Source organism: Balaenoptera musculus, chromosome 8 (genome assembly GCF_009873245.2).
Source record: "Balaenoptera musculus isolate JJ_BM4_2016_0621 chromosome 8, mBalMus1.pri.v3, whole genome shotgun sequence".
Classification (NCBI taxonomy): domain Eukaryota; kingdom Metazoa; phylum Chordata; class Mammalia; order Artiodactyla; family Balaenopteridae; genus Balaenoptera; species Balaenoptera musculus.
Window position 1 is genome coordinate 55,757,472 of NC_045792.1, and position 115,100 is coordinate 55,872,571.

A 115,100-nucleotide genomic window follows, 5' to 3' on the forward strand; every position below is an offset into this window, starting at 1 on the left:
GGCCAGGCTGGGATTTGGGACTGTGGCACAGGAGAGTAATGGATGCCATGGGATGGTCGGTGTGGGTGCGAGCAGGCACAGAGGCTGAGAAGAACAGAGGCTGGGGAGAAACAGGCCCACGCCAGGCGGAGGGGGGAATATCCTCTGCCACCTCCAGGAGGGAGAATCAAGGAGGAGCTGGCCGGGCCGCTAGTGGGGTGGGCGGGCGGGCAGAGGGAGGAAGGCCATGCTGGATGCGATGGAGCCACGATGCCCTCTGTCCCCTCCTCCCTCACTGAGAATGCCGAGGGAGGACCAGGCTGCCGCGTGGTGATTCCGTGGCTGGTGGGGTGGGTCAGAGCCAGGATCTGTACACTCGGCCGGGCCCCATTGGCTGGCGGGCAGGAGCCAGCGCAGGGACAGGCCGAGCTGATGCAACGTGGGCCTATCGTTGCAGGCCCTGCTGAGGGGATGCAGCTGTGCTGGCCGCTGCCCAGAGGTTCCAGTGGGGAGGGGGGACCGGCTCTTAGGGCAGGCTGGAGCTGTCTGCTCTGGGTGTGCTCTGACTCAGGAGGGAAACACGCCTTTCATGGAAGCACCCAGAGCCCTCGGCTCTGTGCATGTGTGTGAGGCGGGGGAGGGGCCGCAGTGGATGCTGAGGCCCAGCCGTCCTCCTCAGGCTCAGCATTCTCAAGGCCAGATGGGGAGACGGCAGCGGAGCAGCCTGGTGCCTGCAGAGCCCAGGGCGAGCGTCGGGTCCTGGGTACCAGCCTGTGCTCAGCCTCTGACTCTGTATGTGACTTCGGGCAAGTCCCTGATCCCTCTGAGCCTCAGTTTCCCCGTCTCTTTCGCTAGGACAGAGAGTTGTGAAAAAGAACTCAAGGCTTGGGAGCTGGAGGGGGAAGGGGATTACCAGGGGCACAGCTGACCAGTCTGGGCACCCAAAGTAGACACAGGGGAAAGGGAACGAGCATTTATTGATGCCCGCTTTGTACAGGGAGCGCTTTCATTCTCTGTTAACTCCCATATCCCTGCTGTGAGGCAGGCATTTTAATTCCCAATTTGCAGATCAAGAAACTGAGCCTCAAAAAGCCCAGGAATGATAGAGCCTGGATTTGAAGCCAGGTTTCCCTGCTTGGGGTCCAGGGTTCTGTCCGCTGCAGCCAACTGGGGAGTCTCACACTATCATCACTGATGCCCAGGACCCAGAGTTGTCCAAATCTTGGGCACTGCCTACAAGTCTCTTCTTCGTTAACCCTGCCCAGGCCCCAGTGTCAGGGCCACAAAGAAGGGGGATCTGGACAAGTGGTGGCCAGGTCTGACAGAGTCCCAGGATCTAAAGGGGGCGATCTCAAGGGATCAGTGTAGGCTGAAGCTCAGAGACCTGCGGGCACTCCCTCAAGCTCCTGACACAGGGACCCAGCCCTGGAAGACCGGCAGGAGTGGGGCTGAGTGTGAGAAAGGGTCTCAGCTGCAGATCTAGACAAGCCTGGTCCCGGGAACAAGACAGGAAGCCCCGTCATGGGAGCAAGACTGAGTCCCTGAGGCTAGGAGCCACCCAGCAGCTCAGTGCAGCGTGTACAGTGAGCGATGGGTCAGTGACAGGCCACAGGCGGGGGCAGCACAGCGCAGAGATGAGGCTGCCTTGATACCAAAGTCCTGACAGGGGGCCCTCTCTGCCTTCCTCCACACCCACAGCACTGGCCCGTCCCCGCGTCCTGCTGGAGGTCTGTCCTGCCACCTGGAGTGGGACTGGGTTTCCCACAGTGTCCTGGGGGAGGGGTGTGGGGGACAAGCAGGCCCAGTGCCCACAGAGCTGGCTCTGCCACCACTGGGCATTTCCAGGGGGTTTTACCAAGGTCCTTCTCGAGACAGAAGGACTTGACAGAGGCATCATGTTGACATAGAATTCCAGACGCTGGCAGGCCACTCATTTTCACTCGAAACCAACTTTTCCTGAGCAACTGTTTTGAGCCAGGCCCTGTCCTGGGAACACAGAAACAAACCAGATCCACTCCCTGTCCTTAAGCAATGGAGCTCACACAGGGTGCTCAAGGCTGTGACAGAGGGGAGAAGGCAGAGGGCTGCCAGAGCCCATGCAGGGATGGGAGCAGGGAAGACTTCCTGGAGGAGGCTGCCTGGGGTGGAGAAGGAGCTCACCTCAAGCAGAGAAGGCTTGGGGAGCGTGAGAAAAGGGAGGTGGCCTCCTCGGGTGCACAATCAATGGGAACACCAAAACCCACAGTAATAAAGATAAGTAATATTTTCATGCAATATTTTAAAAAATGAAAATCAATGCTAAAAAAATAGATGATGAACAAAATATCAACGTTTTAAGTAAAGACAGGATCAGGGCCAACTTCCTGGGCATGCAAGCTGTGCAGTCTGACAGGGTGCCACACTTGGTTGCATGTTCTGCTGTTGCCATCTTGAAATTTGGAGTAATTTTTGAAGGAGGGGCCTCACACATCACGTAGCCAGTCCTGGACAAGAACATTAAAATAGTACTGTGTCAAGCCATGTTGGTGCCTGAGCCAAATGAGAAAAAAAAGTGTTTATTTAAAACAGATATTTTGTTCATCATGGATTTTTTTGGCATTAACTTTGATTTTTAAAAAATATTGCATGGAAAGGTTATTTCTTTTGATTACTGAGGTTTGGGGTGCCCCTTGTAATTTGCACCCAGGGTGAATGTCTCACTCTCCTCACCCTAGTCCCAGCCCTGAGAGAAGGCGAGGTGTGGAAGGGCATCCCAGGCAGACGGACAGAAGGGCTGTCCAGCAGCTGGAAGCCTGCGGGGCCTGGGGAAGTCTCGGGGGACAGGGCAGCCTCAGGCACTTCCCAGATCCCATGAGCCCTTGCCGGAGATGCACCTGGATATCTTCCCACTCTCAAGTGACTGAGTGCCTCAGTGCCCCATCTGCAAAGTGAGAACAATGGTTCCTTTCAACAGCCTGTCTTCCAGGTTGAGAGACAAAAGAAAAATAAAAGGTGCTGAGTTTGAAACCGGAGAGGCCCGTACGCTAGGAAGTCTGTGCACCAGTTCTGTGTTAGGTGCCGCTGTAGCTCCCACAGGCATGCAGAGTTCGGCTCCTCCAGCCTCCATGTCTCTCTCCTTCCGACCTCCAAGCTCCGAAGACCCCTTCTGCCCTCTCATAGCCTGGGAGGCTCCCCCAGCCAGCCACAGCTTCTCCCTTCCCTTGCCTTCAGTGCGCACAGGAGGGAGAGATCATACTAAGCCCTTTATTTATTCTATTTATTCCTTCTTTTATGCAACCAACATTCATCAAGGACTCACTATGTACCAGGCGCTATTCTGGGTGCAAAGAACACAGGAGGGAACAAACAGGGCCTTCGCTCTCAAGGAGCCTCACATGCGTCTGGAGGAGACAGGCTAAGAAACACTAAGAAACAGATCTGATAATTCCAGGTAATGGTAAGCGCTACGAAGAAACAAAAGCCGGTGGTTGGAGGTGGGGGGATGAGTACCTTACAGGGGGTATAACCTGAGAACTGAATGATGAGAGGCTGTACTGTTTTCCTATTGCTGCTGCAACAAATTACCATAAACTTAGTGGCTTAAAACAATACAAGTTTATCCTCCTATAGTTCTGGATGTCAGAAGACTAGAATGGGTCAGCAGGGCTGCGTTCCTTCTGGAAGCTCTGGGGCAAGTCTGTTTCCTTGCCCTTTCCAGGCTCTAGGGGGCTGCCTGCACTCCTTGACTCATGACCCCTTCCTCCATCCTCAATGCCAGCAGTGTAGCATCTTCATAGCTGCCCCTCTCTCTGACCTCTGCTTCTGTCATCACATCTCTTTCTCTGACCCCCTTCCCCTCCTCCCTCATATAAGGAACCTTGTTGTTGCATAGGGCCACCAGGTAATCTCTCTATCTCAAGATCCATAATTTAAGCACATCTGTAGGAGACTTCCCTGGTGGTCCAGTGGCTAAGACTCCTCACTCCCAATGCAGGGGGCCCAGGTTCAATCCCTGGTCAGGGAACTAGAGCCCACGTGCCATGACTAAGAGTTCACATGCCGCAACTAAAGATCCCTCACCCTCATGCCGCAACTAAAAAAAAAAAAAAAAAAAAAAAAAATCCCACACACCACAGCTAAAGATCCTGCACACGGCAATGAAAATCCCATGTGCTGTGACTAAGACCCGGCACAGCCAAATAAATAAATAAATATTTAATCACATCTGCAAAGTCCCCTTTACCATGTAAGCTAACATATGCAGGGATTAGGACCTGGATGTCTTTGGGAGCCACTCTTCTGCCTACCAACGAAGCCAACCCCCTGAAAACTTTAGAGTGGAGGAGAGCAATCCAAACAGAGGGAACTATATATGCAAGGGCCCCAAGGCTGGAAAAAACTAAGCATGTTCTCAGAATAGCAAAAGGCCACCCTTCTAGAGAGTAGTGCTCTAGTTAATTTGATTTTAATTCACTTCATCCATGGGGCCAATCTCACCCCTGTAGATGAATGTAGTGTGTTCCAGGAACCCTGAGCAGCCAGGACAGCCTTTAGAGAGCATTCTCTTGGCACGTAAGGTCATCTCCTCTCTCCCCCTGCTTCTAGCTGGCCAACCCTTCACATGCTTAAAACGAGAGCCCTGCATGTTTGAGGAAGGTGCCAGCCCGGGTGCCCACCTGGATCTGGGGGCCAGATTGACTGTGGTCGAGGAGTGGCCCCAGCCCCTGGTACCTGCATATAATTCTGCTCTTTCTTCCCTGCTGAAGGCCAGGATTGTGTGGCTGAGGGAGGATGGGAGCAGGAAAGGCTGGACCTCGAGCAGTGGCAGCAAACTTCAATGGCCATATTGTTAGCTCTGGGCTGCAGTGGGGAGGGCGCCAAGGTCTGGCTGAATGAGGCATCTGTGCTTGCTAGGTCAGGATGCCCAGGTCAGGGGTTCTCCTGGGAGATGCCTCCCACCCCCACCTCTGCCCAGACCCTGCCATTTGGCTTCCTTAGCATCCCTTGTATTGATCCCTCAGGGACCACAGATATCACTGGTTGGCTAACTGTGCCATGGGCTGTTGGTTGGTGGCCTTTCCTGTTAGATTGTAAGCTCTCTGAGAAGGCCACCAAATCCCAGCATCCAGCCCAGGGCTTAGATCAGAGAAGTTGTTCCATAAATGTGTGTAATGAGTGGATGGATGAATGAATGAGACTGTTGCCATTCTTGCTTTGTCTGGTCACCCCTTCCCTGGACCACTGTGCCAGCCTCCTCACTAGCTTCCCTGCCTCTGGTCTTTCCTCCTCCACACCGTTGCCTGGGGATCATTCTAACACACCATCAGTTAAAACCCTCCTGGGGCTCCCTGAGACCTTTAGGATCCAATCAAGCCCCCACCAGCCTTGCCAGGTATTCACCCACCAATTCTCTCCCCTGCCTCTGTGCTAGTCCTTGGTAACACCTGACATTTCCCAGCCTGCATGCCCTTGTACTTGTGCAGAATGCCCTTCCTCCTCTTCTCCCCACCTGGGTGACTCCTACTCATGGTTCAGGCCACAAGCTCCTCCAGGAAGCCTGCCTGACTACCCCCAGCCTTCTCTGGGTTCCCGTGGAATCACCACCCACTCTACTCTGTGCTTCCCAGCACCTCAGCACCAATTATAATTGCCAGTTAACACCTGTGTCTCCCTAACCAGACCCTGAACTCCTCAAGAGAAGGCACTGAGTCTGACCCATGTTTTCATCACAGCCGGGGCCCTGGACTTGGTCAGGCACTGAGCAATTGCTCAGCAGAGGTGTAAGCCCCGCCCCAAGACAGTGCGCTCCCCGTGAGGCCTGACTAGTGGGCGCCTCTGCCCTCTGGTGGTCATTTTGGGTCACTGCACTTTTCTGGGTCTTAGTCATGGGCTTCACTATGGTAATGGACCCTTGAACCTTGGTTCTCAGAATGTGGCCCCAGGACCAAAAGCATCAGCATCACCTTGGAACTTGTTAGAAATGAAATTCTTGGGCTCCACCCAGACCTATGAGTCAGAAACTCTGGGGATGGAGCCCAGCAATCTGTTTTAACAAGCCCTCCAGGTGATTCTGATGCAGGCTGAAGTTTGAGTGTCCTTCTCCTAGAAGCCCCAGGTAATGGAGGAGACACCAGGATGCACCTAGTAGAGTTGCCAGCTAACGTACAGGACTCCCAGTTAAAGCTGAATTTCGGATGAACAACGAATAATTTTTTAGTATAAATATATTTGGTGCAATATTTGCAATTTTTATCTTGAAATTCTTAATAATTTTTGGACATGGAACACGGTAGTTTTCACTTTGCACAGGTAGTTAGTCCTAGGAAGGACTCAGAGCTTAAAGGTGGGAGGGGTCAGGGCACAGCAGCTGAGCTGTGCCTCTAAGTTTTCCAGCTCCCCCATCTTTCACACCCCCCATTGCTTCCTTCCCAGAAGGGTCAAACCTTCATCCCTTCTCCCCAGATTCCATTACCTGTCTCCTCACTGTCTTGCTGCTTCGTTCTCACCCCTTCTGTACCCGCTTCCGCAGAGTGAAATGAAGTCCCCAAAATGTCTGCCCTTGTCACCCTCCACTCAAAGCTTTCCTCTGGGTGTCTCCTTACCACTGCTTTTACGATAACAGCCATCTGCCATCTGGAGCACTGAGTTAGGCTCTTGATTTCATCAGCTCCTGTGTTCTGCGCAGTAATCCTGCCTCTGGCATATGCCCCAGGGTGGGGTGCTATGAGCAGGACCTGACCGCAGCCTTGGATGGAGGGCTGAGTATCAGCTCCAGCTGATGCCCAAAGAAGAGCTGCTGTCTGGGATGCAACAGAGGAGCAGGAGGAGGAGAGGCTCCAGAATGATTTATTAAGCACCTACTATGTGCCCGGCACTGTTCTGAGTGGTGGGAACACATGATGCAAGAAGCAGGTATAAACCCTGCCTTCAGTGGAATGACTTCGTGGGTCCTGCCCACGTTGATCTCAGGTTTATGCCCTAGACTAGTGCCCTAATCAAACAGGGGAGGATGCTGACTTTTTTTATTTTTAATTTTTCAAAGGCAAGCAGGAGGATGTTTTATTCTTTCTTGCAGATTTGATTCAAAATTACATTAGAGGGAGTGGGCCGAGGACACAGATTGAACAAGATTGACCTGACCTGACTAATGTTGAAGCTGAAGGATGGGTACATAGGAGATTCATTATACTAATCTCTCTAATTTCATATATGTTTGAAATCATCCACACATTTCTTTTTTAAAAATACAGTTCAAAGTAATATCAAACTTCCAAAATCTTTCTAGTCTAGAATGAGACCCTTCTTTCAGGCTGGGCTTACCTCAGAAACCAGAAACCTGGAGAGCGTGCCGACAAGTTCCTTCTCTCCCTCTATGACCATCTCTGGCTACTACTTGCGGCCGCTTCAGGGTGGAGTGCAGAGTGGGAGAGAGGGCAGAAAAAGCCCTCCTTGCCTGACACAGTTGTAATCTGGCTGGGGACCCTCTGGACATGGTTGATGTCTAAAGTTGATCTTTTTTTTTTTATTTTATTTTATTTTTTGGCTGTGTTGGGTCTTCGGTTCATGCGAGGGCTTTCTCTAGTTGAGGCAAGTGGGGGCCACTCTTCATCGCGGTGCGGGGACCGCTCTTCATCGCGGTGCGCGGGCCTTTCACTATCGCGGCCCCTCCCGTTGCGGGGCACAGGCTCCAGACGCGCAGGCTCAGTAGTTGTGGCTCACGGGCCCAGCTGCTCCGTGGCATGTGGGTTCTTCCCAGACCAGGGCTCGAACCCGTGTCCCCTGCATTAGCAGGCAGATTCTCAACCACTGCGCCACCAGGGAAGCCCTAAAGTTGATCTTTAACTCATGAGATCTCCTCACCTCCCCCAAAGGGGTCCTCAGGCAGCTGGCCACGGCCTTAGGCAGGCAGGCCCTCATCTGGCCAACAGGCAAGTCAGGCATCCTTTGTGTGGTCTAGCCGGCAGCGAGCCCTTCCCAGGGTAGCCCTGGCCTCCCGTACCCCATTCCGCCTCCCCACACAAACCGTGCTGTTAGACTCTGCAGTGTGTGAGAGGAGTTCCGGTCCCCGTGTCCCCCAGATTCTAGGTGCACATATCATGCTCTCCCAACAGTTCTCTGGCAGTCCTCCTCACTTACAGGAGGGAGGGGAAGCAGAGCAGACTGACAATTCTCCCTTAAAAAAACTGAGTTAACACGGATGGGTGATGGGCGGAGGCCGGCAGGACAGGTCTGGGAACACACCTCCTGCTGGTCCTACAGGATGGTCTGGTCCTACAGGATGGTCTGACCCTCCATTTAGGACGGGGTGGGGGAGGGGTGCTGGGGCCCTCTTGTCTGAAGCTTCTGGAGCCTCTGCAGAGACGCCAGCCAGCAGCACGAGCCTGGTTCCCACCCCATCCTTATTACAGGACAGGAGAACCCTAGACACAGTGAGTCGCAAGAGGCTCCTTCATCGCCTGGATCTGCCTGGCAAAAATCTGTTCCTCTGCAAGGCTCCACTCATGCTCTGCCCCCTCCAGGACGGACTTCCTCCGTGCCCCATGGGCCTCGTTGAGACTCTCCTCCTCCCTGGTGCTCCCACCACGCCTTGTTCACTCCTCCATTAGAACAGTTATTTTATTTTTGATAACTGTCTTGTGTCCTGTGTCCCTATCAGATTGTGATTTCCCTGGGGAGTCCCTGGATGTCTTCTGGTTTATCACTGGGGCCCTGGCATCCAGCACAAAGGCTCCCTGGCACAGAGGAGTGGTAACGCAACAACAGCTTTATGGGTGTTACCCATGTGTCAAGCTTCGCGGGGCATTATCTCATTAACCCCTGCCCCAGCCTAATGTGGTAGGTACTATTATCCCTGTTTTACAGATGAGAAAACCGAGGCTCAACAGGTGAAATCACTGGCCAAGTTCACTTGGGGAGAATGTAGGGGAGCCAGAATTTTACTGAATTTCACTCAGTCCTTCTGAGTGCAGAGCCCCTTGTGCTATTCTGAGTCAGGGCCCAGCCACGCTTGATGGGTGCCTGGGGGGCGACAGGAGTGGGTGGGCACCCTCGGGTCAGCCGGATTGCCTCAGACCACAGCAGGCTGGGACTCTGTGCTTTCTTGGTGGGAGGTGGGTGGGAGGGGGGTCGTTTACAGGATATGCGGAGAGTCAGGGGATTAAATAAAAGGTCAAGACAGGTATGGAGGCTGCTGACTTCTGAGGCCAGTGCAAGGTCAAGTCAAGATGGAATTTGGACTGTTAACTTCCTGCCAGTATGGACAAGCCCCATCTCCTTAATCCCTTAACCAAGGGGTCCCCAATCCCCGGGCCGTGGACCGGTACCGGTTCGTGAGCAGAAGGTGAGTGGCAGGCAAGGGAGCGAAGCTTCATCTGTATTTACAGCCACTCCCCATAGCTCGCATTACTGCCTGAGCCCCGCCTCCTGTCAGATCAGCCGCAGCATTAGATTCTCATAGCAGCACAAACCCGACTGTGAACTGCGCATGCGAGGGATCTAGGTTGCGCGCTCCTTATGAGAATCTAATGCCTGATCATCCTGAAACCTTCCCCTCTTCCTTGGAAAAAATTGTCTTCCGTGAAACCGGTCCCTGGTACCAAAAAGGTTGAGGACTGCTGCCTTAACCCCTGCCCCAGCCCCTCACCAGACCTCAGGGCCTCCCACCTAAGGCCCCAGCTCAGGAAGCTCCCAGGGCTCAGGGATGGGGAGGGAACAAATGCCTGGAAGTGGGTAGGTTGTAATGGCTCAGGGTCTGGGTATCCAACAGGGCCAGCAATGGGTCCTGGCTGGACCAGAGCTCTAGGGTCACCACCTGTCCGGGTTTGCCCATGACCGAGGGATGTAGGACTCCTAGTGCTAAAAGAGGGACAGTCCAGGGCAAACCGGGGCAGTTGTCCCCCTGCAACATCTCTGACCCCAAGACAGCTCCTCCTGCTCATTAGATGATTCTGGGCCCTGGATAAAGGACGCTGGGAAACCCAGAAGGCGTTAGTGCACACAGGGAGGTCAGCCTGGGTGTGGCCCCAGGGGCTGGTGGAGAGAGCAGGGCCAGGAGTCGGAGTGCCCAGGGCTTGAGCCCACTTCAGCCTTGCACTGGCCACTTGCCGAAAATCCCTGAGCCCCCCTTCCTCTTCTCTAAAATGAGGCGGGTAACGTCCACTCGACAGGGCCATTGTCAGGATGAACACGAGATAACGCAGCCAACAGGAGGTATCATTGCAGGATTAAGCTCAACTGCAAATAACAGAATCATTCTGGCTTCAACAAGAGAGCTTGTTTCTCTCTCACATAAAAGTCTGGAAATAGATGGTTCAAGGGTGGTATGGGGGCTCTGCTTTGTTAAGTCCTCGGGTGTTCAGGCTCCTTCCAGCTCATGGCTCCTCCAACCCTAGGGCGTGACCTATGTCTTCAAAGACCAAGATGGTGGCTAGAGCCCCAACCATCACATCTATGGGAGCTGTAGGCACAGAGAAGGCATTTAAAGCCTTGCAATTGGATGAGCCTGACAAGCAAATGGTTCTGCTGGAGAAGAGAAGCCCAAAGACTGAGCTCCAGGGCTCTCACAACAGGAGAAGAGAAGGAACAAGCAACAGTTCCTGAGTTTCTGGACTTCTCCCAGCCTCCAGACTTCTAAACCCAACTGTATGCCTGACATCTCCACTTGGATGTCTAAGAGACACCTGAGAATTAGCATGTCCAAACTCAAATTCTGTTCTGTTTCCCAAATCTGCTCCTGCTGTCACCTTCCTCAATGGCAGATCATGGCAGCACCATCCTTCTAGGTGTTCAGGCCAAAAACTTGGGGCCATACTTGACTCCTTTCTTTCTCTCACAACCTATGTTCAGTTCATCAGAAAATCCTGTGGTTCTACCTCCCAAGGACACCCCAGCATCTGATTACTTCACCATGCCTGCTGTTGCCCTGGTCTGAGACACCATCACCTCTCATCTGATGCCTCATTCTGCTCTCCCTGCTTCTACCCTCTCCCCCTTGGTCTGACTCATAAGGCAAATGACTTAGAAGTCTGCAGTGACTTTCCATTTCAATTGGAGTAAAAGTCAAATTCCTCACCATGGGCTCTAGGCCCTTCATGATCTGATCTCAGTGACCTTGTACACCATCCTTTACGTCCTTCCGCCCTGTCACTCCCTCCACTCCAGCCATGTTGGCCTCCTGGCATGAACAGACCAGGCACATCCCACCTCAGGGCCTTTGCACCTGTCATCTGCTTCAGGTTTTTACTTAAATGTCACCTTCCCTGACTACTCTGTTTAAAATGGTAACCCCCTCACCGATACTCCCTACTATCCTCTGTCTATGCTGTTCTTTCTTTTGTCCAAAGTGCGTGTCCTATCTAATATATACCATTCTCTCTCTCTTTTTTTTCTTATTGTCTACCTTCCTCTACCGGAAAGTAAATTTCATGAGGGCAGAGATTTTTGCTGCTGTGTTAGAATGTTACAACCATGCTGAGCACAAAGTAAACACTCAATACAAATGTATTTAAAGAGTGAAGAAAGGGATGGAGCAATGAATAAGTGAAGGAATTGCTCTCCCTGCCCAGGAGGGTTGGGCTGCCCAGAGAGGGCAGTAAAACAGGGGCAGTGATGACCACCATTGTGTCGCGATGTACCCGGCCCTGTGCCAGCTGCCAGGTGTGGCCTGGTGGAAGCAGACACCTAAGCTGACATTCACAGAAGCGGCTGGTAAATGAGAGGACGGAGGGAAGCCCTGGGGCCTGTGGGAGCCCAGAGGCGCTTCCTTGAGGTGGTGACACCTGAGCCCTGTCTGAAGCCACACCTTGCCAATCTCCACCCCTCTATAGGCTAAGTCCAACTTGACTTTGAGGCAGCAGTGAGATTGAAGAGCACAGATGTGGAGGGAGAACTACCTGGGTCTGCATATTGGTTTACCAGCTGGATGACTTTGAGCAAATCACATCCTCTCTCCACGTCTCAGTTTCCTCATATGTAAAACGTGGCAGCTGCTGGCCTAGAGCTTGTTCTAAACTCCTACCAACTTTAGGCATCAGTCAAGCCTTGGAGGTGTATCGCTCAGCCCTCCCTTCAAGAGAGAGCTTGCAGGGCGGGGTGTTCTTAGCAACAGCCTCCCGCTGCAGCCCGTTTGGGATCTAGGGCAGTGGTCGGGATGAGGTCACGTCCTTCCTGGGCTGCTCCAGCCAATGACTCGGAGCAGCGGGAGAGCAAGGGCCTGGCCATTTCTGCCCAATGGGCGTTTCCTCTAATAGGCAGTTTGTACTCTGGGCTCCCCACCGGGCTGGTGGGACTCTCTCAGAGCTGCCCTGTATTCGCTGAGGCTTTTCCTACTTAATTCTTCTTTCCCTCTCTCCATTCACAGACGGCAGGCCTACCTCACAGTCTGAGGGAGGCTCCCTAGAGGAGGAGAAACTGGAGCTGGGTCTTCCAGGTTGGCCAAGGACAAAGGCATTCCATGTAGAGGGTCTAGCAGGGGCCAGGAATGGGGAGCCATGGAAGAGTTTTGTTGTTTTTTTTTTCAATCTTCATTTTTGTGTGTGTGTGATTTTTTTTTTAACATCTTTATTGGAGTATAATTGCTTTACAAGGGTGTGTTAGTTTCTGCTGTATAACAAAGTGAATCAGCTATACATATACATATATCCCCATACCTCCTCCCTCTTGCGTCTCCCTCCCACCCTCCCTATCCCACCCCTCTAGGTGGTTACAAAGCACCGAGCTGATCTCCCTGTGCTATGCAGCTGCTTCCCTCCAGCCAACTATATTACATTCGGTAGTGTATATATGTCGATGCTACTCTCACTTCGCCCTCCCACCCCATGTCCTCAAGTCCATTTTCTATGTCTACCTCTTTATTCCTGCCCTGCAACTAGGTTCATCAGTACCATTTTTTTTTTCTTTCATACAGAGTGAAGTAAGTCAGGAAGAGAAAAAAACAATAGTTTTTTAAAGAGTAAATGCTTGGACCAATACCTAGTACACAATACACACTCCAGAGCAGAACCTTTTGGGGGAGGTGGCGGTCTTCGAGGTCCAAACTCTCTTCATAATGATACTAAGGTGTCCTTTGTCTTTTTCACTGGGGTGACATTTCACAGATGATGCAAAAACAATGGTGGTAAAACTGCTGGCACCTCAGGACAAATCTGAGCAGCGGCTCCAAACTGTACTAGAAGTCATCGTATCCTCTGCCACCATGCCCTCACAGTAAATCACTGCCAGTATCACTCGAGAAAGTCATTGATGGGCATTCCCTGGTCGTCCAGTGGTTAAGACTCTGTGCTTTCACAGCCAAGGGCCTGGGTTCGATCCCTGGTCAGGGAACTAAGATCCTGCATGCCGTGCAGTGCGGCCAAAAAAAAAAAAGAAAAAAGAAAAAAGGAAAGTCATTGATGAAGCGATGAAACATTTAATTCACTCTATATTGATATTTAAATGCACATCTTTTTAATATTCTGTGTGACAAAATGGTAGGTACCATAAAGCACTTCTGCTGCAGACTCAAGCACAGTGGTTGTCTCCAGGAAAAGCATTTGTGCAATTATTTGAATTGTGAGCTAAACTAGCCACTTTTTTTATGGAACACCACTTTTACTTGAAAGAAATATTGACAGATATTATGGTTATGCAGACTTGAGTATCTGGCAGACATTTTTCTCAAAAATGAATAAAATCAGTCTGCCATTTCAAGGTAAACTGACAGTATTTGTTGCTAATGATAAAACTCAAGCTTTCTGGGACTTCCCTGGTGGCGCAGTGGTTAAGAATCTGCCTGCCAATGCAGGGGACACGCATTTGAGCCCTGGTCCGGGAAGATCCCACATGCTGCGGAGCAACTAATCCCGTGCACCACAGCTACTGAGCCTGCGCTCTAGAGCTCGTGAGTCACAACTACTGAGCCTGCGTGCCACAACTACTGAAGCCTGCATGCCTAGAGCCCGTGCTCCACAGCAAGAGAAGCCACCACAATAAGAAGCCCGCGCACCACAACGAAGAATAGGCCCCGCTCGATGCAAATAGAGAAAGCCCGCGTGCAGCAGTGAAGACCCAATGCAGCCAAAAAATTAATTAATTAAGTAATTAATTTAAAAAAACTCAAGCTTTCAAATGAAAATTAGAATTTTGGAAAACTTGTGTTCACCACTGTGAGCTTTACAGCTTCCAAAAACTTAAAAGACTTTTCTGATGAGATTGGTGGTTATATTAACAAATTTGATTTTTAATATTATATACTGAAATTTATCAGTATTTGAAAGATCTGCATGACTCAGTGAACCACTTTTTCTCCCAAATGGCCAATGCATGCTTTTACAAAATCATCCATGGTAAAAGATACGAAGTGCAAAAGAGACCAATGGATTTTAATGTAACTAAGTAAGAAAATCTCATTGATATGGTTTCAGATTTTTTTTTTTTATTTGGTTGCACTGGGTCTTATTTGCGGCAGGTGGACTCCTTAGTTGCAGCACGTGGGCTCCTTAGTTGTGGCAGGCAGGCTCCTTAATTGTGGCTCCAGGGCTCCTTAGTTGTGGCAATGCGAACTCTTAGTTGCGGCATGCCTGTGGGATCTAGTTTCCTGACCAGGGATCGAACCCAGGCCCCCTGCATTGGGAGCGCAGTGTCTTATCCACTGCGCCACCAGGGAAGTCCCATGGTTTCAGATTTTAATAGTAACTAAACTTCAAGAAATATTTCAAGATTAAGTTAGTATAAAATAATAGCCACAATTATTTGAAAAGGCCCATAAAATACTCCTCCCTTTTCTAACTCATATCAGTATAAGCCTGTATTTTCTTTGTAAACTTTAACCAAAACAATATATTGCATCTGACTGAATTCAGAAGCAGGTATGAGAATCCAACTGTCATTTATTAGGCCAGCCATTAACATGTTTTGTAAACATATTAAAAAAAGCCTCTAATTTTTTTTTTAAAGAATGCTTTATTTTTTTCTTAATTAATTAATTAATTAATTTTGGCTGCTTGGGACTTCGTTGCTGCGCACGGGCTTTCTCTACTTGCAGTTAGTGGGGGCTACTCTTTGTTGTGGTGCGCGGGCTTCTCATTGCAGTGGCTTCTCTTGTTACAGAGCACAGGCTCTAGGCTCACAGGCTTCAGAAGTTATGGCACATAGGCTCAGTAGTTGTGGCTTGTGGGCTCTAGAGCACAGGCTCAGTAGTTGTGGTGCACGGGCTTAGTTGCTCCGCAGCATGTGGGATCTTCCCAGGCCAGGGCTCAAACCCATATCCCCTGCATTGGCAGGCGGATTCTTAACCACTGCACCACCAGGGAAGCCCACCTGTAATTTGTTGTTTTGGAAAATGCAGGTGTTTTTCATTAAGATACGTTAACATTTACTAAGATTGTTATAACTATTTTAAATTAATTACTTAAATATTTTAAATGTCTCTGTTTAAATTTATAATACTGTAAACACCGATACAAGCCATATAAATAGGAGTTCTTTGGGGTCCTCAATAACTTTCAGGGTGTGAAAAACAGTCCTGAGACCAAAAAGTTTGAGAACCAGTGCTCTAGTGTTACCAATTAGGATTATTATTCTGCACCAATCAGGATCATACAGCAGGGGGCAGCAGAGGCAGCCAGATGAAGGCATCCCCTTTGCCTTTCTTTAGTGAAAGGTACTGGGCGTCTGCCTGTTGGGTATCCCTCATACCCTGTACTGGAGACACAGAAGTAAATCTGACAAGGAGTTCATGGTCCAGCAGGTAGCAGACATTGACGGTGGTGGAGCCAGCCCAGACACCCCCCCCTCGTGAGCATCAGGAGGTGCTGGTAAAAGTAAGCTTGGCGTTACTGGGATCACGAAAATTCCCATCTGCTGGTGGCAAGGCCTGGTGGGAGGGAGGAAGCCCACAGACTTTGGGGTCCGAGAAGCCCTGAAGCTCCCCGCCCTTTCAAGACTGGAGCCTGAGCAGGGATCCAGGAGAATGGGAAGGGGGGCCCGGTATCCCTGACACAGGCATTCCCCGAAGCCGCCCCCAACCCCTCCACCAGGGGAAAGGAGCTGCCACAGATTCCCGTCTCAGTCGGACTTTTTCCCTCCCCTTTCACTTTCCACAGCAAGGCTCCCAGCTTCAGGCCTCTGCCTCGGCGGCTGCCCCACCTGGCCCTCCCCTGGCCTCCTGCTTCGCTGAGACCCCAGGCCTGATCTTCCTCACCTGCCCCACTCCCACTAGGGTCCCTCCCAGACCCTGAAGTGGAGGTGCTGCCTCTCTAGCCTTACCCGTTATCTCGTCCGTGCTCACGGTTTTTTTTTTTTTTTTTCAATGCTATTCTCGTCTGCTTACATTCTTTTTTTATGTATGTATGTATGTATGTATGTATGTATGGCTGTGTTGGGTCTTCGTTTCTGTGCGAGGGCTTTCTCTAGTTGTGGCAAGCGGGGGCCACTCTTCATCGCGGTGCGGGGGCCACTCTTCATCGCGGTGCGCGGGCCTCTCACTATCGCGGCCTCTCGTTGCCGAGCACAGGCTCCAGACGCACAGGCTCAGTAATTGTGACTCACGGGCCCAGTTGCTCCGCGGCATGTGGGATCTTCCCAGACCAGGGCTCGAACCCCCGTCCCCTGCATTGGCAGGCAGATTCTCAACCACTGCGCCACCAGCGAAGCCCTGCTCACGGTTTTAAGTCTTCTCTAAAACCCTCTACCTCTGCCTCCTCCTCCAGCTGCCACCCAAGCATGCACCCTTTGCAGTACCCTGGGGAGGGCACCCACGCCAGCTCCAAGTGCACCCCTTCTCCTGCCTCCACCTCCCCCAGGCCACCCTCAGTCCCAGCCACTGACCCCAGGATGCTTCCGTCCTGGCCGTGCTCACCTCTCCTTGCTGCTCACTCTTCGCTCAGTGTCTGATTCCCCCCCTCTCTCCGCCTTCTCTGACCAGTCCTTCTCTGGCTCTTTCTGGGCCCCATCGCCTGCCCACCCCTGTCCCTGTGGATTTCCCACTCCCTCCCTGGGGCCGCTGACCCTCTCATCCCAAAGCCTGTCTCAGGCCGTGGCCTCGGGCCTGGTCCCTCTCCTGAGCTCCGCACCCAACTCACTCTCTCTCCCCCTTACCCCACAGAGACGACATCAGTGGCCTACCTCTCCCCCAACTCCGAAAGGTTCCTGACCTCCCACCCCTGCCCCACGGCCAGGGCCCAGTTCAGACCCTCATCTCTCCTTGTCACCTGGACTCTTTTTTTTTTTTTTTTTTTTTAAAGGGGCAGGGATTTTCCAGGAATTGGGCCACCACCCACTTTTTTTAAAATTAATTAATTAATTTATTTATTTTTGGCTGGGTTGGATCTTTGTTGCTGCCCGAGGGCTTTCTCTAGTTGTGGCGAGCGGGGGCTACTCTTCGTTGCGGTGCGCGGGCTTCTCACTGCAGTGGCTTCTCTTGTTGCAGAGCACGGGCTCTAGGCGTGCGGGCTTCAGTAGTTGTGGCTCGTGGGCTCAGTAGTTGTGGCTCGCAGACTCTAGAGTGCAGGCTCAGTAGTTGTGGCGCACGGGCTTAGTTGCTCCGCGGCATGTGGGATCTTCCCGGACCAGGGCTCGAACCCGTGTCCCCTGCATTGGCAGGCGGATTCTTAACCACTGCGCCACCAGGGAAGCCCTGTCACCTGGACTCTTAAAACAGGTGCCAGCCGGCCTCCCTGCCTGTCTCTTCTCCAGACGGTGATCAGGCTGAGCTCTGAAGAGCAAACCTGACCTTGTTACCACCGCTTGGACCCTCCCAGGCGTCCCCTCTGCCCTCAGCAAAGAAGCCAAACTCAATGACAAAAACATGTGACACGTCCCCCTGCCACCTCTCCAGCCACAGATGCTCCTGGCCTTTCTGCCTCGGTGCCATGGAATTGAGTTTGGTGTCGGCACACGCACCATGCTACCTCAGGCCTGGTGACGGAGCACTGCCTCTCCTTCCGTCCCCACCACCTTCAAGGGGCCACGCTTCTCGTCTCCATTTTACTCACGGAGAAGCCGAGGCATAGAGGGGAGGTGCCTGGGCCAGGATGCTCGTCTGGCTCCCGAGCCCTCTGCATCAGGCCCCAAGTGTCCGATATCCAACTTCACCTTCAGTGCCGGCAGTTGACTTTCTCCCCCCACCCCCCATCCATTCCCCACTGAACACACACTTGGATCCAGTCCCACCATCCTTTCAGCCCAGCCAGGGCCTGGATGCTAGGCCCTGCCCATGTGCCTTGGTCCTCCTCGGTGCCCCTCCCTGACCTCCTTTGGCAATTAATCGGGCCATAAAGTTTCCCCGGGTGTTCCGGGGTAGGGGTGGCCCCAGCCCCTACAGTCCCACTATACATCAATTGATGCCACAGGGCTACTGGGGGCACCGGAAGGCCAGGGAAGGGGAGAGGTGGGCAGGGCTGGGGGCCAGCAGGAGGCCCTCTGGGTGTTCATGGGCTGGGAGGACCAAGGCTGGATCTAAGCCAAGCCGCCTCCTCCCCTTCACCCCTCCCCCTTTGTTAACGCTCTGGTACCCTCTGGATATAAAGGCCAAACTCAAAGCCCCACCTAACATGGCCTGTGCAGTCCCCTCCAGCTCCATCCTGTTTATCAGACACTCGCAGTGGGGCTTATCATGTACCAACACTGCCCTGAGCTTTTATAGAAATTAACTCATTTTATCCTTATAAATAGACTACAAAGTAGGTACTAGTATTAGTCTCACTTTACAGATGGGGAGACTGAGGCACAGAGCAATGACAGAGTTAGTGATGGCAGAGCCGGGATTCAAGCCCAGGCCATGTGGGTCCAGAGTCTGTGCTCTAACTGCTCCCAGTGCGACCTCCATTTCTTCCTTCCTGTGTCATTCCCATTCCCCCAAACACACCGAACTTCTCACCCATCACCTGCCAGTTCCCACTTTCATGCCTTTGTGCTCAGCATTCCCTCTGCCTCAAGTGCCACCTTCCCAGTGAAGCCGGCTCGACCCTGCCCCACCCTCCCCCTGCTGAATCAGGCAGCCTCCTCTGTGTTCGCGGCACATTCTGTGTACACCGCCACTGCAGAGAGCCCTGGGACTGGGCTCCTTGATGTCAAGGGCGGCTCCTCCCTGATTGTCCCATCCCTGGATGCCCAATATTTGGTCTGGGACTTCATCCAGCCTAAGAATTCTTGATAAATGTGGGATGAGCGGGGCGGGGTGGTGGGGTGGGGACAGAGAGAAACAAGACTGCATTCCTTGCTCTCTAGAAGCTCACACTCCAGTGGGAACACCAACCCAGAAAGAGCCCAACATCTAAGCAGATCAGAGCCCTAAGAGAGGCACAAAGAGCCGCGTCACCAGCTCCGTGGGACGATGCCGTGCTCCCCACTGGGGGAGTCAGGCAGGCTTCTCAGAGAGGTCAATTTGTGTACTGGGCCTTGAGGATGGAGAGAAGTCCAGTGGCCGAGTGGGGTGCATGCAGGCAGGAGAGCTGGGGAAAGGAATCCGGGCTGGCAGAGGCAGAGGCAGGAAAGCAGGATGTATTGTGAGGGCCAACAAGTTCAGCTGAGCCTATCAACCCCACACCAGACAGTGAGCTGCAGGAGGGCCGCGTCTGCCTGTACCAAGCACAGTGCCTACACGTGGTGGGTGCATTGTAAGGAGTTGTTGGAAGCAGATCTCACAGGGTGTGAAGCCTTATGCAATTCGGTGGCCCTATTTAAGAAAAAAAAATGTGAAATTGTTAATGTAAATGTAGGCATGAAAGTGAATGTTCATTTGTACTGAGATTGGGAAGGAGCTTGCAACAGAGCTGAAGCTGCAGAAGAAAGTAAGGTCAGAAGAATGTCAGGAGGGCGAAGGTTCTTGGAGCCCAGCACCAGGCTGACAAGGCTAGCATTTCCTGTCAGCCCCGAGGCCCAGGTTCAGAGCCGGCCTCTGAGCCCTCAATCACCCTCAGACAAGCTACCGTGACCATGCCTCTGTCACACTTTGTGAGCCTCTCTGGCCACAAAAAGGCCTGATTCTCCAGTGTCAGGAGACTTTCTCCCCCGGAAGGGTAGTCAGAGGGCAAATGTGGGCGTCTGAGAACTGTGTGCTGGTCACCTCCTGGTAACCTTGGGCACCTCTCTCCAGGGCCTCAAGGGTCATGGAGGGTCTGTTCTGAAAGCCTCCTTTTCATGCAGGCATTCTGCTCATCTGACCCGCTTTGGGGGCTCTGTGAGAGCCTCATTCATCTCCCAGTGCTGAGGTCTCACAAGGGCACCAGGCTCTCTGCTGGTAATGGGTGCAGGACGCATAGCCACGGAGGTGCTCCTGGCCCAGTGAGTCCAACAAAACACGAAATGCCTGATTACCGAGCCTTCAAGACGAGAGATGCCAGACCAAAGACAGACTTTCTGGGGGAGTCCGGGAAGTCTTCTCAGAGAAGGAGACACTTGATTTGAGAGATGGAGCATTCATTCAACAATCATTTACTGAGCACCTACTACATGCCAGACTGTGCTAGGCTCTGAGGATACAGCAAAGAGGAGGACAGACGGGCATTTGCCCCAAAGTTTCTTCCCTTCAGGCCAGCAGGGAAATAGGAATTAACTCAGGAGAAAAGGGGAACATGGTCCCCCAGACAAGCTAGAGCAACCACATGGAGGGGAGAGACTGTATCCTGCTTATGGGTGGAGTTGAGAGAAGTTTGATATGAGGGGAAAGGGAAGCAATTGGGAGACGAAGCGCGTGGGGTTGGCAGAGAGCAGCAATGGAGGGGCTGGAATACCAGGCTAGGAACCTAGGACTTGATCGCGCTGGCAACTGGGAGCCACGGAAGGTTCTGAGCAGAGGAAGAAGTCACAAGGCTTCTTAGCAAAATAGCTTGCAAGCCCTCCAGCTTGCACAGCCACCAGTGCAAGCTTCCTGGGCCAACCTCCCCACCCCCACCCCTGGGCTGGGCCAGGAGAGGGCATCCCTCCCCTCCCCCCACCCAGCTTGGACTTCAGCCTCCAGCTCACTCTCTTCCTTGTTCTCCCAACCAGACTCTAAGGCTGGTGCACTCTAAAGAGGGGATGGGGGGAATTCCCTGGTGGCGCAGTGGTTAAGAATCTGCCTGCCAATGCAGGGGACACGGGTTCGAGCCCTGGTCCAGGAAGATCCCACATGCCGCAGAGCAACCAAACCCGTGCGCCACAACCACTGAGCCTGTGCTCTAGAGCCTGTGAGCCACAACTGCTGAGCCCACGTGCCACAACTACTGAAGCCCATGCGCCTAGAGCCCTGCTCCACAGCAAGAGAAGCCACCGCAATGAGAAGCCTGCACACTGCAACGAGAAGCCTGCACACCGCAACGAAGAGTAGCCCCCGCTTGCCACAACTAGAGAAAGTCCGCGCGCAGCAACGAAGACCCAATGCAGCCAAAAATAAATAAATAAATTTATTAAAAAAATAAAAATAAAAAATAAAGAGGGGATGGGCAGAGTTCTGGGTCCAGGCCTCATGGAGGACTCCAACCCTTCACACCATTTGCCCCACACTATTTGCCTCTTGTGGGCTTTGAATGTTTTCATGCTACCTGGTTTCCCTACAAAGTGCTATCTTTCCCATAACAACGCCTAGCTTAAAAACTTCCCAGGGCGCCTCTCTGATATCCAGTGAGTCAAGACTCAGGGGCTTCCAGGCTGGGGCCTCAGCAAAACCCTACTGGGTTCAGGGTCATGAGCAAGACCCCAACAGAGTTCTTGGCCTTTAGAAAAAAGTCTGAACTCTCTCCTGTTTGGCTCCGCCTCCCTTTTCCCATCTGTTCTGCTGTCCCTTCTCTGGGAGCTCCAGCTACCCTGAACTTGTCGGGGATTCTTCAACAGAGCAGTGCTCTCCCCCACCTCCAGGGTTTTGCCCAGGCTGGCCTTTGCCCAGACAGAGCACTGTCCATTCCCTGAGGTTCCCTCCTAAGCTAACTAACCCCTACTTCTGGCCTGAGTCTGCCCTGAGGGAAGACTCTCCTAATCCCCCCCAGAATAGGCCAGGGGTCCCCAGAGGTGTTCTTTCAGACTCCATGCTTTTGCACATGCTATTTCCTCTGCCAGGAAGACCCTTCCCTCCACCCTCTGAAGCCTGGTGCCTGCCCAGTTCCTGCCAAGTAGCAACATCTTTATTTCCCTTTTACAGACGAGGAAACAGAGGCTCAGAGGGGTTGAGTAACCTGTTCAAAGCCACATAGCTTTGCCCTAGAATGTTAGTGGTTGTTTTGTTGGCCACGCTGCACGGCATGTGGGATCTTAGTTCCCCGACCAGGGATGGAACCTGCAACCCCTGCACTGGAAGCACGGAGTCTTTTTAAATTAATTAAGTAATTAATTATTTTATTTTTGGCTGTGTTGGGTCTTCGTTGCTGCGTGCGGGCTTTCTCTAGCTGCAGCGAGCAGGGGCTACTCCTCGTTGTGGTGCGCGGGTTTCTCATGGCAGTGGCTTCTTTTGTTGTGGAGCATGGGCTCTAGGCGCGTGGGCTTCAGTAGTTGTGGCACACGGGCTCAGCAGTTGTGGCTCGCGGGCTCTAGAGTGCAGGCTCAGTTGTGGCGCATGGGCTTAGTTGCTCTGCGGCATGTGAGGTCTTCCTGGACTAGGGCTCGAACCTGCGTCCCCTGCATTGGCAGGCGGATTCTTAACCACTGTGCCACCAGGGAAGCCCCCGGAAGCATGGAGTCTTAACCACTGGACCGCCAGGGAAGTCCCCTGACCTATAGATAGTGATAGTGATGAGTAGATGGAATCCTGTGCCAGCTATATGGTCTTGGGAACATCATTTGGCCTCTCTCTGCTTTGGTGGCCTCATCAGTGAAATGGAGTACCTACTGCATAAGGTTGGTAGTGAGGCTTACAGATAACCTGTCCTCTGCGGCCTCCATTCTTTCGCTCCCCAGACCAATTAGTGGCTTTCACATGGCCCCTGCAGGACATTCAACACTCATTCATTCATACATCAAAACCCTCCAAGACCAGCTCTGTGCCCCGCCCTGTGCTGGGTGCTTGGGACTCAGAGATAAATCAGACACAGCTCCAACCCCAAGGCTCTGGGGGCGGGGGGGGGGGGGGGGGGGGGGAGGGCCAGGGGCTCGGGGCAGAACTCAGTACTCTTGAGGGTGTGTGTGTGTGTGTGTGTGTGGTCCTCACACACCTCTGCTCTTAACTTCTTATTTTTAAAACTGACAACGACGCACCTCCCCGCGGATGGGCGCTGGGAAAGGCGAAATGTTGAAGATCCGCTCTTTATCTTCAGAAACTTGTTTTTCACTACTTCCTGAAACCCGAATATTTCACCGCATCCAAGCTCGCCTCCTCGCGCTGAGCCCTATTAGCTGGGAAGAAGGGTACTGTGAGGGTGTGTCCCACCAGTCCCGAGGGCTCCACTACCCCTGGGGACTCCACTACCCCCGGATAACTCACCTAGCCTACATCCTAATCCTTTTCCCACCCCGACCCCTGTTCCTACCCCATGACTCCCCCACCCCAGGTCCCAGACAAACCAGCCCTCCCCACCTCTCCCTCCATCCGGGTCCCCAGGTTACCCTCTCCTCTCGCTCAGCTCTTTAAACCATCCTCCCCCTCCATTGTCCTCTCTCGGGCGGCACCTCTCCACTTCTGCCCCGCCCTCTCCGAGGTAGAGTCCACGTTCCGCAGACCTCCGCTCTTTTCCCACTCTCCGATTGGCTCCCGCTGCCCGACGGCGCGGGACCGGGGGGAGGGGATCTGGAGCTCGCCCCGCCCCTTGCCGGTGGCCGGGGTGGGGCGGGGCCTCAGGCTGACCCCGCCCCCACTCGGGCGGGGCCGCGCTGGCAGGCGCTCCGGCGCTGAGCGGCGCTACCTAGGCTCTGTTCGGCTCCGGCTCGACTGCAGCTCCTGTGGGGGTGGGCGGCGGGGGTGACAGCGGCGGGGGTGGCAGCGGCTGCGGCGCGGGACTGAGCGAGCGGCTAGCGAGCCGGGGGAAGAGGAGGAAGTATAGCCGCGGCCCGGAGCTCTGGAGTCAGCTGCCGCGCCGGGGACCGCCCCATTTTGCAGAGCGAGCCGAATCCGAACCTAAGAAGACTTCCCCGCCGGGCTCCGCGCCTCCTCGCCGGCGCCCTGCCCTGCCCCGCCTGTCCCAGCCCCGGGTTCCGCCGGGACGCTCCCTGCCCCGCGGTCCGGGGCGTGTGGCCGGGACGCCCCGAGCCCCCGACCCTGATCCAGTGCACCGGAGAGGGACGCTCCTGGCCCACCATACGGCTCTAGGGTTAAGGGCTCATTCCCAGCCTTTCTATAGTGTGTGTTGGAGCCCCCAGCCCTCCGACCGCGGTTAAGGCGGGGTGCCCCCAGCCCCCTGACTGAGTGCAAAGCAGCCCGGACGCCTCCAGACTCTGGTTCCCCGAAACCCGAACCTTCAGCTGCCTCCGATCCGGTGCTTCGGACTTGGGACCGTGCGAACATTCAGGAAACCCCGGCCCGAGTTCAGCGCCCCGTGAGGGGTCCAAGGCGGGCTGGATACTCGGACTGAACCAAACCGGGCTGGTGCTTCGAGTCGAAGCTGCCACCTTCCTGCCGCCCCAGGCGAGGGGCTGAGCGCTTGCCCCCAAGAGAACACAAGAGAGAGCCGAGAAGTGCAGGTGAGAGAGCCCCGGATGCCGGGCGGCCTCCGACCCCATCCCGGCAGCGCTGGGGCCACCTGCGGGTGTGCACTGGGTACTAGCTGAGGCTGGAACTGGCTAGGAGGGGGCGCGGGAAAGGGAGGAGGAAAAGGGAGAAAACGGGCACTTATTGAGCGCCCATTGTGTGCCGTTCCGCGCCCCACCCTTGCGCAAATGGCTCACTACTCCGTGTGATAGAAGGTGTTGTGTGCTGTTAAGAGCGCTTACAGATGGGGAAACTGAGGTTCAACGGGGTTGATTGACCCTGCTCTTTTTACTCTGGTGCTGAGACTGGGGAGGAGTGTTATGCTGGAGAGGGAAAGGAGCAGAGAATGGAGAGAAAAAGAAAGGAAGTGCAGAGCCGCATGGCAGGAGGTGGGGCGGGGGGGTCGAGGTGGGGGCCACTGGGGCATCGGAGAGCTGATCCTGAGGCTGGGACGTGGCTTCTCCTAGCCTCTTTCCCTCCCACTCCATTGCCATGTCACCTCCCAGGAAAGGTGACCCAGAGTTGAGGGCAGAAGTGGGAAGCTTCGCAGTTCCACAGCTTCCCTCCCTGACAGAGCAGCTGCCCCTGTACCCTGTGTGCCAGACTCCAGTGTCTCTAAGACGCTCCGGAGGTCCTGACACGCTGCTTATCTGATGGGAGAACACACTGTAGAGGTCCCTAAGTCACAGCCCATCAGAACTGCAGGAGATGCGGCCCCTCAGCACTCACCCAGCTCACATCCTTCACATTAGTAAGGGGGACTCTGAGGCCTGGGGACAGGGGGTGCCAATTGCTGAGGTCCTAAAGCAAGTGAGTAGTTGAGCCAGAAGTACACTTGAGAAAACCTTCCCAAACATCCTTCAAGGTGTCCACTCCCCTTCCCAAGTTAGCATCTTCTGGGTGACTGGCTGGGGTTTTCCCACCCCTGATGTGAGGTCTGGGTGGCCCCGTATCAGGCTGTTGTGAGAATCTGTGTGCAAGGTGCTGGGACCTGAGGCAGATCAGCAGCCCCATAGCCTTTGGCCCCAACCTCAGGTCTGACCTCAGCCTCTCCTGGGCAAGGGAACCTGCAAGACACCTCTGGTCCAGGAGGGGCGCGGGTTGCACAAGGTCTCAGGGCTGGGGGCACAGTCTGAGGGTCTGGATTCCCAGGCAGGGTCTCCTTCTGCTGCCCCCCTGGGGCTGTGCAGGGAGAGGCGTGTTGTGAAAGAGTGCTTGGCATGGACTCTGTGGGCTCTTGTTCTGGGTGGGGAGGGGGAGGGGATGTGGCCTAGGTAGGAACCCCGGTGGCCTTGGCCGGGACTGGTTAACCCCTGCTGTGCCCAGCTTCCTGGAGTCAAGGGGAAACCACCTTGGAAAGCCCCTGGGAGGTGGGGGAGGGTGGAGAGGTCGGCTGGAGGCTGGAAGCTCAGTCCTGGAGGTGGAGTGTTTGGGGGAACTGGAAGAGAAAGTGACTGAGGGGCTTGGGATTCTCCAGCCTCACCTCCACCATCGTGGGGATTCAGATTCTCATAATAATCCCTGCATCTAAACAAAGCTGCTCTTTGATGAGATAATTTCACACCTGTGATCTCATTTCACGGTGGGGTGGAAAGGACCTGGAACTTGGAGTGAGGCAGAACGGGGCTGGGGAGCCACCTGGGACCTCTTGGATGCATCCAGGGCTCCAAGCCTCACCTGTAAAATGGGGTCAAGGCAGGCTGTTTGTTACCTGCTCAGATAGTGGAGCCCTCACATCCGGCACACTGTCAAGTGCTAGAGAATTTTTGGTGTTTGCCAAGACTGGGCTTGTTCCTAATGGCTACCTTGTGCAGGAAGCTGAGGGGCAGAGAGGTGAAACCTCCTGCACGGGGCCTTGGAGTTTGCTTCAGGAACTGAGTGCTGACTGCGTACCAGGTGCCCTGGAAGCTACCCAGATGGAAAAGGCGTTGTGGTGACTAGCTCCCAATGGGGAGGGCTAAGCGGCACGGGCAGACGGCAGTGAGTCAGACAGACCAGGCGGCGTGAATCTGCTCTGATTCCTCCCACCAGCCGTGTGGTGTTGGGCAAGTCACTTCACTCCTTTGAGCCCCAGCTGCTTCTCTATAAATTAGAATTCCTCCTTTACAAGGTTGCTGTGAGCTTTAAATGAGATATAAATATACAGCACGTGGCCAGATAATTTATTTCCTTCCCTATAAGAAAAGGAAGCTTGGATTTTGACCAGGAAATCTAGAGAAATTCTCAGACTTGCCTTGGATTGGAATGGAGGCTACTGTTGCAGATTCACAGACCTGGGTTTGCTCAGCTGTATGGGTCAGGCTCCCCTATGCTACCTCCCTGGGCCCACAGCCCTCTGGAATCTGCTTGGGGACCCTGGCAAGGGGCTCTGGGTTCTGACCCCTCATCCCAGGGCTGCGGGCTTTCTTTGGGATTGTGGGGAGAGGGTGTTCATTCCCTCTGGCCTCCCTAGGCACAAGGGTGCGGTGAATAATTTATGGCTCCCCTCGCTGCGAGGTGGGCTCAGGGAAATTGATTGCTGTGTGCTCAGCTGAGCTTCTGAACCCCACCAGAGGAGGCAGGTGGTTCCCGTCAGTGCTAGACAAAGTCTCAGATACGGGGGAAAGGGGCGACAGGAAGAAAGTGACCTAATATCAAGCCCAGCTCTCTTACTGGGGTGCAAGGTGGACCCGCAGGAAACAGTGGAAACCAAGCTATAGATGAAGCAGGCTCAAGCTGTGGGCCTCCGATTCCAAATGGGTCAGGAGGGGTGGCAGGGAGAGGCTCTTGGGGACTGGAGTAACCCAGAAGGCTTTATCAAGGAGAAAGGGGTCTGGGCTAAGGCTAGAGGCAACTTGCCTTAGAGAGTGGGGGTCCTGACATCAGTTCAAGGTTGAATTCTGGCTGTGCCACTCACTCACTGTGAGACTGTGAGCAAGATACCCAACCCAGCCAGTCCTCTGCTCCCTCCTCTGTAAAATGAGGGTAGTTACGGGTGACTGTGAGGTCATATATGTAAAGCAGATGGCACGAAAGGTACTTAATGAAAGGGTGCTTCACTGTGAACGAGAACCGTGAGGTGGGCTAATGGTGGGGAAGATGGGATGGTGTAATAAGCAGGGAGGTGGGGAGAACTCTGGGGTGATGACGGTGGATCTGTGGGGTCAGAGAAGGGTGTGGAGAAGAGGGGTGGGTGAGTGACCAGACGGTGGAGGGCCTTGAATGCCAGACAGAATTCATATTGCAGAAAGCATCATGGGGCCCCAATTGAGAACCCTCTGTGACTCCTTCTTACCAGTAAGATGGAGACCAGGCCTCTTTGTTGTGCATTTAAGGCCTTGCCCACTGCCGCCACTGCATGGACCCCTGGTCATTGCTCACCACTGTCTCCTAAACACATCATGTGTGGCCCCTTTGTTTATGGGGTTCCTCCGGTCATCCATACCATCCTCGGCTCTGCTCACTTCCACACTTCCACATCAGTCAAGGCCGAATTCAGGTCATAAATCCCCCCAGAAACATTCCTGGATTACCCAACCCTCTGGTCACACCCCCTCTGAATCTTTAACACTTCACAGTACTAGTAATAAACAATACCTACCATTGCATCACATTTTACAGTTTGTAAAATGCATCTACATGCTCATTTATTTTTTTATTTTTTTATTTTTTATAAATTTATTTATTCATTTTGGCTGCGTTGGGTCTTCGTTGCCGCACGCGGGCTTCCTCTAGTTGCAGCGAGCAGGGGCTACTCTTTGTTGCGGGGCTTCGCATTGCGGTGGCTTTTCTTGTTGCGGAGCACAGGCTCTAGGTGCACAGGCTTCAGTAGTTGTGGCACGCAGGCTCAGTAGTTGTGGCTCACAGGCTCTAGAGCGCAGGCCCAGTAGTTGAGGCGCACGGGCTTAGTTGCTCCGTGGCATGTGGGATCTTCCCGGACGAGGGCTTGAACCTGTTTCCCCGGCATTGGCAGGCGGATTCTTAATCACTACGCCACCAGGGAAGCCCCTACATGCTCATTTAATAATATTGTGACGGTGATATGAGCAATTGCTAATGCTCTTGAGAACTTATCTGAGCCAGACACTGTGTTAAGTGTTTTACAGATCCTCTCATTCACAACTCTGGGTGGTAGCTACTGTTATGCCCTGGAAGACGGGGCTCAGAAAGGTACATTGTCTTGCCCAAGGTCACACAGCTAGACAGTGGGGAGTGAGGAGTCAAGAGTGTGCTCTCATCTGTGACTGAACAGACAGCTCAATAGCTCTTAGATGTCCCACCTCTTCAACTCTGCCCAGGTACCTCGAGAGCATGCTGCACAGGTAAAAAGCCTGGAAATGAGCCTTCTTCTCAGGGCTAGGGAAGGGCAGTGCTGGGTTGAGAAGGGGGCCTTGGGCTCTGCACTGGCTGGCTGTGACTTGGGGTGAATCAGACCCATGCTGTGGTCCTGTTTCCCCAGGTCTGTGGTGAGGGGGATGGTGTCTGAGCTTCCAGAGCTCCAGCCTTCTGCAGTGTCCTTCGTGACCCTGGAAGGTAGGGGAGGAGACCACAGCCTCAGGGCCAGAGGATGTGGTGTGACGGGCAGCTGTGATTTTTGGCCCGGCCACTGTCTGGGCCAGCAGGCTCTGTAGTTAGCTGCTGCCTCCCCCGAAGGAGGGTGGAGGCCAGGGCTGCTGGCAGCATGGTCATTAGCTGGGCAGAGAAGACCCTGTGATTGGGAGCCGGCTGGGCCAGGCCAGGTTGGCAGGGCTGGAGGCAGGCTGGACCTGGCCACAGTGGGGTCATTGGCAGGGCAGCTGGCTGGGCAGCTGCTTCTCCCTTTGCAGCCTCCAGGGCAGTACCCGCAGGGCACCAGAGCTTTGTAGGCCAAGGCTTGCCCTTCTTCCTGTGGCGGTCATGGGAGTGCAGCAGTGAGGAATCTAGCCAGGCCTGAAGATGCCTCCTTCCAGAAGCTTCCAGGACTCCTCCCCTACAGATCCACAGCCCTCACTCGCCTACTGTGGTCTGTGGGTTGGACTTGTGTAGATGTGCTTCCTTTGCCAGCCAGTCAGAAATAGATTCTCTGCCACCCCAATTCTCCCCTCCGCCCCACAGGGTGCCTAGCAGGGTGCCTGGCACAAAGTGGCTGCCCCCACCCCTACCCAGGAGAGGCAATGCGAGCTGCCCCTTGGGCAAGTCGCTCAACCTTTGTACCTCTGCCTCCTTCTCTATAAAGTGGCACTGGCAACCACAGTGTTGTGAGGGTTAAATGAGACAACGGGCGGCAGGTGCCAGGCCTGACACATAGGCAGGTACTCTGTCAGCGTGAGTCCCCTTGCCGGTCCCTTCAGTAGCTTCGTGATCAAGTGACTCAGTAAGAAGCTGATGGAGGAGCCCATCCAGTGAGGCCGGGAGGGAGGATGTGCCAGGCAGCAAGGAGGGCTTCCCAGAGGAGGACACTTCGCCGCCTGGGGAGGACTCTGTCAGATGGGATTGGGAGAGCTGCCATTCCCACCACCTTCCCAGTGAGCAGGCCCCAAGCTAAGTTCAAGGCAGGGAGCAGGACCGGGATGTCCAGGGACCTGGTTCTTCTCAGGCCTTAGCGGCAGGAATGACCCAGTTGGGAGGAGCCGTCTGGGGTCCAGGTAGCAGATGCTGTGATTTGCTTGAAGATTACTTCAAGGGAAGCAGTGTTCATTTGGTCTCCCTCTCCCCCTGCATACACACATGATTACGTATTACAAAACGTAACATGATGGGAGATTTTGGTCTGCAGGGGAAATAGACATTCAACAAGTAAACACAGATACAAAACTTCCAAATTGTGAAGAGAGCTCCCAAGGCGGGGGCCGGTCCCATCGACGTCTGTAGATGGTGGTAGAGGGCAATGCTCAGATCACAGCCCGAGTGCACACTTACTAGCCATGTGACTTGGGCAAGTGATTTAACCTCTCTGGGCCTCAGTTTCCCCATCTGTAAAATGGGGACAGTTATAGTTGTGGTGAGGATTAAATTCATTATACATGTAAAACACTCAGAAAAATACCCAGCGCATAATAAGCACTCAATGCATATTAGCCGTTGTTGCCTGTATCTCCTAGCAGAGTCTGAAAGAACAGGTGCTCGGGAAGGGCATATGGAATGAATCCCAGGCACAGGGCAGCTGCTCTGTGTAATGAATGAATGAGCGATCTCATCAGGAGGGGAGAACGCAGAAGTGGTGACGACACTGAATGTGACAGAATGTGGCAGAGAAGTCCAGGGGCTGGGTTTGTCCAGTGCTGGGCGGGGAGGGAGTCAGGAAAGGCTTCCTGGAGGTGGTGCTCCTGGCGCTAAGTTGGAAAGTATCATTTTTTTTTTTTTTTTTTTTTAAATTTATTTATTTATTTATTTTTGGCTGTGTTGGGTCTTCGTTTCTGTGCGAGGGCTTTCTCTAGTTGCGGCAAGTGGGGGCCACTCTTCATCACGGTGCGCAGGCCTCTCACTATCGCGGCCTCTCTTGTTGCGGAGCACAAGCTCCAGACGCGCAGGCTCAGTTATTGTGGCTCACGGGCCTAGTTGCTCCGCGGCATGTGGGATCTTCCCAGACCAGGGCTCGAACCCGTGTTTCCTGCATTAGCAGGCAGACTCTCAACCACTGCGCCACCAGGGAAGCCCCTGGAAAGTATCATTTAACACGCATCTGCGCACACGCACCCGGGCACCGCTGTGAGGTCAGCACGAGGCATGAGGTCAGAGAGGAGTGGCTCCTGTGCAGGGTGGCCAGCTAAGAGGAGCGTCTGGGCAGACCCCAGGTCTGCTGGACTCCACAGGCCTCCCTCTTCCCACCACCCCACGCTGTCTTGCCATCTGTGATATTCTGCTGGAGGGCACAAGGAAGGCAGGTGGGAGGAAGTGTGGGCCGAGGTCTGAGAGTCCCAGCTCTTCCCAGGCCTAGAACCAAATCTACAGAAAAGAATAAACAGGCCTCACTCAGAGTTCTTTTATCTTCTTGCTCCCAAACACGCCCACTGGCGGAGGTGGTCTTCCAGCATTAATCCTACAGCTGTTTAGCTTTTGAATGAGTGAACTCTACTAAAGAAAAAATAAAAAGGCCGTGAAGAATTCGCCTCACCCTCCCACCCAGGAGGCTCAAAGGGAAAGTTTTCTTCCACTGACAAGGGAGCCAGGACCCCCCAAGTATCTTAAAGGAGTTCACCTCTGAAGTCAGGGTCCCCTCATGTTGCCTACACTCGTGGCTGGTGGTAGGGCCCCGAGAACACGACCTCGGCCCTTACGTTTTGCCTGTTTTTTGCCCCTCTCGTAAATGGGTCAGAGTAACAAAGCCCTTCTTTCCTTCAAGAGGTGTAGGGTGGGAGAGGTTGTAGTGGGCATCTGGGCCCACGGCTCTCAAATTTGCTGCACACATTAGAATCATCTAGGGAACTTTTAAAGGTTCGGGCAAGACCCAGGCATCAATAGTTTTTAAAGCTTTGCAGGTGATGTCAAAGCACAGCCAAGACTGAGAACCACCTGGCCACCTCCTGCAGCATGCCTCCTACAGCATCCCCAGACTATACCTGCACATCCCCAGGACAGGGAGCTCATTGCTTCCAGGCTGCTCCCTCCTCTGCGGTATTGCTCTCCCTGGAGAAACAGTGAAGTGGAAAGACTTTGCAATCCGATAAACCTGGGTTCCAGCACCCCTCTGCTCCCTGCTTGGGTGTCTTCTCTGAGCCTCGGTGTCCTTGTCTGAAAACAGGAATAACAGTAATCTCTCTCTGAAATAACAATAATCTCTCATAGAGACCAAATGGGGCCGTGCGCAGAAAGCACCGGTGCAGTGCCGGACGCGTCGGCAGTGTGCAGTAGAAGGTCACAGACAGTGGCAGAGCCTGCTGAACTCAGACCCTGGACCCCCCTGCAGTGCTCTCTCTAGTGCCCCAACCACCTGAGGCTGGCGGGGGAAGGATCAACACCCAGTCTTGGGGCCCTTCCCATCCCCCTTCTCTCTAAGAGATAAGGCAGCAAGCATTTTGTCTTGCTTGGTTTTGTTTAAATGGCCAAAGAGTCAGGCTCTCCTTAACAATGAAGCCTTGTCTGGATCTGCTTGTTTTTCCAACCCAGACACCCAATTGCGCCACCCACTTGGGGCCCCCATCCCACCTGGGAGAACTGAAGAACGCCAGAGGTTTTTTTTCATCTTGGGGGAGGGTACTGGGGAGACACTGGAGACCTCTGTGTGGCCCTCACCAATAATTGACCCCATTTAAGTCAGCTGCCTCTGTTGAAAGCCAATCCAATAAAATTATTTCAAGGTAGCTACCAGGATGGGTTTTGGAGGCAGAGAAAGTTGAATTTGAGTCCTGGCTTTGTCACTTACTGGAAATATGACCCTGGGAGAGTCATTTCAGCTTTTGGAGCGCCCGTTTCCTCTTCTGTAAAATGCACAAATAGGGCATACCTCCTTGGCCTCCTTGGGTTTTTTTTTTTTTTTTTTTTTAATTTATTTTATTTAATTTTTTGTTTTGGCTGCGTTGGGTCTTCGTTGCTGCACAGGGGCTTTCTCTAGTTGCGGTGAGCGGGGGCTACTCTTCGTTGCGCTGCATGGGCTTCTCATTGCGGTGGCTTCCCTTGTTGCGGAGCGCGGGCTCTAGGCACGCGGGCTTTAGTAGTTGTGGTGCACGGGCTCAGTAGTTGTGGCTCGCGGGATCTAGAGCGCAGGCTCAGTAGTTGTGGCGCACGGGCTTAGTTGCTCCGCGGCATGTGAGATCCTCCCGGACCAGGGCTCGAACCCGTGTCCCCTGCATTGGCAGGCGGATTTTTAACCACTGCACCACCAGGGAAGTCCCCCTTGGGGGGGTTTTAAGAAGTGAATGAAGTGCTTGGTGTGTAGTGCACAGTGCCTACCATACAGTGAGCGCGCACACTGGCCGTGGCTGTCCTCACTGAACTCTGCCTCCTGCCCCTCCCTTCATGGCCTGCTGGGCCAGGCCAGGCTGAGACAGTGGAGGCCTGCACGCTTAGTAACGGGCACCCCTGCAAACCGCAATTCTGTAATCATTTGTTCCATGCACATTTAGAGGAGGCTCTGAGGGTGAGAAGGAGACTGTAGAAAGGGGCCACTGGCGATAGTACCTGGTCTCCTCTGCTCTGGCCCCACCAGAGAGGGTATATCGGCCCAGGGTGAGCTGCTCCAACAGCGGGGTGGAGCAAACCAACAAAGGGAGTGCAGCACCTGGGGGCAGTTACCGCCCAGGGCTGCAGTTGCCCTGGAGGAAGGTGTCAGCTGTGTGGACAGAGGCTGCGGCCAAGGGACCCTGTTAACCCAGGAGACCTGGCAGGGGAATAAAACCTCCACTCTCTTTCTTCCTTCCTCCAGTCTCCCACTGGGGCTTCCCTCTGGGTGAACCTTCTGGAAGCCAACGACACATTAACCCAAGGCAGTCCATTGAGATCAGCCTCTGGGGCCCCACGTAGAGAGGACTGGGCCCAGAGAGGCAAACGGAAGGCTTTCCTCAGTCAGTCAAAAGCCATGAGGTCCACTGGACTCACCCTCCTTGGGATGCAGTTTAAGGCTCATCTGTTGGTACTTGAGCTTATCCCTTGTAAAGGGGGTCTCAGCCCTCACCCCAGAGATGAACCAAAGCATCCCAACTGCCACATCCTCTCAGGGAGAGGAGTTCTGGGGGCACCCATCTTTCCGTTTCTGCCTCACCAGAGGTGCCTTAGCACCCCTTTGAGATTGGTGCCCAGGCCCCTGGCCACCACGCCCACCACTTGGCCCAGCTCTGCCGTCGCTGGTCCTCAGAGGACCTGGCTGTGAGTTTTTTCCAGCCTGTGTCTCTGTCCCTCTTTGTCTGGAAGCATGGAGTAGCAGTTAGAACACAGGCTCTGAAACCAGACTTTTTTCCTGAAATCCTGATTCTGCCTAATATGGCTGGGGAACTAAACAATGTGGCCCTTAATCTCTCTGTGCCTGGGTTTCCTCATCTTTGGAATGGGAATAACAGAGAGTACCTCATAGGGGTGTTGTGAAGACTGATGAATGAATGAACGGAAAGTGCTTAGGACGGTGCCTGGTGAGCAGGAAGTGCCTGGTAAATGACAGCCTTTACCATGATCGCAAATAATACAGTGGGAGCCCTGAACCCACGGTGTGGCCAGACCTTTGATGAGAGGATGGGGACCGTCACCGCCTTCAGTCTAGACTCTGCCCCAGTGATGAGGCTGTGACAGTCCCCCACCGCCTGGCCCCATTATGGACACTCAGCTGTCAGCCATCCACCCCCTCCCCCCAGTCCTCTCCCGCAAACCATGTCCTGTGAGAAGTGGCCTCGCATTCTGTCAAGCTTCAGTGTCCCCATCTGTGAAAGAAAGCAGTTGGACAAGATGTCCCCAAGTTCTGCTGCCCAGTCTGTGCCGGGAGCTGGGGGGAAGAGGACTCGGGTGTCGCTGCCCTGGAGGAGCCCTGAGGCGGGGGGGGGGGGTGGGCAGGGAGTGGTTGGGCCACAGGCCAGATCTCTTCCTCACAGGGCAGGCCAGGCAGCTCCGAGCAGGAGACAAACGAAAACAGAGGAGGTCAGATGAGAATGAGAGAAATCAGGGGGGCTTCATGGAGAAGGGGGCATTTGAAATGAGTCCTGAAGGTAGGCTGGGAACTCTACTGGCTCAGATTGGATGGGAAAGGCATCCTAGGATGGGGAAAGGGTGAGTATAAAGCATGGAGGTGTGGCCCTAGGGGCCGCAGCAAGCCGAGCAGCAGCTGCACTCAAAGGTAGAGTGATGTGCTGGCGAAACACTTGGACTCTGGAATCAGGCAGATGTGGGTTTGAATCCTGGCTCGGTTTCTTATTGAATTATTTCTTATTCTTTGACTGTGGCAAGTGGCTTGGCTGCTCTGACCCTCCGTTTCCCCAGCAGTGGAACAAGACTAAGCCCTCCAGGGCCGGGACGGTGACTCACAAAGCGCTGAGCGTGGCTGGAGGAGCCAGGCCTCCCCTCCACCCTGTTGCTGCAGAGCAGGCAGGGACCCCAGGGGCCCTCCTTGGCCCATGCCTCCTCCCACAAATCAGGTGCAGGTAGCTTCCAGGGTGGCCTTGCTGGGGATAGCCTTATCTCCGGAGTGGGGCAAAGGCTACGGGGAGGCTGGTGTCGGGTGAGCTCAGGTGCACAGTCAGACAGAAGATGTCAGGCCACATCGCATGGAAAGCATCGGTGAGGCCCCTGGGGCATGGCGTCTTGGGGGGAGCAGGGCAGGCCTGGGACGCAGAGCCCTTTCCTTATAGCTGGCCACCACTGAGCACTCCCTCTTCTCCCTGGCGGGAATGCTCGTGGCATCTCCCGACAGCTCAGCCCTGGGTGTCTGAAGAGGAGCAGTGAGATGCCCATGGTGGGTGTGGTAGCGCTTTGATCTCGGAGGCCTTCCTGAGAAGGGAGGTGTGTGGGCTTCCGAGTCAGTCCTGGCTTTAAAGCCCAGCTCTACCTCTTTAGAGCAGAGCTTTGAAGACACTGCGCAAGTCACTTAAACTTTCTGAGCCTCAGTTGCCCACCTAGAAAATAAGGGCAGCCACACTTACCTTCCAGGTCTGTTTTGAAGCTAAAAGGACATAATGGATGAGATAGCATCTTGTATTTTACAAGCGACTCCTAACCACCTTCATCCTGCTCCCTTTCTCTGTGCACCGTTCATTTCTAATGCCGCCTAAGGAAGTTCTTTCTTGTGTCTAATTTAAATCCACTGTGCTGCAATTGGAACCTCCTTCCTCTTGTTGAGGACTCTGCAGAAGCACACTGAGCCATTTCTCTATACAAATGTGCCCCATCAGTACCTGCAGTGAGCGAGGCAGGCAACAACAGAGCAACTGAGTGTTGGTTTTCAACTTGTGTCTTGGGGACCCCGCTGTCAATGGCCAAGGCCTCCTGACCAGCATGACGTGGGGGTGGGTGCCTCATCTTGACTGTTTTCACTGTTCTTCCTCTCTGAGTCTTATCCATGCTCCAAAACTGGGACTCTGGGGCAGTGGAGAGAGCCCTGCGCTAGGCCTAGAAGGCCTGGGTCCCAGCACCCACTTGACTGCTGACTTGCTGTGTGGCCTGAAGCCAGTTAGCAACCTCTCTGGGCCACAGTAGGCCTGTGAGGATGTCTGTCCCCTGGGGCCCAGGTGTCTCCAGTAAAGATGAGTGCAGTTCATCTGAAGCCTCTTTTCCTCCATCTCACTTACCTGGGCCCCAGCCACCCTGGGAAGCCAGCAGATTAGGGTCCTGCTGGTGCCGGCGATGGTAGGAGCTGAGTCCACCTCTCAGGCCAGGGCTCCCAAGGGCAGGTGGTGAGTTTAAGGTTAGATAGATGGGGGATTCCTGATGGGTGGGGTAGCGCCTGCCTCCTCAGCCAGGGATTTTTTTTTTTTAATTAATTAATTAATTTATTTATTTTTGGCTGTGTTGGGTCTTCGTTTCTGTGCGAGGGCTTTCTCTAGTTGCGGCAGGCTGGGGCCACTCTTCATCGCTGTGCGCAGGCCTCTCACTATCGCGGCCTCTCTTGTTGCGGAGCACAGGCTCCAGACGCGCAGACTCAGTAGTTGTGGCTCACGGGCCCAGTTGCTCCGCGGCATTTGGGACCTTCCCAGACCAGGGCTTGAACCCGTGTCCCCTGCATTGGCAGGCAGATTCTCAACCACTGTGCCACCAGGGAAGCCCCAGCCAGGGATTTTGAGAGCCTGGATTTCCTCCGGCTCACCCAGTAAAACTCATCCAACCAAAGGTCAGTCATGTTTGTTGAGTCCCTCCTTGGAGTAGATCCTTTCCCATGTGAAGTCTCCTTTAATCCCCCACTTTGTGGGTGGGAATCCCAAGGCTCAGAGAGATGAGGCGACCGGCATGTCAGTAGGGCGAAGGAGCCTGGGGCTCTTGATTCTGCACAGCCCCCAGGGCCCCCGGGCCCAGCCATGCCCTCCGGGTCCTCAGCAGGGTGGAACACAAGGTGGTCAGGAGTGAGGCCGTTTCTGGTCTAGGAGGGGGTCCCATCGGCTGCGGGGGGTTAGCTGGGGCTCCTCAGACTGCCCTTTCCCTGGAAGAAGTTGGCCAAGGAGGTGCAGGGATCAGGAACCCAGGAGTTCTGGGCTGCGGCCAGTTCTGAATGCCCCTGTGAACTTTAGTGTTTGCTTTTGTGGAGGATCAAGACTGATTTCTTGTTGGCTCTGGACACATGATAGTTTACCTTTTATAAAGCACTTTGATATTCATGATGTCACCGAATCCTCCCGGCAATCTGTGAGAGGCGGTGTGGGACTTGTTTGGGAGGGCCGGAGAGGGTGAGCTTTGGAGTCAGACAAACCTAGGTTTAAATTCCAGCTCCCATCAACTCTCTGCCTTCAGGCAGGTGAGTAACCAGCTGAGCCTCAGTTTGCTTATCTGTGAAAGGGACAATCGTTCCCTGCAACAAATAGTTAGCTGTCTTGCTGGTTGTGCACATTAGATAAGGTCTGTAACCACTGGTCCAGTGCCTGGTGCAATGTAGTAGTTTTTGTGATTTTTTATTTTTATTTTTTATCATCCACCCCACTTTATGGATGGGAATGTAGAAGCTCAGAGGGGGGAGGTGACTTGCCTGAGGTCACGTGGTGATTTAGCTTCATCCTCCAGACTTCCTGTCTGTGGCCTTTTTTCTCCAACACCTCCTTCTCTGTCCTCAAGTGACCCAACACCTCATTGATCTATCCAGGTCTTTAATGTGTGACACTGAGGAGGCCTTGTGTCCCCTCCCCCCAGTGCCTAACAGCACTTGCCTGGCACACGGTAGGTACTTTAAAAATGTTTGTCCTGTGCCTGAATATGTTGATGAGTTGGTATAAAAATGTAAGAAGTATTTTTTCAGGCAGCTAAGGCTTGTGTCCCTGAGGCTTCCTCTTGCTCCCTGTTCCCTTTAAAAACAACCCTTTAATAGTTTTGGTTGGAAACCTTTGTGAAAAGGAGTGATTGCTTCCTTTCCCTGCACGAGGCCCACATGGTTAAAGTCCCGGGATGGGCCCTGTGAACACTGACTGAGCTGCTGGGACAGCCGAGACCAGCTGGTCCCTGCACCCCGTGGCCCTGGGCTGCTCGCCTGTTCAGCAGCAGCTTCTGCCTTTGTAGGTTCCTGACTCTTCTCCCCCTGAACCTTCATTCTGCTGCCCGCAGACCTGCCTCCAGCAGCCCGGCACCTCTTTTTCCTCCCCTCTTGCTCTTGTGTGTGTTTCCTAATTTGCTGCTTCTACCAGCTGGGGACTGAGAAATGGGACAATGGAGCTTATTAGAATTGGTTCATTGATTCATTCATTCATAACTATTCAACCAGCCATTGTTGACCCTGGGTCTTGCTAGGGATTCCATCTATCCATCCATCCATCCATCCATCCATCCTGATTGAGGACCTCTGCAGTGGCTTGTGATCAATCAAGACGTGACCACACCCTCCTGGCAGCACACGCGGGGAAATCATGATGTACATAGCAAAGGCCAGCACAGGACTTTACAGTTTATAATCTGCCTCTGCCTGCAGTACCACACTGCATTTTCACAACAGCCCTGAGAACAGCATTATCCCTGTTTTGCAGACAATGAAAGCAGAGCTCAGCAGGAGAAGGTCCCTTGCCCAGTGGCCAGCAGTGAACACAGCATTGCAATGGGAACTCAGGTCTCCAGGCTGGCCTGTTACCTCTTCCCTCCTCTGGGCTCCGTTTGCAAGCCACGTGATGCCCCGTTCATTTACTGCTTCTGTCACAAAGGAGTGTTGTTGGTGGCTTGGGTGGGATCTTCTGCCTCTGGAATGGTCAGCGCGGGGGAGTATGGGCTTGCCTCAAACACCCTTTAGTGCGCATACTTGTCCTGCGGTGGACGTGGGCACACCATCTAGTCCCCACTGCCCGGACTAGGGCTCTGGGGAGCCCTAGTTCCCTGGGATGGTTAGGGGTCCCAGGACGCATACAGATTTGGGAAATGTGAGGTCACATAAGTCAGAATGGGACTTCTCCCTTTAATGTGTTGATATGAATGAGGGATCCCTGACAGGTGGCACGGGTGCCACCAGCCTTTCCCAAGCTTGTCTGAACGTGCAGCTCCTTTGTCACAGAGCAGGGTCTGGGGCGGATAGCCTAGAGAAGACACTGGGCAGAGCTGATCAGCGAACCCTCACTTTCCCATTTTGCACAGAAGCCTCCAGCTAGAGCTTGTTTCTTGCCCAGGGCAGCTTGCCTTTTGAGCGAGGATCCCAGGGAGCACCATTTTGCCCCAGGAAAGAATTGGTAATAATGGTGGAGTTTCAGGCAGCAAGGGGAAGTGGAAAGTGGAGATATTTTGATTCTTTCACCCACCAAACGCACATATCTCAGACATCTACTGTGTGCCAGGCACAGAGCCAGCGTTTGGAAATGCCAAGACGCGTCTGACTAAGAACCTTCCATTTCATTTCCCCGTGCACACTAAGGGTTTTTAAAGAAAGACAAATACTAGCCTTAAAAGGAAGAAGTGATTTTTTTTCATTGTTCTGGGTCTTCATGGCAGGTGGGTGGGTGACGCAGTTACTTGATTCAGTGGCTCTTTAGTCCCGGGTCCTGAGGGGTGTAAGGGAGATTGTTCCAGGAACAGTTACCCTGGGCAGGGAGTGCAGATATTGTCAGGAGTGTGGGGAAGCTCAGAAGAGGGAGGAAGGGAAGGAGGGAGGAGGGAGGGAGGGAAGCAGGGGGAGGGAGCACTTCCGGCTCCATCAGCCTGAGCTGGGGGTTGAGGGAGCTGGGGTGAGGCTCTACACAGAAGAACAGAGGTTACCTGGGGGTTGGAGGGGTGGGCAGGCTCTGGCCAGCCGGGGAGGACACTCTTGGAAAAGCAGCAGCCTGGAGCAAAGGTACAAAGGTGTCAACAGGTGGGTTGCACCTTCAGGGCACTGTGAGGAACCTGGGGTGATGGGGGCAAGAGGGAGGAAAGGGGGGACATTGGAGATGGGGCTGGAGAAGCTGGCTGGGGCAGCTCACGAGGGTCCGAACACCAGCTGAGTGGGTGCCTGCATGACTGGGAACACCTTGAGGACCAGGCCATTCAGCCTAGTGTGCCCAGCACCTGGCTGCTGCCTGGTAGGTTTATGGACTGACTAGACTCTTCCGCTCTGGGATCTTGAACAAGTCCTTCCCTGCTCTGGACCTTGAGTTCCTCACGCTCATAGTCAGGCAAGGTCACCTAGCGTGCCCCTTCCAGCTCTGAAGGGCTCTCAGGAATTCTTGGCATGTATGCAGGGGAGGACCAGACTGTTTCTTCCCCAGCCTCGAGGTCTCCTGGGCTGCCCTAGCTGGGCAGGGGCCAGAGGCTCCCTGGTTGGGGGTCAGACGTTTGCTGGGGCGGAGGTCAGGCTGGCTCTGCTGGAGGAATTCGCTCCTCATTCTCTCTTTCTTTCAGCAGTTAGACTGCTGAGCTCAGGATGAAGTGCCCTGATGTGCTCACTGATGGCTCTTCTAAGGCCCCAGCTTGGGTGGGGGGTGGAGGGAGTTGAGCCAGGCTGGGGTTGAGGGTTGTGTGCATGAAGCAGCTTGGTGTAGGGTAGGAAGTTCTGCTTCTTCCTTCTGTGTGAAAATGGGTAAGTTACTTGAACTCTGAGCTTCAGTTTCCTCATCTGTAAAATGGGAACAATATTAACTCCCACACTGGGCTTTTGTGCCAATTCAATGAGATAAAATTTGTGAAAGCATATAGTAAACCAACCCCCCTCCCCCCAATCCTCTAGCCCTCTGACCCACTCACCCCTTTCCCGGAAGTGCTCCCTGGTGGCCACTCACTAATCTCCACGCGGACTTCTGTTGGGTACACTTTATCCAGGCCAAAGCGATAGGAGCCCATGAATTATGTACATGTTGCACATGCAGGCCAGGCCTGCGTGTTTGCATTCCTGTGTCTGTGTGCCTTCCAACTGGAGGAGAAATGGCGCTGCCCCTCCGTTCTCCTGAGCCCTGGGACCAGACACCACCCCTCCCCAGCTGTACCCCGGAGGCCTGCAGAGAGTTGGGTCTGGCTTCTGGGGAAGGGTGAGGGGCATATGTCAGGAACTCCCCCTCCCCAACTTGTCTGTTCTGCTCACAGGCTGGGTCCAACAGGGCTTGTCTTATACAGGGGACTCTGACCTGTATCCCTGGGGGCAGAACAAGACTGTCACCCTCCATCCCTCCACTTCCCAGGAGGCATCATTGGGAGCGACTCAGATCTCTGGTGTGGATGCTGCTTTATTTCAGCAGGGCCTGGGGTACCCCCTCTGGGAGGCCCACAGCCTGTCACACAGAGTGTTTGGTCAAAGCCACCCTGCCCAGGATGGGGTGCAGGGCTGGGCTGTACCCAGCCTCCTTTCCCCAAGAGTTCTGAGGGTCTGTCTCAATGCCCTTGTTCCTGAGTGTCTCCCAGATGGTCTGGCCCCACCAGGGCTGCAGGTTGGAGGCAGACTGGGATAGGCTGGCCCCGGAGGTACCACAGATGCTCCCTTGGCTTCCACTGGCATGGAGTTGGGGGCGAGGGAAGGGGCAGGCAAGGAGCAGGATACTAGTAGAGTAGCAGCGCAAACTTAAACAGTTTATTGAAGAGCCCAGTGAACATAAACGTCTATCCCCCTCGCCGACCTTAAAAAGCCCTGACACACCTGGATTCCTGTCCCAGCTCCACCCCGTGCCTGTGCAACCTCGGATTTGTGACATGACCAGTCTGAGACTCAGCCTAGGCTGAAGTTCACAAGGTTGGTGCGAGGTCAAATCAAACCACCCAGTGGGTAGGACACCTACTAGGGTGCCGGGCATGTAATAGGCCACCTATTTGCAGAAAGGATTTAATTCCAGCCCAGAGCAAAGCAGTTGGGTTTTTAGATTACTTGACCTGTGATTTCTGTAAGCAGGAAAGAGGAAATTTTACTTAAGGCTCCATGAAGTGGTCAGTGCAGCTTAGATACATTCTCACACTCATGAGCCCAGCACAGGAGGCTGTAGTTCGCCGGGGCATTCAGGAACTCGTCTCTGGGACCAGGCAGCCCAGCAGCCCTGGGTGTGAGTCCTGATTCTGCGTGCTCGCCAGTGGCCTAGGGCGAGTCCCTGGTCTCCTTGTTCCTATAAAAGGACACCGAACTCTCAGGGTTGTGAGATTCGGATGAGAAATTACCTGTAAACTCTGTTGGAAAACAAAAAGCACTACTGATGCGTAGTGGGTGCCTGGGGGAGGGTGGCCTGGGGTGCAGGCCAGTGGCTCAGGAAGCCGAGGCTTTGTTTGTTCCCCGTTCTGGTGACCAGCAGGCTCTGTGACAGCCAGCTCAGTGGAGCCTCATTTGCTTTGCTTAATGGGACAGCTGGTTAATTAACCTCTGAGTATTCCTGACAAATGCCCCTGTGAACTTCCCGACACGTGTCAGGGTCAGCCCTCTCCAGACCTTGTCACCCTTGTGCTCAGCTGGCCAGCCCTGGGCATGAGGCTGTGACCCACCACCCCATCCCCTGATTCTCAGCTCATCCCTCAGATGACCCCGTGGAGCAGTTGCTGTGCTGGGGACCGAAGGAGCAGGAGACAGCTCTGCCCCAGGAGCCTGGTTCTGGGTGGGCAGAAAGGATCCAGAGAAGGATCAGTGACAGGCACCTGGTCAGGGGATGGGGGACAGTCAGTGGGAACAATTCTGCCTGGCTGTGCTACCAATTCCCTGTGACCTTGAGCACCTGACCTTTCTCTCTCTGGGCCTCAGTTTTGCATCTAAAAGAGGATGTTGGGAGAGGTGATCCCAGGAAGCTGTGGGCTAACATGAAGCAGTGTGAGGTGAGGAATGATCTCTGAAGCCAGCCAGGCCTGGAGTTCTCACTCTGGCTCCTCCATGTCCCAGCCTTGACCTTGGACAGGTCACCCAGCCTCTCCAAGCCTGTCTGACGGGGGTATGCTGGCCCTGCTAGCACAGGGCAGACACTGATAGTGGATGCCCTGCCCAGCACTGTCTGGTGATGGTGGGCCTCAGGGCAGCTTCAGCCTGTCCCCTCCTCCTTTCCCAGTTTCTCCTGCAGTACCCAGAAGTTCCCCAAGAACTCTTGCCCCCAGCAGATCTGGGCGGCCGGGGAGCATTGTTGACCTCAGTGCTGAGTCCACCAGGGCTGTATGTGTCACTCGTGCCAGGCGCCCCAGGGTGAGGATGGAGCTCAGGATCCTCTGCCTCTTAAACGGAAGGGGAGGTGCACACACTAGAGCCAGCCTCCAATCTTCTTCGGCATCTTGGAAACTTGATCCTTTAGAACCACAGAATCTTTCCCAAATCTTGGAAGCATTGGATTATGGAACCTCGGAATCTTGGCTCTTTGAAATCAAGACTTTGAGAAGCAGAAGTGACCTTAGGAGTCATCTGATCCAGATCTCCAACCAGCCTTATGTAGCCCCTCTGCAGACCCCTTGGACACCCCAGGGTTGGGGGCTTACTCTGCAGCCCCGTCGTGCTGGCCTCAGGCCTCAGTCAGGTCACAAGGCCGCCCTCCGCCTCCTTGTGGTCATGATTGACCCCCAGGCCCACACCTCTGGGGCTGGTAGCTCTGACAGGCAGCTGGGAGGGAGCTAGGGCTCTGCTCAGCTAAGAATAGAAGGCTTTGTGCCATTTAAGTAGCAACATGATCATATCAGGCCTCCCAGCCAGGCCTCAGGGAGCTTATGAGGCAGGATCTGGGGTCACCGTGGGTCCTCCTGGGTGGTGGAGGGAGAGGATGGGTGAAGGGTGCTGGGACAGCCGCCGGGCTTCCCTAGGACTTGTCTCCCGTTTCCACATGATGATGATTTGACTTTTTCCATCAAGTAAAGCTCATTGCTCCTCCCTTCTCCTTCCTGGGGCTGGCTGGAGAGCATCACTCAGCGTTCCCCAGGAGTGCTGGGGAAAATCTCTTCTGGGAAGAATTCAAACAAACAAACCAGCCTCTGAGAGGAACGAACAGATCAATGAAAATGGCTTCGTCTTCAAAGAGAGAGCCAAGGATGGTGGCCATTTATTAAGCACCTACTGCATGCCAGACCTTGGGCTCAGCATTTTGTGCCCTTGCCTCCTCTAACCCTCACAGGGGAGGTATCCGTATCCCCAAAATGCAGACGAGGACACTGAGGCCCAGCTTGTGCTTGGCAGAGCTGGGATTGAAACCAAGGACTGTCCTACCTTTTTCTTTCTGGGGACAAAGGACTCCTGAGTCAGGGGAGAGGTGAGAGTGGGATTCTTGGCGAGAGCCCTGGGCACGGAGGACGCTGTCTCTCAGTGCAGTTGTGTTGCTACGGTACTGGATTGGAGGTTAGATTGTGATCCTGTCACAAACATAGTAGGTGCAGGCCCCTGTTTGTAGAGTTGGAATGAAACCAAATCCCTTGGGTCTCAGATTCCCACTCTGTGAAGTGAGCAGAGGCTGCCTGGGGCGGGATCATGAGGCTGCAGCTTCTGATTCCTGGGCTTTTGACCAGGAGTGTCCTGGTCCCCCTCTCGGCAGGTCACTGGTGCCTCCCACCTCCCCTCCCCCTCAGAGGTTATTCCCAGTGTGCGAATTGGAAGGAATTCCGGGTCACCTTCTGATTGTACAGACAGGAGGACTGAGGCCCCAGGAGGACAGGGACTGGCCCAAGGTCATGAAGTAAGTGGGCCTGAGAGCACATAGTAGGTGTTCAAGAAATCCCTTCTTCAATCCAGGCCGATGCTTGCTCCCCTGTGGGGTGCTGCTTCTGTGTGGAGATCTGGGGGGCCTGGGGTGGGCCGGGGGATGGAGTCAGCTGGATCCTGGCAGGCAGGGAGGCAAGGGCCAAAGGCCCGAGCCTCTGTCTATAGTGCCCCAGACTCATCTATGCTTGTGCCAACCCTGCCCAACTTAAATGTCCCCTCTTCTGTGAAGCCTGCCTGGACTCTCCCCCACAAAACGTCTCCTAATCTCCCTCTCTACTCCAAGAGTGGGAATCTTTTTTTAACTGTGGGTTTTTTTTTTTTAAAAACCCACATAACTTAAAATTTACCATCTTAATCATTTTTAAGAGCCTAGTTGATAGTCTTGACTATATTCACATTGTTGCACCACAGGTCTCAAGAACATTTTCATCTCAAACACCTGAAGCTCTGTACCCACTAAACAACAACTCCCCATCCTCCCACCAGACCTTGGCAACCGCCACTCTACTTTCTGTTTCTATGAATTTGACTCCTCTAAATACTTCATGTAAGTGGAATCATGCGGTGTTTGTCTCTTTGTGATTGGCTTATTTCACTTGGCATCATGTCCTCATGGTTCATCATGTTGTAGCACCTGATAAGAGTTCCTTCCTTTTCAAGGCCAAATAACATTCCATCATATGTATATACCACATTTTGTTTATCCATTTGTTCATCAGTAGATACTTAGGTTGCTTCTGTCTCTTGCTGTTGTGGAAAGAGCAGAAGTTTTGAAGTTGAGTGGGCCTGGGTCAGATCCTGGTTTCCAGCATCACTTGAGTGGTAGGTCTGGGTCCTTTGTCACTTGCTGTTGTGCCTAATGAGGTTGCTGCAAGGATGCACGGAAAGATGCCCCGCACACGGCGAGCTCCCGGTGAGCGGTAGGGGGATTCATTCTTGTTATCCAGTTTCCTCCTAGCGTCAGATCCCTTTTGGGGTTTATAGGACCCACATACTGAAGCTCACCTTGACCCCCATCCACCAGGGCAGCTCAGCATCTGGTGAGTCTTAGAACAGTGTCACTGGAGAGCACCTGGGACCAGAGAGGGTTGGGGACTCACCCAGGTTCACACAGCCAGGCCTTGGCCATGCTGGGATGAGACCAAGGTCTCCAGCCTCCCAGCCTGGGAACCTTCCCGCTGCAGGCTCCAGGATCCGCAGGCCTTGTTCTTAGGAGGGACTGGCTCTCCAGGGGATAATTCTGCAGCATGCAGGACTGAGGGAGGTAGGGAGCAGGGATACGAGCATCTCAGGCTTATCTGTGAAAGGCAGAGGTGGGTGGCATCTGCCAGGCTCCTCTGATCACCGCCTTCTCCAGGTGACAAGGGGCTCGTGTCAGACTCATTTACATAGTTCGGGCTCATCTAAGGTCCTTGCCTTGCACCTGGGAGCTCACTCTGCTTTCGTTCACACTCATTCAGCTGTTCCTTTGCTTATCCCTTCCCTGGTTGTTTATTCAGCAACCACTCCCTGAGGCCTGCTGTGGGCCTGGAGACCAGTCAGACCTTGGAGGCATTTAGTATGGCGTGGCAGTGAATAGTGTGGACTCTGGGGCTAAACTGCCTTGGCTCAAATCCTGGTTCTGCTGGTTACCAGCTCTGTGACCTTGGGCAAGTTGCTTAACCTCTCTGTGCCTCAGATTCTTCTTCTTTAAAGATGGGATAATGATGTTCCGGTTACTGCTGTTACATAACAAATCACCCTGAAACGTAGTGACTTTATGCAAGAACAATCACTTTAACCCCATGGTTTCTATAGGTCAGGATTTAAGATGGGCTCAGCTGAGCAGTTCTGGCTCATGCTTACTCACGTGGTCTCAGGGCTTTGTTTCTCTCTGCGAGCTCATCTGCGCTTCCCCACAGTATGCATCACATTTGATGACCTGGCCTTGGAAGTCTCGTAGTGTCATTTTAGCCATTAGTCCCAAGCCCTCCCAGATTCAAGTGCAGCGGGTGATAACATAGACCCCACCTCTCCATGGCAAGAGGGACAGAGTTATAAGGAGAGCGTGTGGGATGGGAGATACTGCTGCAGATGTCTTTGGAAATACAATCTGCCGGAGTTGTAAGAGTTAGATGAATCAAAACACAGGAAATATCTAGAACAATGCCTAGGCATTGTAAATAAATGATAGCTATATATAGTCAAGGGTGATTTTGACCATATGCAATTTACTTGTGGTGTGCTGACTTTAGGACCTGATTCCCACTATAGAAGTCAGTTCATTAACCAGCAGCGTTTCCCATTTGGGTACTGAGGGATCTATAGGAGGTCAACATTCCACGCAGAGGGAACCAACTGTGTAAAGGTTTGGAGCTGGAGAGTGGAGTCCCTGAGGCAGGGACTTAGCTCCGGTTGGCTGGGGCTCCCCTGTGTGGGAGGCCAGGAAGGTGAATTGAGGCCTAGTTGAGAAAAGCTTTGTATATGGGGTATGTTTGCTCCTATAGGTCCCAGGGAGCCCTTGGCTGAAGTATGCGGGGCTGGAGTGCCCTACTGGAGGAGCCACTTCTGAGGTGGAATCAGCAGGGCTGGGGCAGGGGTGGGAGAGAGGACAGGAATGATGGGGCTCATACCCAGGTGTTCGCCTGGGGCGTTTGCTTCAGCTTTGCATGTGCTGTGCGCATCCCCCTGGCTTGCTTTCCCACCCCTGCCAGTATATCGGATACTTTGCCATTTTTTCTCTGCTTTGATTATCTCTCCTGCAGAGGGAGGTAGACCGTTACCACCCTCTGGGGGGGTGGTGACTGCCTTGGCAGCCAGCCCTGGGGCAGCCGGCAGGGCCAGAGAACACCCAGTGGCCACCTCCTCTGTCCCCACCCCATGTGGAGAACAGCCCCTGCACCCCTCGTGGTCTCCCCTTCCAACAGCCCTCCTCCTCTGCAACCTGGCAAGGTCCAGATGGAACTGACCCCAAGGGTTATGGTATCCAGCCCCCCTCACATCACAGGTGGGGAAACTGAGGCCCAGTGACTTGCTCCACATCCCGCAGCAAGTTAATTAAGGAGCCCGCCTCGGGGCCCTTCGTGTGGCTGCAGCCACGTGTGGTGGTGCTCAGGACTCCTCCCCGCCAGGCCCTCCGCCCACCGCTCCCAGCCCCCGTCTAAGGCCACTGCTCCCTCCTGAGAGAGGTCATGGCTGGGAATATGATGTCAAGGAAAGAAAAGAAAGTCTTAGCAGTTGTGTAGCCCTGGGAAAGTCACCTTGTCTCTCTGAGCCACAGTTTTCTCATCTGTAAAAGGAGCGTGAGAACACCAACCCCAGCAGGGTTGTCCTGAGGATCAGATGAACCCACGAGTGCTGAGTTGTTAGCTCTCTGATGCTGGTGCTGAACCTGGAAAAGGAATTGCCAAGGGTTACTCGGAAGGGACATTTGAGCTGTGATTTGGAGGCAGGGCAGGACTAGGGCTGGGAAAGGAGGGGATCTTGATCCTAAAAGCTCTGAGCTGTGACTGGGCTGGTGCAGCCCTTCCCTTGTATAATATATGAGAAGGGGTCCAAGGGAAAGATGGGGGTGGGATCCAGGGAGCATCCCCCGTGCAGGCAGCCTCCTCCCCTAGCGCTGAGAGGAACGGCGTGATGAGGGAGGGCTTCCTGGAGGAAGAGTTTGTGGAAACAGAGGGAAGGAAGGGCTGAAGCAGATAGAGGTCCTCCGGGGTCCGGCATTCCCCAGACCCTTGCACTGCATCCATGAGATCCAGCCCCGGCAAAGCCAACCTTGACTCCCGGAGCCCATGATGCCCAGGGAGGCTGGTGCCCCGAAGGAGGCATGCTACTTCCAGGAAGCTGTGTCTGTGTGGGCCTGTCTGCACATCTGCACGTACTCCATGAGCCCGTGTGCTTGCACCGAGTAAGCATGACTATTTGCCTGGGTCTGTCTGGGAATGTGCGCTTGGTGTATTTTTGTATGTCTACGTATATGCATTTGCAGGCCCTGTGCGACATCTTGTAAAGGCAGACAGGTTAGAATGCCTCTAAAAGGGGACTAAGTGCTCATGTGTTTTAGCAGAACAAAGAGATAGCCCTTGCCCCAGGGAGCCTGTGGGCTGTGGGGAGATCCAGACCTCACTGATGGGGCAAATTCAGCAGAAAGACAATTCCCAGATTTGGGAAACCTCTCCTGGGGCCCCTCTGCGCTGAGCTTGGCCTGGGTGCCGGGACCCAGAGTCAGACCAGGCCCTGGCCCTGCACTTCTGGAACCAGCCTGTGGCCATCACATGTGCAGCCAGTCACCAGCGTGGCTGCTGAACTAGGGCTGTACAGGGCACACGGAAACAGAAGAAGGCCGGCTTGAGTCTGCCAGGAGAGTCAAGGAGGGCTTCCTGCAAGAGGAGCCTGAGCAGAGGGACGTGAGGGACGTTTGGTGGGAGGTGAGGGGACGGGGGCGGGGAGAGCAGAGCAGGGCTTGGTGTCGGGTGGGATTTGGGGGTGTGAGGAGCGGGGAGGTAGGGAGGGTAAGTCTGGTCTTCCAGGCCTGGAAGACTGCGAGGATGGAGGCACCTTGAGTTGGGAGAAAGGGGGAGGAGCAGGTTCAGGGGCATGTGACGAGTTCCCATTTGGCCACTGTGGGTGTGAGGTCCCTGTGGGGGGGATGATCAGAGGGCCATTGGATACTTGGGCCTTGCGCTTGGTCCGGGCAGGGACGGGGTGTCTGAAGCCACGGGAGTGGTGGTATCGCCCTAGAAGAGTGTGCAGGGCAGGGCAGGAGGGAGGGGCTGGGCCAGGCAGAGAGGGAAGCCAGCTAAGGCGCAGGGGGGCAGCCGGAGGGGGAGGAGAGAAACCGGAGTGACTGGTGTCCTGGAAGCCAGGGAAGGAGGACGTTTCCAGAAGGAGGGCGAGGGCCAATGTGTCAGGGCGTCCAGGCGGCTTCCTCACGTGGAGGGCATAGTTGAACTTGGTGGGAGCAGAGGGCGGTGGATTTAGAAACAGGTGGGAGGGAGGAAGTGGGGGCGTGGGTGTCGACAGGTCTTTCAGAAGTTTGGATGAGAAGGAAGGGACGAAGGGAGTGCTAGCTGGAAAGGGGTGGAGGGGAATGAACTGGGTGAGACTCCGCCTGTTTATTGCAGAGGGAGGAGGAGCCGGAGATGCGCACCTATAAACCCCTGCTGTGGTCCTCTGCACCCCGGAGGGTTGGCTGCAGAGAGCAGGGGCAGAGGAGGTGGCCAGGTGGCAGCCCTCCGTGCCACCCTGAGTTCTGCCAGCTCCAGGGCCTCCATCCACACTGGGTGTGGGTGTGAGGATCGGGGGCCCCCACTTTTGACCTCCTAGGAGGCAGAAACCCCACAAACTCAAAGCATCCTCATAAACCAGGTTCCAGGTCAGTGGTTGAAGCTCAGGGCTGGCGGAGTTGGCCTCCTGTGGTTTTGTCTTCAGTGCTCACCAAGGTGACTTCATAGATGCTTCAAACCAGTAAGGCCTGGGAAGGTCAGGACATCAATTCACCTGCTCCCAAAGAGGCCATGACCATGCCTGGGCCAGCTCCCAATTACTGGGAAGTTCTTCCTCTGGGTCTAGCCTAAGTCTTTCCTGCTGTGTGTTCCCTTCTGGTGAACTTGTTCAACCCTGCTCCGTGGAGCCAAGCTCATCAGCAGGCCGCTTTGAGTGGCGGCCAGTGTTTTTACAACTTGTTTTCGTGAAGTTGGTTTGAAGTCTCCCTGCATTCCCAGAATGTCAGACCCACCCTGATTCACAAGGATTGACCAAAACAGGATCTGAGCCAACGAGAGGAATCTAAGGACTTAGTCATCCCCCTTGGATCATCTACAGATTCTCCTGCTTTCCTTCCAATTAAAAAAAAAAGAAAGAAAAAGAAAGATTAGCTCAGATGGCCGGGAGGGGATGGCATTTGAGATGTAAACAGGCTCAGATGATACTGGCGGTGGACAAGAGGGGTCAGTGCTCAGGCTTTGTACGGGGCTGACCTCAATTCAAGCCTGTGTTCTGATGCCTGCCACGTGGGGGTCTTTGACAACTTTGAGTCTCTCTCTGAGCCTCAGTTTCCTCATCTCTGAAATGGGAAAACTAATGGCACTTACCTCATAACTGTCTGAGGTTGGGGGATCTAGAAGCAGACCCTGAAATAAAGATTCGTGTGAGAGTGACTTACTAAGACGTTTTCCAGGGGGAAGAAAACTGCTAAGGGGATAGGGAAAGTAGGACCAGAAAGAGAAGGAGAAGCAAGAGTGTGACTTCAAGCCAAGCCCATCGGAGGGGACACTTGGCTCAGTCCCCAGAGCTGGCTGCCGGGGGCAAGGGTGCTACAGCACTTAGACCTGGCCCAGGGGGTCCCTGGTAAAGGGACCCTGGGCAACAGCCATGCCCACAGGCGAAGGGATTCAGGCAGCCTGACGGCAGCTCACCCACACGCCCCTGCAGTTCTTGGCTTTTGGAAGGGACAGTGCAACCTGGAATGACTCAGAACGGAGAGGGGGGTCCCAGGGGACGTGGGTGGAGACAACAGAGGCAGAGTTCTCCAGGCGGAACCCGGCTGAGAGGAAGCACCGATTAAGTGTCAGCTCTGCCCACCTGTTAGAAAGGGGGTGCAGAATGGGTGCCCCAGGATCGTGTAGGCAGCAGCAGACAGGACCTTCTGAGAGCTGCCCTGAGCCCCCATTGTTCCTCCAGCCCCAGGCGCTGTCACTGTCTCTCAGCTCCCAGAGGCAGAATCCCTCAGAGCTCCCCAGCCAGCGGACCTGGCCCCAGCCCCCAGGGTTCTTCCTGACTACTTGACGTCAGGCAGTCGATCCAGCCGTGCCAGAGCTGGTCTGATGCCCTGATATAGCCCCTTCCAGAGAAGTCTGCCTCTGTGCCACCACCCCCACCCAGCCCTGCCTGCACCGCCTAGCGGGGATTAGTGACGGTCAGGAGGTGGCACAGGGCCATAGAAACACTGAGGGCCACGGAGGAAACTGAGGCCCAGGGGCCTATCCCCCACCTGAATTGAATTTGGCTTTTCTTCCCAGCCCACCCCGCCCCACTGTGTCTACTGAGCTTTTTCTTTCTTTCTTTTTTTTTAATAAATTTATTTATTTATTTATTTATTTATTTATTTATTTATTTATTTATTTATTTATTTATTTATTTATTTATTTATTTTGGGCTGCGTTGGGTCTTCGTTGCTGCGCGCGGGCTTTCTCTAGTTGCAGCGAGCGGGGGCTACTCTTCGTTGCGGTGCCGGGCTTCTCATTGCGGTGGCTTCTCTCGTTGCGGAGCACGGGCTCTAGGCACACGGGCTTCAGTAGTTGTGGAGTGCAGGCTCAGCTCTACGGGGCTTTTTCCATAGAAAGTGCTCAGGGATCGCTCATGGTGCTCGTGTTGGTCAGCGTGTCCCAGGAACAAATAAACAGAAGTTGTGCTTCCACGACTCTGACTATGATGACTTTAACTGGTGATGTCAGCCTGGGTCGGCCCTGATGGAACTTGTCCCAACCCCTCTCCTGCACCTGTGTTATCGCAAGGGATGTCACCCTAATCTGGCCTCTCCACCCTGACCTCTGGGAGTCTAGCCCCGCAGAGCATGACAGGCCTGGGTTCTAGTCCAGACTCTGTCACCTGCTTTGTAACCTTGGTCAAGTCACCTGCCTTCTCTGAGCCTCCGTGACCCGTGTTTCTGACCGACGTTTTATATGCGCCCACCTAAAATCAGATGATTTCAATGTGGTGTTAATCCCAGCTTGACTCGTACCCAGAGAGGTAGAGTGATTTGCTTCTGTTCACATAGTGAAAGGGTGGAGGTGAGAGGGTCAGGACCCATTACCCCCACCCACCTGTGACTGCTTATCTGAGCGCCTTACTCTTTACCAGCTCTGCTCTGGTCCCCACCAGCCTCAGTCTGATTCAGAACCTGAGCTAACCTCCCTGCAGTCAGGATGAACTGAGCCGGGTACCAGAGTGGTCAGTCACTACTGTTTAGTCATTAGCTCCTCTGCTCACCTACTGGGTAAGGGGTTGCATGCTCAGATGGGCAGGATCCTTCTTTCACCAGGCTTAATGTCTAGTCTGCTGCAAGGCTGCACCCTGTCCTGAAGCCTGGGGAATCTGCAGACCCTAGGGGTGAAGGTGGACATGAGGTAGGGGCCCCAGAGGAGGAGGTGGTCTGAAATGTCTAGGGCCCTGCTCCACCCAGGAGCAGGCATGAGGGGCTGGCCAGGTGATGGGTGCAGGGGAAACAGGTTTGCTCTCTCCTGGGTATCTGTTGCTGCCTGGGCTAGGCTGGGAGGTGGCTTTGATCCACCACCAAGGCCCTCCTGCACCCTTCCCCAGGCAGGATGCCTCCTTTGTTCACACGCCCTCTCCGCGCGTCTGTCTGTACCGTAGACTGTGGGCTCCTCCAGCAGGTCTGTCCACCCAGCCTCAGGCCTCCCCTGGCACACCGGAGAGCTCAGGAAATGTGTGTTGGTGATTGAATTTATGTTGTCTAGCCTGGCTTGGGAGTCAGACAAAGTATGAATCCTGGCTCTGCCACTTGCTTAGTTGTGCCCTTGAGCATGGGACCCAAACTCCCTTGAGCCTCCGCTTTGGCATCTGTAGAATGTACTGTAGTGGGAGGCTAAGAGGGGTAAGTGAGAGGACAGACAGGGAATGTCAGCCTCATACAAGGCTGTGGCCAGCCCTCCTTAAATGGTGGACGGTGTCTTAGTAGATGGACTCCACATGGGCCAGGCCGAGTAGGAAACACAAGAGATGCAGTGAGCCTCCATCACATGGTTCAGTACTTTACAGTTTCCAAAGCCCCATCAGGTCCTGCCCACTGGGTTATCCTGTTCATCCCATGAGGCATTCTGGGCCGGTTGCAGCATCCCCATCTGACAAGTGAAGACCCTGAGCCTAGAGATGACACCGGCCTGCCTTTCAGTGGCCAGGCCACACCCAGACCCAGGTCTCCCGGCTCTCAGTCTCCAACACCTCTACCCTGACCCCTTCCAGAACCCAGGTTCTGGAAGCTCTTTGTGAAAGAGGCTGGGAAGGTGGCAGGCAGGGAATGTGGAGATTTTTTTTTTTATATATAAATTTATTTGTTTATTTTTGGCTGCTTTGGGTCTTCATTGCTGTGCGCGGGCTTTCTCTAGTTGTGGTGAGCGGGGGCTACTCTTCGTTGTGTGTGGGCTTCAGTAGTTGCAGTGCGTGGACTCAGCAGTTACGGCACTTGGGCTCAGCAGTTGTGGCTCGTGGGCTCTAGAGCGCAGGCTCTGTAGTAGTGGCGCACGGGCTTAGTTGCTCCGCGGCATGTAGGATCTTCCCGGACCAGGGCTTGAACCCGTGTCCCCTGCACTGGCAGGCAGATTCATAACCACTGTGCCACCAGGGAAGTCCAGAATGTGGAGATTTGTCAGCCCAGATGTCATGGGGCTGAGGGTGCATTCTGGTGGCTTTAGCCCAAAGGGGGTCACTGTGACCGGTAGGCCCAGAGTAAGGGGGCAGGAGGGGGTCATGGGTAGAGGTGGACGGAGTGAGGGTGCAGAGGAGGAGAAAACCAGTTGTGGGGGCCATGGGCCATTCGCTCAGTCTGAGCCAATGGGGGCTACCAGCCCGGTGGACCACAGGCTGCTGGGCCCTCCCATCCGGGTCCCTTTGCTGATGGTACTGGAATGTAAGGGACTTTAAGGAGCACCAGGTCTGTGGGAGATGGCAGTCAAGTCATGGCCATTGCCCTTGAAGGATATTCGAATCAGCTCTGGAAATAACTCCCACATCTAAGCATGAGGACTTTTCATGTGAGGAGCACTTTCTAAAAGGCAGACTCAGGAACACAGGGCTGGCTCGACACCCAGCTGATCCTCAGCGAGGAGAGGCGACCAGCGCGGGTGGCCTGGGCCCCACCAAAGGGAGCTGGTGGGCAGGGAGTCGGCAGACAGGCACGGCCCAAAATTTGCAGGGCCCAGGACAAAAATACAAACAGAGGCCCATGCAGTATATGTTTGTCAGATATTGGAAGGTTACAAAACAAACCAAGAAAGTATTAAATAAGATAGTTTCATTTTTCCACCTTGTAAAGTTATGGTTTTATATAACTGAAAGGGACAAAATATCAAGGAAGACAATTTAATTATTATTACACATCTGGGTGTTTTGTTGGTGGGCTGGTGGCATTTGGATGAGTAATAAGACATATTTCATAAAATATGTTTTATTGTCTTCATTTTAGCAAGATCACTATAATTGTTATAATCAAGATTTTTCACATCATTTGAAAATTGTGTATGGATGGTAATAATCTAAAGGATCAAAAATAAAATGCAGTTGTATTTCGAGTGTATAGAATTTGAATATATTTCCATCAAAAATGTAAATTGAATGTAAAGAAAGGAAAATTTATATTTTCAAAAGTTGTTTTTATTCCTTGAAATTATCTAGGAAATTAAAACTATAGACATCATAATTAATGAATATCCTATTTTAAAATAGTTATAGTAATTCAAATTTTTGAAGATTTTATAAAAATTAAACTATTCATAGTTGTGATTAATGTCCATCTAGTTGCCAGTGTAAAGAATTAGTACCACATTTCATGGGACTTCCCTGGTGGTGCAGTGGTTAAGAATCCGCCTGCCAATGCAGGGGACACAGGTTCGAGCCCTGGTCCGGGAAGATCCCACATGCCACAGAGCAACTAAGCCCGTGTACCACAACTACTGAGCCTGCGCTCCAGAGCCCACGAGCCACAGCTACTGAGCCCGCGTGCCACAGCTACTGAAGCTGGCACGCCTAGAGCCTGTGCTCGACAACAAGAGAAGCCACTGCAATGAGAAGCCCAGGCACCGCAACAAAGAGTAGCCCCGGTCGCCACAACTAGAGAAAGCCCACGCACAGCAACTAAGACCCAATGTAGCCAAAAAATAAATAAAATTAAAAAAAAAAAAAAAGAATTAGTATCTCATTTCATGTTACATTAATCCAAGTAATATGAATTGTTAAATACTGTAAGATGTTCCTCAGCTGCCATGTGCATTTATTGTGAATACCACACTAATTCATGAGTACTTTTAGAACCACAAATTGGAACAGGGAGAAAAGCCAAAAAAAAAAAAAAAAAGATGCTCAACATTACTGGGAAGCGGATACTTTGTTATGTAAGAAGTTGTTGCTCTCCGAAAGGATTTGACAAGTTTAATTTGTCTGCCCTGCTAAACATTCTTGCCACTTAGTGCCCTTCCTCCATCCCTCCCCTCCCCCCCCAGTAGCATCCTGTTTCCCTCCCTTTCCCACCCCCCCACCCAACCCTCGCCCCTGTCAGCCACTGTGCAACCCTCAGACCTTCATCTGGACACAATCACCTTTTGTTCTTCAAACCCAAGAAACGAAGAGTTTCTCAGGGGCCTGAGCTGTGTTAGGGGAGCAGATTAGGCTTGTGGGTCCCATGGATGTTGTGTGACAGAAGCTCCTGTATGTTCTGTAATATATTTATTTGTGAGCGTGTGTTTGTGATGTGTGGGGCTCAGGACAGTAGCCCTTCTTCCCTGCACCTAAGGGTGATTCAGGGGATGTCTTCTTGCCCATGAGATAGATGTCTATCCTGCAGCTAACGAGAGATAAATGACGGTGCTTACGCTAGAGCTGGAGCTTAAATCTAGGTATCGGCATACACTCATTCATCTCTTTCACATATGCTTTTGTTCATTTATTTAAAACCTATATTCACGTCCTCCAATCCTTTATTTCATTGTAGAATGCCAGGCTGTAGCATTCCTGTAGTGCAGCCCCGTGATCCTACAGATGAGGGAATTGAGGCTCAGAGAGGGGTATTGATGTACATAAGATCATACAGCAGAGAGCCCTCCGGCCGGGTTTCACAATGCAGACGATGGGTGTTGCTTTTGAGTTTCAGGTAAAATCTGAATAGGTGTCGCTATGTCCCAATCAGCTTCCCTTCCTTCACCAGCCTCTGTCACCGAGGCACCTGCCCTGGGGAGCTCCTGGGCGTGGGGGTCAGGGGTTCTGCCTGAAGAGCCACTTCCTGTTTGGGGCCAAGCACTTCCTTCAAGTGACTCATAGGCTCCCAGTGGCCCCATGCTGGGAAGCCAAGGTGGGGATGGAGACGGGCCCCGGCCGCATCCCGCCCTGCCTGGTACCGAGGCTGGGTGACCCTGAGACGGAGCAGTGCCACAGACTGGCTGTAGGAGCTGGGCCATGGAAGGAGGATGCTAGACTGTTCTCGCCCAGCCTGGCAGGCAGGGCTCTGAGAGTGCAGGGGAATTGGGGCCACGGTGGGCATGAGGGCAGCCTCTACATCCAGCCACTCCCACACACATCTGGTTTCCAGGGTAGCTGCTGCCCAGGTGGGGGCCGACAGCAGAGCTGGGTCCCCCTCAGGGGGAACTTGTGATGCTGTTTCTTCCTTGCAGGGCAGTGAGGTGTGATGGAAAGAGCAGTAGGCCGGGGGTCATGGACTTGAATTTCCGACACCAACTTTCTGGTGACCTTGTCAGTTCCCAGCTGCTCTCCGGGCTTCAGTATCCATGTCTGTCTAATGGCGGAGGGCTTGCTGGCTGTGACGTGTGGCAAGTTGTTATTGCAGGATTTCCATTAAGAGATTTGTGTTTGAATTCTGGCTCTGCCATCTTGCGGAGTGTGTCCATCTCTCAGAGCCGCCATTTAAAAATTTGAAATAATCGTCATCACTTTAAGCATTTTACATAATTTAATTCTCACTTCAACCCTATGGGGTAGGTTTTATTATTATGATTATTGTTTTATACATAAGGAGATTGAGGCACAGAGAGGTTAAGGAACTTGCCCAAGGTCACAGAGTAAGAGCCAAGATCCTAACTTAGGCAGTTTGACCCCAGTGTCCATGCCGTTAACAACTATGTTCTTGCTACTCAAACTGTGGTCCCTGGACCTGCAGCAAGGTATCACCCAGTAGCTTGTAAAAAAATGTAGAATCTCAGACCCCAGCCTAGACCTACTGAGTTGGATTGCCTTTTAACAAGGTCTCTAGGTGATTTGTTTGAGAAGCCCTGCTCTATTTTTTTTTTTTTTAATTTTATTTATTTATTTATTTATTTTTGGCTGTGTTGCATCTTCGTTTCTGTGTGAGGGCTTTCTCTAGTTGTGGCAAGCGGGGGCCACTCTTCATTGCGGTGCGCGGGCCTCTCACTATCGCGGCCTCTCTTGTTGCGGAGCACAGGCTCCAGACGCGCAGGCTCAGCAGTTGTGGCTCATGGGCCTAGTTGCTCCGCGGCATGTGGGATCTTCCCAGACCAGGGCTCGAACCCGTGTCCCCTGCATTGGCAGGCAGATTCTCAACCACTGCGCCACCAGGAAAGCCCCCCTGCTCTATTTATATTCCCTCTGTCACTTAGGCCTTAGGATCGTTGTGGGAGATGAAGAAAATAAGTGTTTTATCAACTGTAAAGTGCGGTGCATTGAGGGCTCTGCGAGAAACCTGGGGACTGGAAGTGGAGGGAGGCAGGGCTGGGGGTGCCCCCGGAGCCCATCTCTCAGTAGCTGGATGTCATTTCCAAGCTTCTGTGTGTCCACCTCTGTCCCCCTCCCATCCAAGGCTGAGTCTTGTTTGTATTTCTTGCTGCTATGTGGCTCCAGGGTCCGATCAGATTGGAGAGAGTTCTCATGTCGGAATGGGATTGGGCTGGACACCAGGCCTGAGTCACCCCTGCCCTGGGTCCCACCCTGGCTCTGACTCTGACTCTCTGGGTGACATAGGCCCTGCCAGCCTCATTGTCCCCTAGTGGGCAATGTGGTGACATCCTCTGAAGCCTGCAGTGCTGACCCAGCACCCCCTTCCCTCTCCCCCTCTCCCCTTCTCCCCAAGGCCTGTCAGTACCATCTCTCCTCCCAGTTCCTGGGCAGGAGGGCTGCCCTGCCAGCTGTAGGAGCTGTTGATGGGGGAGGCGGGGCATGAGTCAGAAGTCAGCCACATAATTGCGGTGCCCCAGGTCCCTCCTCCAGCCCACCCAGCCCTCCCTCAGTGGCTGCTTTAGAACAGCTGGTTTGGTGTCTGACTCCAAAGAAGCAGGTCCCTGGTCAGCACGAACGGGCCTCTGCCTCCCAGGAGCCAGGCATAGCCCCAGGTTTCACCCCAGGGTGGCTGGGCCTTGGATCATGTTTCTGTGGGTCCTGGTGGGGCAGGAGTGGTTCAGGCAGCAGGTTGTGCTGGGTTTGGGTTTGGGGCTGGTTTGGGGGCAGCATGTGTGGAGGTGCTTGTGTGGAGTCTCACAGCACACGACTGGATCACGTACGTCTCCTTGGCTCTCCCACCGGCTTGGCGGCTTCCCCAGGGCAGGGACTAGATGTGACCCATTCCTGGTCCCCATACCAAGCGCAGGGTGGGCACAGGGCGGGGGCTCACTCAGGGCCGGGTGGGAGGGGAGAAGGCAGGATGGACTGATGTGTAATCTGACTGGGTTTGTCCCCTCAGCTCTCCCACTGACGTGACATCACCACCTCTGTGGACAGGACCCCCCAGGAGCCTGGCTCACAGCCACTGGTGCCTTCTTCCAGGTAAAGGAAAAAGCAAGGAAGGAGGTGGGGGGAAAGGAGTTAGAGGGAAGCTGCAGAGAGCAGCCCACTGGGTTCTAGAATGATGTTCGCTCTCTCACGGGAGCTGTACTCTACAGTTCATGGGAAAAGGCAGAGGAAACAAGGATTGTTTTTCCATTTTACAAGCAAGAAAAAAACAAAAACAAAAACAGAAACTCTGAGTAGAGTTGTCTCTTGCTTTCTCCAGTGGACTCGGTACTTATCTAAAGCACCTCACACATATTAGCTCATTCAATCTTCACAACAGCCCATGAGGTTGGTGCTATTATTATCCCCACTTTATAGATAAGGAGACTGAGGTCTAGAGGCATTAAGGAACCTGCTCAGTTAGTAAGTGGTAGAACTAGGTTTCAAACTTGGCAGGCTGGCTCTGGGTGCATATTCCTAACCCCTATGATTTACTGCCTCTCTAGAGCCAGGCATTAAACTAAGTTTCCTTGAACTTCAGTTTGGAGGTTCAATGGGCTCCCATTTCCAGGGGAGATTTGTATTTTAAGAGAGAATCCCAGAGTAAGTGATGCTTCAGCCAAAGGAATGAATGGTAAATGGTGGAATTAGAGGCCTTGAATCATGGACTGAGCATGAACCTTCAAGGTTTACTGGACCAGCCAACCCCTGGGACTTTCTTCCTCAGCATTCAGGCAAGGTCGGTTTTTAGAAAGGAAACCTGGAAATCTGAAAGAGGGGAAGAGAAGCTTAGGCCCCAGGTTCTCAGACTTGCCTGAGCGGCAGGGCTGCTGCTCGTCACAGAGCACTGTGATGAAGAGAGATGCAAGTGGCAGTGAGAAAGTCAGTATTCTGTGCTAAATCTGAGGTCATCTTGTACTAGACCTGGAACAGATATCAGAGGTTTCAAAAAATTGTGGGAGAAAATACTTGAGAGTTTTTTTAGTAATTAAATTTTTCCTGTAAATAGGGAAAAGGCTAATAATTATTCAGAGGCAGAGTTGGGAACAGGCTCCGAAATGGCCCTGCAATTGGGTGGTTTAAGAGGCTCTGATGGGTTCTTTCTTTCCTTCCTTTGCACATTTAACCAGCTTTTCTGACTGACATATAAATGGGCGCCTCCTTGGTGCTGGCCCAGGGCAGGAACACAGGTCCCCCGTCCAGTGATTCCTCTAGCAGGGACGGGGCCTGGGGTATCGCGTGTCCCTATCACCTGCAGGGTCGCAGATACTGTGGCTCTTCAGAAAAGCTGGGCCAAATGGATCTGAAGTCTCCGCCTGGGGAAGCTCCCAGCCTGGTGGGCAAGGCAGCCACAGAAGCAGATAATTACTGTGCACAGAGGCCTATGATCATGTCTCAAGAGCTCTGCCTGGTGATTCGAGCACAAAGGGAAGAAGCAGTGGGCTTCTGCGGGGGGCTCAGACCAAGCTTTGTCCAGGGTGCATTTGTTAAGATGGTTGGGATTTGGATTGGGGGGGTGGGGGGAGGGCTCTCGTGGCAGAGGGCCCAGCATGAGCAAAGGTACGCGGGAGGGGGGAGGCTGGGAGGTGCCATGTGCTTGGAGCCGCGTGAGGAGGGGCAGGTGAGGCTAGACAGGTAGGTGTGAGGGGAAGGAAGCAGAGAGATTCCTAAAATGGCAGGACCTGCTTCTCCTCCCATCCCCAGGGCCTGCCTGGGAAGCCTGTTTGTATAACAACTCTGCTCTTTTACATAAATAAATAACATAAATCATTGCTGTCCGTTCCCTCAGGGGCTAAAAACTGGGCAGAGGCGAGTTTGCTAAGTGCGTGTCTCTGCCGGACTCAGCTTCCTCCTCTCCTCCTCCCCTTCAGGGCCCCCTCCTTCCAGAGACCCAGGGAGAGGCATCGGAAAAAGCCAGCCGGGTTCCTGTGACTGAATCACTGGGTGCCTGGGAGGGGCTGGGGCGTCCACCAGGGGTGAGAGGATGGTGAAAGTCTCTCCCCTGACCAGGCCCCTGGCCTGGCCCTTTGCTCACTCCAGGGAGAACCTGTCCGTGCTGGTGGGCGGAGGGGGGCTGGGGGCAGGCCACTCCTCTTAGCGGGGCCTTCCTTCTGTCCCCGTTTAAAGAGGGAACCGCTTGGCCCTCCGGGGAGGGAGGGGCCTGTCAAGAGGCGTAGGCAAGCCCATGCAGGCCACTCTGCCGGGGAACCACCACTAGCGGCTGTGCAGAGGATTTCTGCAGGGAGGGGAGGCTGGATGGAATAGCTCCAGATCTTTCCTGGTGCTGACACTTGATGACTTTCATATTCTGAAATCCAGGGTTAGTTCTAAGATCCCTGTTGGATTGTGCCAGGATTCCATGATTGTAAGAGCCCTGGGGGAGGTGATTCTAAGACTCTGGTTTAGAGAGTGTGCAGGCTGTTCCTGGTGAGTGCTCAACCCAAGCTCATAGCCCTGACCTGGGGAAAGAGAGATCCAAAGAGAGGTCCTCTCTGTGCCAAGAGAACCCAAGGGCCCTGGGCAGGGTCCTGAGCCTGATCCTCGTTCAGCCTATGGCCCCAAACATGCAGGTCTGTCCCCCAAGGGCCTTAACCAAGGGTGCAGCTCAGCAAACCTGTCCTGCCCTCCACCAGCCTCAACCTCCTCATCCATAAAATGGGGATCCAGTACTTACCCGTGGAGTTGGGGCCACGCTTCAAGGAGACGATGTGTGTGGAGGCTCCTTGTACACTGCAAAGCGCTGTGAGTGTGGTTATAATTGTAGCTGCTGTTGCTGCGATGAGACTGTCTCCTTGAAAGGAAGGGCCACATCGGATTCTCGGTGAATCTCTCTCAGGTCCCAGCAGTGCCTGGCACATAGCAGAGGCTTCTCAAACATACACTGAACGAGTAAACTGGGTATGGAACAGATAATACCAGAGGCCACGGTTCCGAGGAAGCCAGCCCTTCCCGAAGGAGAAGCAGGAAGTGCTCCCTACAGGAGGGCAGCCCGGAGGGACAGAAGGGGACCCACAACTGGGGTGAAGCAAGCCTGCTGGGAATTTCCCCAGAGGAAGAGCAATCAGAAGTCTTCTGGGACAGAAGTGTTGGGTAAACAGGAGGCCCTGGCACCACGGTGGAAAGAGATTAACAATGACCGTAATTATGGCATGATTGATTCTTTGACAGCTCCTGTTGAGCACCAGCCTAAACCACTGAGTAGCTTTTCCCCCAAAGAATGAGTGGCCATGACGGGGCCACTGGCCCACCAGGCCTCCTTCGGGGCACCTCCTCCCCCAGCCTCTCCCCACCGGCAGCTGCCTCAGTGACAGACTTCCTTCCTCCCTACATCTGCCTATCTTCTCTGCTGATTTCATTAGAATTTAGGGCTTTCTCTGAGGCCCAGAGAAGTGGAGTGACTTGCTCAGGGCCACACAGTGAGATGTGGCAGCCCACATCTCTCAGTTTAAGCCATCTGATGAGCCCCGTGCAGCGGGGAATGTAGTGACTCTTGCAGCGTTCCTCAAAAGCTAAGCCCCGGAGGCTGTGCTGGAGAGCAGTAGGGTGGGGCCTGGGATCGGATGGTCTGGGAGCGGGAGGTCCCAGAATCAGCTCTGTCCCCGCATCTCCAGCCCCAGCTCTGGGGCCAGGGATTTGTTTTGTGGATTTGGGTTTGGTCGATTATTTGGAGAAACAGCCCAGCTGGCAAGTTGCCCGGGGGTGCCCTGCTGCCCCTGGGTCCCCAGCGGGCTGGAAGGCTACTGTTGGAGGAGACACCCCCGTCACAACCAGATGGAACCCACACGGGACTTAACTTGCTGCCGGAGCCCTCGGCCCTGGGAGAGGCCCTGCTCACCCCCCTGCCACCACGCTTTCCCTGTGCTGTCCGCTTACCTAGAGCCCCCTTCTCTCTCCCCCTTGTGCTACAAATCCTCCCTTATTTCTGAGTTCTGTTGACATCCACGCTCTCCAGGAAGCCGCCCTGCAGCGCGGCTAGAGGAAGCACAGGAGTTTGGGTTCAGAAGAGACCCTGACCCAGGCAGGGCTGAGTTCCTGGAGGAGGAGCTGCTGCGCTGAGGTGAGCAGGAGTTTTCCGGCCTCAAGGTGGACAGAGGAGCCCAGAGCTGAGGTGGTTTCACAGGCGCACCTGCATTGGGAACAGGGGATGGGCATGCAGCGAGGAAGGACCACAGGGAGCCCTGGTCTTGCTCCAAGGCCATGTTCCCTGAGCACTGTGGGAAGGAGTCCCCACAGCCCTGTGCCTTTTACTCCTTGGGTTTCACTCTAAGTCAAGTTTGGGGTCATCACTGTGAGTTATCCAGGCCGTGACTACCTATACCTTAGTCCCTGTCAAAGATGGTAGAGGCACCTGGACAGGGGCAGAGCCCTGGCCTGGGGCTCAGGATGACCAGGCCTCTAACCTCGTCGCAGGCCTTCCTGCAGCTTTCAACCTCGTCTTGACTGCTCTCCAGTCGGCGACGGGCTCCTGACTTCCAGCCACTGGTCCTGGGAATGGAGGGGGCTCTTCCCCGCCAGACCAGGCAAGGACTGTGGGATTTGTCCTTCCATCCTCCTTGAGCAATCCCACCTCTGCTTATCTCCCGAGGATGGGGAGAGAGCAGGTGGATAAAGGGTTTTTAGAAGCTGAGCGCCGAAAAGGCCCTTGGAGATCATCCGACGTTGTTCACACCGTCCCATGATACAGACGGGGAAGCTGAGACCAGAGGCTTGTGGAGGTCACCCAGCCTGCTGGTGGCTGAGCTCAGCCTCAGCCCTCCAACCCCGGGTCTGGGCTGGGGTTGAGGCGCAGTGAGGGCGGCCATGGCCAAGGAGACGGGCCCGGGGCTGGGGGGGGGGGCGGGAAGGGGGAGGGCGTGGTTCTACCTCCACACGTGCGCCCTGCCCTCTTCCCTGGGCCCTGGGAAGGCTGCCGGAGGAGGTCAGGTCTCCGTCTCCCCCAGCCCTGCACCCACTGTATGTGGGAGGGTCCTTTTTCCTGCCCAGAGTTCTTGGTCGCACTCCATGCCCCTGCTGCCCTGGTGCCAACCAAAATATTGAACTTGGCCCTTGAAGGTGCAGTTTTCAGTGACACATGCTACAGCTGTCATAGACACGGAAGGCGGTAGAAACGTGGGCAGACGGACCCTCCATCTAGGGCTGGGGCCGTGGAAAGACTAGGCTTTAGAGTTGGCAGCCCTGGTTTCAAATCCTCTCTTCTCCATGGTTAGCTGTCTGGCCTCGGGTGAATCGTGTAATCTCTCAGGCCTAGATCTATTGATCCAGCTGTCTATTGATCAATTGATATAGATATTTAAATTAAATACATATATATTTAATTAATAGATGATTTTTTTGGTGACAGTTTTAGAAAAATTGATCGGAAAATACAGAGTTCCTACATACTCTCCTTCCCCTACCCCACGGTTTTCCCTGTTACTAACGTCTTATCTTAGGGCTTACGCTTGCTGTAATTGATGAGCCAGTGTTGCTACAATATTATTAACTGAAGTCCATAGTCTCCATTAGGGTTCACTCTTTGTGTTATATGTTCTGTGGGGTTTGACAAATGTATAATGACATGTATCCATCATTACAGTATCATACAGAATAGTTTCACTGCCCTAAAAATCCCCTGTGCTCCCCACCTCCAACCCCTGGCCACCACTGATCTTTTTACCACTTCTTGGTTTTACCTTTTCCAGAATGTCATACGGTGAAATCATACAGTATGCAGCCTTTTCCCATTGGCTTCTGTCACTTAGCAATATGCTTTTGAGGTCCCTTCATGTATTTTTATGGCTTGATAGCTCATTTCTTTTTACTGCTGAGTAATATTCCATTGTCTGGATGGACCCGTTTGTTCCTCCATCCACCTGGGGACCATATTTCTAACCTGTAAAAGAAGACTGTCAAGTTCTGCTTTGGACAGCTGTCATCAGGTGATGACACAGGTGCAGTGCTCAGCATGGTGCCCCACAAGCTCCCACACCACCTTCTGTAACTAGCTTCCTTCACTTAGCATAATGTTTTCAAGAGTCGTTCACGTTGTAGCATGTGTCAGTGTTTTACTCCTTTTGATTGCAGCCTTGGGTCCTTTTTGTGTCGTTCCATCTAGTGCCCATTCCTCAGAGAGGTAAAAGATAAATCTCCAAGCTCACACACAGCAAGTCAGTTGAAGGAGACCAGGCTGCAATCCAGGCACTGACACCTGGCCTGAGACTCTTTCCACTCTCAGGAAAGAGAGCAGGCCTGGGACCTGAGGCAGCGGGGTCTGGGGGCAGTGAGGGCCGGGCAACCTGCCAGTCAAGGGAGGGACGAGGAGCCGGGAAGTGGGTGAGGTGTGTTCCCAGGGTGTAAGGATGGGCGAGGCCCCTGGAGGTGTATGCCCACCCCCAGCATCCTTCACCCACTCCATAGCGGACCCTCACTCCGTCTCCCTCCTGACTCCCTCCTGACTCCCTCCTGAAGCCCCTTCCCTGTGCAAACAGGAGGCTGTGGCGGTTGGGGGCAGGGACCAGGAATTGAGCCAGAAAATGAGACTTTGGGCTGAGGAGGGCCCTCAGACATCGGGCTAAGAGGTGAGGGCTTTCTCTTGTCCCAGAGCCAGCAGGGGCTTCAGGCTGGGGATTTCTTTGGAACTTGGCTGATATCAGCAGCTCTGGGAGGTGGCTTGGAGAAGTCAACTGATGCTAAGTGATGCCATTAGCCCTGGCAGGAGGGGGGAGGCTGGGGAGAATCTGGTCTCTGGGGGCTTGTCCTGACCGCTCAGGGTCTGGGCAGCAGGAACTTCCGGGCCTTCTCGGAAGTGTGGTCCAGGACGCCCCCAGGGCTGCCTCCCCTTGCTACCGGGTGCTGGCCACTGGGGAAGTGGGAATAACTCAGGCTGTCCCCTGCGGGAGCAAGCATGTCAGCGGTGCTCCCACAGGCTGCCCAGGAAGAAGGAGGGATGCCGGGAGCCCTCTAACCAAACCTGGGGCTCAGGGGAGGCTCCCGGAGGAGGTAACATCTGAGCGGAGACTCGAAGGATCAGGAGGTGTTAGCCAGGTGAAGGGACAGCAGGTTCTGGAGCGGTGAGGCTAGAGGAGCCAGATCCTGGTCATTTGTCTGCTAAAAACTCACTCTGACTGCAGGTGAGACCTTGGATTGGCAGGGCAAGGCCCACCGCAGGGGTTCCCCATCCAGGGGAGAGGTGAGACTGGGCCACTACCCTGGCAGTGGCCAAGCGGGTGCTGAGAAAAGGGTCTTGAGGGATGTTAGAGGCAGGTTGGGGGTGATGAGGAGGTCACTGTGCCCATGCTGGGTCTGGGTGACCCCCCTGGAGACAGCAAGGAGCCGCTGGCCATCTTGATGGCCCCAGGAGAACATGCAGAGGAAAGAAAAGAGGTTTGCCTCTCAAAGATGCCCCTGCAGTTCTGAACAGTGTGAAAATTCATGGTGGGGATGTGGGGGGAGGGGAATAGTTCCAAGAGCCACAGTCAGCTGAGTCCCGCCCGAGGCCTGGTGCTGGCAGCTCTACTTCCCTCTTTTCCAGATTTGAAATGGAAATTCCATTCCTGGGTGGGTTGTAATGCTCATTCATGGGGGGTGGGGGAGCAGGGGACACATGGGAATCAGTCCCAGGGTCGGGGGGTCCTGGGAAAGGAATGGGAGGGCAGGGCCCCTGCCTGCAGAATGCCCACCTGCCATGCCTCAGTCACTGCAGCCATGTGCCCTCCTGGCACCGCCGCCCCTCCCCCAACCCCCAGTCATCTGACCTTTTTTGGAAGTCAAGACAAAAGCTGAAACCAAGGCTCAGCAAAGAGCCCTGAGTGGCTCTGGCTACAGGGCAAGTCATTGGCCAAGGCAGGGTGAATCGAGGGCCCTTTCTACATGTTAGCTGCTTCCTCCCTTCCGGGGGAAGTAGGGGCAGGTGTTGTGGCCCACCTGACAGCAGAGACCCTCATCTGGGGGTGCACAGGGTGAGACGTGGTCCCTGGCTGTGGACTCGGGCCTTCTACCTCCTCTGGAAGGCTGTGAATGTGGGAGTACATATGTGAGCACACACTCCTTCCATTTTTTAATTTTAATTTTTTTTTTTTTGGCCACGCTGTTCAGCTTGTGGGATCTTAGTTCCCAGCTTAGCGATCGAACCCAGGCCCTTGGCTGTGAAAGCGCCAAGTCCTAACCACTGGATCACCAGGGAATTCCCCACACACTCCTCCTAGAGAGGAGTAAAGCTGAGAGGATCCCGTACCTGCTGACCCCACCCCCGACCTCCCCAACCGCATGGGTGCTAAGCTGACTGCCGCAGCATCCCCATCCTATACCATCCCCCAGCCCTGGGCTCGGCTCGGCTCCGAGGACCCCCAGCAGCCGCACCGTGTCCACATGCCTCCGCAGGCAGCCATGGGCACAGAGGCTGCACCAGACGATTCCCAGCAATTAGGAGGCTCCAGGTCGGTCAACGTGCCCAGCAAGCTCATAATGCGTCTCCGCACTCGGACAGGAGGCTGTAATCCCCGTGCTGAGGTTAGCACTTGGAGAGTGGGGGGGAGATAGGGGGTGTTGGGCAGACGCCCTGAGCAAGGCCCAGATGTGGAAGTAGTTGGTGGGCCTGAATCCCGGTGCGCCTATGGTGTGGCCTCTGGGGCGTTAGAGACGGGAGCTCATCCTACAGGCCTCAGCTCAGCACTGCCTCTGGGAAGCATGCCCTGACCCTCCCTGTACCTGTTAAGTGCCCACAGCACCCTTTCCCTTCTCAACCATATGCTGCACTTACAATACCGGTTCAGGAGCCATGGTGGCCCCGTGGTTGCAGGGTCAGCAAACTTTCCCTATAAAAGGCTGGGCAGTAAGTATTTTAGGCTTTGTGAGCCATATGGTCTCTGTCATAACTCTGCAGTTATACTCAAAGCAGCCATAGACAATACATAAATGAGTGAGTGGGCCTGCGTCCAATAAACCTTTATTTACAGACTCTGAAATTTGACTCTCGTATAATTTTCACGGATCAAAACATATTTTTGTTTTGGTTTTTCCCCCCAACTACTTAAAAAATGTAAAAACCATTCTTAGCTTGTGGGCTATATAAAAACACGTGGCTGGAGTTCTCAGAGCTCCTGGTACAAGCTTCTTCCCTTGGGTGGATTCTTGGCTTTTCTCCCAGCATGGCCCCCAAACAACAGTCTTCACTTCCACCCCAAGCAAAGAAACCGAAGAAACCGAGACTGACTCCTGCCTCCAGGCCAGAGGAAACGTCTGCTTCTCCGAACTTCCCGAAGGAAGAAAAAGGACAGCAAGAAGCAATTGAATATATTGATGTAGTACAAAATGAAACAGACAGACTTAACGAACAAGCCAGTGAGGAGATTTTGAAAGTAGAACAGAAATATAACAAACTCCGCCAACCATTTTTTCAGTAGAGGTTGGAACTGATTGCCAAAATCCCAAATTTTGGGGTAACAGCATTTGTTAACCATCCACAAGTGTCTGTACTCCTTGGGGAGGAGAATGAAGAGGTGCTGCGTTATTTGACAAGAGTCGAAGTGACAGAATTTGAAGATATTAAATCAGGTTACAGAATAGATTTTTATTTTGATGAAAACCCTTCGAAAATAAAGTTCTCTCCAAAGAATTGCATCTGAATGAGAGTGGTGATCCATCTTCAAAGTCCACTGAAGTCAAAAGGAAATCCGGAAAGGATTTGACAAATCGTTCAAGTCAAACGTAGAATAAAGCCAGCAGGAAGAGACAGCATGAGGAACCGGAAAGCTTCTTCACCTGGTTTACCGATCATTCTGATGCTGGTGCAGATGAGTTAGGAGAGGTCATCAAAGAAGATATTTGGCCAAATCCATTACAGTACTACTTGATTCCAGACATGGATGATGAGGAAGGGGAAGGAGAAGAAGATGATGATGATGATGAAGAGGAAGAAGGATTGGAAGATATTGATGAAGAAGGGGATGAAGATGAAGGTGAAGAAGATGAAGATGATGATGAGGGGGAGGAAGGAGAGGAAGATGAAGGAGAAGTTAACTAATGGAACACTGATGGATTCCAACCTTCCTTTTTTAATTTCCTCCAGTCCCTGGGAGCAAGTTGCAGTCTTTTTTTTTCTTTTTTCTCCTCCTCTTGTGCTCAGTCGCCCTGTTTTTGAGGTCTCTTTTCTCCTTTATACCATGGCTCACAACTTATTTTGGGGAGAAATACCTTGAGCAGAATTCAGTGGGAAAAGAATCTCTACCCCTTTCTGTTCCAAATTCATTTTTATCCCTTCCTGTCTCAAAAAAACTTTATGGAATCAACACCACCATGCTCTGTGGGAAAAAAGAAAAACCTCCTGTTCCCTTAGCTCTGCTGGAAGCTGGAGGGTGCTAGGCCCCTGTGTAGTAGTGCATAGAATTCTAGCTTTTTTTCCTCCTTTCTCTGTTTATTGGGCTCAGAGATTACACTGTGTCTCTATGTGAATATGGACAGTTAGCGTTTACCAACATGTATCTGTCTACTTTCTCTTGTTTAAAAAAAGAAAAAAAAAAAACTTAAAAAAATGAGGTTATAGAAGGTCAGCAAAGGGTGGGTTTGAGATGTTTGGGTGGGTTAAGTGGGCATTTTGACAACATGGCTTCTCCTTTGGCATGTTTAATTGTGATGTTTAACGGACATCCTTGCAGTTTAAGATGACACTTTTAAAATAAAATTCTCTCCTAATGATGACTTGAGCGCTGCCACTCGATGGGAGAAGCAGCAGAACCTGTAGGATCTTATTTGCAATTGACATTCTCTATTGTAATTTTGTTCCTGTTTATTTTTAAATTCTTTTTGTTTCACTGGAAAGGGAAGATGATGCTCAGTTTTAAACCTTAAAATTATACAAGTTGCTTTGTTACAATAAAACTAAATGTGTACACACACACACACACACACACACACACACAATATGTGGCTGGTTGGATTTGACTATGAGTTATAGTTTGCCAACCCCTGGGTTAGAACAAGGAGCCAGACTGCCAGGCTCTGCTGTGTGACCTTTGACAAATGGCTAAACATTTCTGTGCTTCAGAATTCTCATCTGTAAAATGGGGATGATAATGATAACACTTGGAGAAAGTAAAATTGTACAACAGCTTTGGAAAACAGCTTTTGACAGTTCTTCAAAAAGTTAAACATAGAGTTACCATATGACCCAGCAATCCCATCGCAAAGTATGTACTCAAGAGAAATGAAAATATACATTCACACAAAAACTTGTTCATAGCAGAGTTATTCATAACAACCAAAAAGTGGTAACAACCCAAGTGTCTACCAACTGATGAGTGGATAAAATGGTATATCTATACAATCAAGTAATATTCAGTCATAATAAGAAATGCAGTACTGATTCATGCTATAACATGGATGAACCTTGAAAACATTAAGTGAAAAAAGCAAGACGCACAAGACCATATATCATATGATTCCATTTATGTGAAATGTCCAGAATGGGCAAATCCGTGGAGACAGAAAGTAGATTAGGTTGCTTGGGGCTGGGAGGGTGGGAGTCGGAGAGTGACTGCTAATAGGTATGGGGATTTTTGTTGGATGATTAGGTCATGGGTGGGTGGCAGGGGACTGTCCTAGGGGACTTGCAAGGATGGGCCTCTGACTCCGAGAGAGACAAGGACCCACGGCAGGGCTCTGAGCAGAGGCTGACCCTCCCTGACCTAGACTGCAGTGACACCTGCTGTGCTGGGGCCAAGTCCCCACCCCTCCCCTGTCTCACAGTACTTTGTTTCCTCCCCCAGGACCAGCCGGGGGCCTCCATGGGCGCCTGAGAGCAGGGTGCCAGGGCCGCGGGCGTGAGCATGGTGAGACACCAGCCCCTGCAGTACTATGAGCCGCAGCTCTGCCTCTCCTGCCTCACGGGCATCTACGGCTGCCGCTGGAAGCGCTACCAGCGCTCTCACGATGACACCACACCGGTGAGCTGTGCTGGGATGGGGCCAAAGGACCCAGGGAGCCCCAGGGCCTGGGGGAGGGGTCTCAGCTCTGACACCCTGATGTGTGGCTCTGGACAGGCCAATGCCCTTTCTGGGTTTCAGTTTCTTCTTCTGTAAAATGGGCCTATGGAAATTCCCAAATCTACCTGACTAGGTGGGCAAGGAACATGGCTGTAGCCAGTTGTTGACTCCCCTCTGACAGTGTGGGGTGTGGGCTGCTCTTGAGGTCCGGGCAGGGAGGGCTGCTCCAAGAGGGTGGGGTCCCCAAAGGTGAGCAGAAGTTCTCAGCTTCCTGGCAGATCCTGATGGGCAGGTAAGCAGACGGGTGGCTCTTCAAGGGGAGGGTGAAGGGCTGGGCCAGGCCATCCTGGAGCCTGGGAGCTGGCAGGGCCATGGCCTGGCACCAGGGCCCAGTCACCTGAGCCACAAGCCTGCCAGGGCTGGCAGCAGGTGCTCAGCCGGATAAAGAAAGCCTCCCTTAGTGTTCGGCTCCCCAAGCCTAACCCCACGCCACACTTCCGTCCCTGGAGCACCATCAGCCAGTGGATCCAGTTTCTTCTCTGAAGGAACCCAATTCCTTCAGGAGGGAACGGAGAGAGAGATAAATGGTGTTTATCTAAAAGCTTTGCTGCCTGGAAAACAACTTTCTCCTCCCTCCTGCTTGTCTGAACAAAGAGGCCAGCCTCCAAATTCAGCCAGCCCCAAAACAGGCTGGAGTGGCCAGGGCCGGAGGTCAGAGGCCAAGCATCACCAGACTATCTGGATGTGGAGGTTGGGGAAGCCTGTCCACCTCCCTGCCCTCCTTCTCTGCCTGTGCTGGTAGGGACAGAGGGACAGAGCACTCGACTGAGTCGGGAGCCTGTTCTCATGACCCCCAAATGGTAAGAAGCAGGTACCACCTGTGGGTACCTGGCCTGATTCATTGCCGTGTACCCACTCTAGCACACAGGAGGCAACATGCCCAACTGAGGCAAGGGAGAGGAGGGGCCTGCCCAGGGCAGCCTGTCCGTCCTATGTGCTGTGCTCCGAGCTCCATTCTCCCCTGAGACAGTGGAAGGAAGGCAGCAGGGCCTCCATGTGTCAGGAGGGCAGGAGCTCGCAGTCCGCTGGCACCCAGGTGTCTGTCTGTGTGCCGGGCGCTGAGCTGAGCGCTGACACGCGGCCACCCCTGTTGCTCCCAAGCCCGTGAGCTAGATGTCATCGCCACCGCTCCACATGCGGAAACAGAAGCCAAGGACGTCCGTGACCAGGACGAGGTCACGCAGCTAGAGAGAGGCAGGGCTCGGATCTGGCCCTGCATGGTGTCCAGCACTCTTGGTGGGGGTGGGATGGGAAGACAGCCGAGGCTGAGGAAGGGAGGAGAAGGATGGCTGAGCTCCCAAGCAGGAAGCCCTTGGCCGTCGGAAGAGACACTGGAGAAAGGCGGCTCTCTCCCAGGGCACCTCACACCTCTTGGTGGGCCCGGGGCCAGCCAGTCCCAGGCTGTGGAGTCAGGAAGTGATGGGTCTTGGCTGTGGCCCGCCCAGGTCCCAGGCTGGAGGAAGTGGTAGGCTGAGGCCGGTTTTGAGTTGACTGGGGGCCCAAGTGGCGTAGGCTCTGCAAATGCCAAGGCCTGAGGTGCCAGGTATGGGGCAATGGCCGGAGGCTGCAGGCCACGAGCCTGGGAGAGGCTGGGAGAGGGGAGAGGGTTTTGCAGCAACTCTGGGTGGCAGGGCCTCTGCAGAAAGGGCTGAGCTCACCTCAGGCAACCCGTACCTCCCAGCTGAGGCTGAGTGGGCCCGGCCCTTAACTCAGCTCCACTCCTGCTTCCCCTCCCACTTCCTGGGTTCCAGCCTCCGCCGGCTCACCCTTCTCTCCCTGGCTCTCCTCCCTTCTCTTTTCTCTCCCCAGTCCCTCCCCAGACAGCTGGGCCAGAACCATGATGGGGGCTGGGCTCCTGGCCTGACACAGTGAAGGCAACAGCAATCTGGTGTCTCAAAGTCAGGGCTGGTGCAGAGAAGCTGCTCTGTAAATTTTGCTGAACAAATAGAGGCCCAGAGTGAGCTCTGGGAGCGCAGGTTGGGGAGTGAAAGGAGAGCCCCTCGGGCCTGGAGGGTGGAGGAGAGGTTTCGGCCAGGGGGAGCGGGCCCAGCTTTGGGCCTGTGCCTTTCCTCATCCCCACCTTCTCCTCCTCCTTTGGGCATCCCCTTACCCCTCCACCCCCTATACCCCCACCAGGCACTGCCTCCCCTCAGGACCTCTTGGGGGAACCTCTTGTGTCTCCCAAGTCAGGAAAGCCTAGGGTCAAGTTCTTCAGTGAAGCTGAACCTCTCTGGGCCTCTTCTGTGCAGTGAGGTGACACACAGGTGGTGAGTCACAGAAGCACTCATCCTCAGGCTGGGAATGAAGTGTGAGAGTGACAGTTAACGTTTATTGAGCACCTATTGTATGCAGGGAGCTTATGGCTTACAGGCATTGCCCTGCTGATTGTTCTAACACCCTGTTGGGGCATGTTTAATTTTTATGCCCTGTTTATGGATGGGGAAATCAAGGCTTGAAGCCCCGTCTGTGATAGATTTGCAGCAAGAGCATCAGGAAGTTGGAGGCTGCTGGGAAGACAGGAGGGTTTTAAGTCTGGGTGTGTTTGTTTATTTATTTATTTTAAATTAATTAATTTTTTTGGCGGCGTTGGGTCTTCGTTGCTGCGTGCGGGATTTCTCTCTTTGCGGCAAGCCGGGGCTACTCTTCGTTGCGGTGTGCAGGCTTCTCGTTGCGGTGGCTTCTCTTGTTGCGGAACATGGGCTCTAGGTGCGTGGGCTTCAGTAGTTGTGGCACGTGGGCTCAGTAGTTGTGGCTTGGGGGCTGTAGAGCACAGGCTCAATAGTTGTGGTGCACAGGCTTAGTTGCTCCGTGGCATGTTGGATCTTCCCAGGCCAGGGCTCAAACCCGTGTCCCCAGCATTGGCAGGTGGATTCTTAACCACTGAGCCACCAGGGAAGCCCCAAGTCTGGGTGTGCTTAAAGGAGAGCTTACAAGGAGAAGAAAGGCGGGACAGGGAGGAGGACTTGGGAAGTTGCCTGACAGAGAGAAAGAGCAGGGACCAGGAGCATTTGGGACAAGTTGGGGAATGGCTTGAATGCCAGGCTACGCACCCTCAGTGCTTCCCTGGTTAAGAGTTGGCCCCGCGGTACTGGATGGGGATCCTGGGGAGGGAAGAGGGGTGCAGGGAGCCTGGGAAGGAGCCCCCGCCCCGCCGCTCTCCATCCAGGCTGGCCTCCTTCCTTCCTGCCCCTCCCCGCCCCTCACATTCCCACCTCCTCCAACCCTCTGCTCACACTGTCCCCTCCCCCCAGGACACACACTTGACAAATAAGGAAACAGGAAACTGAGGACCAGAGAGATGAAATGACATCCTCTCCTGCCCCCCAACACCGAGGGAGTGGAGGAGCCTGGCAGCAGAAGGCTGGCTCACTCGACAGCTAGGAAGGGGAAGCAAAAGCTTTTTCTAACTGGGGATAATTAATTGGTTGTTGTCTGTGACTCATTACTCTAATATTGCCAATTAAGGATGGGGTAGGACAGAAGGCAGCTCTCAGGCCATCCCCACAGGGGCCCCTGAAGACTCTGCATCTGTGGGAGGCAGCACAGTGTCAAAACCAGCTTCTCTGTAGCAAGAGGGACATAGGTCGGATGCCTGGTGGAACTTCCAGCCCGAGACATTGAAGGAGACAGTCAACTCGCTTGCACTTCTATAGTATGTTTGCCTTTTGAAGGGTGTTTTAAGCTTCTTTTGACCCCCTCTATCTTACGGATGGGGCTTCAGGAAGAGGAAGTGATTTATTCAAGCCGAGGAGTTGAAGGCACAGCTTGCACTGCGCCTGCTCGCACCCCGAGTCCCGTGCCCTCTCCCCCGTTCCACACCAAACAGTCTTGTCTGGGATGCGTTGGTTACTTACTCAATCAACAAACCTGTCCTGATACCTGCCCTGAGTCCAGGGGTCACAGGTATATCAAACCTGGTTCCTCCCTCCCTTGAAGGGCTCCTAAGTGGGTGGGGAGCAGATCAGAACTGACATCCAGACCACCCAGGGTGATCACTGCCGGGGCCCAGGGACACCGCAGGCAGGCAAGCTTGCCTGAGCTGGTGTCCGAGAGAGTTAGCCCGTCATGTCATGCCAGAGTGGGGAAGGCAGGGGAGCTGCGTGTTACAAGAGTGTCTTGTGTTTGGGAACTGAAAGCGATTTGGCCCAGTGCAGCTCTGGTGTTAGGAGGGAGAGCGTGTGGCCAAGGGGACCTGAGCCAGAGGCTGTGCTGGGGAGCCTGCACTCCATCCTGGGAGGTGGGAGCCCAGTCGGACTTGGTCTGTGCAAGGACCACTCTGGTTCAATCACGGAGAATGCGCTGAGGGGCCTTGAGTGGAGGCGGGGACGCCAGGGAGCTAGACAAGAAAGGCTGAGGCCTCAACTAGGGGGAGGGGTCTGCAAAGAAGTAGCAAAGGGAGGGATTCTAGAGGCACCTAGACGGTGCATTCAGCAGACTGGCTGCGGAAGAGAATTTTGATGATGCCTCCCGTCATCCCATGATTTTCACCTGGCTGGATGAGGCCATGCCTGGAGTCGGGAAACCATGCTGTACCCAGGGGGTGTGTGAGAGGCGGCGCGGTCTCAGGAGTGTCCAGGAATAGCGCAGTGGGGGCAGGTGGAACACAGACAAAATAAGCCCCCCCTCCACCCCACCATTGCCTACATCTGTCGATGGGAGCCCCTCCCACCATGGCAGGAAGACACCTGCTGCTGGGAAATCCATCAGCACTCCTTCACCCTTCACCCTCCACACAGCCATCCCAGGATAACCTACCTCACCAGTTCACAGCACTGCCCTTCGCTCCGCTGTCCCCTCTGCCTGGAATGCCTTCTCTCTGGTCTCTGCCTCTCAAGGCTCATCGCAGATCTCTATTCCTCTAAGAAGTGTCCCCTTCAAACAAAAGAGTCAGGCCTCCTTCCCTGCCTCTCCCCTTCCCCTGGGCTCCCACAGCACCTCGGGCCTGGGCTGCCCATGTGGGTCGTGACTTCCTGTTTCTCCCGCTGGACCGTGAGTGTGCTGAAGGCAGGGCCTGGCTCAGAGGAGGACCTCAGGCAAGGAGTGGGAGGATGACTGAGCCGGTGACTTGAGGAGCAAGTGAGGAAGCCAGTGAGGGTGGGGAGGCTGGACCCCCGATGAGCTCCCGGGTGAGCACCCCAAGGAGCATTGGGTGGTCTGGAGAGTAGGGGCGCATGCTGCATTCCAGTGCCCCTGGCTGTGGCTGACAGGGAGGGGTGCTGACTCAGCCGAGGGACCTCCTGGGCCACCCTTGGAGAATCAGGCTCTGCCAGTGGGAGGAGGAGGGCGTGAGTTTCCCAGCTGGCTCCCCACGTTCTTGTCCTATCAACACCACGTGGGCCTGTGACAGGGCTACAGGGCCAGGGGGCAGGGAAGAGTGGATCTCGCTCAGGAATCAAGGTGGGCTCCCTGGAGGAAGCAGCCTTTGGAATAGGCTCCAGGGTGTGACTGGAGTCAGCCAGATGCACCTGGCCATTCCTGGCTAAGGGAGCTGCGGCCTGAACTCTACCCTGCCTCCTCCAGTGACTTAGTGTGCGGCCTTAGACAAGGCCAGACCCTTTCTGGGCCTCAGCTTGCTGTGGGTGAGGTGGAGGTACAAACCCACGCCCCAAGGGTCCAGTTAGATAACAGATACCAGCGTGTCTCACGTCCTGAACAGGACAGACCACTGTTCCAACTTGGGGAAAACGTGTCCTCCCTACACACTTTCAAAGGGATGACTGTTCCCTTCTCCGGTGCTTTGGGGGAAAGGGACCCAGCAGGTCAGAGAGGAGCCCTCTGAGCTTCAATTCTCCCACTTCTAAACTGGCGATGATAAGAGCCATTTTATCCTATAAACCTTGCAGGTTTGCCATGAGGATAAGAAAATGGGAGATGATATTATTGCATCCATGAGAGAGAGGAGAGGCTGGCAGAAGTTGTTGCAGCGCAGGGAGCTACGGATTTATTGCTGTAATAAAGCCAGGCCGTCGCTGGCTTTCGGGAACCCCCGCACCCCACCTCCTCCTCTCTGAACGGCACTGAGGGGGCCGGGCGTGGTCATGCCACACTCCAGGGGAGACGAATAAGCTCTTGTTCATGACCTCTGTGACCACCTTGAGTGTCTGCTTAGGGAGCATGTATGGGGCAGGAGGTGATGGGCGTCAGCAAGAGGCTGTGGCCACTCCCCACCCTGTGGCCTTGGCCGGGCCCCCTGCAGGGCGCTGGGATAATCCCTCCTAAGGGCCCCCAGCTCTTCTGCTCATGTCTCCCCAAGGGCAGATGCAAGCCACAGGATGGTCGTGGAAGGACGGGGTGCTCCAGGCTGAGCCTGGCTTCATCCTCCTGCCTAATGAGCCACTCTGAGTGCACCCTGGCAGAAGCAAGGGCAGACAGAGGCCTAATTGCCCAGCTCCCTGTAGCCCAGAAAAATAAATCCAGCCTCTTAGGCTGTCAGGAGCTGGCTGGGGGGTGGGGATTTTAATCCTTTTCCCTGCTCGGCCCTAATGCTGAGATCCATCTCAAACCTCCCTAGGCTGCCCCCTCCCCCAAATCTCCTGGGTCAGAGCCAGAGTAATCCTGCCAGGGCTGCCCAGCTCTCTCTTCTGGGAGCTCCACACACCGTTCCCAGCTGACATTCACCAGTCTCCCCGTTAGGAACTTGGCAAGGATGAAACAGGCGGATGATTGGAGGAGCCGGTGTGCCCGAGGTGCAGCCTGCAGGTGGACAGACTAAGCGGGGAGGCACCCCTCAATCGCTCTCCAGTCTCTGCAAGGCTGTGTGGTGCTGAGGGCACAGCTGGACTCTGGGGCCTCAAAGCAGAGCCGGGACCCCAGGAGTGGCACAGGGAGCTGAGCTCAGCCACGTGGAAGGAGCTGTGCCAGGCGGAGCCAGCACGCGGGGAAGGGCTGCCTTGGGACAGACTAGAAAACCTAGAAACAACCCACACACATCTGAGAGTGTGCTGTGTGGTAGACAATCATGGAAATCATTGCAAATATCACAAACCGTACAGGGACAGCTGAAGTATCCATCTGGTAAAAGTAAAATTAGATCTCTGTCTCTTAACTCAAATCATAAGAAATTCCAGATGGATAAAATGTATTTTTTTCTTTTTTTAAGCTCCTTTTTTTCTGTTTAGGAAGCACACATTTGTTGAGAAAATTCAAACAACTCGGAAAGATGTAAAGTAAAAGAAATTCTAATCTTCATGCTTTAGAGGAAAGGCTTTAAAACCTCTCTCCATACACGTATACACACATATAGAGCTACAGATAGATAGGTGGATTACAGATTCAAGTGTAAACAAAGAGAAATTATCAGTGTAAAATATGAGTTAAATATATTATCGTGGGCCACCTTCCTTAAACACGATACCAAAGGCAAAAACCCATAAAGGAAAAGAGGGGTAGATTTGACTGAGTAAAAATTTAAATATTTTAAACAAAAAGCATGAAAAACAAAATTAAAGTCAACTGATAAAATAAGAAAAAATAGACAATCTATATGAAAGTTACTACTCTTACATAGAGAAAGCTTTTATAAACCCATAAGAAGCCAGTTGTCCCAAACAAAAGCTGCCAGGCTCTGTGCATTTGCACCTTCCGCTCCCTCCCTCTGCCCTTACCTTGTCAGGTAAGCCCATTCCAGCAAGCCCATTCCTTTCAGCTTTGCTGCAAGCATCTCCTCCTCCAGGAAGCCCTCCAGACCATCCCTTCCCCCATAACTGGCAGTGTGCTCCTTGGCAGCCCTTGCTTGCCCCATTCGCCACACTCGTTTCTAGGATTGGTGTTGCCTGCTGGCTGGTCAGTCTTCTGTGCAGGTTGCTCAGAGGAGAGTCCAAGCCTGATCTGTCTCCCAATGTCCAGGGCTCAGCACATGTGTAGAATGACTGGAAGAGAGTGGTGGCGCGGATGTGGAAGGGAGATGCTGGAATTTAGTTTGGTGTGGGGTATGAAGTAGGGGTCTAATTATATACTTTTTTACCAAATGGATGTCCAGATGTCCCAGTACCATCTGTTGAATTCTCCATCCTTTCTGTACTAATTTACCTGGTATTAATCCTGTGTCCATCCTTCCAGGCCATTCCCTGTCTTTGGGTCTCAGTTTCTCCAGTTCTTAATTGGACCTTTAGAGGATGAGGCAAGATGATCTCTGAAATCTTTTCTAACTCTGAAATTCCAAGGTTCCTGCCCTGGCACTGCCTGTGACTTGCTGTGTGACCTTGGGCAAGGCCTTGCCTCTCTGAGCCAGTTTCCTCCTTGGTCAGACAAGGATAATTACATGTCCTGCTTCTTGTTGCTTTGGGATAGTTGAAGAAGCTGGACGCACCCAGAGCTGGGTGTGAATTCTGGCTCCATCATTATGTTTGCCCTTTGTGACCTTGGGCAGCTCACTTCCCCTCTCTGAGCCCTGGTTTCCTCCGACTATTCCGTCTGCTTTGCAGAGCTGTGGAGAGGGCAAGATGCGAAGGAGCAGGTAGAGGGCTCTTAGGACTGCCCCACCCCCAACTCTGCTAAGTGCTCACATAGGGCTCTGTCCTCCGTGGCCAGCGATGTGGGATCTTCTTCCTTCAGCCGTGCTGGCTCCTAGGACTGCAGCCTGCAGAGCTGGTCCTGACCTCTGCATCCCCCTGACCCTGTCACCGACCCTGGGCTGGGAGGAGGTGATCTCCTTGGCTGTCTTCATCAGCTGGGGAAATGTGATGTAGAGCTGGGGGCGGGGGCGGGGAAGACTTGATCACTGTCTTCACGTAATTAAAGGGCTGTCAGACACGAAATGATAATTACAGGAACGATCATGGATTTGGCAACGTACAGCTTACATCCGTAATCCCATTTGAGCCTGGCAGTCCTCCTGTGAGGTACGGGTGATGTCATCCTCACGAACAGAGGAGGAAGCTGAGGCTTGAGGTCCTGAGTGATTGGCCCGCAGCCAGGCGGCTAGTGGTAGAGGGCGGGGAATGAAAATCCAGCTCTTGATTGTATTCCCCCACGCCCTGGTCATTTGACCCCAGTGTTCTTGCCCTTTTGCTGGACTTGTTCTCTGTGGTGTCAGAGAACCAGCTGCAGGGTGGCAGCCGAGGAGGCAGAAATCATCTGCACCTCAGGCAGGGATGGAGGCAAGGACAACAACTTCTGACACCCTGCTGTTGCCAGATACTTCTGTCCAACACTGCCGTCCCCATTTTACAGAGCAGGAAGCCGGCGCTCAGGGAGGATGAAGCAATGTCTTCTCCAAGGTCACCCATTTAGTAGGTGGCCAGTCACACCCAGTGTTCCTGGACTCCCAGACACAGCCTGCCTCTATCCGGCTGCTGTCTCAGAGGGAAGAATTTTCAGCCCAGAGGAGGGCCCGGCAGTACCCACAGGGAGAGTGCCCGTCTCTGGAGCTGTGGGAGCAGAAGCAGGGCAAGGTCCTGTCCTGGAGGCCGCAGAGGTGGTCTCTGCCCCGGAGGACACGCAGGGGACAGGAGTCCAGCGAGACAGCTCTGCCGCCACCGGTGAACCTGAGGTCATGCTGGCACCAAGGGCGGGGAGGCGGCTCGCGCTCAGGGGCCATCCTGACGCAGATTTGAGTCTCCAGGGTCAATTCTGGGGACCCAGGGGAGGTGCTCCAGACCCCGGGGGGACCCCAGCAGCGTGAGCAGTGTCTGTGTGTGTTCTGGCCCAGGGCCACGGTCTGGGGTGGGCAGGGGCCCACAGCGGGCAGCACGCGGCAGCAGCGGGGCCTGCGCCCACGCGTCCTGTGTGGGGCTGGGGTTTGTGGCTGCAGCGCTCTGTGACCCCGTGAGCCCCAGCTGCTAATAGGCTCTCTGTCCACACACACATTCTCCTCTAAATGCAGAAGGCTGGGGGTGCGACAGAGACAAGAGGGGTGAGGAGAAGACGTGACAGCCAACGGGAGACAGTGAGCAGGAGAAACTGGCATACGGTTGCCCGGTGTGGGATGGAGGGTCTCGCCTTCCTGGAGGGTGGGGGCAAGAGTGTAGGAGACGGGATGGGGCCGGGCCTCTGGGATTCTCCGCCACGGTCACCCCTGTAACAGGGATGGAGCCCCCTGCCCCACCCGCAGCCAGGGCCCGTCCCCTTCCCCAGCTGCTCTCAGCCCTTCTTCCTTGCGCCTTGACCGTCATCCTGCTCCCAGGCAGCTGCAAGACTGGAAGGAAGGGGCTGTGGTGTCACAGTGGGAGCTCCTTCCCTTGGCTCCCTGGGGACCCCAGGCTTCACCTGAGGATAAATCTGGGGTTGGATGATGTCCTTGTCCACTGGTGGCCCTGAGACCTCCCTGCATCCCCACCGTGTCCACACCTTCTTCTGTTCCTCACACCATGTCTGAGCACCGCCTTGTGATCCGAGGGATGTGGGCCCAGGGTGCACAGAGATACCTCAGCCATCCCTGCCCTGAAGGAGTCCATAGCCCAGTGAACTGTCCCTTAGTGTGCACCTACTGTGTGCCGCTTGATGTATATCACCTCACTGAACATCAACCCTCCACAGTAGGGGGTGTTATTCCCATTTTATAGGTGAGGAAACTGAGGCTCAGAGAGGTTAAGTAACTCACCCAAGTGGCAGAGCCAGGTCTGTCTCCCTCTTGAGCCTGGGCTCTTTCCACTGCCACAATTTGGAATGTGATTGACAGTCAAGTTGATGGGTACCAAGAGTCTGTGCAGAAGCAGTTAAGAAAGGGAGGTCCTGGGACTTCCCTGGTGGTCCAGTGGTTAAGACTTCCGCTTCCCCGCCGTACATCCACTGCAGGGGGCGTGGGTTCGATCCCTGGTAGGGGAACTAAGATCCCACATGCCACGCGGCATGGCCAAAAAGAAAAAAGAAAAGGAGGTCTTGGGAGCAGGAGGGATGGGAGAGCTTCCTGAAGGAGAAGAAGGCTTGGCCTAGGGTGTGGACTCCAGCAAGAGAGGATAAAGGACTCTCAGGGGGCCGAGCTGGGTCTGGGATTAACATGCCTGGGTCCCAGAGGGCAAGGGTGGGTTTTGGGAGAGCTGTGAGGGGCTGGTTCCCGAGGGGGCAGCAGAGGATTGCCTCCTGCCGGGCCACCTGCATTCAACCCCACCTCCACTGCTCCCTGACTTGGTCACCTTGTATACATTGCTCAATCTCTGACTCACCTCCAATCATCCATATTGAGCCTCTGTGCAAATTAGCAGTGAGTGCCCCTTCCCCAGGGATCTTGACTGTTATCTGCTAGAAAACTGTCATGACAAATAAGGACATCAATGGTGACCATGATGTGAGTGGCACTTCTTAGTGTTGGCACTTCTTGCTCAGCCATATGTGGTGGCCCTTCTCTGAGTCTTGGTGTCTTTGTTTGCTCTGAGTTGGGGATAAGTACCCAGGCATTGTACAGACTGGGAGGTGATGGAGGGCCAGTGGCTCCCCCATCCCTGCCAGCATGGCCGTGGCCTCACAGCCTGCCTCTCTGGAGCAGGGCCAGGCTGGCCTGTTGGGGGGCGGAGCTGGCTCAGGCCCCTCTCCTGTAACACGCCCTGACAAGGACCATTAGTGCCATTTGGAGCCTCTTTGTCAGTGCAGCTGCTCCCCAGGCCACTTCCTCCCCCAGTTCCTGGCCTTTCCTCCCCTTTCTTCCAGCCCCTGCCATTCAGTTTTTTCCTCTGATTGTTCTTAGAGTGACCTGCCCCCTCCATCCCTACTGTGGATGGGGCCTCTTCATCCCCATGTACAGGCTCCCTGTGGCCATGGGACCTCTGGCTTTCAGCTCCCGGGACTTTCATCCCTGGGTGGCCCCCAGCCCCAGCTCATGCCTGGTTCCAATAATGGGGGTCCTAGTTCTTTGTTGCGGTTCCCAGGGGTAGGGAGGGGCGGTAGCCCCTCATTCTTGCCCTGTCCTCCCTGCCCCACTCTCGGGATCCAGCCAAGTGAGGACCGTGGCCCTTAGTGCACAGGACCCTTGTGTGCTGCGGGCCCTCCTGACACCTGCGGTCTTTCTGGCCACCTGTCAGAATTGCCCCTGGGTCCTCCATCACACATCACCATAGGACATTCCCCACCCCCTGGCACCTGTGGCGTGTTCTCTACCTGCCACTGTCCCTGCAGCTATTTCCCTGGTCCCACGGGACTCCATGCTGCTGGCCTGGGACAGGACCCATCATAGGCGGAGGCTTACCCCTCCCCCGGGCCCTTCTCAGAACCTTGTCCTGTGGCCAGAGGCCTCGCACCTGCTGAGGCAGAGTGAGCTCTGTGGACAGATGGCCACTCACCGCTGCTGGCTCGGGGTTCACAAAAGACCAAGGGCTCCTCTGTGGGGGTAGGGTGGTAAGCCCCCGGTGAAATCTCTCCTGGGTGGGCATACTCATGCCAGAGTAGGAGAGAGGATCTTTGCTCACCTGCCATCCCACTATCGAATCTTTCCTAAGTTGCCACCTACCCTGGGAATGTGAAGACCACCCAGATCTTCAAGGTGCCTACAGTGTAGCAGGGGGGACCGACATACAGAAGGACAGTTCTAGAACTGCAGGGTCTGTGCCTTAACCAACATGGGTGCAACAGTTATGGAAGCTCTGAGGAGATGGGATTCGCCCTGCTGGGACAGGGCAGGCCTCCGGGAGGAGGAGGGTTGCCCTGTGGACCAGAGAGCGGTTGCTTTCTAGATGGAGCCATCAAGAGGTTAAACTGGGATTAGAACCGTAGCTCCAAGCTGGCTGTCCGGAGCAGGAAGGATCAAAGAAGCCCGGAAAGCTGCGGGGAGCCCGGCAAGGGGCCCGGGAAGTGGCTGGGTGAGAGATGCTGAGCTCCTCCAAGCCCTCCAGCCCCTCAAGGTGGAGGGTGGTCTTGGTTGTCTCCTGCACTGACTTCCCCTCAAGGGCTGTTGTTTGTACTGATGATCTCAGCAGTTTCCCAGAGAGCAGGATGTTCCAAGCTTGTTGTGCTTCTGAGATAAGGGGACGGATGAAAGCAGAGATGAGCCCAAGGGCCCAGCGGAAGTGCCTGCAGACCTCTCGGGAAGCAGCAGAGGTGGCGTCAGCACCCCCCTGCCCACCCCCCCGCCAGGAGAGAGAGGCCACCCCTGCTGGGGGTTGTAGAACACCGCCTTCCTTCAACTCTAGAGGCTGGGGCACTGCTCTGTAATCCTCTTCTAACTTGCTGTGTGACTTGGGCAAGTCACTTCACCTCTCTGGGCCTCTGTGTAGCAGGGGGCAGAGGTGAGGAAGAACACCTACTTTGCAGGCGTGTGTGAGGAGGGAAGGAGGTGAGGAATGTGACCCCTCAGACTGCGGCTCACCCTCCCAGTGTGAAGGCTTAGGCAGATACGGCCTTTGCTCCTGGAGACTGGTGCACACTGGAAGGGCCTCAGGCTGCAGCACAAAGGGCCCAGCTCTGGCTCCCCACTGTTTTGTGACTTCGGGCTCAGTGATGTTGGATAGGTCACTTCCCTCTCTGAGCCTCAGGTCCCCACCCGTGTGAAGAGGGCAGTAATCCCTGCCTGGCAGTTGGGCTACAAAGGGGGAGGGGTGGGAAGATTCTGGGTGCAGGTGGCCTGAGGGGCCATCCCTGCCCCGCTTGACCCCTTTCCTCGTTTGGCCCCTCCAGTGGGAGCGCCTCTGGTTCCTGCTCCTCACCTTCACCTTCGGCCTCACGCTCACCTGGCTGTACTTCTGGTGGGAAGTCCACAACGACTACGATGAATTCAACTGGTGAGTGGGTATCAGGGGGCGGGGGCCTGGGGCCTGGTCATCCGGCGGTTGAGACGGGGTGGGGGGAGGGCTTGGGTTTGAGTCTCTCTCCCAGGCTGGTCCTCAGGGCTCTGCCACCACTGGCCACCAAATCTCTGTATAGCCTTGGGGGCACAGTCCTCTGGAGAGAACAGAGGCTTAGCGAGGAGCTGAGACCAGTGGGGAGAACAGGGAACTCCTTCCTCATGCTGCTCTCATGAAAATCGGAATGTAAGGTGGGGGCAGGGCTCAGCTGGGGGCTGGGACCTCTGGACCCCTTTGTAGACAAGGACTCCAAGGCCCAAAGAGACCAAGGCCTCAGCAGAGAAGGTGGCCCCAGACCCCAGGCCTCCTAGCTCCCTGAGCAGGGCCTTGGGCAGGGCTGGTAGGTGGTTCTAGGAAAGCTCAGGGTCCTTTGTGGACAGCAGCCTCGGGTCCAAGGGCAGAGCCAAGGCTGGTACCTGGGTGCACGAGGGCACCTGTTTATTCCTCACCCCCACCCCCGCTCCCCCATTGTCTGCCTTTGTTAAACAGTGAAAGGCACAGAGGAGGGGACGTTCCCTCGGTTCTAGTGGGAACTCCCCCATTGACAGGTGTGGAAACTGAGGCCCACGTTCACACAACCAGCTGGGGGGCAGAGCTGGGACTTGGCAGCCAGTGCTCCCTCTCCATCCAGTGCTGCCTTTTCCTTTTGGTTAGAAGTTCAGGGACTTCCCTGGTGGCACAGTGGTTAAGAATCCGCCTGCCAATGCAGGGGACACGGGTTCGAGCCCTGGTCCGGGAAGATCCCACATGCCGCGGAGCAACTAAGCCCATGCGCCACAACTACTGAGCCTGCGCTCTAGAACCCGCGAGCCACGACTACTGAGCCCGCGTCCCACAACTACTGAAGCCCACGCGCCTAGAGCCTGTGCTCCGCAACAAGAGAAGCCACCGCAATGAGAAGCCCGTGCACCACAATGAAGCATAGCCCCCTCTCGCGACAACTAGAGAAAGCCCGCGCGCAGCAACGAAGACCCAATGTAGCCATAAATAAATAAATAAATAAATTTAAAATAAATAAATTAAAAGAAAAAGAAGTTCAGCTCAGTGTGACCATGGGCACATAAGTGTGAGTCCTCAATAACTGACCTCATCAGGTCTTCCTGAGGATGAAATAAGATGATGGACACGAGAGGGCTCCAAGCTCACCTAAACCCGAGGGTTGCTTCCTGGGAGGCCGAATCTCCAGCTGCCATTATGTTAGAATTTAGGACTTCTGGACTCTGGGCTTCTGCTGGGCTGTGGTTCTAGGATTTTGTGATGATCCTAAGATTCGGTTCATGGAGCCTGAGCATCCACTCCCCTCTGCGTGGCACTAAGCTGTGCTTCTGTTATTAATGAGCGCAATAAAGGACCGGCTGCCGTCCCGCCGCAGCCCAGCAAGATGAGCCGGAGCCCCAGCCGAGTCCCAGAGGTGGCCCCTGGCCTTTATTAAATGCCATAAATCAATTATTCATCCTTCAGGTATCCAAAGCACAGGCACTGCTGTGGGCAAATGGGAACATTCTCTTCTGGCCCTCGACTGTAGACCTTGGACAGTTCTGCTGAACTGCAGGTCTTTTGCCCAGGTGATGGTCTACCCGCAACATGTACAGAAGGAGAAGCTAAGGCCCAGAGAGGGGTAGGACTCACCTAGGGCCACACAACCAGTTGGTGCCAAATGCACATACTGGGGACAGTCGAGGAGACTGAGGCTCAGAGAGGTTAAATAGCCTTTCCAAAGTCACACAGCAAGATGCAGTCAGATCTGGGACAGGGACTTGAACCTCCCTGACTGTATCATGCTGTCCACGGAGCTACCCAACTCTGCCCAGAGAGTGAGCTCCCTGTCACTGGGCAGCTCAAGCAGAGGATGGAGGCCTGCCCTGTCGAGGAGGCTGCAGAGGGAAGGGCTGCCTGGGGCTTAGGGATGGCCTGAGGACCTGCAGCCCCCTCACCCTGTCACCTCAGTTTCCTGGAGTCTGTGCTGGGATTCAGGAGCCCCTGGCCTGGTCCTCAGGGTCTAGAGAGTCTCCGGGGATAGCTCATGAAGCAAGAGAAGGTGAGTGAGACCGAGGTGGTCAGGGCTAGACAGGGAAAGCCAGGAAGGGACCATCTGGGCTGTTGCCATCCAGGGCGGGGGGCTCCCTGCCAAAAGGGAGAGACAAGTGGAGCCAGAACACTTTGCAGGAGTAGTCACCAGGGCCGGGGCCTACCCTCCTTTGGGCCTCAGTTTCCCCAACAGATTTTCCACTGGGATCTGAGGGTGAGGGCCAGGGGAGGGCAGATGCCCCATAGTGTCCTCCTGGTGTCCCCTCCCAGCCCCCTGCCCAGGCCCAAGACGGCAGCAGGCCTGAAGCTGCCTGGCGCCGGCTCAGTTTCTCTGACGACCGTGTGCAAGTTGCTGCCTTCTCTGAGCCTCACTTTCCCCAGTTGTACAGGGAGGATATGGGTGGTTCAGTCTTCCTGGAGAGCAACTAAGCAGCATCTATCAGGAGCCTTAAAAAGTTCATTCCCTTTGGCCCTGTAATCCTATTTGTAGGAGTCTATCCTGAGGAAATAATTAATAATACAGAAAGGTATGTGCAAAAAAAAAAACTGTTAATTTATGATAGTGAATAATTGGAAACTATTAATTGTCGTTAGTAGGAAGTTGGCTTCATATGGTACATTAATTCAATAGAAGACCACGTGACTATTAAAAAAATCACATTTCCTCAGGATTTTAGTGACTTCAGTAAATGCTTGTGTTAATAAGAAGCAGAGAATTGAGTACTTACCATGTTCCTCACCTCACTTCATCCTCAGGAAACACTATGAAGGGCACTTTGTTATCCCCATCCTGTAGGTGAGGAAACTAAGGCTCAGGGAAGTCAGGTATTACATTTTATCAATCCTAAGACCTCATCTTTTCACATGTTAACATTGAAATTGAGATGAATGTCACAATCAATGGCATCTTAGATTCAGGGGAGCCTGTCACCTCCACAGAGTCCTGCAAGCCAGGGGATTTGAATCTGCATGTGCCTCCCTCTAAAGCCTGAACTCTGACTGCTGTGCTGTACGCAGCGGGGTCCCGGCTTTTCTGTTTACACAAATATATAAGCAGGGTTGGGGGGGGGGTGCTTCCCTGGTGGCACAGTGGTTAAGAATCTGCCTGCCAATGCAGGGGACACGGGTTCAAGCCCTGGTCCGGGAAGATCCCACATGCCGCGGAGCAACTAAGCCCGTGTGCCACAACTACTGTGCCTGCGCTCTAGAGCCCGCAAGCCACAACTACTGAGCCTGCGTGCTACAACTACTGAAGCCCGAGCGCCTAGAGCCCGTGCTCTGCAACAAGAGAAGCCACCACAATGAGAAGCTGCACACCGCAACGAAGAGTAGCCCCCGCTTGCCGCAACTAGAGAAAGCCTGCGCGCAGCAACGAAGACCCAATGCAGCCATAAATAAATAAATAAATAAACAAACAATAAATTTATAAAATAGCAGCCTTCTTAAAAAAAAAAAAATATATATATATATATATATATATATATATATATATATATATATATGAGCAGAGGGGGGAAACCACTGGAAGGAGTCAGCAAAGTTTTGGTGATGGTTACTTCTGCGCAGTAGAATTAAGGGGAATTGTCTTCTTGTTCATGCTTCTTGGCATGCCCAGGTGTCCCCCGTGAGCCATCCAGAGGCTGACCTATGACCAGGGAGACAATGACCTCCTCACTGAGCGGGCCGCGTGAGAGCTGAGAGCTGGCCGGCCCGAGGGAGCGTCCTGGCTCCCTGGTGGAGGTGTTACCCTTGCCCCTTCTCCTCCTGGCAGGTACCTCTACAACCGCACGGGCTCCTGGAGCGACTGGTCCGTGCCCATCCTCATGACCACAGCAGCCGCCTTCACTTACGTCGCAGGCCTCCAGGTACGTGGGGCTGTCTCAGAGGGCAGGTGGCCCTGTGCCCAGGGGAAGGGAGACCTGGCCTGTGCTGGGCTGACGGAGGGGCCCGCCCTGGTCTGAGGAGGGCAGCTGGCTTTTCTCCTGGCTGCTGGGGCTTGGTTCCTTCAAGGTGGGAGGTCCTCTCGCTTTGCCCCATCCTGGCATGTTTTCCCCCGACCCCGCGGAGCATCCCACCGTTAGGCCCCACTGCAGACTTCCTCTTCCAGGAACTTCTGCTTTGGTTCCTGCTCCCAATACGCTACTCCCTCAGACTCAGGTTAGTCCCCAGGCTGGACTGGGGCATCCTGGGGGACAAGGCTGAAGTCTGCTTCAGAATCCTGGAGGCTGGAACTCCCAAAACATTAATTAGGCAGTCCAAGTGAAGCAGGGCCCAGTGACCTCTTGAGGGAAAAATCCTAGAGTAGGAGGAGCCTGGAGGCCTGGAATAATCTGGGAGGAGGCCAGGCTTGGGCTGGGCTGGGCAGGGCTGGGCATTCCCATCGCCTTCAGGGAGGTTTGCTGACTGGCTGAGCTGGGCCCAGAGAACAGTGGGGAGCAGGGTGTCTGGGGAACTGGCAGAAACCTCCAGGTCACACCTGGTGCCTGACTCTAGCCCTGTGGGCCCCCTGTTCAGGTCCTGGCACTATGTCACATTGCCGTGGGGCAGCAGATGAACCTGCACTGGCTGCACAAGGTAAGGGCTGCCTCCGTGGGGGCTTAGGGAGGAGCGGGGAGGCCGGAGGCCGCAGCAGCGGAGGAAGAACCCGGACACATCTTCCCTCTCCTGCATCGTGATTATCATTGTTCTAGTAGCTAACACTGAGAACTCACTGTGTGCCCAGCACTGTTCTCACGGTCTAGACTGTATTAACTCATTTAACCCTCACAGCAGCCCTGCGACGTTAGGTACTGTTATGATCCCATTTTGCAGTGGGAAAACTGAGGTACAAAGAGGTTAAGTAACTCACCCAAGGTCTCCCACTTAATAAGTGGAGGGTCCAGGATCTTAGCTCTGTAGCCGTGCACTTAACCAGCACAGGTCACAGCTCCGGCCCTCTGGCTGGCTCTGCCTTCAGTCTCACCCTCTCCTCCTTTTTAGTGAGCTCCTTTTAAAACTCTGATCCAGTGATATTTTTCCCAATTTAAAGCCCTTCCCACCACTTCCATTGCTCCCAGGGTGATCCAAACTCCCCCACCCGGCATTAAGGCTCTGCGTGACTTGGCCCCAGCTGAGGTCTCCCAACTGCTCTCATGGGACTGTCACCCTCAGCTTCTGCCACATGAGACATCTCAGGCCCTCCCAGCATGTCTGCCTCTTCTCTGCTTTACTCCTTCACTCCTCCCTTTCTCTCTCTTCTGGACCCTTTCTTGGTTCTCCTACCCACCTACACAAGACTTCTCAGGCTCCCCCAGCCCCCTCAGGCTCCCTTGCCACAGTCCTGACATCTCATTGTCCATTTCCATCTGGCTCCCTGACCCCAGCCCTGCCTGGTCTGGGAGCTCCGTGCAGACAAGAACTGACTTTCCACCTCCGTGTCCCTGGTGCCCCACTCAGGACTGGGCCCAAAGCAAAGAGGCTTCATACATTCCAGAGCCTTGGCTCTCTTGCTAGTAAGCACGCATGGTGCTGAATACATGTGGCTGATGCCTGCTCTTTCTGAGGGCCTAGCGGGCGCAGGGGTGGCGGTGGCACAGAGCTGACCAAGAGAGAGCCTCTCCCTCCCAGGAACACCTGGGCCTTGGAGGAAAGGACGGGCCACCTCTTTTCCTAGAGCCTGACTCAGAGTGAGCATGCCATTTAGGAAGGTGCAGAAATGTCCAGAAATAACCATGAGCCCATGAGATGGGTCCAGAGTGACTCTGAGGGGAGGCGCTCACTTCCAGCTAGAAAGATACGAAGCAGGAACCGGAAGAAGGACGTAGTGAGCTCCAGTTGGGCTTCGTGGAGCGGGAGGTGCCTGTGGGCATACAGGGGGGCCTCTGAGATCTGGAACTGAGGAGTTAGACCCGGGGAACTGAAATCTTGGAGGGATGAAGAGCAGTGAGCCACGGGACTTCCCTGGTGGCGCAGTGGGTGAGAATCCTCCTGCCAATGCAGGGGACATGGGTTCGATCCCTGGTCCGGGAAGATCCCACATGCTGCAGAGCAACTAAGCCCTTGAGCCACAAGCACTGAGCCTGTGCTCTAGAGCCCACGAGCCACAACTACTGAGCCCGCGTGCCACAACTACTGAAGCCCACGCACCTAGAGCCCATGCTCCGCAACAAAGAGTAGCCCCCACTCGCCAGAGAAAGCCCGCACGCAGCAACAAAGACCCAACGCAGCCAAAAAAAAAAAAAGCAGTGAGCCACCTCTGGTCCCCTCCCACCTTCCTCCTGCTTGTCACTCTTTCCTAAGATCTCCTCTGGGCTTCTGAAGTCCCCACTGTGAGGAACTTTCTTCTCCCACCTACAAAGCTGACACTTTGAAAGAACTGCAAACGCTGGCACCCCAGGTGGGGCTGGCGCACACCGCAGCCACCTCCTCCGGGGCACGCCTGGCTCTCAGCAGGCCAGGGCGCACCTGCTTGATCCCAGTGGAGAGGCGTCCAGAGGCCCGAGCCAGCCAGGGCAGCAGATCAGTGCATGGAGTCTTCTCCTGGGGGAAGGGGGCTCAGGTCGCTTCATCTGCACTGGTGCCAGCTCCCAGGGTGCCGGTCCTGCCTCCCTCTCCCCTCTGATCCCTCCCAAGAGATGTCAGCACGAGGAAGGTCCTTCCAGGAGGAGCTGATCCATGGCTGGATCCACTGCACCTGGAGGGAGGGAGTTCCCTGGAGCTCAGTATTCAAACAGGGGCTGGAAATTCTACCCTTCTGTTTCCAAGATTCTATCATTTGATTCTAAGATTTTAAGGAATTCTTATTCTTTTTGGTTTTGTTTTAACCAACTTTTGACCATTAATACATTGACATGGTTCAAAATTACAAAGGTACAAATAAGTACAAAATGTAAATCTCCCTATTATCTTTCCAGAGATATTTTAAGTACATACAAATGTGTGTGTATGTGTGCATATATATATATATATATGCACACATACACACACATTTCCTTTTTCTTTAAACACAAGTAGTAGCCTATTATACCCTCTATTTTGCACCTTAAGAAAAAAAATTTGGGGTAGTATTTTTTTTTTATTGAAGTATAGTTGAGATACAATATTATAGAAGTTACAGGTATACAATATAGTGATTCACAATTTTTTAAAATTAATTTATTTTATTTTTATATTTATTTTTGGCTGCATTGGGTCTTCGTTGCTGTGTGAGGGCTTTCTCTCGTTGCCAGGAGCGGGGGCTACTCTTCATTGCGGTGCACAGGCTTCTCATTGCAGTGTCTTCTCTTGTTGCGGAGCACAGGCTGTAGAGCGCAGGCTCAGTAGTTGTGGCGCATGGGCTTAGTTGCCCCGCGGCATGTGGGATCTTCCCGGACCAGGGCTCGAACGCGTGTCCCCTGCATTGGCAGGCGGATTCTTCACCACTGCGCCACCAGGGAAGCCCCTGATTCACAATTTTTGAAGGTTATACTCCATTTATAGTTATTATAAAATATTGGCTACATTCCCTATGTTGTACAATATATCATCATAGCTTATTTTATACATCATAGTTTGTACCTCTTAATCCCCTACCCCCATCATGCCCCTCCCCGCTCTCTCTCCCCACAGAAAATTCTTGGAGCTCCCTCCCCTTCAGTACAATAAGAGCATGCCCATCGGTGTCCATCCCTTGCTCCTGTCCCACCATCTAATCCCTAGCTCCCGAGGTATCTAGCCAGTCCCCTGTTGATGGGCTTGATCAACATCCCAGTTAACTTTCAGTTCACTGGCTGCACAATGTGGCAGTGACCTGTGTGGGGAATTGCTGGGTAAAGAGTGTGTGCTTTTGTAATTTGGATAGTTCCTGCCAAACTGCCTCCTTGCCAGGTGCCACCAATTCATGCTCCCTCAGTAATGTATGATTGTGCCTATAAAATCACCCTTGCACATGAAGTGTTCAGGGATTTCCTGACTTTGCCAGTCCCAATGGGTGAAAATGGTACCTCAGTGTAGTTTTTTTTTTAATTAATTTTTATTGGAGTGTAGTTGATTTACAGTGTTGTGTTAGTTTCTGCCGTACAGCAGAGTGATTCAGTCATACATATACATATATCCACTCTTTTAGATTCTTTTCCCATATAGGTCATTACACAGTATTGAGTAGAGTTCCCTGTACTATACAGTAGGTTCTTATTAGTTATCTATTTCATATATGGTAGTGCGTATATGCCAATCCCAATCTCCCAATTTATCCCTCCCTGCCTTACCCCCTTGGTAACCATAAGTTTGTTTTCTACATCTGTGACGCTATTTTTGTTTTGTAAATAAGTTCATTTGTGCCATTGTTTTAGATTCCACACATAAGCGGTATCATATGTCTGGCTTTCTCTTTCTGACTTACTTCACTCAGAGTGACAATCTCCAGGTCCATCTGTGTCGCTGCAAATGGCATTATTTCATTCTTTTTAATGGCTGAGTAATATTCCATTGTATATATGTACCACACCTTCTTTATCCATTCATCCGTCGATGGACGTTTAGGTTGCTTCCATGTCTTGGCTATTGTAAATAGTGCTGCAATGAACATTGGGGTGCATGTATCTTTTCAAATTATGGTTTTCTCCAGATATATGCCCAGGAGTGGGATTGCTGGATCATATGGTGACTCTAATTTTAGTTTTTTAAGAAATGTCCATACTGTGTAGTTTTGGGGTTTTTTTTTTTTAAATTTATTTATTTTTGGCTGCGTTGGGTCTCCGTTGCTGCACACCGGCTTTCTCTAGTTGTGGCGAGCGGGGGCTACTCTTCGTTGCGGTGTGCGGGCTTCTCATTGCGGTGGCTTCTCTTGTTGCAGAACACGGGCTCTAGGCACACGGGCTTCAGTAGTTGCAGCACGTGGGCTCAGTAGTTGTAGCTCACGGGCTCTAGAGCGCAGGCTCAGTAGTTGTGGTGCACGGGCTTAGTTGCTCTGCAGCATGTGGGATCTTCCCGGACCAGGGATTGAACCCGTGTCCCCTGCAGCAGCAGGCAGATTCCTAACCATTGCGCCACCAGGGAAGTCCCAAACATTCATTCATTCATTCATCTGGCTGTGCCGGGTCTTAGTTGCAGCATGCGGGATCTAGTCCCCTGACCAGGGACCAAATCTGGGCCCCCTGCATTGGGAGCGCAGAGTCTTAATCACTGGACCACCAGGGAAGTCCCTCCATACTGTGTAGTTTTAATTTACATTTCCCTTATGATGAGTTAGGTTCAGCATCTTTCATCTGCTTAAGTCATTGACATTTCCTTTTCTATAAACTGTCTCTTCACATCTTTTGCCCTTTTTGCTGTGAGATTTGCTTTTTGCTTATTAATTTGCAGAAGCTCTTTATAGATTTGGAAAATGAGGCCTTTGGCTGATGAACTGCAAATCATCCTTCCTAGTTGTCATTCATCTTTTGCTTTGCTTGTTGTATTTTTGCCACAGGAATTTTTTTATCCTTAAGGATTTTTTATGCTTAGGGATTCTGTCATCTCTTTTATGGCTCCTGGGTTTCGTGTCAGAAAAGTCTTTCCCACTCCAAGATGATAAAAAATTTCTCTGTGATATCATTTGGTAATTATGTTTCTACTTTTTTTAACATTTAAATTTGTTGTCCTTTTGGAAGTTATTTTAGGGTACAATGTGATCTTACTTTGTGCTTTTTAGATGGCTTCTCAGTGTTCCCAGCTCTCTGTTGAGTAATCCATCCTTTCCACTCTAATTTGAGATGCCACTTTTATCATATACTAAATATTTTTATGTATTTAGATCCGTTTCTAAGCTTTTTATTTACTTTCATTTATCTCTCTGGTCCTATACCAGTACCATACTTAATGCTATATAGTTTATGCTGTGTTTTCATCACAATCTTTATTCTGAGAGTCTCCAGTTCCCCCCGAGTCCTGAGGAGGGGAGGGCTGGAGGACAGAGGGCCTCTGGGCAGTGCAGGGAGGGAGCTATTTGCGGCAGGCTGGGTACTGTGAGTGGCTCTGGATGTCTACTTGGGGCCCTTCCCCCTCCTCCCCGGTCCTCCCAAAGCTCCTATTTCCCAGAAACCCCTCCCAGGTGAGCCTCCAGGAGAAGTCGAGGGGTCCAGGACGTGAAGAAGAAGGTGGAAGGGTACTTGGGGGCTTTGAAGTAAATAGGAGGTGGTCTCCCTGAGATACCCCACCTCCTACCCCACCTACCACCCCAGCATCAGTTCAGGTGCCACCGCTGTGAGGGGCTTTGATCACAGCTCCCACCTCCCTAGGCCGTCCCCATCAGCACCCCCAGTGAATCCAGACTTCCTTCCAAACAACCGGCCCAGGCTCCACAGTTCTTCCTGGTGTCTAGCCTCTATCCCTCTAGTTGCGGTTTAGGAAGGCACATTCATCCTGCGTGTCAGGTACGGTGCCACAACCATCATTTATTGGGTTACATGTCAGGCGCTTTCCACACTGTATTTCATTTACTCCTTGAAATAATACTGTTTATTTGATATTATGTCCACTTTTAAAAATTAAAAATTATGCCACTAACATTTAGTAAGCACTTATTATTTTGGTGCCAGCCATGGTGCTGAGCATTTCTCTTGCATTTTCTCATTTATCTTTCCAAATCCCTTTCAGGTAGGCACTCACTCTCCCCATTTCACAGCTCAGGAAACATGCTTTGAGAAGTTAACCACCCCCATTAGGCACAGTCACCGAGGGATGTGACGTAAGTGGGTCCCTGAACCCTGGGCCAATCTGCCACTTGGACCACAGAACCCAGACTCCAGCTACCCCCGCAAGAGGCCAACCTGTTGGCAGAGCTGGTTTCCAGCTCCTCCAGGTCCCCGCACCCAGGCAAGGCTCACTGAATGAACGGACGTAGCTCCTGTATCCTCCACCCCTCCCACCGTCGTTACAAACCACAGTGCCTCCAGCACAGAAAACCAGAGACCGCTTGCTCAGAGGCTTCCCCTGGGCCTTCTGGGTGGGATGTATCCTTTCCGGTCAGACTTGAGGAAGGGTGGTAGAGTTGTTGGGAGTCAGGGCTGTTATCGTGGCTTAAGGACACGGCGGGTGTGGGGAAATCCCACAGAACTTGACCACTGCAGTAATGCTGTGGAGCATAAGGTTGCCACTACAGCCACTGCAGAATTCAGAGAGGATAAAATTTTTAATTGCATTAGGATCCTTGGAAATCAGTTTTATTACAAGTATTTCCACTAGCAGTTACATACTGTAATAAAATGCTCAGAGGTGACCCTTCAGAGATGCTTGCTATGGCCTGGAGGGCAGCAGGGGGCAGGGAGCCTGCGTGTTGGGGTGGGCGGGTTGGGAGGATGCGCAGGGATGGTTAGGACACTCGTGGGCTCCCTCCACTGCACTGTGACATCCCAGAAAGAGCATGACCTCCGAGACGGGCAGAATGGGGTTTGCTTCTGAATCTGCCCCCCTTCAAAGCTACATGACCAAGCAAACCCTTAGGCTCTCTGAGCCCCATTTTCCTATGTGTAAAATGAAGATGATAACATCTCAGCTGGGATTTTACGAGGATAAACATGAGGAGCAAGCGGAGTGCCTCCCGCAGAGCCAGGCACACTCGGGCCCTCCATGCACCTTCATGTCTCTCATTCCCGTGTCCTCTGGACCGGCATGTCACAGTCCGTAAGGGCTCCTATCCATTTCAGCCTTATTACTGCTTCTTATTGGAACATTTGTTTCCAGGCTGATGGGCTGGAACGACAAACCTCCAAAGGCAAACTTAATCCCAGACGGGGATGAATCTTCCCTGCCTGGCAGGGAACGAAGATGGATCAGCCTCTGTCTCTGCCCTGATGAGCTAGAAACTCAATTTAGAGCTTGTTTGGTCGTTAGAGGGCTCTCACAATGCTGCTGTCTCCAGGAAAGGCACTGTTAGAAGAAAAAGAAGGCGAGAGCCCTGCTGGCAAAGAGAGCAGCTGGGAGCAGGCAGTAGGAAGTCAGGAGGGCCGGATGTGGCGGTCTTGGCAGGCGCCTATGGAGAGAGGGGCTGCGGGGGGCTGTGAATGGCTTCGGGGTAGAGGTGTGACCTGAGTTTTATGAGGCAGGCCTGGCGGTGTGGAGAGGTTGGGCAGAGTGAGATCCAGGGCCCAAGGCAGGGACCCTGGGGGGCTGAGTAACCAGAAACCAGGCATTACTTAGTTTGGGGGAGCATCTTGTGTTACATGACGTATTTCAGATCCCATCTGTCCCCAAAGCTTTCCGTCCCATGAAGGTTCCATCTGGTCTTCCATCAGAGCTGTGCTCCTCACTTCCTCTGGGAGGGCAGCTCCTGTAACACATGAGAGGCTGGAAGCTAGGAGGCTGAGGCTGAGAGCAGGCCTTGGCAACGGGGCGTGTGGGGCAGACCCCTGCGTCACCTCTGCCCGCTCCAGCCTGAAGGCCGGGCTGGGTGTCAGCCTCCTGCAGAGGGCCTGGCTCCTCAGCCTGCTGCCCTGCAACCTGGGCAGGTCCCCCCTTTGCCCCATCTCCTGGGGAGCCTTGGTTTCCTCACCTGTCACGCTGGATGAAAGGTGGCTGGGCAAGGCCCGGGACGGGACCTACTGGGCTCAGGGAGGCCCCCCATTTGCCGAGTGTATTCCCTCCTCACACCCTGAGCCCTGGGGCCATGACCCCAACTTACCCCAGCTCCAGCCCACCTGTCTTCTCTCCACCCTCCCTTCTGTTTCTCCTGCGGTCCCTTCTTCACTGGGTCCACCTGCCTTCTCTTGCCTCTGCTTCTCTCACTGTCCTCTGCACAGCTGCCCTGGCTTTCTTTCAGTGCCTGCCTCTGCCCTGCTTTGTCGGTCTCTCTTGTACTCTCTACTCTCCCCTTTCCGCATCTCAGCCTCTCGCTCTGTCTCTCTACCTCTGCTCTCCCTCTCAGACACACTGGGGACCCTTGGGCCGATGGGGCTCTGATGCTGCCCTGACCCTCTGGTGGCTTTTCCCCTTCCAGATAGGGCTGGTGGTCATCCTGGTGGCTACAGTGGTGGCCATGTCAGCTGTGGCCCAGCTGTGGGAGGACGAGTGGGAGGTGCTGCTGATCTCCCTGCAGGTGAGTGGGGGTGGGGACGGGGTGGCTGCCTCCCCAGGACCCTCAAAACAAGACAGTGCCTTACGGTCACTCCCATTTCTCTAGATCAAGGTCCAGAGGAAGTAGGGAGGGGTCCACATCACATAGCAACTCAGAGGCAGGGAGGGTGCTACAATCCGGGGTACCTGGACTCCCAGTTTCCTCCACTGAAAAATGGAGACACTTGCCTGCCCCATGGATAGAGACAGGCCGTAAGGACATTGGTAACCAGAGGGTCTGGGCACAGCTGGGAACCAGCAGTCTCTCTTGCCCCTTCCTGCACACAAGGGCACAGCGCCGTTCCTGCACATGGGGGCCCTGGTCGCCGTCACTGCGCTCTCCTGGATCGTGGCAGGACAGTTTGCCCGCGCAGAGCGATCCTGTAAGTATGACTGGGCAGGACCTACCCTCCGTGCGCTCCAAGTACCAAGGCCAGCTTGTCCTGCCCCCACCTGGACATTACCTAGGTAGCCTGGGGATACGGTGCGGCCCTTGCTGTCAGTGTGGGGAGTCCCGGCTCAGAGTGGCCTGCAGGTTCCACAGAGGTTGCAGCCTCGGCCTTGCATGTTTCTTCCTCTGTGTCTCTACATGTGTGTGTGAGTTAGAGGCCAGGTTCACCTTCCTAGCAAGAATGGGGGATCCTCTTGGTGCAGGGTCCCCTCAAAGCATCTGGGTCCTGACAGGTGGAGGGAGGAGGGATCCAGCATGCCCTCCCAAGCTGCCCGGGGCTCATGGTTGGGCCCATGTCTGCAGCCTCCCAGATGGCCATTCTCAGTACCTTCTTCACCGTGGTGTTTGCCCTCTACCTGGCCCCTCTCACCATCTCCTCTCCCTGCATCATGGAGAAAAAGGACCTGGGTCCCAAACCTGCCCTCATCGGCCACCGCGGGGCCCCCATGGTGAGTGCCACTTGTGGGCCCTAAAGACTGGGGTGAGGGGTGGGTGGAGCTGCCACTCCAGTGGGGAGACAGGCAAAAACCTATCTCCTTGTAGGGAGGAGCTTGCAGGGAAATGTATATAATACATGTAATGTAATAATAGCCACAATTTTTAGCCCTTTTTGGTGGTTGTGGTGTTGGGGGGTGGGCGTGGGAGGGGTTTAATGGAAAGGATTGGTGAAAAGGCTGGAGAGTTTCAATGGGACCAAGTCCTGAAGAGCCTGAAGGCATCTTGCTTGAAAGATTTCACTTTCATCCTGAGGGCCCTGGAAAGATGCAGGAGGGTTTTAGGCCAGGGCCAGATACTGCCAGGTTGTAGGTTAGGAAGGCCCAGGAGAGAGAGAGATGCTGGGTGTGGGGAGAGGAGCAAGGCCCCGGGGGCTGGGACAAATCAGCAGAAAAACCCTCCACGCTGTGCAGGCAAGAGAGCTGGGTGCAGCTCTGAGCCCACTGCTAAAGGAAAACATTTGCACTGGGGTGAGATGGAGAGTGGAAGGAGTCAAAGTCAGCACCTGCTCCTTCTCTGCCACCCCTGTGACCCCGCAGTAGGACCTCCCCTCGAGGGAGTATGCTCCAGAGCCAGGCGTCCAGACCCCCTGGCAGCTGTGGGAGTCAGGGCCTATTCTATCTTCTCTGTGCCTAGTTTCCTCATCTTGTCCCCTGGGATGATGGGAGTGTCTGCACCGTATGGCCACAGGAAGCAAGAGTTAGCATGTGTGATGTGCCCAGGTATGAGCCTGGCTCACAGAAAGTAAGAGTTAAGCTTTACTGTTACCTCGGGCAAGCCCTCCTGCTTCTCTAGACTGGGTTTCCTGACCTACGGAAGCCTTGAACTTTGGTTCTCAACAGATGCAGTACCACTCATCACCACCAGGGAGCACTTGAGGGCTCTATGAGAGCTTTTTCTTGGTTTTGGCAGTAATTGGGAGTTCCATGGTATCGCTGAATTTCAGGGTAGTCTAGGGGGCCTCACGAAGTAAGCATTTAAAGGAGGCGTCACGTCGGACAGGGCTGCAAATCACCATTATTGTGCCCATTTCCTAGATAAGGCTCAGAGACCTGCGCCCCTGAGCTGGACGCTGGTGCCCTCCCATCACACCCCATGCTGCTCCCGGCACCTCTCGGAGGCAACCAGCTAGAAAGGCCATGGTTTTGGAGTCAGAGGATCTGGATTTGGGGTCCAGTTTTGCCACATGCTGCCCGTGTGTCTGGGGGGTTGCTGGTCCCCTCCAAGCCTCCCTGCTGCTGGCTTTTGTGAGGATAAATTAGGAGGAAAGCCTTCCAGGAGGCAGGGCCCCAGATTATAGCTGCTTTTCTTTCCATGACCCGTATTACCCACCCCACCTGCTCTGGAGGCCACAGGACAAGAGGGTGGGGTGTGCTGAGGCAGGAAGCGGGGGCAAAGGGAAGGAGTGAGGTGGCCCCATGTGGATTGTTGTTTTAGCAGAAAGATTTCAAACATTCACAGAAGGGGAATGAATAGTATAATGAATCCAATACCACCTTCACCATTTATCAACATTTTGCCATTCTTGTTTCATCTATCGCCCTGCTTTGTCTTTCCCCCTGCTTTAACATTTTAAAGCAAATCCCAGGTATTGTATCATTTTATCCATGCTGACTTCAGGATGTATCTTTAATGCATAAAGACTTTAAAATCAGAACCACGCCACACTGCCACTATTACACCTAACCAAATTAATAACCATTCCTTAATACTATCTAATACTGAATCAGTGTTCAGCTTTACTTCGTCTCAAAAATATCTTTTTATAGTTGAGTTGTGAAAAATCAGAATCCAAACAGGGTCCACGTGGTACAGCTGGCTGGGATGTCTTCTAAGTATCTTTTAGTCTATAATAATCTCCCTCCCTTTTTTTCCCCATATGCTGTTTATTTGTTGAAGAAACTGAGTCATTTGTCCTGTAGAATTTCTCCCATTGTGCATCTGGCTGATTGCATCCTGGTGGTGGTCCTTGAGGGGCTGGTGTGGGTGTCTGACACAAGTCCTCCCTGTGTCACTGTGAATGCATAAGTACCAGTGTCTACACCTGTATATGTCTGCCTGTGGGAGGTTTTGACTCTGGGTCCACGCATCTGTGTGTGGTAAGCCCAAGTGCTCATCCCTGTCTTGGAGACGGTATCTGTGTGCCCTGGGCGGGGGTGTCCTTCCTATGTGGGTGGCCTGTGCGTGTGTGCATACTTTAATATTTGGTCAGACTGACTCCAAAGTTGGGCCTCTTAACCACAGTGGTCCACCACCATGAGTCTGTGACAACCACACCCACACATGCACACTTCTGACAATATAGCCCCATCTGCCTTTAGGCCTGAGGCAGTAGCAACCCTCTTTCTCAAGAAGGCCAGCACCTAACGCAGGGAGATCTGAGTTTAAAAAGCCTCCGGAAAAGAGATTTTGCCCCTCCCAAACACTTCCTCCTTCCCCCAAGGGTCTTCATACCCCCTGCTACGCTCTTTGTGTCTACCCACAGTCTACCTTCTGCCACGTGGGAGTGGGTGTTGGTACCTCTCTGGTGGTCACTTGTGGGACACCTGGCCACAGGGCATTTAGAGGTGATTGAGCAGGAACCCCACCAAGTCCACACCTGGATGCCTCTGTGGGGTCTCACCCAGCCCACTTGACCGGGAGTCAAGGCAGCATATCCCCCAAGGCTGCTCTGCCCTGCAGAAAGGGGAAGAAAGGAACTCACATTTCAGAGACTGCTGACGTCTGTTACTTCATCTATGAGCTTGGTAATATTAGTCCATTTTATAACTAAAGAAACCGAGGTCCAGAAGGTGAGGTGTGATGGCCCAGGTTGGTGACTGGGAAGGGGAATTGCTCCTTCTCAGCTTCAAAGCCCTTGCCATGCCAGGCCGCTTCCCAGAGGAGGGGAGTGTGTTTCGTGCTGGGGAACAGCATGGCCGGAGGAAGAGAAGATGGGAATGAGCATGTCTCGGTGAGAATGGGATGAGCCATGGGAGCCCTTTCCAACCATCCCTCACTGCCAGAAGTCTTCCCTGTCTTGCATCCCGCACTGCACATGGTCCTAGCCCAATCCTTGGTATGGTGCTGACCCCCAGTGGCAGCAACGGGTATGACAGGATCATCAGACCAAACAACTAGGGAGACTCGGAACCCCAACTCCCCCAACTGGAAGGACACTCAGAGAACAGTGTACATATACTGCCAAAGACCAAATGGGGAAACTGAGGCCCATAGGATAAAGAGATGCACCAAAGGTCACAAAGCTAGTTAATGGCAGTCACGACTAGAACTAGGATTTTCTGATGTATATGCTATAGGGTAACAGTTGTCATTTATTAAGCACTTACTGTATATCAGGCAACGTGCTAGGGGCTTTTAATCCTTATAACAGTCTAGGAGATGGTCTTGTCATGTCTGTATAGATGAAGAAACCAGTCACCCCACTGAAACTCTGCCATGCTATCTACCCTGTCCTCTCCCTTGGGGATCTCCACCTGGACTCAAGGTGTAACCAGGAGGAAACTTGGCATTCAGCCCAGCCCAAGACTGCATAGAGGCAGAAGACTGTAAAAAAGGCCTCCACCCCCCACATTTAGATACATCAACACTAACCATCCCTGCTTCTCTCTCCCCCCCCACCAAAAAAATCTATGAGGTAGGCATGATTTAACAGGTGAGGAAACTGAGCTTCAGAGAAGCTGCGTGGATGCCCAGGGCTCCACAGCTACTGCTTAGAGGAGTGGGAATTAGAACCAGGTCTACCCCAGCCTCCCAACGTGGAAGATTTTCTGTGGGTTGGGGAGCGGCACATGAGCTAAAGCTTGGCTCTCCCTCACCACCACCTTCCTCCCCAGCTGGCCCCAGAGCACACGCTGATGTCCTTCAGGAAGGCCCTAGAGCAGAAGCTGTATGGACTCCAGGCTGACGTCACCATCAGGTAAGCGTGGGGCTTGGGAGGACAGCACCTCTTCTCCTCCTCCATGCAACCACACCCGGGTCTCTGCTGGAGACCTGTTTGGTCCCAGAGTCTTAGAGATGGGAGAGCAGAGGCTTGGACTGTCCACTGCAGGGCAGGCACCATGTTTATGCAAATAGATTTTGTGCCATACTCCAGGATATAAAATAGAGAAAAAAACAGACACTTGATTCAAGCAGGGTGGAGGTAGGGACCTGGAGTCCTGCCACAGATCCACTTAATGGAAAGACTAGATCTATATGGCTCAGCAAGATGGAGCGCAAACACTCTGATGAGTGAAATCAGCAAGGTGCAGAGTGATACGTTCACGGTGATGTCAATTATATTTTTAAAGACCACATAAAAGTGATCTATACAATTTCTACATGTAGATATATAAGTATGTGTTTGTATAAAGGGCAAGAAGTGTCCATACAGATCTGATAACATCATGTCTGAGAAGGGGAGGGGGGCAGGGTACTGAACAGGGGTACCACAGTGTGAGGATACCATTCCCATTGTAGACATTATAGAATTGTGTATTTATCAAAGCTTTCTAGCAGATAGTAGAAAAATGCCTTGAGGAGGGGGAGCACAGGTGCCTTTTACTGTTTCACGCTAAGGCACCTTATGGGGCTACTGGCAGCCCCAGCAGTGGGGTAGACCAGAATGATAGCGGGGTGGAACTTGTCAAAGGGGCCTGCATTTGCACTCTTCTCATTATGGCATCACAGGGACTGGGTTCTAAGCCAGGTTCCACCACTTACTGGCTGGTAGGCCTTGAGTTTGATACTTCTGTCTCCAGCCTCAGTTTCCCCATTATCAAACGAGATAGGCTCTACCTCCCAGGGTTGCTGAGAGAACACGCTCAGCCCTCCCTCCTCAGCAGTGCCCACCCCCATCTGACCCTCAGAGAGAACCGAGAGATTTGCCTACCGCCCACTGACTTCCCTATGCAGATGGGGAACCTGAGGCCCAAAGATGTGCAGAGCGGGCCTGGGTCCCTAGGTGGGCTGGTGTAAGTGGGTGGGGAGGAGCGGGTGAGGGACCTGGGTGGGCACTGACTCCGTGGCCCCACCCTCCCACAGCCTGGACGGCGTGCCCTTCCTCATGCACGACGCCACCCTGCGCCGCACCACCAACGTGGAGGAGGAATTCCCGGAGCTCGCCCGCAGGCCCGCCTCCATGCTCAACTGGACCCTGCTACAGAGGCTCAATGCTGGCCAGTGGTTCCTGAAGGTCTGGCAGCACCTGTCCCAGTCCTAGGCATGGAAAGCATGGTCAGGGACTCCATGGAGAGGGCCAGGGGCAGCCCTCAGCTCAGGTGACCTTCACACGCCGAGCTTCCTTGACTCACAGCCAGGCTGGTTGGCCGCCTCCTTGGGCTCCTGCCACTGCAGCCCAGATATCATGGCTGTCACTACTTGTTCTGGTTCTGCCTCTCCTACCAGAATAAGTTGATTTTGATTATAATAGTTAATAGTTAAAATCGTCAACACTGTAAAACTCTAGAGGAAGTTGGTTCTCTGGTCTGAAACGCTACTGAGAGAAAAATGGACTGGGGTCTGAGATATGTTCCAAGCAAATCATTCTTTTGGCAAGCAGACTGGGATAGAGAGGTTATGGTTGGGTTCTCCTAGAGGTCCCACAGGGCCCCAGCCTTCAATGTGCCTGACTTGCACACACCAGCCGACACTGGCAGCTCAGTCGTCTCCAAGTTCCATAGCCAGGAAGGCATGTGGAGGCTCCGTCGGACTGGTGAGACAACCACGTGTGTCCCTGTCTCTGCCAGACGGACCCCTTCTGGACGGCCAGCTCCCTGTCACCGTCCGACCACAGGGAGGCCCAAAACCAGTCCATCTGCAGCCTAATGGAGCTCTTGGAGCTGGCCAAGGGCAATGCCACGCTGCTGCTCAACCTGCGTGACCCGCCGCGGGAGCACCCCTACCGCGGCAGCTTCCTCAATGTCACGCTGGAGGCCCTGCTGCGCTCGGGCTTCCCCCAGCACCAGGTGAGGCCCTGCAGCCCAGTCCCACCCAGCTCTGTCCCCAAGGCGCTGAGCTCCGCCCAGCCCTGCCCCACCCGCAGGGAGACCAGGCCTGCCTGGAGTCCCGCTCAAGCGGTAAACTCACTGTGTCCCCTCTCCAGACCTCAGGGTTCCACATTTGTGAAATGAGGGTAGCATGCCCCACGCCTCCCTGACAGGGTCATCATGGGGCCAAGAGGGAAACAAGAAAGTTGTTTAAAATGTACAAAGGAAAAAAAATAAAACGTACAAAGGGCAGGAGCAGGGCCAGATTCTTCGGAACATGGTACTTCCATGAAGTGTTACCTACATGATACCTGGGGATCAGAAAAATACGATACCAACTACGACAGCACACTAGACGCTGGTGGCCACATGCACAGTAGTTGACATTTGGGGCGTTATCGGTCTTGTCCTGACTAGGGTCTGGAGGGGAAACTTCCTGAGGTGTTGCCAAAGCAATTTCCAGCCTTGGCTGAGACCAAGTCATCCCCCGGAGAGGATTACTACCCGAAAGCTTTCACTGCGTGCCAGGTCCCGCCTCTTTTAACCCCTCCAGGTGCTCCACGAGGGATAGACACCCTAACCCCATTTTACAGAAGGGAAATCAGAGGCTGCTCCTCTCCCACCTGCAGGTCCTGTGGCTGCCTGACAGGCAGAGGCCCTTCGTGCAGAAGGTGGCTCCCGGCTTCCAGCAGACATCGGGCTCCAAGGAGGCAGCTGCCAGCCTGCGGAGAGGCCACATCCAGCGGCTGAACCTGCGCTACACTCAGGTGTCCCGCCAGGAGCTCAGGTGCCCACCCCATCCTGCCAGGCTCACCCAGAGGACTGGACACAGAGGCTCAGGGTGCAAAGAGGAGAGGTTGAGAACATCAGGCAGACCTGGGTTTGTATGTGAGCTTGGCCCTCTGAGAGCGGAGTTTCCTTCCTCCAGGGACAGTTTTGAGGACGGCGTGAGGTTGTGAAGGGCCATGCTTTACAGGCTTCCCACACTGGCCAAAGGGCCGACCAGCCTCTGTCCCTGCCCCACAGGGACTATGCATCCTGGAACCTGAGCGTGAACCTCTACACGGTCAATGCCCCGTGGCTCTTCTCCCTGCTGTGGTGCGCGGGGGTCCCGTCTGTCACCTCTGACAACTCCCACACCTTATCCCAGGTGCCCTCCCCCCTCTGGATCATGGTGAGTTGGGGATTGTTGGGGGTCCAGAGAGCTGCCTATGGCTTCCAGGGCTGGGGGGCAGGCTCCACACCCGGGCTCTCTCTGGTGAGGTCTCAGGGGTGGGGGGAGCACCTGAGGGGACAGGCTTGAGGCATGAAGAGGACTCTCCTGACCTCTGGGGCCTGCACCAAGGTCTGGGGGGTAGGAGGAACCTTGGCCTGAGCCACATGGGGAAAAGCACCAAAGGCTCTAGACAGATAAACAACTACTTGGGTTTTTGGGGGGTTTGGAGATTATTATATTTTGTTTTAAAGGAAGGGAGGTCATTGGGAAAAGAGGGCAACGGGGCAAAAATAGGGAACATTAAAATCTGCTCAGAGATTACAGCCAATAAAACCAGTTTTCAGTCGGTTGACCGATTGAGCACCTGAAGACAGGCCTGCGTTCCAGTCCCAGCTCTGCCAACCAGGGGGCTTGCGGAGCCCTTGACCTCCCTCCTGTGCTCCCACTGCCACTTCCCTGAGGTCATGAAAGGCAGATGGAGGGTCTCATTATGGCTAAGATGATGCCGTGTCAGTGAATCAGATCTAGGTTTTGGGTGGTTATCTCCATCCACCCACCCATTGTCTTTTAAAACCTCTGAAGGCTCAGCTCGGAATGAGATGAAATAACAGACTGGCAGCAGTAGCTATGAGCACAGTCTGATTTTCAGGCCACAGGAACTGACCAACAGCAAAAAGTGCCTCTGGCCCACCCTGCCCCTCCTCCCCAGTTTACCTGAGGTCAAGGGGGTGCGAGGCCTGGCTGCTCTGCAGGCTTTGCCCTGCTGGGCCCCCCTCTGTGGTCCCGTGGAGGGCAAGCTCCCACGCTGCACACCCTACAATGACATGTACTCTTACATGCACACGGATGCCACATGCCTCTTCACATACCCACCTGCGCACCTGCTTGTCACGTCACACCCTCTCATTCATCTATTTGTCTTTCATATTTTGGTTCTTGCATGAAGCCCCTTTAAGCACATACATCCTCTAGGTTTAAAACACACCACCTCTACAGTGAACACTGCACAGATCTCTTTTATCCTACACACATAGACACACACACACCCCCCCACCCCCAAACCCCAGGCCCACTCCTACAAAATATAACCTCAAGCCCCCAAGCCCCCTCCAGGTCCTCCTCTGCCCCTCCCTGATGGTGACGTGTGATCCTCCTGCCCACGGGCCCTTGGTCTGGAGCCCTGGTCTGGACCAGCCGTGACTGGAAGCTGGTCGTGGGCCATCTGTCCACAGCCCCCGGACGAGTACTGTCTCATGTGGGTCACCGCCGACCTGATCTCCTTCATCCTGATCGTTGGCATCTTCGTGCTCCAGAAGTGAGTAGGCCCTGACCACCTTCCGTGGCCTTCCCTGCCCGAGACAGGCCAGCTCCCACCCCAGCCAGGTGAACGTCCTCCTGAGCCCTCGGCCGGGAGATGTCCTGACCAGACCACCCTGTTCTGGGGAGAAGGAGGCCTCCCTGTGGCCCCCAGCCCGTCCCCCTCAGCCAGAGCCCAGTGGCTTCTGGAATGGGCACCCAGCCGGGAGCCCAGAGCCAAGCTGGGCCAGGATTTGCTGTGTAGACTCTTTGGTGAGTTTTAGCTCCAGGGGGGGCTCCTCTCTAGGCTTGTCTCCCCGCCTGTCACCCAGGGCACAGGTTTCCACAGCACTCGTGCCGGGCTCAGGCCTCCCCACCCACCCTTCAGGACGACAGCTGGGGGTGGCGGTCGCAGCGGGAGTGGGTTGGTCCTGGGGAGGTTTTAGGGCCAGGCGGGGCCCCAACCCAGCCGTGAAGCAGCAGGCTGCGGTTTTACTCTTGACTGACGTTCTCTCTCTGTCCCATACTGCTCTGATCCGGCGCATGTCCCTCCTCTCTCTCCCCCCCTCCCCACTCTCTGCTGCACTCTGGCATCTCACAGCTATCACTTGATCAGGTAATTCTGGTGTGGTCCTCCTCCTCCTGTTCCTCTTTCTCCCTCCTCCTCACCGCCCCCTCTCCACTTCCCTCTGAAAGCCTGCCTCTTGAGGAGCCCTAGGCCCAGGTCGCCCTCCCAGACACCTCCCCTGCCTGAAGCCTCCTCCCCGTCCTTGCTCCCTCTCCCCTGCAGTCCTCCCTTCTCTCTCCCCATCTTGCCGTGTGTGTCCCTCTGCTCTCTCCGCCCCACCCCCCCCGCAGACAGGGAACCAGCATTTCCTTGCAGGTTGCTGACCTGGCCTCTCTCAGCACCAGAGCGTCTCCCTCTGGGGAGGGGCTCTGCCTGGGCCACCCCCCACAGCCTGGCACTTTGGGCAAGGCCTTCCCCGGTGCCCGGCGCACAGCCTACCAAGTTCTGTTTCTCCCTGCCACCTGTGACCCTCCCACTCCCAGTTTGCCTTTCCCATTGCTCACTCTGTTTATCTTTCTCTCCACCTCTCTTCTCTCTCTCTCTTTCACTTTCTGTCTCTGACTCCCACCCCACTGCTCTCCCCCCATGAGCACAGCCTCCTGCACTTTCCCCTGGGAAATACCCCCAGTGGTTGAGCTTCCTGTCCTAGATGTACCTCGCTGCAGAGACACGGGCCTGACACTTTCCTCCTGGGTTTAACGTTAATTTCCAAGATGAGACCTTGGTCTTGGAGATGCAAGTTCCCCTTGGTCAGGTGCCTTGGGCCCTCCTAGGTCAGGCACCTTCACTGACCAGCTTCTAGGAGGAGGAACTCTGTGCTCACTGACTGTAGGACTGAGCCCAGCAAAGGGCCATTTGCCTGGTCCCTCCACCATCCTCTCAGTCGGCAGATGTCCACATGTGCTGGCTGGTGCTGTGCTGGGCCTTCTTCCCCAGGGTGCTCCACAGACACGCTGGGCCACTCAAGATACAGCCAGGGCGGCATCATCGTCTTCCTGGGGGTCAGGCAAGGCCTGATGGAGGACAGGACCCTGGGGGAGAAGTTCATTTCCCTGTGGGCCTCATTCTTCCATTCATTCACTCAACAATACTTACAGCACCCACCACACAGCAGGCATTGGGGTTGGTGCCAGGCACGCAGCGATAAATAAGAGACCCTACTGCTGTTCTCAAGGATGCGTAGGGTGGCCAGCCCAGCCAGAGGTTGCCTTCCCCTCTGCCTCCTGCTTTCCCCTTGTCTGTCTGCTCTGTTCATCCACCTGTCTGCCTGTCCATCTGTCTGTCCATTTCTGCTGTGCTGATCCCATCTGGAAACAACTGACTTCTCGTGGAGTCTGGGCTCCCTCCACCCACTCCAGCAGGGCGTCGGGCCCTGGGGGGTTGGGTTTTTGTTTCCAAGCTGATCCCCACTTCCCTGAGTGGGGTTGGGGGTCCGGTGAGTCCTTCTGTCTAGGTTGCAGGAAGAATCTAAGTTCAGAGGCCAGGGATTTGGGTCTAGTTCAGAGGAACTGTAACAGCAACAACTGTGCCCTGGGCTGGACGAAGGAACCCAAGTCCTCCCGGCTCTGCCTGGTCCCTGCACGCCCTATGCAGCCCCACCTCTCAGCCCATTCAGTTTTGCTCCCACCTTGCCCCATCCATCAAAGGGGTAACGCTCCGGCCTGTCCCTCTCCACCAGGGAATATGCACCCACTCTTCCAGGGCTGTTGGAACAGAGCAGCAGCAGGCCCCATCCCAGGTCACTCCAGCACCCTTGCCTTGTGACCCCATAAGACAAGCTCCCCGCTGTCTCCCCTCCCCTCCCTGCTTTCCTTCACTTCCTCTCTGGGGTTCCTCACTGGCTTCACTCAGCCTGGTCCTGATGGTGGAGCTGTAGGCGACGTCAGCTGGGACTCCCCTAGATTGGTTTGTACCCCAGGGTGGGTCATCAGTCATGCCTGCTAAGCCCCCACCCCCAAATTTGTCCAGGTGTATAACTGGGGGCACCTGACACATAACTAACCAACCCCTAACCATCCTCCTGGGCAAGGGGAGCAGATCTAGGGGTCTGGAGGTAAGAGGGCTGGAGAGCCCTGGCTGAGAGTCAGCAGACTCTGATTCAGGCCCCAGCTCTGCCCTACTCTGGGCCTCAGTTTCCCCGTCTGTACAGTCGGACAAGAGTCCTGCTGGTCTCTCAGGCCAAATCCAGAGACTCTGTGGAAGTGGGCAGGATCCCTTCTCCAAGGAAAGGTGGGGAAGGACCTGATGCCCACGGGGCCATCTCTGCAGGTGGCGCCTGGGTGGCATACGGAGCTACAACCCCGAGCAGATCATGCTGAGTGCCGCGGTGCACCGGACCAGCCGGGACGTCAGCATCATGAAGGAGAAGCTCATCTTTTCAGGTGTTCAGCTCCGCAGACAGGTTGAGTCAGGCTCTGGGCTCTGTCCTCTGCACCTCACACATGCAGATGGGTGTGTGTGCACACATTTCACACACAGCACATACAGGTAGGGACACGGCACAGACATCAATATACCCACCTAGCTTCACGCTCACACTGGTACAGGGGCACACGTACACATACACACACAGAAATGCACAGCCCTCCACATGCAGCCATCAACTCCAGGTCCTGTGGCTCAGTGTCAGCCCCGTGGGTAGTGGGCAAGGGTGACACGCAGGGGTGGGGGGAGGGCTGGAGGCCCATCCTGCCATGCTGGTTCATACACAGACCCCACAAACGTTGATTTCACCCCTGCTTGCTGCCTGTTGACATTCCCAGATTGATGGAGGAGGCAGCTGTATAAACACATACATGGAAAATTAGGTGTCACTGAGCTGTAATAGATGGGGGTGCTGAGCCAGAGTGGGGTGCAAGGAGGAGAGAGGGGTTCAGAGTTCCCTGGGGCAGTGAGGAAGGTTTTGGGGCCCACTTTGTGAGGAGGTGACGTAGCTGAAATGGGAAGGAAGGGTAGGAGGGTGATGGGTTTGAGGTGAGGGCTGGGCGAGCAGAGGGAAGGAAGGGCATTCAAGGCAGGAACAGCATGTGTTCAGAGGTAGTGAGGGAACACTCCTTGCCGGGCACCAAGAACTAAACATCATTCCACGCGGCTTGAAGGGAGGGCCTCTGGCTGACTCACCCCAAGATGGCACTGGGGAGGCACTTCGGCCTCAAGCGTGTGGTCAGGAGCTTGGGCTTTGTTCTGAAATAAGAGGAAGGTCACAGACAGATTTGTCTTTGTTACAGTAGGGCTATAACAAAGTACCACAAACTGGGTGGCTTAAAAACAGAAATGTATTGTCTCACAGTTCTGAAAGCTAAGAGTCCATCATCGAGGTGTCAGCAGGGCTGTGAGGGAAAGATCTGGTCCTGGCCTCTCCCGTTGCCTTGTAGATGCATCTCTGTGTCCGAAGTTCCCCTCTTTACAAGGACACCAGTCATTCTGGATTAGGGCCCACTCTAATGACCTCATATTAACTAATTACATCTGCAATGACCTTATTTCCAAAGAGGGTCAATGCTGGGGTTAGGACTTCAATATACGAATTTGGAGGGAACACAATTCAATCCCTCTTTTTTTTTCTTTTTTTGTCGGCGCCACAGGGCTTGTGGGATGGGATCTTAGTTCCCTGACCGGGGATCGAACCCGTGGCCCCCTGCAGTGGAAGTGCAGAGTCCTAACCACTGAACTGCCAGGGAATTCCCCACAATTCAGTCTCTAATGAGTGTGGAGGGTGGGTTAGAAGGGGAAGCTGGAGGCAAGGAAACCAATAATTCAGATGGGAATTGTGGGCATGGAAACAGGAGAGGAGAGATTTGAGAGATATTTAGAAGCCGGATGGACCTGGATTCAAATCCCAGCTTATCCCCCGAGCTGTGTGAACAAGAGCATATTACCTAACCTCCCTCACCATCAGACTCCTCCTCTGTAAAATGGGCTAGCTCCCCCTCACAGAGTACTTGTGAGGGTTGGTGCCACGCCTGGCCCAGACGGGTGCTTGGTAAATGCTGCCCGAGTGAACCAGAGCCCAGTGGGGGGTGCTTGTGGGTTTAGTGGGGCCGGCTCCAGCGACTGTGTGAACATCCACTCATCTATTCACTCCTTTGTTTATCCCTTCCTTCAACAGATGCATGCCAGGCCCTGTTTTAGGTGCTGAGGATACACAGATTCTTGCCTTTGGGGTACTTAATTCCTCCTACCCTCGCTCAAAAACCCTCCTTCTCCTGGGAGCCTTCCCTGAGCACCGAAGCTGGGTTGGAGGGCCTCCCACAGCTCTCTGGCGACACTGGGGAGCTCCTGGAAGGAGGAGCCCGTCCAGGGCACCTGGAGTCCCCAGGCTCCTGCACTGTGCCTGGCCCAGGGAAGTCAGGAGGGGCGGGTAGCATGAATGGCAGGCAGGAGGCCAGCACTTGGGCCTGTCAGGTCCTGCACCTCCCCAACCCCCGCCTCTCTGCAGTGCCAAAGGCCATTCATTCATCTAGCACCTTCTCATCACTGGCCCTGAGGAGTCGCCGCAGGCCTCACCCCCTGCCCACTCCTGGTTGAGAGGTCCTCTCCAGGGACCCTCAGCCCCACCAAGGTGCTCTGAGTCCCCTTGGGGTGTGCTTAGCTCCCCTCAGCAGACCTTTTCTAAGCCTCTGCTGTGTGTCCAGGACTGTACCAGCCACTGGGGACACTGATGCCCAGACCTCATCCCTGTCCTTTAAGTACTCCAGCCGATGGGGGCCATAGACGGTGACAATACAGGTGGGGCAGGGGGGAACAGGGTGGTCACGAGGAGGCCCCATCCCAGCCTGGGGGCAAAAACAGAAATGAGAAGAATTTAGCCAGATTTTAAGAAAAGGAAGTGTTATCGGGAGGTCACTCCCAGGAGACAGGCCAATATGTGCAAAGCCCTGAGGAGAGTAAACACATGCGTGCCAAGTTTAAGAGGGTGCAGATAGTTTTCTGTGGCTGGAAGGTGGAGTTCCAGGGAGAGGAGACTGAAGTGCAACCAGAGTGTTTGCAGAGACTGAGAAGGGCCTTGAATGCCAAGCTCGAGAGCACACCTGAAACCCGAGGTTTCATTCCTCCTAGTGGCTGACCAGGAGTGGCTCCAGGCCACCCCTTCCTACCGCATCTGCCAGCCATCTGTCCACCCCTCTCCTTCCTGCACTCACATTCTGCCTCCCTCTGGCCCAACAGAGATCAGCGACGGCATGGAGGTCTCCGATGAGCTCTCTGTATGTTCGGACAACAGTTATGACACGTATGCCAACAGCACCACCTCCCCTCTGGGCCCCCAAGGGAGCGGCAGCCGCGCCACGACCCTCACAGACCGGAGTGGGCGTTAGCTGAAGACCCGTCTGTCCAGCCTGTACCTCATGTGGAGACAGGGGAAGCCCACAGAGCTGGCAGAAGCGTGCTCTGGGAGCTGGCGCCACAGTCTCCTTGTTGGCTCCAGCCCCTTGTCAGCCATGGCCTCTCTTGGAGGGGGCTCCCCTCGCCAGCCTCTCAGATGCCCCTGCGGGCCTGGGGCTCCTTTTTCTGGGAAGTTTGGGGCTCGGGGCTCGGGGCCTGGTCCACTCCCGGAGGCCCTCCCTTGCATCCTGACCTGGAAGTTTGAAGGGTCACTGGGCCGTGCCATGCCCCCTGCGGCAGTGGAGGATGTGGAGCCTGCGTGTGCCCACGTGTGTCTGTCCTCCTGTCTGTGCTGTGAGGAAACCACCTTCTCCGTGGTTCTCCTGCCTCAAGGGCCTGCGCTAGGCCTCTGCCCCAGCACCTCTGCTCTTCCATCAGCCTCAAAGCACAAGGAAGCTTGGCCCAGGAGCAACGCCTGCTACAGTGGTGGAGACACTCCTCCCCTGCCAGCCTCCTGCTGCCGCTGGCCCTGCCCCGGGAGAGGGTCCGAGCCATATCCCCTAGGAGCAGCTGGAGATGGCAAGAGCGGGCTCGGGGCTGCTGGATCCACACCCAGGAGATGCACAGACTGACATGGCTGCTGGATCCACGCCCAGGAGATGCACAGACTGACATGGCTGCTGGATCCACGCCCAGGAGGTGCACAGACTGACATGACCTCAGGTTCCCACGTCAGTGGCCAAGGGCAGGGGCCACCTGGGAAAAGTGTTCAGGCATGGTCAGGGGTGGGTATATGGCCAAGGAGGCCTTCAGCGGAGGGAGCCTGAGGGGCCTTGGCCAAGATGATTAAAGCTGCCATCTTGACACGTGTCATCTCTGAATTGTCAGTGGGAGGGTGGGGACAGAGCTTGCTGGGTTTGGATTCGGGTCCCATGACTGAGGAAGAACCATTCTCAGAAATGAATGGGAGAGTGGCAGGGTGGTGGAGCCCCTCCCCTGCATCACATGGCACTGGGGCTTCCTTAACAGCACTGGGCTTGGGGGCAAGTGTCCTCATACTGTGGTGGAGGAGACAGTCTTGGAGAGGTAAAGTGACCATCCAGAGCCACACAGCTTAGAACTGGCAGAGCCAGAATCCCACTCAGGCTCTGTGTGCCTTCTGTAACCAGCCGGGAATGGTAAGGCAGATGGGGAGGACTCCCTGGTCCGACGTAGGACTGGGCAGTGGGACGAGCAGGTCCCTTCGTGGCCACATGGAGGCTTTCTGAGATCCCTGGCCTATGGAGGGACAGGCCCTCAGCCAGGAGGTGCCTCTCCCCCATGGCGGAGGTTCAGCTTTGAAGAGGCCCATTCCCATTCCTGGTACAGTGGGGCACCTGGGCTGAAAGCCAAAATACAGCCCCTGGGACCACAGATGCCCCTGTCTTT

At 54.1% G+C, this 115,100-nt stretch overlaps 1 protein-coding gene and 1 pseudogene across 12 annotated transcripts; both read left to right on the forward strand.

Annotated features, from left to right (window-relative positions):
- The first annotated feature begins 23,729 nt into the window (after nt 1–23,729).
- On the forward strand, nt 23,730–114,536 carry GDPD5 (glycerophosphodiester phosphodiesterase domain containing 5). 12 transcript variants are annotated; one of them, XM_036859949.1, is made up of 19 exons: nt 23,730–24,516; nt 59,527–59,609; nt 71,297–71,473; nt 85,115–85,218; nt 89,081–89,174; nt 89,803–89,883; nt 98,240–98,338; nt 98,645–98,738; nt 99,110–99,255; nt 103,138–103,220; nt 104,327–104,477; nt 105,031–105,249; nt 105,900–106,057; nt 106,297–106,444; nt 107,650–107,801; nt 108,384–108,398; nt 110,619–110,731; nt 112,459–112,513; nt 113,517–113,653. In XM_036859949.1, exons 3-18 carry the CDS (start codon nt 71,357–71,359, stop codon nt 112,479–112,481), a joined length of 1,797 nt encoding a protein of 598 aa, XP_036715844.1. In that variant the 5' UTR covers nt 23,730–24,516; nt 59,527–59,609; nt 71,297–71,356; the 3' UTR covers nt 112,482–112,513; nt 113,517–113,653. The 12 variants fall into 12 exon arrangements, with proteins under 12 accessions (XP_036715844.1, XP_036715845.1, XP_036715846.1 ...); XM_036859950.1 differs by lacking the exon at nt 108,384–108,398; XM_036859940.1 differs by lacking the exon at nt 112,459–112,513 and having other exon boundaries at nt 23,738–24,516; nt 113,517–114,536.
- On the forward strand, nt 68,468–69,749 carry LOC118899029 (annotated as a pseudogene).
- Nucleotides 114,537–115,100: the final 564 nt, after the last annotated feature.

Excerpts from the sequence above, each read along its gene's own strand:
- GDPD5 (XM_036859940.1), top strand. The coding sequence starts at position 71,357 with ATGGTGAGACACCAGCCCCTGCAGTACTATGAGCCGCAGCTCTGCCTC. Across the intron at positions 71,474-85,114 it reads CTCACGATGACACCACACCG|TGGGAGCGCCTCTGGTTCCT; the intron begins GTGAGCTGTGCT and ends TGGCCCCTCCAG. Across the intron at positions 98,739-99,109 it reads TGCCCGCGCAGAGCGATCCT|CCTCCCAGATGGCCATTCTC; the intron begins GTAAGTATGACT and ends CCATGTCTGCAG.